Source organism: Vigna unguiculata, chromosome 11 (genome assembly GCF_004118075.2).
Source record: "Vigna unguiculata cultivar IT97K-499-35 chromosome 11, ASM411807v1, whole genome shotgun sequence".
Lineage (NCBI taxonomy): Eukaryota > Viridiplantae > Streptophyta > Magnoliopsida > Fabales > Fabaceae > Vigna > Vigna unguiculata.
In genome coordinates, this window is record NC_040289.1 from 38,720,548 (window position 1) to 38,822,983 (window position 102,436).

General features: G+C 33.6%; 14 protein-coding genes across 23 annotated transcripts in view; 7 read left to right on the forward strand and 7 right to left on the reverse strand.

The window, feature by feature from the left end:
* The first annotated feature begins 2,263 nt into the window (after positions 1-2,263).
* LOC114169868 (heavy metal-associated isoprenylated plant protein 26-like) lies at positions 2,264-3,239 on the forward strand. The gene is made up of 2 exons (XM_028055226.1): positions 2,264-2,498; positions 2,589-3,239. Exons 1-2 carry the CDS (start codon positions 2,415-2,417, stop codon positions 2,973-2,975), a joined length of 471 nt encoding a protein of 156 aa, XP_027911027.1. The 5' UTR covers positions 2,264-2,414; the 3' UTR covers positions 2,976-3,239.
* A 700-nt stretch (positions 3,240-3,939) lies between these two features.
* Positions 3,940-6,750, forward strand: LOC114169867 (WD-40 repeat-containing protein MSI3-like). The gene is made up of 6 exons (XM_028055225.1): positions 3,940-4,381; positions 4,472-4,783; positions 4,874-5,017; positions 5,264-5,388; positions 5,600-5,695; positions 6,345-6,750. Exons 1-6 carry the CDS (start codon positions 4,079-4,081, stop codon positions 6,565-6,567), a joined length of 1,203 nt encoding a protein of 400 aa, XP_027911026.1. The 5' UTR covers positions 3,940-4,078; the 3' UTR covers positions 6,568-6,750.
* Positions 6,751-7,195: 445 nt separating this feature from the next.
* Positions 7,196-10,119, reverse strand: LOC114169651 (basic leucine zipper 23-like). Of its 7 annotated transcripts, none has more exons than XR_003600976.1 (5): positions 9,868-10,119; positions 8,934-9,736; positions 8,166-8,230; positions 7,705-7,758; positions 7,196-7,525 (listed from the first exon to the last, which is right to left on the reverse strand). XR_003600976.1 is itself a non-coding variant. In XM_028054899.1 (4 exons), exons 2-3 carry the CDS (start codon positions 9,709-9,711, stop codon positions 8,202-8,204), a joined length of 807 nt encoding a protein of 268 aa, XP_027910700.1. In that variant the 5' UTR covers positions 9,712-9,736; positions 9,868-10,119; the 3' UTR covers positions 7,196-7,525; positions 8,166-8,201. The 7 variants fall into 7 exon arrangements, 4 of the variants coding, with proteins under 4 accessions (XP_027910700.1, XP_027910699.1, XP_027910698.1 ...); XR_003600975.1 differs by having other exon boundaries at positions 7,196-7,563; XM_028054899.1 differs by lacking the exon at positions 7,705-7,758.
* A 1,454-nt stretch (positions 10,120-11,573) lies between these two features.
* LOC114170493 (PTI1-like tyrosine-protein kinase 1) lies at positions 11,574-15,770 on the reverse strand. Of its 2 annotated transcripts, XM_028055983.1 has the most exons (11): positions 15,491-15,770; positions 15,014-15,311; positions 14,846-14,919; positions 14,651-14,745; positions 14,416-14,531; positions 13,780-14,307; positions 13,438-13,686; positions 13,189-13,340; positions 12,848-13,072; positions 12,424-12,573; positions 11,574-12,025 (listed from the first exon to the last, which is right to left on the reverse strand). In XM_028055983.1, the coding sequence occupies exons 2-11, from the start codon at positions 15,147-15,149 to the stop codon at positions 11,780-11,782; spliced, it is 1,971 nt and encodes a 656-aa protein (XP_027911784.1). In that variant the 5' UTR covers positions 15,150-15,311; positions 15,491-15,770; the 3' UTR covers positions 11,574-11,779. The 2 variants fall into 2 exon arrangements, with proteins under 2 accessions (XP_027911784.1, XP_027911785.1); XM_028055984.1 differs by lacking the exons at positions 14,846-14,919; positions 15,014-15,311; positions 15,491-15,770 and having other exon boundaries at positions 14,656-14,745.
* Positions 15,771-25,317: 9,547 nt separating this feature from the next.
* Positions 25,318-26,628, reverse strand: LOC114169544 (ubiquitin-conjugating enzyme E2 28-like). Its single transcript, XM_028054749.1, has 4 exons — positions 26,381-26,628; positions 26,162-26,289; positions 25,766-25,870; positions 25,318-25,674 (listed from the first exon to the last, which is right to left on the reverse strand). The coding sequence occupies exons 1-4, from the start codon at positions 26,448-26,450 to the stop codon at positions 25,531-25,533; spliced, it is 447 nt and encodes a 148-aa protein (XP_027910550.1). The 5' UTR covers positions 26,451-26,628; the 3' UTR covers positions 25,318-25,530.
* Positions 26,629-27,279: 651 nt separating this feature from the next.
* On the reverse strand, positions 27,280-30,089 carry LOC114169543 (rac-like GTP-binding protein RAC1). The gene is made up of 7 exons (XM_028054747.1): positions 29,752-30,089; positions 29,006-29,093; positions 28,810-28,919; positions 28,666-28,729; positions 28,097-28,161; positions 27,884-27,949; positions 27,280-27,799 (listed from the first exon to the last, which is right to left on the reverse strand). Exons 1-7 carry the CDS (start codon positions 29,848-29,850, stop codon positions 27,698-27,700), a joined length of 594 nt encoding a protein of 197 aa, XP_027910548.1. The 5' UTR covers positions 29,851-30,089; the 3' UTR covers positions 27,280-27,697.
* A 6,559-nt stretch (positions 30,090-36,648) lies between these two features.
* LOC114169107 (beta-galactosidase 13-like) lies at positions 36,649-42,272 on the forward strand. The gene is made up of 18 exons (XM_028054129.1): positions 36,649-37,171; positions 37,357-37,452; positions 37,564-37,676; positions 37,795-37,861; positions 37,933-38,025; positions 38,137-38,280; positions 38,376-38,470; positions 38,561-38,666; positions 38,762-38,965; positions 39,046-39,213; positions 39,312-39,490; positions 39,590-39,699; positions 40,662-40,771; positions 40,866-40,973; positions 41,059-41,163; positions 41,247-41,392; positions 41,478-41,823; positions 41,935-42,272. The coding sequence occupies exons 1-18, from the start codon at positions 36,962-36,964 to the stop codon at positions 42,052-42,054; spliced, it is 2,520 nt and encodes an 839-aa protein (XP_027909930.1). The 5' UTR covers positions 36,649-36,961; the 3' UTR covers positions 42,055-42,272.
* A 2,938-nt stretch (positions 42,273-45,210) lies between these two features.
* Positions 45,211-56,533, reverse strand: LOC114169354 (E3 ubiquitin-protein ligase UPL3). 2 transcript variants are annotated; one of them, XM_028054491.1, is made up of 18 exons: positions 55,348-56,533; positions 55,000-55,110; positions 54,750-54,866; positions 54,400-54,570; positions 54,165-54,326; positions 53,734-53,982; positions 53,472-53,593; positions 51,992-53,378; positions 50,513-50,608; positions 48,322-49,893; positions 47,990-48,214; positions 47,788-47,892; positions 46,716-46,796; positions 46,560-46,628; positions 46,336-46,464; positions 45,873-45,995; positions 45,577-45,784; positions 45,211-45,435 (listed from the first exon to the last, which is right to left on the reverse strand). In XM_028054491.1, exons 1-17 carry the CDS (start codon positions 56,212-56,214, stop codon positions 45,719-45,721), a joined length of 5,652 nt encoding a protein of 1,883 aa, XP_027910292.1. In that variant the 5' UTR covers positions 56,215-56,533; the 3' UTR covers positions 45,211-45,435; positions 45,577-45,718. The 2 variants fall into 2 exon arrangements, with proteins under 2 accessions (XP_027910292.1, XP_027910291.1); XM_028054490.1 differs by having other exon boundaries at positions 45,562-45,784.
* Positions 56,534-64,723: 8,190 nt separating this feature from the next.
* Positions 64,724-71,939, forward strand: LOC114169720 (synaptotagmin-2-like). The gene is made up of 12 exons (XM_028054988.1): positions 64,724-65,071; positions 65,160-65,258; positions 65,356-65,406; positions 65,499-65,622; positions 66,541-66,659; positions 66,744-66,845; positions 68,233-68,307; positions 68,909-68,985; positions 69,085-69,331; positions 69,415-69,765; positions 70,302-70,430; positions 71,581-71,939. The coding sequence occupies exons 1-12, from the start codon at positions 64,961-64,963 to the stop codon at positions 71,716-71,718; spliced, it is 1,623 nt and encodes a 540-aa protein (XP_027910789.1). The 5' UTR covers positions 64,724-64,960; the 3' UTR covers positions 71,719-71,939.
* A 1,289-nt stretch (positions 71,940-73,228) lies between these two features.
* LOC114169897 (L-ascorbate peroxidase 3) lies at positions 73,229-78,228 on the forward strand. Its single transcript, XM_028055281.1, has 9 exons — positions 73,229-73,491; positions 73,646-73,770; positions 74,016-74,065; positions 75,385-75,450; positions 75,537-75,585; positions 75,728-75,810; positions 75,899-75,978; positions 76,103-76,205; positions 77,816-78,228. Exons 1-9 carry the CDS (start codon positions 73,376-73,378, stop codon positions 78,005-78,007), a joined length of 864 nt encoding a protein of 287 aa, XP_027911082.1. The 5' UTR covers positions 73,229-73,375; the 3' UTR covers positions 78,008-78,228.
* A 2,684-nt stretch (positions 78,229-80,912) lies between these two features.
* On the forward strand, positions 80,913-82,351 carry LOC114168245 (myb-related protein 308-like). The gene is made up of 2 exons (XM_028052996.1): positions 80,913-81,540; positions 81,665-82,351. Exons 1-2 carry the CDS (start codon positions 81,278-81,280, stop codon positions 82,164-82,166), a joined length of 765 nt encoding a protein of 254 aa, XP_027908797.1. The 5' UTR covers positions 80,913-81,277; the 3' UTR covers positions 82,167-82,351.
* A 12,945-nt stretch (positions 82,352-95,296) lies between these two features.
* On the forward strand, positions 95,297-98,282 carry LOC114169391 (amino acid permease 4-like). Of its 2 annotated transcripts, XM_028054533.1 has the most exons (8): positions 95,297-96,048; positions 96,156-96,276; positions 96,393-96,626; positions 96,736-96,829; positions 97,001-97,215; positions 97,301-97,458; positions 97,539-97,766; positions 97,857-98,282. In XM_028054533.1, the coding sequence occupies exons 1-8, from the start codon at positions 96,001-96,003 to the stop codon at positions 98,280-98,282; spliced, it is 1,524 nt and encodes a 507-aa protein (XP_027910334.1). In that variant the 5' UTR covers positions 95,297-96,000. The 2 variants fall into 2 exon arrangements, with proteins under 2 accessions (XP_027910334.1, XP_027910333.1); XM_028054532.1 differs by having other exon boundaries at positions 95,297-96,276.
* A 32-nt stretch (positions 98,283-98,314) lies between these two features.
* Positions 98,315-100,099, reverse strand: LOC114169392 (protein EARLY-RESPONSIVE TO DEHYDRATION 7, chloroplastic-like). The gene is made up of 3 exons (XM_028054534.1): positions 98,992-100,099; positions 98,824-98,908; positions 98,315-98,722 (listed from the first exon to the last, which is right to left on the reverse strand). The coding sequence occupies exons 1-3, from the start codon at positions 99,992-99,994 to the stop codon at positions 98,539-98,541; spliced, it is 1,272 nt and encodes a 423-aa protein (XP_027910335.1). The 5' UTR covers positions 99,995-100,099; the 3' UTR covers positions 98,315-98,538.
* Positions 100,100-101,328: 1,229 nt separating this feature from the next.
* LOC114169343 (subtilisin-like protease SBT1.6) overlaps positions 101,329-102,436 on the reverse strand; it is a 2,679-nt gene continuing 1,571 nt past the window's right edge. The window contains exon 1 of the mRNA XM_028054459.1: positions 101,329-102,436. This exon is cut by the window's right edge and continues 1,571 nt beyond it. Coding sequence (XP_027910260.1) covers positions 101,633-102,436 — 804 coding nt within the window. The 3' untranslated portion in view covers positions 101,329-101,632.

Consider the following 102,436-nt stretch of genomic DNA (forward strand, 5'->3'; position numbering starts at 1 on the left):
TTTGATAAAAAAATTATTGTTTTACTTAAAAAATTTAACAAAAAAAATTAAATAACATTAATTTTTTAAAAATCGAAACCAAATTAAAACTTTAAAAAACTAAAATCTAAACGACTAATTTCAGATTTTTAAATAAAACAGAACAAAAAAAAATTAAACTTACAATAAGGATGTAATTAATAAATTAATAAATTGTTTGGTCCTTAACTTTAGTGATCTCAGCGAATCTAATTCCATGCTAATTAATTTGTTTTACCTTGGCACATCCAAAGATTCCTAGACAGCAGTGTATAAACATTTAATGTTAATGGCAAAAGTATTGGTTTCACATGGACATAGTCTTCAGAGTTATGTATCCATAAAATATATCAATCAAACAGTGATGGGCTAGCTGCAGATTTATTCTAAAATATTTTTTATGTTTATTTTGATCTCAAATTAAAACCACTCAATGTAGCAGTTGTGTCTTATCAAAATTAGGCAAGGCATGTTTTCATGAGAAATTTTCTTTTGATAATGTCCCAAGAAATCACCATATTTTTGCCTTTTATTTTTGTTTTTGAGAAAAGTAAAAATTTCCCCTTTAATCTTTACTTTTCTCCCGTTATGGAGGAAGAAAAGGTCCATTTACTTGCTTACACTTTTGTTTTCTTTCTTTACACTTAATTGTTTTTCATCATTTCTCTTCACAACTACTAAAGAAACATGTTCTGGGAAAAATAATGGATTCCTTATAATTATAACATTCAGTCTCTTCTGTCTATTTATAGTTTTGTCATCTTTTTACTAATTTAATAGTTTTGGTTTCATTTATTTTTATTACCATTTATTATACTGTCTTTGATAATCATTTTCATATGTTTTTTATTATTAATTATGATAAAATCTTTTCATATTTACACGAGGTAAATAAATATACCACAATTTATTTGTTAGTATTTGTATATTATTAGTTTATGTTAAGAAAAAAAAATCACCAATAAAAAAATATCTATCTTTACTTCTAATAAGCACTCTAATAAAAAAGAAATAACATCAATACAAGGAAGTGTAACATGAAATCTCCAAAATCGAAAAAAATCACTACTTTACTGAAAGAAAACAATATTATATAAAAATTTGTACAATATATAAATTATTATTACGTCCTTCGACTCTTTATAGATCCACGTCAAATAATAATATAACTCAAATCTCGCAACACTATACTACAAGAATATAAAAAATATCAAATACAAATATTTTTTATTTAAAATAAAAAATATCATGAACTTAAAATCTATTATATAATCATCAACATTCATTCTTTAACTTATTTTATGCGATGTGAGACAAAATATATTATTTTGATAAGCTCGACATTCTAATTAGTTTTATTTAAGCATTAAGAATTCTTCACGATAATAAAAATTTTATTTTTAACATCTTATATACCACTACATAATCTTAATTTTGAAAAATAAAACTTATCTGTGATAAATCAAAATCCTATTTATCACTACAAATCTTAAAATGGAGTGACAACTTATTCACACGTCACAACCCCACCAACAACTAGGAAAGCAAATCAATTTCTTTAAAAAGGAACTTCCTTTTTTCTTTTCTTGCTTTGTCTAAAGTTACTCAAACTAATATTTTCATTAGTAATATTTAACGTTTTACATATTATTGGTTAAAAATAACATACTGTTAAAATTAATAATTCCAACTTCTATAATTATTTAAAATAATTATAGTAATACATTATCATGGTAATTTAAACTCACAAATATTAATACGAAATAGTAATCATAAAAATTAAAAAATTCAGCCATGTCGAACAACTATTTACCACCACAAACAAGTGAGACCAAGGGAATATATTGAAATACCAAATCCTTGGATAACACTAACAATAAGTTAACACCACCCAGAATACACTGAACACATATTAAACAATTAATAAAAACACGGTTTTTAAAGTAAATGTTCAATTAGTTAGACACTGTAGTGTGTGGACCACTCAAAGCAGATAAATTTCTCAGCCAAAATTAGAATAAAACAGATAATTTTGCAGAAACATTTATTTCCTTTTACAAATAATAGAGCTGAAAGTCTTAATTGAGAGAGATAGAATGGATACCCATACCATACATTGCCACCCCCATTGCTTCCCATCAACTAAGAAATTGACACGTGTATCTCTGTCGAATCATCAGTTGGACACGTGGCAAAAAGACAAATCCAACCGACGAGGGAGAGTTAGTTTATGTCGGCTGTTTCTATTACTTAGGAGCGTGTCGCCTTCACACAACCTTCTACTGTTTCGGATATTTGCTAGGTTTTAGGTCATGGTGATTGATGGCTATAAATAACAGTGTAACGAGTAAAAGAAGAGGCAAAGACAAAAACATAGTAGCAGAGGAAACGCAAAAATGGGTGCTTTGGATCACATCTCCGAGCTCTTTGACTGCTCCCACACCAGCTCCAGACTCAAGAAGAAGCGCAAACAATTCCAGGTAAACCAACCACTTTTCACATGAAATCACATCACATCACGTCACGTTCATTTGTAATAAAAAAGATTGAATCTTTGATGCGTGTATCAGACGGTGGAGGTGAAAGTGAAGATGGACTGTGAAGGGTGTGAGAGGAAGGTGAAGAAATCGGTGGAGGGAATGAAAGGGGTGACTCAGGTGGAGGTTGATCGGAAGGCTAGTAAGGTCACTGTTTCGGGCTACGTTGAACCCTCTAAGGTTGTGTCTCGCATCTCTCACCGCACCGGAAAGAGAGCGGAGCTATGGCCCTACGTCCCGTACGACGTCGTTGCGCACCCTTACGCGCCCGGTGTCTACGACAAGAAAGCGCCCTCTGGGTACGTGCGAAACGCCGACGTTGACCCTCGTCTCACTAACCTCGCACGTGCCAGCTCCACCGAGGTCAGGTACACCACCGCCTTCAGCGACGACAACCCCGCCGCATGTGTCGTTATGTGATGTCAATAACCGTCTTTTGTTACTTTTTTTGTTGTTCTTGTGTTGTATCATAGTAGCAAAGGAAAAGACAAAAGTAAAAATAGGTCACCTAATGTATGTAACCTTAGATTCATTTTGGCATTTTTTTATATGATGTTGTGTTCAAAAAAATTGTAATGTGAGTTTTGTTGGTAGTTTGATTTTTTTGAAAAAATTAATTGCATGTATTTATTGTACTGTACTTTGATTTGTATATAAACGCGTTTCATATTTTCACACTGAAAATGATTGGTGCCAAAGTATAATATAAGAAAAAAACGAAAATATTTATTATATTTCAAAGAGATAAGATCAGACTCGTATTCATAAATATTGCTTCGAAAAGACAATGATATATTTATTTGGGTTTAATTTGAGGAAACAATACATAAAATCATACACATGGTAATTGAAAATCTCCATGCTGGTTACGTGAAAAGTTCTGATAGAATACCCTCATGATGACATGGTGAACCAAAAATGAAGCAAGTGCGAATGATTAGTAAGGTTGATATTAAAAAAAAGGGCAAATTAAGCAACCTAAATTATCCTAAATATTTTCTTTTTTTCTCACAGACATAATTATAACAGTTGTGACCATGGTCATTCTTGAAATTATTGTGGTGGGAGTGGGGAATGATCCAGAATCTATGTAAGAGTTGTTTTCTATTCTGTTTGTTCCTGGATTTATCCCTTCCAGAAAACACTTTCTCTCCCAACTTTGAATCTTTTTATAACAAAAATGGGAGTAATACTCATCTAGAATTCTGTGAGAAAAAAAAAATCATCTGGAAAAGTTCGGAACACCATTCTTATCGTAACTTATAGTGAGATTCCTAAAATGAATAAAGCACTTTATGTAAAAAAATTAAATTGAATAAAGTTTATAGTGTTAGATTTGGTAATTCATTCGTACTTATATATTGAGTTTTTCAAACTTTAAAATGGGCTTGGGGAAGTTGCACAGCCCAGCCCAGGCCCAGGCCCAGGCCCATCCTAACTGTAAGGTGGACTATTTATAGCCGTGTTTCCCTCCGAAAGTGGCATTGGCGCGCGAGGGTTTGAAGTTTTGGCGCAGAAAAAAAATGGCGGAAGAGTATAATGAAGCTGAAGTGGAAGAAGAGTTCTCCGTTTGGAAGAAGAACACTCCTCTGTTGTACGATTTCTTCATTTCTCATCCTCTTCAATGGCCCTCTCTCACCGTTCATTGGCTTCCTTCCTCTCCCCAACCCCACCCCGACCCTTCCTTCAATGTCCACAAACTCCTCCTCGCTACTCACACCGCCCAGGGCGAATCCAATTTCCTCATGCTCGCCGACGCATCCCTCCCCGCCGACACCTCACAACCCATCGTTGCCACCGACCCTAATAACCCGGTTATCCCCAAGGTTTGTTTTACTCCCCGTCTTTTGGCATCGTTGAGTTGTGCGCACCAACTGTTCGATGAAAATCCTGTGTTATTGCTTGTTTTTTTGTAGGTAGAGATTTCCCAGAAGGTTGCCGTTGACGGGGAGGTGAATCGAGCGCGTTGTATGCCACAGAACCCTGATATTGTTGCTGCGAAGACCTGTAATTCCGAGGTTTATGTGTTTGATTTCAGCAAGCAGCGTGGGATCGAGTTTGCCCCTGATTTGAGGTTAAGGGGTCATGATCAAGAGGGCTATGGTTTGTCTTGGAGCCCTTTCAAGAGTGGGTATCTTTTGAGTGGTTCGCATGACAATAAGATTTGCTTGTGGGATGTGCCTGCTGCTTCTCAAGAGAGTGTGATTGATCCAGTTCATGTTTACGAGGTAGTGTTTCGAATTATTGATGAGAGTTGTTTTTTTGCTAGGTTGCTCGTCACTTTGATGATTGAATAGGACTTTTGATTGTCTTGTCAGGGTCATGAGAGTGCGGTTGAAGACGTGTCCTGGAATATGAAGGATGAGAATATGTTTGGATCTGTAGGAGATGACTGGAAATTGGTCATTTGGGACTTACGGACTAACAAACCCCAACAATCAGTCAAACCACATGAAAATGAGGTAATATATTTGCTGCTAGGATCACAGCAATAGGGTTGTGTGTGTGACATTGCTAAAAGCCGCTGTTTTTTTGTCCGCTATAGCACACTGTTTATTGTATAGTTTTTTTATGTTATTTTTTGTTTAATTGTCATCGTTGTGTTAAACTGAAATATAGTTCCCAAGTCTCTAATCGTCTTATTCTTGTTGCTCTTTTAACTGAATATTGATTTTTTGTGACATGTATGTGTTTTCTTTTTGAATCAGATTAACTTTCTTTCATTCAGTCCATATAACGAATGGATTTTGGCTACAGCATCTTCAGATACAACTGTTGGTCTATTTGACACTCGGAAGCTGTCAATTCCACTACATTTTTTAAGTTGCCACACGTAAGTTGTTAGTCTGTCATATGTTTGTTTTTTTTAATACTACGCCTAATCTACTTTTAGCATCTTAGTAACAAATAAGCAATGGCTTGTTCCTTAGGTGAAATAATTGTTTTTTGTTGATTTAATTTCAATGTGATGATCTATTAGTCATTTGTTTAGAAAGTTCAAATGTTCTTTACTCACTGATGTGGTTTGTTTTTAATTTGCATAGTGATGAAGTAATCCAGGTTGAGTGGGATCCTAATCACGAGACTGTGTTGGCATCATCTGGCGCTGACAGACGGCTGATGGTTTGGGATCTTAACAGGTAAGGGCAGAGTGCTGTGTCTCTTTCTCTTCATTATACATGTTGATTGTCGGTCTACTGCTAAAGGAAGCAATTTGCTCAAGGTTACGAAATCAAGAATTGCCTGGTTAATATTTTAATAGATGGTAGGATTAAATTTAATAATTTTGAACTGGAAATAGCTAAACCCTCTTAACAATGTCTCGTAAAACCAAAAGGGCCAGTTATATTGAATTGTGTGAAAAGCCAAATTGAGTCCATACGTTAAATGAGTAAGTGACAAATAAAACTTGAATGATAAAATATCATAAATTTGGAAGTGTTCTTTTAATCCCTTTTGATTTAACAAAAGAAGTTTTTTTTTTACACAAACTTCTCATTTTCTTTTAAGGAAACCGATGAAAGAAAAGTGGAAAATAGAATTAAAGAAATAAATCGTTGAACCACTTGATTCATAATGATCTTACAAAATTGTATTAGTACATCACGACATCTTATGATACAAATCCATTAGTAAGCAACTGATCCAATCATTTGATATAATGGATCTTAGTTTTTCTTATTACCATGATTATGGTTATTTAGTTGCAGACTGCAAAATCTATGAAGGCATAATAATTACAGACATGTTTACATATTGCCTTGTCGCTTTATTTTCGTGTTGGCTCAGGGTCGGAGATGAGCAGATAGAGGGAGATTTTGAGGCTGGCCCTACCGAGCTACTCTTCTCTCACGCGGGTCACAAAGGAAAAATATCAGACTTTTCATGGAACATAAATCAGCCATGGGTTATCTCAAGTGTAGCTGAGGACAATTCTTTCCATGTATGGCAAGTGGCGGAGAACATTTACAATGATGGAGACGATGACAACATGTGGACGGCCGATGATTAACTGACCAGCATATCATAAAATGCTTTGTTGTTTGAATGAAATCTTGACTATTATTCCATTTTTACTGCCATGGCCTGTCGGTTTTTTGTGAATGTCCTAAAACACTGATGACCACATAGTATCTTTCTTTGTCATAGATGGATTCTCGAAAGCCCGTATAAATTATGATACTTTGTGCGCACTCATGTGATTCTTCCCGCTCGCACGTTGCATAGTTTTGTCTACAACAAACTAGAACAGCCAAGTTTTATGGGTAAAATGGGAAAATGGTTTAGGAGTTCCTTTTCCGCGTGTTGTAGCATCATGGCGCCGTTTTGTTTCTTGTTATTGGAAAGGAAAAGCTACGCCATCGACGTTAACTTTATGAAACTTTTCAGGGAGACGAATCCAATACATATTCGTCCATTTTGAGTGAAACCCTTTCGTCTCAATCCTATTGTGCGCCTTAAAAACAATTAATAACGGGATAACTCTAACCTAAATTTACATAAATTTTAGAAAAGGATTAAAAGGTAATTAAAATTTGAAGGACAATGAACTATTTTTTATAAGAACTAATGTCAAAAATCAAAAGCATAAGTTTATTATTAATAGACAAATAAGTTGATTTCATATTATTCATATTTTATTTAGTCTCGAAAACCTGATGTATGTGCCATGTAATACGTTGAACGAGAAACCAATGCGAGGTTAATTATTACAAAATTTGTCCAGAAATGACAATCCAAGTAGAAGATACAATGACGTAATGTTTTATTAATCATCTCATGCCAAAAAGAGGGTCACCAAAAACTAGTGAAGACTTGTTCTCTAAGTGCAGAAAGGCAGATATGCTTCCCATGATTGAATCAGCTACAGCTACTTGCGTTCTCAAATACAAAACAAGTCACTTGTATGTCTTAACTTGTAGAAGACAAGCCCGCATGCAAAATCTTCACTTAGGGGACTACAGTTCCTTCTGGATACATATTAGTCAACCCTTGTCCAGTAAATATGCTAAACACAGAAGTAAACCTCTCATATTATTATGATAAACAAAAACGGATAAAAAGAACAACGCCGGTAACCAAACAAGCCAATTTTATTATTTCACCCACACAAGATTTTATATTACACAAAGTGACATTGGTGTCTCACCTGTCCACAGCACTAAGTACTGAAAGATGAAACACACCTCATCTGCCCTAAGTTCTGTAATCCAGCAAGGAAAAACTTGCGAATTTAGAAAACATGAATCGCCACTAAATATTCTCTTATTGTTAAACAAAGCAACCAATACTCACATACTGACAAATGTAAAAGTGACTGAGCATAGAAACATTTATGATGTCAATTTAACTAGTTCCATGCTTAAAAAAACAAGAAAACTAATAGCGGAGAGAAGAGCCCAATCTGTCTCAGCCATAAGCTATGCTGTTTACAGATCAACCATAATACTTTAAGAAGAAACATTGATTTATGACTAATCTTCCATAGTAGAACAGCCATTCGAACCACGATAATGCACAGAGGGTCAAAAAGAGAAAATTATTTTAAAAAATGACTTGATGGATGGCTGATGCTGCAACTGGTAACGAGATATTGGAAGGAGATATTACCATGGCAAGGATGAAAACCACCGTTCTATTAATTCTTCAACCAGCTGTTGCTGCACGAGATCCCCCTAAAAATAAACATCGAAGTTATCATACTGGACTCGATAATTCATAGAGAAACGGGAAAGAAATATTTAAATAACAAAATTGAAAAAGAGTCTAGATCCAAGGCTCTTGGTAGAGTCTAAAAAATGTTCAATAAAATAATTCGGTATTTAGGATCTTTAAATTTCAGTTACATAATCTTCCCGATGGAGATCAAGTCATAATAACATGGCATCATTTGACAACTCATGCGTACTTATGGGCGAACTTTAGTTAATTTACCACATCTTACAAGAACTGTAATACTCAGTAAATAGGAATATTACCCTTTCCGCATCTGGCACTATCATAGAAGCTAACTATAATCTTATACAAAATTTAGCAATCAAATCTCAGCCCTAAATATGATTACACTAACGAATATTAGCAAACAAACAAAACCAAATATAAACAAAAAGGTTGTTTTGGCATGACTATCTGAATCAGAATTCCCAGACAAAAAAATGCAGGAGATCACATTGCAAAGCAGGTAATCTCCAATGCTTTCACTCTCATTGCTCAAATCTCAATACTCTTCCTTTCATTCTCTCAAATCTCGATGATTTTCTATGCTATTAGACAATACCATCAGCCAACAGTTAAAATATAAATAAGAATAAACAAAAATTAAGCAACAAATAAAACAGTTCATCCTAGAATAAGACAGTGCATGCGACGCAGTCCAACCTTTTCTTTTTGACGCAGAAGAATTTACATTAGATCCTGCTTGCCCAACTCCACATGCACGCAGGTCCTTGAGCCCCAAATTCTGGTTTGCTAGACACTGCAGGTTCTCAAATTCACAACCACCAAACTCTTCTCCATTTAACGACACATTCTCCACGATTCTCCCATCAGCTCCTGGGTGAAGGCAATACACCCTATCATCACACTGCATGTTGCAAGGGTTCATCACATAAGAACCAGGCAGGTTAACCACCGGGGGGTTCGCATTCGGCGATTTCTGATACGGAAAGGAACCAATTTCCCCTTCAATCCTGCCCCTTATGTCCACCAGCAAGCACTTCAGCCTCGCGATTTCAGCTTCCAAAGCAGCCTGGTTCTGCAACTTCTTCATCAAATGCTGATTGAGAGCCCTCAATTTCACCACCTCGTCCTCCAGCGAGGCCGCGCGAGCCTTCTTCTTCTCGCGGTACTTTCGAACCGCTTCTTTGTTCCCAAGGGGCCGCTTCTTCGACTTCTTCTCCGCGGACTCCGCCGTGTCGTCGGTGGCCACCTGGTCCTCATCCGGTGCCGGCACGATTTTGGTGTGCACGTGGTAGCACGTGTGAGTGTGCGAAAAATCGGGCCCTGGAGGGTTGCATGTGTGCGTGTGCGTGCAGGCATGCGTGTCCTTGAGAAGCTCGTCGAAGAAACTGTCCATGGAACCACTGCTCGGAAGCTCCCCCATGTTCGGACTCGAAAACACTTCCTGCGTCGAGAAATCAAGCTCGCCGTCGTCCATTTGAACGGAAATCCCTAAATCAAACCTATTAAAAAAATGTGCTATTTCAATTAAATTGAACTGAACTTCAAATCGTGTATACTGATGATTAAATCGAATCGTGTGGAAACCCTAACAGGATTTGGAAACAGAAAGAAAAGCGAAAAATGGACGTACCAGAAAGAAACGATAGCTTCACAGATTCCACCCTCAACTTTTTCTTTATCGGTTTTCTCTCTCTGCAATTTCAATGGGTCAAATTTATACCTATTACCCTCCCACTGTAAATTCTGATACTTAGAACAATAAATAATTGGTGTAGTGCAACCCTCTTCCCAAACACTAAATCAGATTAGCGGTTCATAAAATATCATAATAATATTATTATAGTTTCCTTCTTAAGATTTTTCATAAGAGAGACAAAGAATCTTGTGAGAACGTGATTATGTAAAACTTTTTCTGTTTAGTTTTTATTCTTTGTTTTGATTGAACACAAATTCAAACTTAATCCTCAATCTTCAACTAAAGTAATGGAGATTACTTTATTTTAATCGACTTAAGATTCTCACCTATTACCTTGTACCCACTAACATATAGCTATATTCCTTTTCCACTAACACATAACTTTATTTTAATTAAAATAATACCACAATTACGGTAACCATTACATGACCTATGGCCATTTATTTGTGATTTTGTTTTGTTTCTATAAATTGGATTTCAAAAATTAGTTTTTAGAGGAAAATAAGATGAAGTAGTATAAGTAAAAAGTTGAATAAATTAAAATTTTAAACTATAAAAAAAAAACATGAAAAACATGCTGACTTTAGCATATTTTCTCTTTTACTTTCGCCTTTTCAATCCTTTTCAAATAGAGTGGGCAGAATAGAATAATCGCATTATTAGTACGAGATGAAAAAACATGCCCATTGGTTTATGTTTGAATTTATTGTTTTATTTTTTTATTCAATCTATACGAGAATAAATTCTTAAATTATATTTTCGATGGATAAATAATATGTTCTCATGAACACTTTTTTTCTTATCGTTGTTTTCAAATTTTTACTGATCCAAAGATTTTGTTTTTAGTGGTTGAAGAGGATGTGATTTTTCAACGAAGATGGTCCATCTGGTAGTAATTTAGGAGTTCCGCGTTAACGAAAGGAACAAATATTAATATGTTTATGGATTAATTTAGATTAATAAGGTATACAAATATAGTTAACGAAGTTATCTCACACTACTAAAAAAATATAAAACTTAAAATGATTAAATATGATTTTGGTACTGAAGTTTTTAGTGAAATTTGAAATTGGTTATTTTTCGAAACTTTTCACCAATTTAATTTTTTATCTTTAGAAATATATATATTTAGTCATTTTAACGAAATTTTGGTAAGTTTATCTGACGTTTTAAGTGCATTTCAGTATAATATTTGAATTGTTTACATTGGTTGACTCATTTTTTTCTTAAATGCTAACTCAAATATTATCATAAAATGCATTTGAAACTTCAGATAAACTTAATAAAATTTGATTAGAAGAACTAAATCCACGTATTCTTAAAGATGAAGAACTAAATTGATCAAAAATTTCGATGAAAGACTAAATTGATCAAAAATTTCGATGAATGACTAATTTCAAATTTCACTTAAATTTAAGAGACCAAAAATATATTTAACCCAACTTGAAATTATCCTTGAACAAAGAGAAACCAAACCTTGATCGATTAGCACTCAGAGATTAATTTGTTTTGGAATCTGGTCATATTCTTACGTTGCTGGTTGAAATTTCAAACATAATGATCCTATGGTCTGTTGAAATTTCTGTATTTTATGAACTATGGTCGGTTTCGGTATATATGATTGAGTAAGAAAATAATAATCGATTTTTCAACCATTGCCTAAGATGCATTCATAAACCAAAATTTAGTACAATATTCCCAGGATAAATAAAAAAAAAAAAATTGCCATTCTACATCTACAAACCACCTCATCAAGGGTGCTGAATCTTTGTTTTTTTTTTAACGTAACTGTACATGCACAAACTAAGGACAAATACAAGGGTTAGGAACTTAGGATTCAACAAAACTAATTGAAACTTGATGACCTGCTCCATTGTTCTTTCAAGTGCTCACTATAGCTGAGCTCAGTGCTAGTTTGTGATGCTTGTTCATCGTCCACACCAAGTAAAGCAAGACTCAGGTGTAACTCAGCACTTGAACTTGGATACACTTCATCATCGATGTTTTCTCCATTTTCTGAATCATCCTCATTGTTCCCATGGGAGTTCAGCAAATATTCAACTTTCTCATCTCCTTTTAGGATCTTCAGTATCTGTAAATGACAAAGTTTAAGATCAAAAAGTATATACTTTTTCCATGAGCATAATATCCTCATAGCTAAAAACTATGCATAACCTCAATGAAAAATGAAATCAAGCCACTTTTATAAAGGGAATTGGGTCAGTCTTTTAATGAGTGTATTTTCTTTTTAAAACTCATTTATTTCAGTTATCCCTGTCACACTAATGCACAGTTCAATTTAGAAAATCAGAATGAAGAACTTTGTAAAAACAGTTCAGAACTTCAGATAATTAAATCATTTTTATAAAGTGATTCGGCTTCGATTTTTCTCAAAAGGTTTCTACTTTTTTTTTTCACACCTCTAATTTTCTTAATGAAATGTGATTATCATTAAGAACATGACAACTTCGATGTGTAATTTGGTATTACCTGGTTCAGTTTAGGACGAAGTCGAGCAGCTCGTTGGATGCATAAAGATGCTGCCATAACCATTCTCTGCAATTGGATCTCATCAAATTTCCCTTCTAAATCTGGGTCCAATAAGCCTTTAATATCCCCACTATCTATCATTGGTTTTGCCTGAAAATGAAATCATTGTTTATGATTCTTAGATTTATAGACTATGCTGTATCAAATAAAGATTTATACTTTGATTGACGCTGTTTTCACAAGTTCTGTCTGATATACTTTTCAACAAATTCATTTTTTTGAGTCAAATAATTTATTATCTTATTTTATGCTTCTCTTTCCATCTTTGTAACAAGGTATAGCAAGAATAATGTGATTCTTACATTTTTTTTATATGATTAAGAGAAGTCAAAATTCATTATTGTAAAATGGGGTTAGGTCTTACCCACACGACCACGCTCTCCTGTCCTTTGCAAGCTGCTGAACTGATTGGTTCCCTTCCTGATATGAGTTCAAGTAGAACTACACCGAATGCATAAGCATCTATCTTGTCACTGACCTTTCCATACATGAAGTATTCAGGAGCAAGATAACCAAATGTTCCTACTACATCTTGTGTCAAAAAGGATGAATTTGTTGGTCCCCATAGTGCAAGTCCGAAATCAGATAACTGCATCAAGGACAATCGTGAGTGACAATGAAATTCTCACAAAATTTTACTTCATTTGAATACTAATAGTACTAGATGTTCTTTTTCAAAGTAACAGTTTCAAAACTTTTGATTACCTGAGGTTCAAACCCTTGGGAAAGAAGAATGTTAGAAGACTTGACATCTCTGTGTATAACAGGCTTCAAAGTTTCCCTGTGTAGGTAATCCAGTGCTTCAGCGATCCTAACCGCCACATTAAATCTCACCTCCCATGACAATTTTCTCTTTCCTATATCCATTTCCCAGTTCATATCAGCATCATTTACGTCTTTCAACAATAGAAATGATGGATGAAAAGTAAAAGAAAAAATAGAAAGAAACTTTACCATGCAGATTTTCCTCTAAGCTGCCCTGGGGCAAATAATCATAAACGGAGATTAAAGTATTGTTCTCTGTACAAATCCCCAGTAGAGGGGCAATGTTTTTGTGCCTCAATGAGGATGTTATTTCCATCTCAAGGGCAAACTCTTTCCAGGCTTCTTTTGATGACTGCATTACTTTAACTGCCACTGGCTTTCCATCAGGGAGGACTCCTTTGTACACACGGTTGCTCCCTCCTTTCCCAACCAAGTTTTCTGCAATGGAATACAAAGTTATATGCTTATATTAAATTTATTTACGAACTATAGAACCGTAACAGTTAGTATTGTAAGCCATAGTGGTCCAACCTGAAGAAAATTGTCTAGTGCAAGACTGCAGAAGTTCCAGGCTGAACCACTTGCAGCCGATTGAATTTACGCATTGCATCTCCTCTAGGCCATTTGGTAGCTCAATAGATGGAACTGAAGAAAATTTGGAGCTCTCGTCATCAATATCGCTGATGCTCCTTTCAAATGGATTATCCTCAGAGGAAGAAGAGCAGGGACTTTTACATGGTGAACGATCCGGTAAGGTCATTACCCATTGTACTACTGACATGTTCCTTGCATGATGGGTTTGTGGGATTCCCGAATTGGCTCCTCGGAGTAGAGGCCACCCAAGCTTCTGCTTAGCTGAATCACCTGCAAACATGGATATCGACCTTGTCTTACATTTTCCTAATCCTTTAAATGCTTCTTCCTTCAGTTCTAAGGAATTTTTGGTTGCTGATTTCTCAATCTCCAGGGTGGAGTCACCAAATGTAGACTGGTTTACTCTGTCACTTGAGTTTTTTCCTATGGTTGTTAAGCTTGGTCTTGGGTCCAGTGTAAGAGCACCTGCCACAAGAGGAAGAAACAATCTTCATTCTTTTTCGCTTTTGTCACTGACTTACTTATGATAATACTTTTTCCACTACACAAAACCATGGTCTCCACCAGACAAACCTGGTTGTTGTTCGTTGGTGCAACTCCTATAGACAATCCTTGAGCCTTGGATGGCTAGAACATTGGTGGTGGGTGGTACTCGTTTGGCGCAATATTTAGCTAAGCCAGTTCGGCCCCTGCAAGTGAAATCTGCTTTAGTCTTTTAACCAATCAGAGGAGGCAAATGAAATCAGATAAACTAAACTCATGACAAGAAATATCACAGAATTCATTTTTCTCTCTCAGCTCCACATACCCTACCACTAGAGCCAGAGCATCATGCTTTTTTGCTTCTCTAACAAGAATGTTTCGGACGGAGCATCCACAGAAGATTTGACCAGTGAGATCTACCTGAAACCCAACTATACCCGTCAATAAAAATCTGTGACATTTACCAACAACAATAACGAAAGGGAAAAAAAAGTCAAGAAGTACAGAAAAGTCTATCTACCTTCTTAACATCACATAACCCTTCGTAAACTTCTAAATAGTCATCTATCAGATTATTGCTTTTCCAAACGTGATCTGCATGAAATTAACTCTTTCAACAGGTACATGCGTGGAAAAATTACACATGCTATAATTATAATATGCGTGGAAGCTTTGTGAATTCTTTTACCTGGATTTTTAACAACATGAACTGCTACAACAGAATCCCCTGGTTCAGCAACCTTGACAAGTGCCCAGTCGAGAAGCTGTCTACTATGGCCATCAATTCTAATCCCAACCAAAACAAATCTCTTTTCAACTTCCATTGCGTTTTGCCTTTACATCAAACACCTTACCTTCCTTGTTGAGTGAACCATTTCATCCTCTGCAAAACAGAGCATCTGTTACTTTCATGGTTGGGACTTCAACCTCATGCCCAATACTCGGCACACCAGGATATACCACAGTTGAATATTAAATAGCAGCACCTATTGACAAAGACGGCGTCCCATTAGAAAAAAATATTTAAATCTATGGCGAGAGAAGAAGAAGAAGAACAAAACATTAAAAGTCACATGACTCAGAATTAATATAATATCCTCGTAAAACAAGATCGTGGCATTAAAAATATGTCGAATAAAACAAGATTAGGCGAATAAATGTGTACCTAAGTATTGTGGGAAGCAGCCATGTTTATTTTAACTGAATTACCAACTTAAACTAGAATTGTAAAGAGAGTGAATCTGCATCTAGGCATTGTGGAAGAATGGAATGAAAGAACACACATGCAGATAATTAGATGTGAAAAAAAAAAAGTGTGTTCTTGATTGAAAGGGTGATAAAATTGGAAAGAAGTAGTAAAAGACTCTGAGGCGCGAGGCGGGTGTTTGTAAGGAAAAAACAATTGATGCGAAAAGTAAGGGTAGAAGGTTGTGTTTTACGAAATGATGATATATGAACCTGAAAAATTTTAGTCCTAACAGGGATTTTTCGCGGGAAACCCTTAATATCCGCTTCTGGTACATGGTTCCATGAAAAAGAAACACTGTTCCACGATTATTGCGCCAAACACCACCTCATCACTTCCAATAAATTTTCTCACTGCATAAACTACAATACAAAATGTATTTACGCAACAAATATTAAATACTTTTCAACATTTAATCAAAATCATAAATGTTCATGATCAAATTTATTATATGATGTAAAAAATTAGCAGATACATTAATTATATTTCAAAAGCTATTAATTATATTCTGAAAATTTCTAAAACAAAATGAAGTATGCAGTTTTTAATATTATCTCTTACTGTATTTGTAATTTGGAATGTAACATACAAGCATCAAAGAAGAGTTTATTTTCAAGTTAAAAGAAAAGAAAAAATAATTGTATTATATATGCCATTATCTTTTAGTTTATTACTAGCTATATGAATTTTTCATCAATGCGATGTAAACAAACATGCGATAAAAAAAAATTAAAACATTCCATCTTATTTTCTAATAATCATCATTTCTTTCCATGACTTAATTGCTATGACAGAGATGATTGATAATTATGTAAATAATTAATATCGTCCAAAAGAGATAAACACAACCAAATGATATTACGTGCCCGCAGTATTGTTGTGTCTACAAAATCCATTTTGTCTCCTTTGCTTTCTTTAGAATCTTAAGAAATCGATTGGTTAACTACTCCTTACGAAACCCTATTTTGAAAAGAAAATATCTCCAATAAAAAAAACTATAAACCCCTTTTACAGTAATAAAAGTTAAATATTTTTTATTCCTTAATTTTCAGTAAATTTTGAAATTAGTCTATTTTGAAACTTTAGACTAATTTAATCCTTTATCTTTCAAAATATGTAGATTTAGTCATTTTAATCAAATTTTGTTGTGTTTATTTCCTGTTTTGTACGTATTTCAGGATTGTATTTTAGTTTAATGTTAAATCAAATATTATTATAAAACGCGTTTGAAATATCAAATAAACTTTAACAAAATTTGATTAAAATGACTAAATCCAATATTTTGAAAAATAAAATTCAAAATAAAATAATTCTAATATTCAATGAAAATTAAGAAACCAAAATCATATTTAACTCATAATATAATAATAATAATAATAATAATAATAATAATAATAATAATAATAATAATAATAATAATAATAATAATAATAATCACCTCAATATCTTTCGTTTATACTATCAATCAATCAGAAATTATTTTATATTAATTATCACAAAACTTATAAAAAAGATGATGAATTTGTAAATGTTGAACAGTTTTAGACTATAGAATTCTGGGAGCGCACGTTTTCCATTGAAATTTTGTACAGTGTTCTGTTTTCACCACCTCACAGTATTTTTCCCTGAGCAGAATATAGCAGCCATGAAGGTTGTGACGTAGAGTATTTTAATCTATTATAGTTGCTTAACCAGAAGAAATTGAACTTGACAATGGAATCAAAGTTGAACACGTTAAAATTCTGATTCTTCAACAGGTCCCACAAATTCAAAGTCTAAAGCATAACCTTTCAACTTTCAACCTCAAATACATGTCACATATATATTAATTAATTGTTGTTCTTTGGTGAGAAAATCTTCTGCGTTATCTGATATATTAGGTACAACAGAAATTGGTGTGGTCTGGTTTGGTTTGTTCTAACTGGACTTTCACCTTTTCTCTTTTCATTTTTCTGTCCATTTCTCTGTCACATTTAAGTTGTCATTTCCTCTTCATAACAACCAAAAGAAAAAGCATTGCACAGTTTAATCCATTAAACATATACATATTTATTCATCAGTGTGGTACGAAACAAATAAGTCGAAAAGAAAATTAATTTAATAAAGGGAATGAGAAAGCAGAACTCAGAGTCTAGATTTTTTACGGGTTTTTTTGTGCTGTTTTTTTTCTGGGCATTAAAAACATCTTGCACTGATATTTTAAATATTTTTTTAATATATTTTAAAAGTTAAAATTAATAGTAATCATTATATTATGAAAGTACAGTGAAAAAAACAACACACAAAAAATTAACAGAGAATTAAAATTCTAAAAGTCAAAAATATTTTAACAGTTTTTTAATAGAGAGGGATTAAGAATTTGTGGTAGAAGTTAAGGGTCTAAACTGTCTGCGAATATGTTTTACAAGAACACAAAAACTATTATATTTCTGAATTCATGGGATGACTTTCTTCTGTTAAACACATAGAATCAGTAAAACTTGTATTTTTGGCCTTTTTAGTTTGGTGTAGTAGTGATTATTCTGGTGTTCATAGTTTTCATTGCTGAGTTTTAGTGCATATATTTTAGAAAAAAAAATGTAGTTTTAATTATTTGGTATATTTTATTCTGTGTTAAACATTTGAAAAATGAAAGTTTATTATTCTATTATTTATTTAATTTTATATATTCAATTATTTCACTTTTAAACATTAAAATAATATGCTATTTTTTAGATTTATGATGCATTTCGTGTTATTAAAAATTCAATAATAAATTAACTATATAATTCTAATAAAAAAGATCTAATTTTTATGTGAAAAAATAAAAATTATAGCAACTGCAATTACTCAATAAATTAGAGAAACAAAAGTTTAGAAGGCACCATAAAATCATCTAAAATAATTTATCAAAGGAAACTATTATATTTTTTGAAAAGATGCATGACCAACCGAAACGATTATTGGACCAAACAAATTAAAATAGAAACGATGAGCAAGGTTCTTTCTCCTTGCTTTAAAAATTAAAATCAAATCCATATCCTTTCTTTTTCTATTACTTTAGTTAATTTACCTTTAATTGTATTATTTTATTTGGCAACTAGTTTATTAGGTCATCTATAATATGAAGTTCATTAGATAATATTTTATGCGGACAGCATTACAAGTATAGTTTTTAAAACTTATTCTATAATTTTATTTGTCTAAATTACTCTTTTAATTTTTATTTTTGTCTAGTGCTAAATTGATTTTTTAACTTTTTCTTATATTAATTTAGTCTTAATATTTTTTAAGTGATTCAATTTAGTCTTTGCAGTTAGATTAAAAAAAATCTCAAATTAACATGTAACACTGATTACTTGTTTATAAAGAATTAAAAACAATGACCAAATTGAATAACTTTTAAAAAAATCAAAACTAAATTTAGAAAAAAAAAATTTGGAGAACCAACGGACAGTTATTGATAAAAATAATTTAGCCATTTATAAAATTAACACTTTAGAAGTTTTTATTTATTTATTTAGAATTCACATTTTTCAAAACTTAAAGAAAATATTTTATTTTTATTACTCATAGTCTGAAAATTTATATCACATGAACATATTTTTTAAGATTAAAATTAAACTTATGATCTTGATTATATTACTCCATCCAATATATTTTTAGAGCAGAAAAATAATATTGTTATTTGATTTCTCTTATCTTTTCATCTTTCTTCTACTCTCCAAAAGCATCAAGGACTATAACACAATATTTCTCTCTCTTATCAATAGCTACAAGACAATATATATAACCTTCTACCTTTTTCTCATCAAATTTCTTTTTTTTTTCTTTGTGGTGCTTGCTTGCATGAGTTTTGCGCGAGGATGCGATTTTATGAAATTGAGCTTAGTTTATAATTTCATTACTCGGGATTTGAGTTTTTGGAAGTAATCAAGAGGTTTCTTCCACTTTAACTCTTTCCTTGAGCTACAACAAAATTTAAGTAAAGAAAACCAACTCAATGTTATATCTTAGTTTAGATTTTAAATGATAATTTTTTTTTATAGGAATGATACTCATGCATGATCTAATCAAGGTGCAGACCAAATTGTGATTTTGGTCAATAATGAGACTTTTGGAAAAAGTTCAATATTAGAGCTCAATTTTGGTTTTGAATATGTTTTTAGCTTTTGAATGAGACGAGAATTATTAATATGATTGTTGTAAAAATTAGTTATTAATGATATAATCTAACCTTATATGAGTATAATCATGCAAAGTAAAGGTGTTCAGGTGATGAAAAGTTAATGGAGATTCATGTTACCTATTTGAAGAATGAGTTTTGAAAGAGTCCTTCTGATATATGATAGTTACAAATTACGATCAGAATTTAAGATAATTTGATTATCAAGTATACCTTAAACAGTAGGTCACATGCTAATATTAATTTATTAAATGATAACTTCAATATAATTTTTCAAAAATCATCAAATCTTATAACTCTTTAAGTATTATTTTCTTTTAAGACTTGCAATGAATGCACTTGATGTTATTTATCTAAATGATATATGTGTATAATATTTTGATATTATTTTTTGAGATAATACGATATGTTTATTTATTAATTATTAGGTATCCTTGTTTGTCGTGATGAACATAATTTGATGATCATGAGAGAATGAGAAGACAGGTGTTAGATTTACTAGGGATTAAGAAATTGTTGTTCTACTGCAATGGTTTTTGAAAATACTTTCTTTATAGATTCTATGACTAAAAATATGTGATATTTTATTTTGTCTTCGTATATATAAATAAAATGTTGAGTTTTTTTTTTTTATGTAAGATGAAGTAATCGGGATTTGAATTTGTTTACTATTATTTTTTATCTAAGAGTAATATTTGAATAACTCTTTGAGAAAAAAATATTTTTATGATACATATTTTCTCATAATTTGTTTTATAAGTTACAAAGAAAACATCAAAAGTAAAAAGTTCTCCCACCCATAGCTTATCATTATATCATTATGTACTACAAAAAATATCGTATATTATCAACAAACACAATTTATTGATAGTATTAAAAACCTATCAATAAATTGCACTTATAAACGAACTAAAGTTCATCAATAAAGTGGATGTCGGTAAATTCATTGATAATTGTCCATTGATAAATATTTGTTGGTAATTACCGATAGATTTTATTTGCTGATAACATTTGTTGGTAAAATACGCAATTTAATCTCCTTCCTCTTCCTCTTCTTTATCCTTCATTTCTTCATCTTCTTCCTCCTCTCATCCTCGTAGTCGTCAAGTTGTCACCATCACCACCTCCAGGTCATCCTCCTACTCCTCCTCTTTTCTCTTCCTCCACCTCCTTCTCTAACTCTAACAACCATCGTCATCGACATCTTAACCTATGCAACATGTGTCACCATAGAGTTACCACCATGACCACCACTATGTCATCTCCTCTTCCTCCACCTTCTCCTTCTATCAGATTGGGTGGGAAATTTGTTATCCAAATTGTCAATAGATTTACTGACAAAACGAGACTGTCATAATTGTGATAATAAATTACTAACAAAAATATTCTTTGGTAGTACAAATTGTAATTCGTTGATGGACTTTGCTAACGATTTCTGCCATCAATATTTGTTATGATAAGTTACTAATGAAAATATTTGTCGATAATACTAATTGTAATATATCGACTAACTTTACGGACGAATTTAGTACTGAAAAAAAATCTGTCAATAAATTAAAATGTAAAATCTATCAGAAAAATTCGTTAATACATTTGAATTTACTAACAAATTTATTGACGAGAGTAATATTCCAACGAAAATTAATAAACACTTTATAGTGAAGATCTCATGATTCAAATCATACGACAGGAAAATTAAATAAAAGATGTTAGTTTAAAAATAATCAGTTAATTTTACAAAAAACTTATTATTATTAAGATTAATGAACATTTTGTACTAATAACAAGGTAACTCCAGGAAAGAAATCCCTTAATTTTTTTAGTATTATATATATATATATATATATATATATATATATATATATATTCTGAAATTTAATTTTATGATAATTTATATTTCAATTGTTTTTATTTTATATTTTCAAGTTACCCTTTTTGTTAAGTTAGTATTATGTTGGTAACGAAGAACAGTCACAATCTTTTATTTGTCTAAAATTTTATTCAATTAATTAGTTTTTTTTGGTAATAATTCATTTTTATCAAAACAATAAAATTTAGAAATACAAAAAATAATAGAAGAATCAATGAAAGTCTGTATTCGATTCCAAATTCTAAGCTTTAATATGCTTAAGTTAATTATTAAGATTTTATTTCACTTAATAATTTAAGGATTAAATACCTTTTTGGTTCTCATTTTCGTAGTGTTTGTTGCGAATGGTCATCATTTTCACATAATGTTTAAAATGGTCAACTGAATGTTTAGAATGGTCCTCATTTTCGCAATTCATGTTTTATTTGGTTATTTTCTGTAACGCCGTTTAAATCATTAACAGAACATTATACATGTGGCACGATTTGTATTAGGGTGTATTACGTGTACTGTACAGGTGGCTTAATTAGATATTTGGGAATAAATAAGTGAGTTAGGGTTTTGGTAGGGAATGTTTGGGCAGTTGGTGAGTTTTGACAATTTTGTTCCTCCATTCCCAATTGGTATTGCTGCAATCTTCTTCTTCCTACAATCCCATTATATAGGTATGTTACGGTCCCAATCTTCTTTCTTTACCTCTGGTTGTAATCGTTGGAGGCAACCGTGTTGTATCACTTCATGCACTATTGGTGGTTCAACGAGAAACGAATTAACCCCGATTTGTAGTTGCAGAGAGATGGCTGCTTTGAGGATGGCAAGAACTCCAAAGAATATTGGTAGAAAATTTTGGGTACAATCTATTTTTATTTTTGTGTTAATAATAAATTGGTTTTAAGTTTTGGTTTATTGATTTACAGAGTGGTGGTTCTAATAATGTGGGCTGCAACTTTTTCAAATGGTGGTGTTGATGAAAAGGATGTCATCATCATGACACAAATGAGGTAGATTAATGATTTGGAAAAGGATGTCCACTTCAATTTCACCTTCCACTTCAACATCACTATTCAGACCACTAGCATCCCCAATCTCTATTTCAGCAGCCTCTTCATGGACATCTACTTCACCACCGTGGTGGACAATAACATTGAGCCTATCATCACTCATTGCCCTAAAGTAAATTAAACAGATAAAAAAGATGTATTATTAAGCCTACTTTAACGCAATGGGGGACCACTGCTACAATCAATTACAAATAAAATAATGGGAACCATTACACCAACATCGACAACCGACAAACAAACCAACTAAAATAATACTCCACTGAACCCCACCTACAGACACAAACTACACAAAATCATGGAAGTAATTTAGAAACCATGCAGAACATCACAACAATCGAAAGACAAACAAATCCAAAAATAGAATTACGAAAATCCTAACCCACGAGCAAACACAACCCAGAAAACCCTGAACCCACTTACCTCGTTGATGATGATTAACTAGAAAATTAATTGAAATGAAGAGTGCAACTGCAATCCAATGATGAAATGACAAGTATTAGTTGCTTCCTCTGTAAATCTGAACTCAAGAAAGACGAAGATAAAGAAATTTCCCTAATTGCAAAATTTCCCCTAAATTGAAAAATTAACGTTAATTAGCCACCTATACAGTACACGTAACACACCCTAATACAAACCGTGCCACCTGTACAATGTTCCGTTAATGATTTAAACGGCGTTACAGAAAAGGACCAAATAAAACACGAATTGCGAAAATGAGGACCATTCTAAACATTTGGTAAAAATGAGGATCATTTTAAACATTCTGTGAAAATGAGGACCATCCGCACCAAACACTACGAAAATGATGACCAAAAAGGTATTTAAGCCATAATTTAATCTCAACTCAGTAAAAGACACTAGTTGTAAATTGTAATAGAAATAAAGTTCAGAGCATCTTATTACAAATGTGTAAAATTACACAATGAATGTAGAGGAAAAAAAACTGTAACTTGTCAAATCTATTTATAAAAGGTTAAAATAATCCGTTGATCCTCGTTTTTTAAGCAAAATCTCAATTTGGTCTTCGTATTTTTATTAGTCTTAATTAGGTCCTCATTTTTGTAAATTAGTATCAATTAGGTCCTTTCCGTAGAGAACTAACACCGTTAAGTATGTGCCATGTGTCAGCTTCTCGATTTTTTAGATTTTTTAAATTTTTAAATTTTTTTTTTTAAATTTTTAATTTTTTTTAAAAAATTTTTTATAAATTTTTTTAAAAAAATATTTATGCCACGTGTCAATCTAATATGGTGACACGTGTCAAATTATTGTATGAATATCAATTTGGTCCTCATATTTGTTAATTTGAGTTGATTTCAGTCCCAAATTTTTTTTAAATAATTTTAATTTCATTTGCTCCAAATTTAGAACAAATTTAATTTTTTTATAAATGTAATGATGATACTTTTATTACAAGTGATATTTCTATTACATATTTTTAACAACATTTAATTTATTTAAATTTATATTTTACATTAAACTTTATTTAAATTTTATTTTAAAATTATAAATATATAGATTAATAAATTTATATTCGAAATATTTGTATAATATTCAATATCAACAATATTTTAGAGTTGGCTTAAAAATAACAATTTTATAAATTCAAATGTAAAATTTTAAAATAATTTTATAAAAAATTAAAATAAATATATTTAAAATTTTAATTTTAAATATAATTAATATTATTAAAATATTTAATAAAAATATCAATTTTAATAAAAATAATCATAACATTATATAAAAGTAAAATTTGGTCTAAATTTGGAGTACTTGAAATTGAATTTTTTTTAAAAAAAATTGGGACTCAAATCAAATCAATTTAACAAATATGAGGACCAAATTGAGATTCATACATTAATTTGACACGTGTCACCATATTAGATTGACACATGGCACACTACAGAAGTGACACGTGGCATAAATTTTAAAAAAAAAATTTAAAAAAACGAGGAGCTGACACGTGGCACCTACTTAACGTGTTAGTTATCTACTAACGGAAAAGACCTAATTGATACTAATTTACAAAAATGAGGACCTAATTGAGACTCATAAAAATACGATGACCAAATTGAGATTCTGCAACAAAAACGAGGACCAACGGAGTATTTTAACCTTTATCAAAACTGGTAAAATGTAACATCAATCGAGAACAAAAAACAAAAGTAGAAGGTTCCATTTGAATAAAAAAATTAAGGAGGTTGAATAGAAAGGAAGAAGATGGAAGCAGTTGAGGCCTGAGAATAATGGTGTAGCATCAGATATGAGAGAGGTGTTGTGGTATACTCAACTGCATCTTTGTAACGATGCAAGAGGATTATTTGGTCCAAGAATATGATGCTGTAAGCCTTATTCTTTATGCAATAACGCCAACCATAACCATCATCAAATCCTGTCATTTTAGGACATTTCATGTAGCTTTTTACGTGCTTGACATGGCATCACTAATGTCTAATTTCGAATTTCATTAATGATGTTTTTGCTCTTAAGGATGCTCGTACTGCATGTTGCATTTATTAAAAATCAGACACTGTCTATCAGAATATTAATCGCATATATTCTGCAATAATTGCTACCTTTACTACTTCTATATAATTCAGAAAACCTAACCAGTGATCTGGGACCGCAGGAAGTAGACGACAATTTAGTATTGGTATATTTTCAATGGCATTTATTCATAGAGAGCAAAGCTCCAATCACAAAGGTAAAGCCTTTGAGAACAATTCTCATATGTATACAAGTTGTTCAATATTAATGCTCAAGCTTCACGGTCATATCTATATATTAATGAATAGTAATACTAAAAAGAGAAGGTTTTTGAAGAGCAAAAAGATAATTCCAAAACGTATGAAAGCAGAGAGCTTTAGCCCATGGCATACTTCTGGGTCCAGCTTCTAGCAGTGGACTCATACTTCACTTTGTCGGTCTTGCACATGTGAGCAATTTCAGGCATCAAAGGGTCATCAGGGTTTGGATCTGTTAGCAGAGAACAGATAGAGAGCAGCACCTGCATCATGATTTTTGAAACCAGTTAGCATTTATAACAAATAGAAACAAAAAAGTAATGACATCAATGAGAAAAGGTCCCCCAACACGACCTTTGATATGGTGAGAGCAGGACTCCATTGTTCTTTGAGTATGTCCAGGCAAATATTGCCATTGCTGTTAATGTTGGGATGGAACACCTTGGTCCTGAATGCAACCTGTAAATAGTTTTTGATACTAGCCATCATTTAGATCCAGTGCTTCACAATAAATACCAGTTACTAGAATTCTAAACTGAAGACAGATGTAGTTTCTTTAGCTGATGACTTTGCTACTATACATATATGGCTGCTTAAATGTGTGTATTGCTCTAGAAAAACAGATGTTCCACCTTCAAATATGGCAAAGGAAGAGACTCTTTGCTTATCCATAGTGATTTGTAAATGAAAGTTTAGCTGAAATAAAGAGAATTGTTGTCAGAAACAGGAGTAACAGTTTTTGGTGTATACCTTGGGAGGTTTGAAGGGATAATCAGGAGGGAAATGGATGATGACAAGGAAAACGCCACCAGCATAAGGACTGTCATTTGGACCAATGATGGTTGCTTGCCAATTGAACATGTCCTCACCCACAGGCCCTGAAATCCAGCATAACAAGCATGTCACACTAACTACACTGCAGTGTGGTTGCAGCTAATAACGCAATTCAACTTTTATCAACCTCTTTACCTGCACTGCATGAAGTTGGTGGATCTCTCTGTAAGTCCTTGAGCTCCTTCAGTATTCTCTTGGATGCCATTCAACGTGATTTTAGGATCGTAGAAGAGGAAGTAAAGAGGATAGGGATGCCAAATGGGTTATGAACACTACAAGGAACAAAGCAGGTTGCAGGCTATTTAATGGCTAGAGAAGTGAGATCGATTGAACAGAATCAAGAGTTCCATTCACCAACGGAAGTGGGCACAGTATATATTCCTCACGAAAAAAAGATAAGATTCTAATGATCATTCAACTTTTTGATATGAGAGAAATGAATGAACGAAAGCTGTTTGCCACATTACATAGAATTTTGCAACCTCCTGCTGTCAATCTAATCATCGTTGGAAGAAGGGTTCACACCATAAGATTCTTCATTAAGATATTATATCAAAGCTAATTGTTGAATCTACAAGACATAATTATAGTTTAGTTCACTATTTGTAAATCAAGAAAATATCGACAACTCCATTGACCATTAAAGACTATATTTTATCTTCCTTTTTTTAGCTTCTGATGCTACTTCCCCCTGTAAATGCATCGATGCCAAAACAAATAGTTATTGGACAACCCACGTCCAAAAAGAAGAAATTAGATCCACACTTCGCTAGTCGATTCCCACAGTCCACACGTTGAGGATCTGATAAAGTTGGTGAGAAGTCAAGGATGAATTTGGTCTTGTTTTGTGAATCCTTCAAAATAACGTATATTCCAGTGCAACGGTGCAAGCACAAAGTTGTTGACAGCTCCAATAATATTCTTTTCATTGCTTATCAGTTAAGATTGCATTTTAAAACTCGCTTTTACCAGCCTCAGGCTACAATTATCACAACATTTTAGTTCGCTAAGTCAAATTCATAGGTACAAACAAATGGAAGAATGAAACCTTAATCAAACCAACTATATCCAAGCTGTTAAAGCAGCTAACATAATTAATTACATATACTTAGTTCATATTCAACGCCACATATGCATGCAAGCACCTTCTAGATTAGATTACAACATGAATTCCACTGCTGGAAATGTCTATCTAATAACAATCAATACAACAGGAAAACAGCCAACAGAAACGTAAGTGTTGTGCGCACGCCAAACATATTGAAATTATGACTGTACAGATCCTACAGCCAGAGACAATTAGACAAATAGCTTGATGCTTTTTAGCGAACCTTGATGTGGTTAGTTGGACGTGGTGATTCCTTCAGCTAGGTTGGAAATAGTATAAGATATAGAATGGCAAAGACTAAAGTCATGTCACCCTCCGCAAACTACTATATTAAGATTTGAGGATCACAAAATGGAACAGGCCTTTTGCCCCTTTCTCTTCTTTTTCTTCTGCTTTGGGGGCTGGAGAACTACCTTGATGGCCGCATCAAAAACAGCCTTCACATTCTGTATTCAAAGGCTAACATTAATAAGGTTGTGATTTCCTTTAACCTTCCGAACTTTAAAGGTTCAGAGAACATATATGCAAACCTGTTGTGTTTTTGAACTACATTCAATATAAACTGGAGCACCAATGAGCTTTCTCAGTTCCTCACCCTTCAGAAAATAAAGTAAATCAGACCACTAATCTACCAAGTTCATGCCCGTATTGTGGACAACAAATAAAGGCTAAAAGAAAAAAAAAACAGCAAAAGAGAATGCATAAACAATTAATTGAAGGAAGTAGTGGCAAATAACTAGCACCTGTGCAGTGGTGATAGGCACTGCGCTAGGGTGATCTTGGAAGAACTGTTTATCATCCCGAAGATCTACAAGACATAGATTTGGTTGTCATGAAATTGAGATTCTGATAAGTCATGAAGTTACTTGTGCACTAAATATGCACACTTTTTCATCATACATCGAAACTCCAAACTTCTCAAGCTTTTATGAACAACCACTCATACAGTGTTTAGAACAACCACTACACTTGCCTTTTAGTTATAAACGAACCAATTATTTGTCAAAGTCACAACTATCAGCAGAGGTAAGTTTGTAATACAGGAAGGAACTTCATTATTTCAACTAAACAACAACCAATCAAGTAACGGCGATAGCTTCAGATGACAGAATTTAGGTGTAGACATATAATTAGAGGTTGGGTTAATTGAATAAGTAACTTCTTCACTATAAAACCGTGACGGGTACACAATCTGAGTATAACAAGGCAAGTCATCATTAAATGAAGAAACTTCACAATATCATGGAACTACAGTTATGCTGATTGTTATCGAACAAAATTAGAGAAAGTAATGAAGGGACAAGAATCTAACCAAGTTTTGTTCCAACAAGAATAATTGGAACACCAGGAGCATAATGCCTCAACTCAGGAATCCACTGGAAAAGAACGGGGCAATATTAGTCCAGAAAAAGAGAGGGAAAAAAGCAATAAGAAAAAAGAAAAATATCAAGCTTACCTTTTTGGCAACATTTTCATAGCTTGCCCTGCTAATGAGAGAGAAAGCAAGCAGGAAAACATCTGCTCCACGATAGCTTAAGGGTCTTAATCTATTGTAATCTTCTTGGCCTGTTCCATGAGTTTAAAACATCATAACCATGACAAGACACTCCTAAAATACTAAGTATGAAAAATGACACGGAAACTATACTTACCAGCAGTATCCCACAACCCAAGATTCACAGTGCTTCCATCCACCACTACATTTGCACTGAAATTGTCAAACACAGTCGGCACATAGTCCTGTTGCAATGAATCACAAAGAAACACAAGATGTCACAAATACTACATCCCAAAGTCATCCCCATGATTAGGTCAACTGTAAGTCAAACAGCATAAAGAAAATCGTTTTCAAGGTCATTTCATTACACCAATCCCAAAACCAAAGATCTAAGTCCCGAGATAAGCAAAGCATCTGAAAGATACATTGTACCTCCGTGGAGTCATATAAAGCTAAAAGACAGCATCTATTGAAATCAACATCCAAGATTTAACCAAAGATTTCATTTTCCCTCATTTCACCCAAATTACACAAACAGGCCTATTTCAGAGGCCCTCTCTAAGAAGGGTATATGAAATTGACGACACAAAAGGGGGAAAAAGTCCATGTTTGGTTTGTTTAAAAGAAGAAGCCTTCGCATCAGCAACTCTAAATGAAAGGTAAGGACAACATAACCAAGAAAACCCTAGAAACGAAAACACACACAAAAAAAAGAATGAATTTTTGAAGAACACGAGCAACCCCATTTCTTACAAAGTAAGAACAAACAGGTCAGAAGTATCCTCAACCCATATTTTCTCATTGTCTGAAAACCCAGTAAGTAAAAACCTAAACAGCTAATAAAATGTGAAGCTTTCTTTGGGGGTGAGAGAAGTACAAACAGAAATGGCAGTCACTGACCGTAGGGAAAGTGTTGCTGGTGTAGGAGATAAGCATGCAAGTCTTGCCGACGGCACCGTCACCAACGGTGACACACTTGATGAACCTGGAGGCACTCATTGCTGTGTTTGTTGCAGGGAGGATAGAGGCTAATGGTTCATGTGGCAATGGTGAGTAAGATTGAGCATGTTCAAGAAGAGGAGAAAGAAGAAGAAAAAGAAGAAAGAGAAGGGAGAGAGAAGGAAGAAGAAAAGGGTGTTAGAGAAAGGAGAAAAGAATTGAATTTGGTCTAGTGCTGGAGCTGGGCCTGCATGTTGTAGTTGCCAGCTATTGTTTTTGTTATGCCACAAATTCATCATCTTTCATCTCTCACATTACCAAATTTTAATATGCCCCCACCAACTCCCCCTTACCTTCACCTCCAAATAAAGAAATCCAAATAAAATCAATAACTTTTTATAAGATATTTTATGCTTTGTATAAAATCTTAATCTTAATTATTTCCTTAAATTCTCATTAATTATTATAAACATGGGTGTTTTGTGTTAATAAATGATAACAAAGTACTCTTTTTTAAAAGCAATTAAGAATGAAAATAAATTTAACATAATCTGAATCAATTAATTAATTAATTTTACTGATTTACAATACAAGACTCAGATAGAAATATCTCACCTTAAGAATAACTATTTTAAATAAAAATAAGCGTGAGGATGAATAGTATTTGGCAAATATTTATTTACCTATGTTTCTTAGTATACCGGTTAAGCAAGGTTTATAAAATATTTTTCTATAGACATTAGATAGAATGTAAGAGAAACTCATGAAAATTTTATTAATACATTTTTCATTATTATTATTTTAAATTTATTAAAGTTAAAAAATGAAGAGAAATATTAAAAAGAGTTGTGGGAATGATTTTTAAGTTGAACAAATAAACAACTCGCACCAACTTTTCAACCGATCCTACTTCACACCTATTTGTGGGATTCATGTATAAAGCTTTAATTTTTTTTTTTTAATTTCACACAAACATTCAAATTATGAAACGAATTTCAATCGTAATATAGCCTCTATTTGTGGCTTCTTCACATAAACAAACAAACCAATGATTTTACCCTTTTTTTTTCCTATTTATATAAAGTCATTTTGTGAATTTATTACAGTTATGAATATCTTTTTCTGAAAATTTAATCTTGGCTGGGTAAAATGATTTATCAAGTGAAAAAGTAATATTGGTAGGTCCAAATCATAATTAATAGAAAAATAATAATGTTGTGATTCAGTTTTATATTGGATCATTTTAGATTAATTTAAAAGTAAAAACAAGATATATTTTAGTAAAATAATATTGTTTTATTCTTAAAATTATAATTGTTATTTTTTAAAAGCATACAAGATCACAAACCCATGTAACCTAATATTATAGATTAAATGAGTTTAAGCAATATTAGTCTACTGTAAGTAACTATTTTATTAATTGGTTCAACTCATCATTTTATAAATTACACCTACTTATCCGATACTGATATATTCGTCACGTTTATTCAATTTTTACATTTATTTTTTAATATGTAACAAATTAGGGAAGAATTCTTAGAAGATGATATCGTTTTATCACAAACTTCTACAAAATAATATCGTTTTGTTACATAATATAAAGGTACAAATTAAAAACCATAATAGTAAAATAGGTGAAAAAAGAGGAGTAAAGTTTGTTATATTAAATTTATAAAGCATTGATAATTGACTAATAAAATATATAATTAAGTGTCAGGAATTTAAGTCTAATCGTCTCACATTTGATAGAAATGAGAAAGTAGAACATCATATAAATACAAAGATTCATAAATTTATTATCTTAATGATGTGTTTGAACTAGACAATTTAAGAAGGTAATTAAAATTTATTTTGAAAATTTGAAATACTTTAAAAAAATGACATGCGTAAATCAAATTAGGTTGAATCAGTTCAAATTGGTTAATGTCGAATTAATTAAAATTATGCTAGGTGAAATCGATCTAAACAAAGTTCAATTATTTCTTTTATTCTGATAAATTAATTTTTTGAATATAAACAAGGAAAAATTTTATTATCAAAATAAAACTTTAATTTTAGTTAAAAAAAAGACCTCAAACAACATTTAGGTAGACTATTTTGTGTATAAACATGAGAGAAAATGAAGTTTTTTTTTTCAAAAGAACCGTGATAAGACGACCCCCCCACTCTTGGCTGCAAGTGTGATGTGCCTTTAGTGTCAGCCATGTTTCATTATTCATAGAGCTTGCTGCATAATGAAAATTAATTTTTTGTGTGGAACCTCTTTTAGATGTAGTTGTTTTAATATACACAGGTAGACTATGTAAATTAAACATTAGGTTAGTTTTTAAAAAAAAAAATACTGATTGATGATGCACTTGTTAAGAATCTCTCGTTAGAAGAGAGAAAAGAAATATTGCTGCTATATGAAAGAAGTTAATACCTAGGAATAGCATGTGAAATATTTGTGAAATGTTCGTCGTTTTCTGTGAATAAAGAAAACGTTTATTTATGAATTCTGATTAACCGTCCCACACTATCTCTTTCTGATTAACCTTTCTTGCATGCATTATCATATTTACAAACTTGGGAGTATTATAATGCCCTAAACAGTTTAGTTCAGTATTTTGCATGAGTAATTTATTCCATGTTAAAAAGAATCACGGTCTGTCATAAAAGACTTCAGCAAATGTCTCATAATTCTGACAAACAGAAAAACAAACAAACCATGTCTTGTTTTTTAATCCATGCAACTTAGTGTTTGTCCCGCACTCCAGTGAAGATTATACGTTGATTAAAGTGAAGATTATACGTTGATTAAAGATAAAATGAGTTTACAATATATAAATAGATAGAAACTATATTTTATAAGTCGATTTTGTGATATTGAATTGGTGTTAGGATCGAACGTTTATCATTAAGCCAAAAGTTATAGTTTTTGACCAAGTGATAAGTGCTTGATCCAACAATTGGTATCAGAGCATGGTTTGGCTCAGACGTGCATGTTCCTGTATCAAAAGTCTTTCAGGCAAGGGTTCCAAGTAAGCGTGTCTGGTTAAAGATGAACGCCCGTACAAAAAGGGGTACTCGTGTGCTTCTGTTGGAGGGAGAGGGTACCAATGTGGTTGAAGAGACTCACCTTTAAGAAAAAGATTGTTAGGAATCCAAGTGTGAGTCTAAGTCTCACATTGACTAAAAATGAGAAAGTAGAGTACTATATAAGAAAAAAGACCTTGTTTTGAATTGAGAGTGGTGTCAATATCTTATATCTTATGTGGTTGAACTCAGATCTTATTGTGTTGTATGTCTCTAGTGAAACCTCTTCTATACACCTAACATTAAGTTTAAAAATTTATTTCTTAACATATAGAGTTATGACTTAGATAATAAAATTGTATTCTTTTTTATAAAGCATATCATTAATTATCTATTTAGAGATCCATATTATTAAAAATAAGACGAGTTTATATTACTCCTCACTCGCATATCATGTGAATATGAATAAAATGCAAGGTCAAATCAACGCAGGTTGCCGTCCACTACATGGAACGAACAACATAGCAACTGCTACCATTAACAATAATTTTCTTGTGAGATATTCGATTATAATAACAAGGGTAAGTTATAAATTAACCAGCAAACAAAGCTACTACAACTTTTCTTTTCTAGAGTTAGGAATGTAATCAAACTGCTAATCTCATACACTAAACCTAAAAATAAACTATGTATGAATTATGACACACAAAAATCTGCAGCACAGAAAACTTTACACCGTGAGAGAGAAAGATGAGAGGGATGGGTAATGCATACTCCATTAAACCCACGTGGAAGACAGTGACAAGTGTGAGAATGATGTGAAAGAAAGGCCTGAATGGACCATGGTTTTAATTTTCCTTCATTAGGAAGCGATAATTCATGGTTGGCTATGGAAAGGTTTTGTTTAATTATCTGTAAATTAAGCAGAAATATGTTACTATTGATAGTGAATGACGAAGACGATGTTAGGAACAAAACAATACAGAAAAAAATAAAAAAGAAAAATAAATGAAATAAAAATTTAACGTGGTTCGGTGTATATAATGTGTATGTTTACGTGTGATCATAGATGTAAGTATACACATTGTATATAAATATAAAAACATTTTCTAGTATAATCATGAAGGTAAACATATATATTGTACACCAAATCACTTTAAATTCTTGTGTCGATTTATTTTTCTATTTTTTTTCTTTTCTTTATTGTCTTGACGATAGATAAATATTATGATGTTCCATCACAGTCGTACAATACAAACATGCTTAAATTTGAATTTGATAAAATTGATGAATGGTTGTTGAGTGTGGATAGTGGTACCAGCCACCTAATGAGATTAGTTGGATGATCACAAATCAAGAACTGTGACGTTTCAGGTTCATCTGCCACTGATTAAGCAAATGGACTGTTATCAATTATTCGTGACAGTTCAAAGATTAAGCTTGAATAATGAATTGCATGAATGAAGTCAAAGGATTATATATATTTGTTTGTGTGTGTAACACACGCCACGTATCTCTTGGAATATTGATGTTGAATTTGGCTATAAATAGTAGTTTTATGAGTATCTAATCTACACCTAAACCTATGTCAATCAACCTTCCACCACCTGATTTTAAGCAACCACCACGTTGTATGGGTCATATTCAATTTTTTGGTTCGTATTCCAAAGTCCGCTTATTTCTTCAAATAATTGTATCTTTTTTTTTTTTAACTTGTTGCTTCGTTAGGAAACCTATGAACGTGTGCTGACAAAAAACACTTTGACACTGTTAGAGCAAGGCCAATGCTACCTGCACCTCCCGTGTTTTCTTTCTGCACTCCCATAGTCTTTGAAATACATGTTATACCCTTCTGGAAATTAATTAAGATGGAGTGAGTTTGGTTTGGTGTGAAAGTTGTGGTGTGTGTTTTGGTGGTGGTGAGTGGTGGTCTTCGGTTGCAGTTGGTGGTGGTTTGTAGTTGGCTTTGATGTTTTGTGGTGGTGGGAGGTGGTTCTGGATATATTTCTTGTGGTTGAGTTATTTTTCATTTTTCAATTTAAATTCTGGATTATATGATTTGTAAATTTTTTGGATTAGTCATTTAATTAGTTATTTAAAGATTAATTTAGAGTCCAATTTATTTAGTAGCTAAAATTTTAATAGCTGATTTATAATAAAAACTATTTTAGTTACCAATTTAGAGACCAATTATTTATAATAAAAACTATTTTTTTAGTTACCAATAATTTTTAATTTATAAATTGATATTTAAATTGATTACTATAGTAACTAATTATTTTTTGTCACTAAAATAAGACATTATTTAGAAAGTTTCTTGTAGTGAGTTAAGTCTAATTTACTCATGGGATACTATTCACAATTCAACCTTGCTCCCAAACTTGATGCTCTTAGAAGATTCTTTCACGTACTTTTATAATTAGAATATGCCTCGTAAATTTACACCCAACAAATATTAGAAATTTTTTTTCCAATTAAACTTTTTTAAGTAAAAGGATACACTAGGATAGAAAGGTTTTTTAATTCTAGAACCGATATAAATACTATAGCAAGTGCATTGTGAGGGAGAAGACGAGAGTCACAAACGAGAGGGAAAACAATGTGATGGAGGAGAATAATGCGAGTAGAGCAACGAAGTGCAGCGCAAGGGGGATAAGGGGGAAGATTAAAACTAAAGATTCTATGTCGGTTATAATGAAAACTAATATACATGTCCACTTTTATGTCAGTTCTAGGTATATTTGACATAATAAATCTTTTTCTTTTTTACAAAATATACATTGTGTCCACTTCCTATATCGGTTTTAGTGATAACCGACATAGAAAGTCCTCCACTTTATTACGAAAATGTCACCGCACCCACTTTTATGGCGGTTCTAGTAATAACAAATATAAAAAGTCTTATCATATTTACAATTTTTTCAACGCGACACTTATTATATAGAATGGATTATAATCGACATAATAAATCGTCATAAAAAACTATTTTTGCACTAGTGATAATTTTTATTGAAATGATTGTATGATGTAATGATGCAAATCCTTTCAAATCATGTAATAATTATAAGGTTGACTTGGTGCTAAAAGTTGGAAGGGAGAAGGTGAGAAAGGTTGTGGGTTCAACTCTCCCACTAACAAAATATTAATATTTGTCAAAAGAAATTTTGAGATTATAATATATATGATGATACATTTTGTTTATTCATAGTAGTATATTAAGTGAACATCTTATTATTAATAGGAAATATAGATACTTTAGTATATTTTAAGTATTTGTAACAAGTTAAATGGTAGGTGCATTCTTAAAGTATAGGAACAAAATTTATATAAACTTTGAAAGATAAACAAATTCTAATTTCACGTATAAATACAATAATTAAAAATATATTTATCCCTAAATATAAATATGACAACCATCCAAAATCTATTTCCAAACAAACTTTAAATGTCTTCTGAGCATAAGTCATTACATATATTCGTAAAATCCACAACATATTTTATGTTAAAATATTGTCTTTTAAAATCTCAATCCAGTACAATCTCCTTTAAAAATAATTTTAAATTAATAATAACTTATTTCTACGGTAAAGAATTGCTAATTCAATCTTAATTATTTAATAAATATATACAAGTTAAATTACTCCATATAAGTTTTGGAATTACTAAACAATTTCAAATTAGATATATGAATAACTTACATAACAACAATTATAACATTTGGTGAGAGAAAATAATTACAAGAATTTTGCATTGTATCTGCCACGTGTGTAGAAGTGGTGTAGATGAACTCGAAGTGTACGCCAAACATTTTCTAAAAATGAAAGTAGAGTGTGCAACGGACCCTGAACACCCCTGAACACCGCAAAGAATTCAAAGGGGAAGATGAACACATGGTATATATTTACGTTCCAAAAATAACAGACAGAAGAAAAATACTATGTAGCTAGCAGCGAAAGAAGGAGACAAAGCTTAACCATGACCAATGATTCCTAACGGAAACTTGACGAAGTTTTCCTCCAACACCTTATATACACATAATGTTCTGTTGTTTCCAACATCAGTGTCAGTGATGGAATATTAGAAACAGTTTCAGAACAACAACAACACCATCTGATTAATCAATTTCTAGTTCACTTTGCCCTCACACAATCTCAGCATGTCAACAATGAAACTTGCTTTGATTACCTTGCTTTTCATCGCTGTTTCACCGACCTTTGCGTCCGGTGCTGAAGAAGAGAAGAAAGACCCAAAAGGCGTCGATAGGGGACCCAAGGAAATCACATACGATAGCAGGTCGCTCATCATCAATGGAAAACGAGAGCTTCTCTTCTCCGGTTCCGTCCATTACCCTCGAAGCCCCCCTGAGGTACCTTCTCCGGTTGTGTACTCGATGCATGGTATATGATCTCAGTGAATCTCAATGTAACATGCAGTTGTAATATAAAATATTCAACTCCATGCTACGTGGGAACGTGAGGATTCTAAACCATGGAACAATTAATTTCTCGGTACAGATGAACTGATTAATGGTTTTCTTGGGTGGGTTTTCAGATGTGGCCACACATTATTGACAAGGCAAGACGTGGAGGTATAAACGTGATTCAGACATACATCTTCTGGAACATTCACGAGCCTGTGAAAGGCAAGGTAAAATTATTTCTGGAACTAGATCGAACTACTATATGCATGCACGAATTAATCGTTAATGAATTAATACTTCAGCTTGTTTAACCGGTGTTTTGTTCTCTGATATTGCAGTTCAAAGTGGATCCCGAGTATGATTTCGTGAAGTTCATTCAGCTATGTCAAGACAAAGGAATGTATGTTACCCTCAGGATTGGACCTTTCATCCAAGCTGAATGGAATCACGGGTATGCCATTTATTCAATTTAAAATTCTGAGATAAAATACATGTTCTGAGCTACAAACAATACCTGTTCGCTCTGATATGATGATGATAATTAATTTGCTTCGATGTTGATGAATCAGAGGACTTCCGTATTGGCTAAGAGAGGTTCCTGGTATCATTTTCCGTTCAAACAATGATGGCTTTAAGGTATGAATCAACCTTACGTGAGGTTCGAGGTAATATAATTGAAGATTACTAAAATGACTTCTAATTTGCAGACATTAATGCAAAACTATGTAAATACTGTCATCAAAATGTGTACAGACGCGAAGCTCTTCGGTCCCCAAGGAGGTCCCATCATCTTGGCACAGGTTCTGAATATTATCAACATAAAAAATCTCATAACGCTAATTTATTTCAGCTGGGTTCACAAGAAATAGTATAAGCAAAGTAGTGTTCACAGAATTTTATTTATAATACAGATCGAGAATGAGTACAACCATATCCAACGTGCTTATAAAGAGGACGGAGATAAGTACGTCCAATGGGCTGCAAACTTGGCAGTTTCAACAAATGTTGGAGTTCCATGGATCATGTGCAAGCAAACTGATGCTCCTGATCCAGTGGTAAGTTCATGGTTCTAAATTATTTATCGATACAAATCTCATCTTACAAGTCAATTTGATAGGATTGATTTAGACTTAAATACTTCGATTTTCAGATTAATGCATGCAACGGAAGGCACTGTGGTGATACCTTTACAGGCCCCAACAAACCCTACAAGCCTTTCCTGTGGACTGAAAACTGGACTGCTCAGTAAGTATATTCATTGCTGATCAACTTTGTAAGACAAGCATTTTTTTTATGATGTTTCATGAACATCAATTAACCCATTTGCAACTACAGGTATAGGGTGTTTGGAGATCCACCATCACAAAGATCAGCAGAAGACATTGCCTTCTCAGTTGCCCGTTTCTTCTCTAAGAATGGGTCTTTGGTGAACTACTATATGGTATTATAAAAAGCAAACTTGTTTTATGAAATGAAGTTATGGATAGAGAGTTTCTCTTCTCATCTCACTAAACTCAATCTGAAACTTGTGTGTAGTACTATGGTGGAACAAATTTTGGAAGAACAAGCTCTGGCTTCAGTACAACCCGATATTACGATGAAGCCCCTCTTGACGAGTTCGGTTTGCAGAGGGAACCAAAATGGACTCACCTGAGAGACGTGCACAAGGCATTGTCCCTATGCAGGCAGGCCCTGTTCGGTGCTGAATCGGTGATCACAAAAATTAACCAGCATCATGAGGTCACCATCTCATCTCACCACACTTCACATTGCAAGTTTTTTGAATTACAACCATAACGCTGCAAGTTTAAATTATGCAGACTATCGTTTTCGAGAAGAAGGATAGTCACTTGTGCACTGCTTTCATCACCAACAACCACACCAAAAATGCAGCCACCATAAGGTTCAGAGACACAGATTATTTTCTGCCACCACGTTCCATTAGTATCCTCCCCGATTGCAAGACCGTGGTCTTCAACACCCAAAATGTAGCTTCTTTTACCCTTGCTTTTTACAAGGCTTTCAAATTTTTGCTTTGCTCCTTCATTAGTCCCTGTATCTTAATTCACATTGCCTCCTCAATCAGATTGCTTCACAACATAATTCAAGGAACTTCAAGAAGGCAAAAGATTCAAACAATTTCAACTGGGAGGTGTTTACTGAGAGCATTCCAGACGCCAAGGATATACCAGTTAGTTTAAATGTTCCCATTGAGCTTTATAAGTTGGTTAAAGACACCACAGACTATGCATGGTACACCACAAGGTGAGTTCCTGTCAACAACTCAGGACATGGTTCTTTCAAAATATTTCCCTTTTTATTATCCCATGCATAAGATTTCACCCTTTTATATATTTAATGCAGCGTGCAATTGGGTCCGGAAGACTTGCCAACTAAGAATGACATATCCACCGTTCTTCGTGTTTTGTGTCTTGGCCATTCACTGCATGCCTTTGTAAATGGAGAATATATTGGTAAGAATGCAGAAATTTGACTGATGATCATTTGCCATATATTGGATTTATTTGTTAAGAACAAGGCAATAAAGGAGAGAAAAATAGACACAGAGAATTTAACGTGGTTCGGCGTACAATGTTTATGCCTACGTCCACGACTACACTAGAACGTAGGCATACACATTGTAGACCGAACCACGTTAAATTTTCTGTGTCTATTTTTCTCTCCTTTATTCTTTCCTTTATTGCCTTGTTCTTAACAATTGGTATCAGAGTCGATGTTTAATACCGGCTCAGACGAGTGCAGTACCAGTATGGTCCTAGTATCGAAAGTCTTCCTGGCAAGGGTTCCAGGTAAGCGTGTCCCGTTAAGAAGAACGGCGATACAGAAAATGGCAGAAAAGGAGTACTCGTGGTTGGGCAGCTTCCGCTGGAGGGGGAGTGTACCAATGTGGTTGAAGGGACTCACCCTTGAGGGAGAGATTGTTAAGAATCCAAGTGTGAGTCTAAGTCCCACATTGACCAGAATTAAGAAAGTAGAGCACTATATAAGAATCAAGACCCATAAACCCATAATTTGGCTTCTAGATGTGGAATTTTATTAGTGATTCTTTCAGAACCATAGCTTGTCATATGAGTCTGAATTTCATATTTCCGTATGTGAAAAGAAGTAAAAATATCTTCATAAACCAGGCGCTCACTAATGAGTACAGCATCTTCAGAATTGTAACCCCCCATGGCATATAAGCTACTAATACGTTTTTTCCCAAAGCGAGTTCGCCGCCAACTGTAGCAGCACCATCCGCTAAAATTTGTCCCTTTTTGATGCATTTACCTCGGTGAACCTGGGGTTTTTGATGCATGCAAGTATTTAAGGTTTTGGGTTGAGAGTGGTATTATTCATGCTTTGCAAAGTGCTCTAAGACAAACTATGAAGGGTGTTGGTATTTGGCTAATGAATTGTCTTTGATGGTTTTAAGGATCAAATCATGGAACACATGAAGAGAAAACTTTTGTATTCCAGAAAACTGTAACCTTCAAGGTTGGAGTTAACAGCATAGCTTTCTTGGGTAACATCATTGGACTCCCCGTAAGAGGCTCAACTTTTTCCTTCTCCCCTGTTATGTTCACCACTTGCTTGTTTCAATGTCATCATATTCTTGTATCCCCTTTAATATATACAGGATAGTGGTGCATACATGGAGCACAGGTATGCAGGACCAAAGTCTATATTCATCCTTGGTCTTAACTCTGGAAAAATTGATCTGACTCGTAATGGTTGGGGCACTAAGGTATTATTATTAATTAATTTACCAATCTGGTTAAATCACAGTTGAACATGTGAGATTGTACAGCTGAATTGGTGCCGTTTTGCAGGTTGGAATCCAAGGAGAGGAGTATGCCGTTTTCACTGAAGAGGGATCAAAGAAAGTACAATGGCAACCAGTCCAGGGAACTGGAAAGCTTCTCTCGTGGTACAAGGTAATGGTTACTGGAATATTAAAATCTTGCAAGCTTTTTAAAGGGGACTCGATCTAATCAAACATGTCTGAATTTTTCTACAGACAACTTTCACAACACCAGAGGGAAAGGATCCTGTTGCCATAAGAATGACTGGTATGGGGAAGGGAATTATTTGGGTCAATGGTAAAAGCATCGGTCGTCATTGGATGAGTTTCCTCTCTCCCCTTGGAACCCCTACTCAGTCAGAGTAAGTAAATCACTGTTAAACAAATATCTGTCCAAGAAATCAAAGCCAACTCAGTTATTCAAATCTGCTACTTATGTTGCATCAGGTACCACATCCCAAGAACATACTTGAATCCAAAAGACAACCTCCTTGTGATATTTGAGGAAGAGCAAGCAAACCCAAATCAGATTGAGATTGTAACTGTTGAAAGAGATACAGTATGCAGTATCATCACAGAGAATCACCCTCCCAACGTAAATTCCTGGGCAGCTAAGGCTGGCAAGTTCCAGGCTGTTGTGGAAAAACCGTGGCCAACAGCTACAGTCACATGTCCAGTCTACAAAACCATTAAGGCTGTGGAGTTTGCAAGCTTTGGTGATCCTACAGGTTTCTGTGGAGAGTTTGTTATGGGAAAATGTGATGCCCCTGCCACCAAGCAGATTATTGAACAGGTAAACCTCTCATTTTTTTTCTCTGCAAAACACCAACTAACTCAGTTTTTATCTTTGCAAAAACAAACTCCTCAAACATGAAGCTCAACCATTTTGTTTGATTTTGTTCAGCAATGCATGGGAAAAAATACATGCTCGATTCCACTTGAGGCGCAAACCTTCACCCAGGGCAAAGATCCTTGCCCAGATCTGTCCAAGACTCTTGCAATCCAAGTGAAGTGTGCCTTCTAGAAATCTGTTTCTAGGAGAGTTAGAGCTGAGTTTACGTTAGTTATCTGATCGCTGAAGTCCAGTTCATAAACTCAGCTTTCAGTTTGTTTTCTTTTCTTTTCTTTTCTTTTCTTCTGTAGAAGGTCACAGGATACCTCAAATCAGGGTCCTGACTTCATAAACATCATTTTTGTTTGTTCTGATTACATTGAAAATGTAGAAATAAAATTAATATAAGTTCGATAAGATTAAGCTTTTATCCAGTGTTCTTACATGTTCATTCAGTACGAATATTCTATCATATCATATAAGATGTCCAAAATGATTAGTCCCAAAGAAGTAATTTATTATGCTTTTAGAAACAGTAATAATAAGGTTTAGACTTGTCAACTATCATTTCTGAGTTGATTAAAGCAACTAAAATGCAATGGTTATCTTCCATTTAAGAACTATTAACTGGCAAGTTATGACGAAATGCAGTTTATTCATTGATTAATCCTCTATCACACAAAAATTTGAACCAGAAAAGTTAATTAAATGTTTAAGTGCTGTGACCCAATTTAAACTAAACTCCTTGAAGTTAATTCAAAACGCTCACGATTTTCTAAGAATTCATCATCATTATCAAATTGTCCACGAAAATAATGTTATGTCTATCTCGTTAGAATTGGACTCCACAATTAACTCAAAACGATTAGTACAGATAACTTGTGTAAACAAACTCGATAATTATTCATTTGGGTAATCAGCTAAGACTATGTTAAAGTGGATAAAAAATAGTGGCAAAACCAATTTAAAGAAGTATTTTTGTTTTTTTACTTTTTATTCATAAGTATTTTTTAAAGTAGGCAAGGATTTATATGTAAAATTAGGGTTCATTGTTATTTATTTAAACACTTATTATGAATACTTAGATATGTCAAAATGACTTTTAACCCGTAAGTTAATTCGACTCACTTCAAGTGCGAGTCGAATTGAGTTGAGTCAATTTCAGATTTTTAAAAGGTGGGTTGATCTCAATCCGGCTCACTTAACTCACAGGTTAAACAAGTTGAAAGTGGGTTGACCCACTTAATCAACAAACATTTTTACATTTTTTTTAATTTTTTTAATAATTATTTACTACTCCTAATTATATATGTTCACAATTTCATATTTTTAAATGCTAGAATGTTTCTCAATAATATTTAAATAGTTTGAATGTTTAATTAATTTGATTGTCAAGTTATTCATGTTGATACTTTAATCTTTAACTATAATCTTTATAATAAATTACTCAAGCAACCGTTTTACAAACAAATTTTTATAAATTAGCATGACAAAAATTTGTAAATTTTATTTATATTTTGTTGAATAGCATAACAAAAAAAGTGTAACATTAGTCATGTTTTCTTGGACTATATGAACATTTTTTTTTTGGAAACAATTCATTATATATTGGTAGTAAGAATAATGAAGACATTAGTTCTTGAATTTATTGTGATTGTCATTTCATGGGATGCTTAAAATATCATTTAAATATTTAAATATTTAAAAATAAATAAATAGATAATTTTTTTATGTAGGTTAGTGAGTCGACCCGTGATAGATTGAACTAGGTTATAAAATCTTTTACTCACCATAAAATGAGTTGAATTGGGTTCACTCATTTTTAACTCGGTTCGTGAAGAACCAACCTATATGAACTGGGTTGACTCACTTTACAATGTCTATGAATACTTTTATCTTACAAACATGCAATGTAAATTTTTATGTCCTTAAGAATCGTTATTTAATCAACCAAACCTTAAATTAACCCGTAATAGAAAAAAAAAAACACATGATTTTTAAAGTTTAATAGTCAAACTAACTTTTTAATTAGTTTATCATGTTTAATGAAAAAAAATATATAACGCAACAATCATGACAATCATGATCCTTAAAAGTTAGAGGTTGTGCTATTATAATCTCTCAAGGTTTCAAAATTCACTGACATTTTTTCTAAATCATATGTTTGTAAATAATCTTAACCCTTGAACACTTATTTTAGGAAAAAAAATATGATTTTGATCCTTGAAATTTTATCTAAATTTTAAAATGATCTTTGATCGAAACTTGATTAGTGTTTGCCCTTTGCACTTTCAAAATTTTTATTTTTAATTCCTATTTCTAAACGGTGTTAAAAATAATAAATAAATGACATGTCACATATATTTATTCTTTTTTATAAAATAAAAAAATAACATGGACTAGCCGAAGATTTTCACGAACATTAAAAAGAAATATTTTCAGTTTTGAAATTTAAACTTAATTTGAAATATACACAAAATTACCTATTTTAGAAAGCTAAATATAAATTAGTTCAATGTGATTTCTTTGCGCAACAACTTCGAAATTTGACTTGTTTATGTATAACTCCGAATGTTTGGATCATAGGAAAAAGTTATATCGTCAAATTTAAATTATCAATTATCAGCTGCATTATAGATATATCATTCCAGGAAATAATTACATTTGATGAACTTTTTTTTGTGGAAACCAAAAAGTAAAAGTCAACACTATATATTTGTTATTGATGTTATATACTACTACAAAGGGCCGAATTTAGCAAATAAAAACAAAAGGCTCCAAGAGAATTTTAGTTGTTAGAACTAGATAATAGAAAAGTATATGCTTTTTTTACCTTCTAAAACCAAGTTTGTTCAAATTACTCAAACGAGTGGCTGATAATACAAAACTTAACGAGTATGATTGAGTTAATGGTTACAAAGATTCATTGTCATCTGTCAAATTGATCAAATCAGGCAGCGTAATCCGACTTCAAAAATTATGAACCTATTCTTTAGTAGTTGTTTTGCTAGTGTATGTTTAATGATAAGAACGAAGTTGAAATTTTAGAAACAATCCAACCCTAGTGATGGTTATCAAACATTTCGATGCCACAAAACGCTTATACAGTCTACCTATAAACACAACGGTCGAAACCCGATATAGAATTAGAATTCGTGCTTATTCTTTTTCCAAAAAAATATCGCTTTGCTACCTGTGTTTGGAATTCACACTATGCTTAATAAAGTAGCTATAGAGGCTGGTTCCTGATATTTATTTTATTTTAAGAATACCTTTTTCTGGGACAATCATACCAAACGTCTGAGAATCATTGGTATTTAAGAACTATGGTGCTCTGAACAGGAGATCTAATAGGAAACGTCAAATCATAAAGCATAGTATTTGATATTTCTATTCCTGTTGCCATCTTCCATACATGTATATAACTAGCTGCCAATAATTTGACTTGAAAACAGAATGATGAAAAATTTAGGAGGGTAATTACTCAATATTCCTATTCTATTTACATGTTGAACAGCTAAAACGAGCTCCGCAAATCCCTTTACACCTTGAAAATGAGGCAATCCAATTCAACTGCCAGTAACCAAGGAATCAGACGAATTAGATTATATCAACAAATGACAACGAACAAAACGATAAGAGGCTCTTGGTTAAATTGCTTAAGAACATGATCGTAAGGTTTCACAATGGTAAACTCACCCAAACCATTCCCACCTTTGACGTGCGTGACCCAACTGAAGCCATTATTTGAGAAGCAAGGAGGAAAGTACACGCAACCAAAAAAATAATTAAGCCTCGAGATTAACCCTGGTTCACCATATTAACATGCAGGGTCGGGTAGGTTAGTTCCGGAAGGTCATGATAAATCAAAGGATCCCTGGCCTTCGTTGATTGCATAGAGTAGCTTCTTGTACATAATTTCCTGTTTTAAAATGGAAACCAAAGATTAGCACCAAGAGATGCTTTGACATGCACGATCATAAAATCAACAATGCTTTCCAGTGTTCTACCTTGGTAGAATAGGGAGGAAGTTTCAGGTAATTTGCACACGTCATCACACTTGGCAAGTCATCATCCGCTGATTCTGAAGGCCCGTTCCCATTAGATGAAGCATTAGCTGCACTTGACGAAAGCTGCACCAAGACATGTAAATGTAATTACTTAAAAGCATTGTATTTTGCATAGCCCCCCTCCCTGCTACGAGATATGAAGAGGAAAACTATACAAAGTAAATCTTTTCTTATCATGTCACAACTATTCCGTCAAAGATTCTCTAAACATCATGTTACTTAAGAAAGAGCTGCAGTAACACTGGTAATGACCAGATTTCTAATAACACAAACAAAGGATCATCCCCCCCTCACATAATAAAGGCAATTTTAACACTCAAGATTTCGGGTACAAAATATCATTAAGGCATAATTAATGAACTAGCAGACAGGTTGCAAATTATCAAAATTTATTGTTCTATACCTTCCTCACAATTGTTAGTTTTGGATTTAGAACTGCCAGCCCACCAGGTGGAAGTTTAGGTGCACCAGTAACAAATTGACAGAAGGCTCGTTGCTGTTCTGGTGAGAATTCTCCCATGATTTCTAGTAACTGAAAATAGCATCATACAGAATGAGCTTCAAATATAACAAAGCCTATATTTTTTCAATAGCACATTTGTCCTTCTACAGGAACAAGAATCATACATTAACTATAGCTGGGCTCTTGGCAGTATAACCATGGTCAAATTTTATATGATCAGCAAGTGTCTCAGTCTGCAGAAAACAAAACAAATTTATCACATATCCAAGGTAGTTCACATTTTGCTGTAATAAGTAGAAATACATTTGAGTAAAAAATACCTTCCACAATTCTCTACGGCCGCAGAGCAAGTAATCCAGTTCTTGGGGAGTAAAAATTTGCAACGAAGAGATTTCAAAAACCTGAATTGAAAGCACAAGAGAAAGTGACAAATGTTTAGTTTTTTAACTCAAGAATATGAATACAATATCCAACAAGTTTTTTCATGGTCCAACTATTGCTCAGCCCATCTCTCACACACAAGGAGGTAGCAGCTGATTGCACTTATCAAATTTTGACATGGAATAACTTGGAATATACGTTTATTTATTTTTAATCTTCCTTTCTTTATATGAAAGGTAAGGGGGACATGATAAGTACCCAAGCACTTAGGGAACCCACTCTCTAAAGCTAACTACTAAGGGGAGAGACATCTCAGACTACTTCACTGTGGGGACTTTGGCAGTCCATAATATCCAAGTTCCAAACATAGCTCTTTTCGAGAGTCAATGTTTCAGCAGCTTTCAGTCTACGTAACTGCTCTCAGAGACACTTTACCCAATCCTCTTGTTGGTCAAGAACCTCTCACCAGTCAAAACCCTTTGTAGGTAGCCCTTTCCAAGACACGGACAATCAGTTCTAATACCAATTGATAAGTACCAAAGCACTTGGGGAACCCACCCTCAAAAAGCTAGCTATTAAGGGGGAGAACCAAACACCATACTCCACCGAGCATAACATACTACTGAATGTGAGACTTGGGCCCATAATACTCAAATTCCTATCACGATACAAGGAAGGTAGCAAACTAAGTAAAAAACTAGGACATAACAAAATTAGTAATTTTCACTAGAAAAAAATGCCCTATAGAATCTAAAAGCTGAAATATTAATGTTCAATACCAAATTAAACACCAGTCAAGTTTCCTTTCCAAACCAATTGTATGGGAGAAACAAAAAAAGTGAACGGGAAAAAGAATGGAGCATGTATAACAAAAGATAGACAACAATGAAATTGCAAAAATTTCTATTCACAGTTATAACAAATACATTACATACTATATAAGAACTTACACAGCATCCTCAAAGAAGCACGGTCAAATTTAAAAGAAATAATTAAAATCAGCAAATATACCTGATTGAACCCTGCTCTAAATGCTTCCATCTGACGAATGATTCCAGTCTTAACAGTTGCCTCGACCACCATGGATATGTACTCCTCTAGATTATTGATATCAACCTGAAAGTTAAGACAGTTCAAAGAAATTTTCATGACACAGAATCAACCAAACCAAAAAGGAAAAAAAAAAGGAAAGAGAAAAAGACTGAATACATACAATTTCATCTCTAGGTTTCAAGATGTACTCTGGATAACCAGGAAGTGTAAAGTCAAAGCAAAGATCTTCAATTTGAGCCCCACGAAAATGTAAGTTACCAATTTTATCAGTATCGCAACCACCAAAAGATTCAATATATCGTTTCCGGCAAACAAGGGCATTCAACTCTTGTAAAGTTTTCCCAAGCTCGGCATCAATGAAAAGAATGTCATGCAAATCAAGATCCTGCAATATATCAAATGCTAAATATATACAAACTACAAATCATCCCAAAGATTAAGTATACACATGAAATCAGACAACTGATAAGACATCAAGATTCCATAACTTACTTGACCAAGAACGAGCTTATAAAATGCCACTGACAGTGGTAAATCCAATAGGCGTCCATCTTGGAGAGCTTTAGCCATTACACGACCTAATAGCCGGAAATATTCAATAACTCTAAAAAATGGGGTACCCTCAGATGTATCAGCATTTGCAGGCCATGGTCGAGGAAACAGCCCAAGAGGAGCTTGAACAAGTTCTCCATCTCCAGCTAAAGAGCCATCTGTACTTTTCATTTTCCTTTCATTCCCATCAATTTCCATTGAATATTTCTCTGAAGAACCTGATCTCCACATTCGGAGTGCAACTCTTTGTAAGTCATGACTGAGAAGTGTGTAGAACTCCAAGGTGGGACCCAGACCAGTGCCAACTTCGCCAAAATATTCTACTTCAAGTACAGCCTTTTGACTAGAATACAACTCCATCACTTTTGCAGCAGAATCCAAAATGCGATTACGAGATACACGAACCTTTTGCCGCTGCAATCTGCCAACCCTGATCTCTCTTTCATTTGTTGATCCATGACCATCAGCACCCTGCTGCTGCTGAAGGCGATACAGTGCACGAGATAACCCAAAGGCAGTTGAATAGAAGTACTGTCTCCGGGTCTCAAAAGGAAACAAGAAAGGGCATGCTTTAGTCAGCTGGTAACACCATGAAGGAAGACTCCCACTACATAAGGCAAGAGCATCTTGTATTTGCCTAGCTAATTTTGGAGTAAGTTTGCTGCTTATAAATTCCTCTGCAGGAACCCTAGCACCACTGGTAACACTTAGCTCATCTAAATCCAAAATCTTTCCCTCTGCAAACTCATCGGTAACCACTTGGGCCCTCAATCGAGGGGCAAGTTGGTTCAAACCCTCTAGCACCCGCAATAATGCCAATATATTGTATGTAGGATTGGATTTCTCCAATTCACAGGGCAATTCACCCTGCAAGATGCTATCTAATACAGATGTCTGATGTAGCTTGGCTTCAGAACCAGAATTCGATGCAGACCCAGATTTGCCAGATTTTGAAGCATTAGAGCTTGAACCTCCAGGGGTAGCCCTATCTGTTTGGTTCTCTGACCTCTGATAAGTTATAGTATAAATATCACCCCACAACCTGCTTCCATCACTGGATACATAATCATTACTGCCAGCAAATCTCTCGTCCTCATCTTCATCATGCACAAGCTGTCTTTGAATTGCCTGATATATAGTCAAATGCCTATTAAGCTGCTTCCCACCAGCAGTAAAGATCAACTTTGGAGGATCATTAGAACTACCAAACAATGGACGCCCCAGTCGATCTCTTCCACCCCTGATACCTCTGTTATTGGCAGATCCAAGTCCAGCCATGGCAGCAGCAGCAAATGACATTGCACCTCTTGAGCTTGAAGTATAGCCACTCCTAAAATCAGCAGAGTCTGATCCCCTCACGGTACCAGCTTTGCTGCTAGAACCTGAGGCAGCATTAGTCTGGCCATCACTTGCTGCAGGAGCAACAGTACTCTCCTCAGCCAAATCACCCAATTTCACATCATGTACTTTGTCAGGAGAGCACACCAAAGGAAGAGAATCATCCCTCAGAACCTGCAACAAGAAAAATCAAAAACAAGCACAAAATATGTAAAAATCATAAATATATACAATTGAATTTAATTTTAACATTCAATCTAGATAAATGTCAGAGATGATATGATTTGATAGGAAAATATCTTATATAATATTTCCCATTATTAAATATTTATATCGTTCCTTGAGAAATAAGAATATCGTGTGTATACAACACACAATTTCAAGCAATCTCTACAGTAATAAACGAGCTAAAATTTAAAAGTTGCAAACAAAAAAACTAGGATTGAGTTAGTGGTGAGTGGTTAGACAGTTTCCACAAGGTGATAAACTCAACAATCTTCATTGCCACAATTGTACCCACAGAAAAAATAAAAAAACAAAATGATAGCGAGAGCAGCATTTCAGTTTGAAAATATTGCAAACAAGATAGAAGGACACCAGCACTAGTAGTAAAAACAAAGATGCAAAGATTTTAACATATCAAAAGCAATGTTGAACATTTAAGAAAAAACAAAGGGAATGATGACAGAAAGCAAAAAATAACTGCAGCACAGTAACAACTCAACTTCAATGAGATACTCATGATTAAGAAAGGAAGATAATATTAGCAAAAGAAGAACAGTATATAACATACATCTTCATGGTCATCATCTTCATCATCAGAAATATCATCATCTTCAATGACCAATGCCTCATCAATCTCAACAGGAGATATATCCAAATCTTCATCCTGCAATGTATTAGAAAATGTCAATAGAAGGGCAAGAAAATGAAAGAGGGGGAGGGGGATAGGTGGGAATAGACTAATGTTTAGATACTTCAGGATACTTGACTTAGGTTCATTATTTAGACTAAAGCTTGGCATGCATGTAAACACTGTCATAACAAAAGTAAAAAGAAAAAGAAAAGAAAGTAAGACCTAAATAGGAAAATAAGCCAGCCCAAAAGTAATCTAAAACATTTCCCAACAAAAGGGGCATAGAACTGCACTTTGAAATTGACAAGCATAACGCCAGAAAAAAACAATCAAATTTAAACTGTATAAAGCATTTGATTTTGACTTATAAGAGGCACCATGCAACAAATATCCTGTCACGTGCACTTTACGAAAAAAGGATGAGGATTAGCATATATGAAGCACCCATTTGATCAGAGATCCCAAATACACCGTTACAGGAATGCTGATTATGCAACATAATAAATTATCCTCTCAATGCTAGCTCTACCTCACTTTTTTAGTAACTACGACATTTTGGCTGGGAATCTTACAACAGCTTAATTTTAAAGGGATGATATCATAAATAATTATTATCCCAAGCTATTTATAAAACTAAATGGCAGAGATAAAACATTTTAAGGAACTACAGACAATAAATATAGTGTCCAAAGTTACAGATATCAGAGAAAGTTCAAATGTCTTCCAATCCAATATGGTACCTTTGCATCTTATATAGGCACTTTTAAGTATTCTATTTACATTTCACATTATAAGCCAAAATAAAGACAGCAAAATCCATAGTCAGCTAATACATAGCCAGAAGGAACTAAGAGAAAAAATAAATAAATATATAAATAAATAAAATCTAATAAAAACTTAATAATTGTAAGTTATAAATTGACAGATGAAAAAAAAAAACTGAAGCATTGCAAACTCTTACCTAGGATTTCACAGTATATATAACACCATTTCATAAAGTAAGAAATATAATGTATAACACTGAAATCACACACAAACACCAATAAACGTGCTGTCCCAGGGACAAATCTCCATAACATACAAATACAGCAATGCAGTTGCTGTATCAGAGACAAAAGTCTCCAATCACATGCAAAAACAGCAATACACTCCCATAGACAGAAATCTCCTACAGAAAGTATTCTCTATCCACAAACTAAAGTGACTCCACATTGCCAAATTACAAAACATATTACCAGATGTATACTCCTAAATTCCTAGTACATAACTACCAGCAGTTATTTTCTATGCATGACTACCAACGTACAGTTTCTAACACAGTATTGTTTTCTAAAAGTGTTATTTGAGTTCTAATACAGAACTGATTTCTAAAGCAGTTATTATGAACTAACCCTAACTTAGTTTCCATCCGTATACCTCAGAAGTAGAGTCACCATTTACAGGCTTTGCTTGAGCATCTTTATCAAGAGCTGCTCTTCTGCGAGTAGCATTCCTGGTCTGAGGTCCTCTTGGCTCCTCTTGCGCAGGCTTTAATACAGCTTTTCCCTTACTCTTAGAAGAGCTAGTGCTTTTATCTTGAAGTATTTGCTTTCTAGATGTGTCACCTATATTAACAGATGATCTGGATCTAGTAGAATGACGACGGGTAGTGGAAGGAGTGGATACACCAGCTCCTGCAGGAGTTGTCCCAGATTCAGAATGACCAGCAGGTACAGTGGACTTCTGACCAGATTCACTTCGTTGGATACGAGACCAAAGAAATTCCTCAATGGCTGCTAAACTTGCTAATGGGTCAACCAATACAACATTTGATGAATAATCCTTAAGTGACTTTTCACCCTGAGCTCGACAAAGCCGCAACTTGAAGGGATGAGATAATGCACTTAGTCCAGAGGAGAGGCGTGCACTTCCACTAGATGACCTGGATGAATGACTCAGCACAACAGGGAAACGTTCCAATGAGGACAAGGCATTTTGAAGCTTTTGAACCAAGACAGTCATGGGAGGCACAGTGTCAACCTCAGTTGAGGAAGGTAGTGCAACAGCTATAAATAACTTAAACCTTGTAAGTGCTTGTTGGCGAAGGTTGGGTAAGCGGGTTTCTAAGGATTTATCTTTAGAGAAGTACCCACAGGAAAAATAGTTCAACAAAGCTGCAACAACACCACTGCCAATAAATTCAAATGTAGATACACCATCACCTTTGCCAAGTTCCTTTAGCATGTCAGCTATGACCCCAATTAAATACTCTTCCAGAACAAATCCAGAAGATTTAGATTTCCCCTTTCCATTGGTCCTTTCTTCATCCGCTCCAGTATTTAGCTTCATGCAAAGGTTTTTCAGATTCAAAAGATCATCGGTAATACCCACTTCAGATGCCCCAGCATCTGAAGGAAAGTACTTATCTTTAAAAACCTTTGCAGCTGCACTAACAGACGTACGAATACTTATTGTTGGAATATCCACAGAACTTGGAGGTGAACCAACATTTACTGAAACAGGAGCCTTCAAATCGTCCAAAGGATTCCCATCAGGATTGGAGCTTCCACTGCGTCGCCGATAACGCCTAGAGCGAGATGATGCTCCAGATATAGAATCATTATCCTTCTCAGCAGAAGATGCCTGAGTAGAGATATTGGTTGAATTTGCGGGTAAAATAAGTTGATCCACTGCATGCACAACACCTTCTCTAATGAACATCTTGGAGAATGTCTCAGGAAGCTTTTCCATAAGAATATCAGCAATTTTCAAGGCAGGAACCAACACATGTGGATCTTTCCATGCTAGGACCCCAGCTAAGAAACTGTAAGATCAAATAGAAAACGCATAACTTCTTTGAACACGTAAAATCAGTTAGGATATCAAGTAATATCAACACCATTAAATGTCTACATACCTTGATATATTGGTCACACTCAACAAAGACTGGATCATCTCTGCTGTGCTGAAATACATCAATTTTCCAATGACAGAAAGACATTTGTGCCGAACAGGACCATTGACACTAGAACCATATATCTGTATTAAAGGCAAGCCAATGGCATCAATTAAACCAAAAACACATAAGGAAGCAATGGAGCAATTAATCAGAACTAGTTTCCAATTAACAAATCTATGAAGCAAAATTTAAGCAATTAATCAATGCAACAATTGTCAACCTGTATTAAAACTGGGAGAAGATCCATAGCAAATTGCTTAAGTAGTTCAGGCTGGTCATTTAATAGTTTCTCACGGGCTGATATCTCAGGAACATTTCCATTTGAATCTTCTTGTTTCCCAGAGCTACCAGCGGGAGACTTCCTTACAATGGGCCCTTTCATAAACATGTTGGCCATGATAGGGAGAGAAATTGTTCCTTGTGGCAATGGGGGAAGAAGCTCATTTGCCAGGTTTACAATCTCAAATATCTATATATTAGAACAAATAATTAGAATAATTTCTTCTCTTCAGAAATGCAACCGAACTGGAAATATCAAGGCTCTAACTGATGGTGCATTGAGGTCAGGTCAGAGTCTGATATATGAACCATTACGAGATAAAACTAAACGTGAATGACCAAAAAAAGAAGAGATCTGAAGTTAAACCATACCTGCTCCGGGGGCCTACTTAATGCAGGAGAAACAGAGGCATTAGAAGAAACTCCAGAACCAGATAGAATATCTTTAAGAATACCACTAATTCCGAGTAGTAGTAAAGTTTTAGCTCCAAGAGGCGATCCACTCGCACAAGTTGAAAGAAGTCGGATTAAACCCTGCATATGCCCAAGTCAAGGACCAACAACTACAGGCAAAATGCATGAGACTTGAAGCACAAATTACACTTACGGTATATGTCGGTGTGCTGAGAGAAGCCTGACCACCTCCAGAACTACTGTTAGAGATGAGGGACGCAGCTTGTGTTACGAGTCCATGGTTGCACAATTCATCTAATTTGTCAGGTGATGACGCAAACGCTTCAGCTATTCGAGTCAAACAAACAGAAGCGTGCTCTAAAACCTACAAAAATTGATAATGCATGACGTGAAGGTACTGATAGATAATTTATACTATAGAATATAATTATCAAAATTTCCCACCTATCGAGGTAAACTTCCTTGAAAGGCAAATTTATGGACGAAAAATACAAAATACAGATTCCATTACGTGACAAGACTGACAACAAAACATGACCTTACCTTGGCATCATGGTAATGAAGAAGGTTTGTCAGAAGAGGAACAGCTTCCATCACAAAATCAGACGCATCTGAAGGAAGTTTCTTGCACATATTTGCAGCAGTAGACAATGCAACCCGCTGAAACGAAGAATAACGTCAACTAACACATAACACATGCCACTTAAGGCACCAGTGGCCAAATGAATTAAACTGTCCAAAAGAACAAAACTATAATCATACACTAAATGTAGGTCCTTCACTAACAATTTACCTGAACTCCTGTAGAAAAGAAGTCCAAATAAGAAAGCACAGCCATAAGAGCACCTGCTCGTAGGCAGGCAGTGGGATGCTCCTGAGATATCTTTTTCAGAGCTTGAAGGGACTGTTCATGCCATAAAACAAAGTAATCAAACTGTAAGAATTGCCATTTCAAAATGCTATCTCGCCGATAAAAAAAAAACACGAAAAATTCTTCTCCAACTGAAAATATGACCCTGGGATAATTTTAAAAACAATTAGGCAGCACCAGAGTTCAACATTGAAGCATATAATATTTGTTTTAAAAGTTTTTAACACCGCTTTTCACCAGTCCCACAGTAGTCATGAACTAAGGAACAACCTGCTCAGCCAAGTCCATGTATTCTATGGTGAGCAACCTCGCACAGAAAATTGAAACTGCACCATAATGAACAACCGCAGCACAAGATGAAGGTAGCACGTCGCAGAGATGGGTTAATGCTCTTGCAGCAAGAAGCATGATATCGGGATTGTTCTCGTGATTCAACAAACCCACAAGCACAGGAACAAAGGAATCAACTGAGAATGTACTAAGCGATTCTTCAGTCCCAATTGAAAGCATTTCACAGAGTTGCGTCAACGCTTCAACCTGACGCCCTTCTTCGCCCTCCGCTCGCAACCCAAAAAGGATCTTTTTCAGCCTCCCGTTCTGGTGAGAGGAAGATGCAGAACCCATGGCAGAAGATGGGAGCAGATCATCCAACCCAGCACCAAGCTTCCGAAGCAGCCCCTGAAGTGCACTACTCGCAGAGGTCAAATTTTGATGCAAAATCCCCACACCACCTTCACTGTCATTATCATCGTCTTCTGCACCGCCATCCATGTTCAATGCCAGCCCTCTGTCCGCATCTCTGTCCCTAATCCTAACATCGTGTTCTTTCTCCTTACCCTTATCAGAGTTGTCCTTGCTGCGGCGATCACGTCGGGAACCAGATGATTCATTGGCAGAGTCCATGGGAGGAGGATTCTTGGGAGGAGGATTCTTGGGAGGTAAGGGTTGTTCTTTAGTTCTGGATGCACGGGAGCGAGTGTTGACAGAAGAAAGAGATGCGGTGGCGGTGGCGGCGGCGGAAGCAGAGGAAGAAGAAGAGAGACGCGCGCGCTTGCTGGAACGGGTAGTGGGACCAGAGGAAGGGGATGAAGGGGCAGCTGAGGAAGCCTCCGCCCGCTTCCGGCTCCGTGTTTCCATACAAAATCCACCCAACCCGCAGTCTATCAACTCGCTCGCCACCGAGCGTCAATCACGCTTTCATCCGCCCAATAATCCCTACCATGGATCGAATCTTTGTTGGTGAAACGAATCTGCTCCACAATTTGAAACCCTAGAAATTGCAGATGAGGGGATTGCGCGGTTTTCGAACAAGGCGTCGAGTGAGATTTCGGAGGACTGTAATCAACGGAGACAAAGATTTTGAGGTAATGACGAAAGAGGGTTGTTGCCGGAAAACCCTAAGCCAGGCAAATGGGTAAGAGAGGAAGAAAGAAAAAAAATGGAAGAATAAAGGGACAGAATAAAATGACGCTTTTATATGTAACTTTCTTTGCCTTTTTTTTAATATTTAAATTAAATATTTATTTGATGGTGGTCACTTTCCTTCGTCCAACCGAACTGAACTAGCCATGCTCCTCCGTGGCACTGTCACACCGTGGCGCGTACACTTCCACCCCTCACGACGTCGTTTCAGCCAACGCCACACCAGTCACCACTATCTGTATTATTCGTTGCACCGCAAAATTTACATGAATATAATGAAATGAATATTACGCATATATATGTAAATCAGAATATGGTATACAATTTTAAAAAAAAATGTAAGATTTAAAACATTCTTCAAAGTAGATGCAGATAATTAAGAGAAATTTATTATAAAATATTTCTTTTTTCTAGAAATAACTAGCTTTTACGAATTTTTAAAACAAGTAATTTTAGTCCAATATTTGTCTGACAAGTCTCTACGGCTTGATTTCCACTCACTAAGATAAAAACAATGTAATTAGAGTTTAGATAATTCTAATAGTGTAAAAATTAATAAATTATTTTAGTACGACATCAATAAAAATATGCCAATTGCAAAATAATCCTAATATTTAACGGTCGATAACTTGATTTAGAAACAAAAGTTAATTTTAAAACTCGAAAAACTGAATATGTATAATCCCAATATACCATATAATTATACTATTCGGCATTTGACTATCAATAATTACTTACCGTGCTTATAAATATATATATATATATATATATATATATATATATATATATATTTTATAATAAAGAGTAAACGTTATAAACAGGTTAAATATGTTGTTGGCTCTTAATTTTCAGTAAATTTTGAAATTAGTTCATTTAAAAACTTTGGACTAATTTAGTCATTTATTTTTTGAAATACTATATTTAGTCCTTTTAATTAAATGTTGTTAAATTTATTTGGCATTTTAAACGCGTTTCATAATTGTATTTGATTTAACATTAAAGCAAAAATATGTCAAACAGTATACACAACTTAAATATAATTCTGAGATATAAAAGACTAAATTGGTCCAAAGTTTTGAAATGAACTAATTCCAAAATTCATTGAAAGTTAAAGAATAAAAACATATTTAACCTAACATTTTATTATAAAATCGTAGATAAAAAAAAAAAACATTGCTGGTAACATTTATTAAAACATTGCTGAATTGTGTTCAGTTAAAACTCAGATGAAAATTATAATTTATACCTAAAAGCTTGTAGAAATTACTCTTTGAAACTTACATTAACAAAGTAATGGTTTGTGTGTGTTGTGTGTATGTTAGCGAGTCTCTATATGAAAAGAACTTAGACTAAGAGAATAAAATTGTTATCTTATTAGTGTTTATATTTTTCAATTTACTGAAGAGTACAAAGTAACTTATGATATGTTGATGATAGATCATTAGTAAGGAGATATTTTGAAGTAATATTAAAAAAAAAAATACAAATTTATCAAAGTATTCGTGTGTAAAATAACAAAAATTAATCGTGTCGATTTTTTTTATCACGTGCAATGTACATGGTATATATTTATTCGATATAACTAATTTTACGATGAATAAAAATTTAACTATATAAATATATTACAATTAAAATGTATAATAAACAAAATAGTTTGTAACGTACATGATGTACATTTTATAATATTTTTTTTTATTTAATATGAGACTATTTTAATTATCAATGACCATTTTAAGAAATGATGTTTAATTTGTAAATGTAAAAATTAAATTTAAAGTAAACTTGTTATTTTTATAAATAGTGTTAAGAAGTGTAGTTTAAACTTAAGTCAACTCACAAAATTGATTAGGTATGATAATAGATAAAATTATATGTCCAACAAACAGAAATCTCGATATGATGAACTTTTTAAATAATGGTTTAATATTATAATACCATATTAAAAGTAAACTTTAAATCTAACTCAACTATACAGAATTGACTTGTGAGATGAGATTTGTACTCACTAATATACCATAAAATTATCTTATGAAATTTCTAAGAAATAACTTCATTAAAATATGCCTCTTCAACAAATTGTTTTTATTTAGAAGAAAAACGATATCAACACAGTATAAATCAATTTAAAAACACGTGGAATAGATCAAGATTTATATTTTAAAACACTTCTATCATCCAAATTAGATAGTCATAAAAGAAAATGTTTTGAATGATGTATGTTTTTTTTTTCCTTTAGCACTTTCTTTTACTTAAAAAGTATGTTGAAAGATGGAAACTTAATATTTTGTAACTAGTTTCTCTTAAGTAATGAATCTCTTTTTGTAAATCTTAACGTTTTATTATGTGTCTTGAAAATAAGTGTTATTATCATATACTATCCAAAGTTAAACACTATTTTTTTTAATGATAATTACTAGTATAAAAATAGTATTTTACATCATCAATTACGTCTTTTGAGAGTTTATGTAAAAGTGGAGAATGTAATTTTTTAAAAAATTAATTAACAATTATAGTGAGATTCTCCCGCGTATATTAAATACAAATAACAACAGTATGCAAAAGAAAATAACATAAAATGAAAAATTATAAACATGAAAACATGAAATATGTAAAATATTTGAAAAATTCATACTTATAACAAGGAAAAATTGCTAAAAAATATCAAGAAAATAAAAAGTAATAGTAAATGGGGGGTTATTTTAAAATGTTGGATTCTCAATATCTTTTGAGCATTGGCATCCTCTCCTTAATTCTATCAAGTTGAGAGGTGTATCAAAAGTTATAAGTTGATTTTTCTTACAAAACTTTCAGATATCAAAATATATTACTATTTTATCACACACAACCATTCTATTATCAAATATATATAGGGTTAAATATGTTTTTGGTCCCTCAAGTTTGAGCGGAATTTTGGTTTAGTCCCTCATTAAAATTTTTGACCAATTTAGTCATTCATCTTCCAAAATGCGTGAATTTAGTCCTTTTAACCAAAATTTGTTAAGTTTATCTGACATTTTAAGCGCATTTCATGATAGTATTTAAATTATTTATATTGTTTGACACATTTTTGCTTCAATGTTAACTTAAATACTATCATGAAATGCGCTCGAAACGTCAGATAAACTTAACAAAATTTGGTTAAAAGGACTAAATTCACGCATTTTGAAAGATAAAGGACTAAATTGGTCAAAAGTTTTGATGAGGGACTAATTCCAAATTTCGCTGAAACTTGAGGGACCAAAAACATATTTAACCCATATACATAAAAAAAGGTTAAAAAAAAGCAGGTCAAAAGCCAATTTCCATATACTTTTAATAATTTTTTCAAAATTAGATTAATAGTAAAACACACAAAATACAACAAAATAGATGTAGCAAATTTAACAAGAAAATGATAATTAGTAAAACAAAACAACAATAAACTAGATTATGAATCAATTAAAACATTCATGCATTGTGGTGATGGAGATCCCAAAACAGTAATGATTTCAATTTTAATAGTATAATGAAAACATAAAACACCTATTTGATGTCACACCGAGACTTACACAATAAGGAAAAAATATCTACTATCATGAAATATCCATAATTATTAATTTTAAAACTTAATTATGTTATAAGTCCCTATTAAAATTTGAGAATTTTTAATGGGGTTACTAAATTTTATGATTCATTGAATTTTAAAAATTTCAAAACTTTTTTAAGTATTTGCAATTAAATGTTTCTATTAACGTGGTAAGTATATTGGAGGGTTTCCTCCTACGGCTGCTTAATATTTAGAGACCCTAATGATGTAATATTTCTCAAATGGTAATTGTATTTCGACGAAAATTATTTTAAAATATAATTAAAATTATAAAATATAAATGTCACAATAAAATTAAAAATTAAAAATTAAATATACATAATAAAAAATTATATAATTATAAAACTATAAAATTATGAAAATATGAAATTGTTGAAATTATAAAATTATAAATTTTTAAATTTTTAAATTTTATTTTTTGTAATTTTACATTTCATAATTTTATAGTTATATATTTAATATTTTTATAAAATGTAATTTAATTTTTATTTTAAAGTTTAACATTTTATAATTTTAATTAAATTTAAGAATGATTATCGTTAAATACAATAAATATTTGAAAAAGATTTCTTCGTCATAGACTATGGACTATTATAACAGAATATTATGTGATGATAATTAAGAAGAATGATAATAAAAGATAACTATCAAGTTACAAAGTTAATATAAACATTTAATTGAAGGACTCAACTGAAAATTTTGAGATACTAAAGACTTAATACGATCTCCAAAATGTTCACAAACCCGCTGCCCAACATAAAAAAAATTGAAAGGAAAAAAAATATATCGTGAGGTAGAAAGAAGTTCAAAGTCATAATTTATATAATTTTATGTTAAACTAATATGAGTGGAACCTTAAACTGCACATTTAGGTCAAACTAACATTTAATCAAAAAAAATGTTAAGTTTTATGTCAGATCCCAAACAATGTAACATAAACAAAATTAACTTATTTACAAATATATCATCATCTATCTTTTATCGATATTTTTCGAATATCAAAGAAAACACTGATGTGAAAAAATAATTTTACGATACACGTCTCTTTAAAGTTTTACACACATTTGGAAAAGATAAAAAGTTTAAATCACTTGATTCATCTTTATTTTTCAGAGAAATCTCAAACCGATATCTTTTTTATTATTTATCTCAAATTGGTCTATGTTTTATAAAATTTATTACATTCAAATCATTTTTGCTAGTAGCACACTAATATCATTGATGTGTCACATAGGGATAGCAACGGGTCGGGTCGGACACGGATAGTGTTTACCTGTAACCCGATCCGCAATAAAAAATTCACCCGTTTATCTGTCAGGTATCCGCTTAAAAAATATCTGTGGATATTTTTAAAACCCGTGGGTACCCGTGGATACCCGATACTCACAAATATTTTAAAATTTTATATTTTATAGATTATTTAATATAAAATTATAAAATAAAATAAAATAAAATAATAATTATAATTAAATTTCACATAATAAAATATATACTGCTAATTTTAATTTTAATTAAATTTAACTTAATAAAATATAATTAAATTTTTATTTTAATTTTTTGCGGGTAATGGGTATCCGCGGGTACGGATAGTATGATATCCGTACCAACCCGTTTATAAGTGGGTATTAAAATACCCGCTACATACGGCTAATAAATACCCGCGGGTATTAACTATCCGTCGCGGATTTTATCCGCGGATATCCGTGGGCACGAGTATTGTTGCCATCCCTAGTGTTACATGTCAGGTCATACTTTTTTTTTCAAAAATTATAAAATTTTGTCACGTGTCAAACTGATGTTGTGCCACGTGACAACAACAATGTGATGTGACACTGACAATACTACATGTCATTGTTGAATATGAAAAATCTGAATTTAGTCCCTTTGTTATTTTGTCCTAATTTCGTATCTTTTTTTTATACTATAGTAGTTTCATCCCTATCTAGATTAAGACAATATTTATTTTTATATTAATGTTCCAATGATATTTTTAATAGGATTAAGCTTGTTTAAAATTATATTTTACATTGAAACTCAATTTATTATTTTTTTCAAATATTTATATAACAATAGTTTGTGGTCAAATAATATTTGAGTCAATTTAAAAATACTTGAAATGTAAAATTTTAAAATAGTTTTATAACAATTAAAGATGTTTTAAATTGTTAAATAACTTTTTTAAAACAGTTTAATAACAAATTTAAAATAATTTTATAATAACTTAAAATGTTATAAATTGTTAAATAAAATTTAAAATAAATATATTTATCTTAAATTGCTATAAAACTGTTTTAAAATTATATATTTGAGTTTATAAAATTGTTATTTTTAAACTAATTATAACTTTGAAAATTATAAATATATGAATATTTAAAATTAAACTTAAATAAAGTTAAGTGCAGAATTTAAATTTAAATAAATTTAATTTGACTACAAATATTAATTATAATTAAATTTTATTTCAATTTAAAAGGAATTAAATTTTTATTGTTTAAAAAAAAATTGGGACTAAATTGAAACAAAATAAAAAATATAGGAATTAAATTGAAATTTTTCACAGTAACAATGACGTGTGATATCGTCATTGTCACAACACGCTGTCTTTGTCACTTGACAGAACCTTAATCTAACATGTGATGATTCTTTTTTTTCAAAAACAAAAAATTACGAGTCCACATGCAACACATTAACCAACTCTGTTAGTTCATTATTAACGAAAATGACCTAATTATAACTTATTTTTCAAAAAAAAGACCAAATTGAGATAAATAAAGAAATGTTTTAAAATTTATTTATAAGAATAGGACCAATAAAATAATCTAACCAAACTAAAAATATATTATAAAGCAACTAATTTCAAAAAATTAGGACAACAATATAATATATACAACTTTTTTAAATACATAGGTCAATACTTTTTAGAGTATGTAAAACTTTTTCAAAATATATGACAATACTTTGTTCCAAGAGGATGTTATGTGTGTTAGTTTTCTTGTTGTAAGTTTTATTTTGCGTGTAGTGTTAAAACTTCTTAAAATATATTTATTTATATTTTAAAGTGAAAAGTAAAAGTAATATGAGGTTAAATCTGAACTTATTCAAATAAAATCAAACTGTTAAATGTTTTTTTTTTTGTTCGGAAACCTCCGTATTCTATGTAAATACATGTCTACGAAGGCAATACCTTGTACTTTACTTTTAAAGCAGAGAAAAACGCTCTGAAGGCCTACAACATGTTGGTGCATTGTACAGAGTCCATTTTTTGGGTAGACACTGTTATGCAAAAAGTTTGTTTTAGTTTAAGATGATTTAATAAAAGATTCCTAATATGTTTAATTAGGTACATTCTACAAAGTCCCTTACTTGCAGGAATTTAGTTCCAAAACCCACGTCTAAATAAATTATAATTTTTTTAAAGTTTAAATTCAAATGTTTGATATAATTGTTTTATTCGATTACCATATGGAAAATAAAGTGGACAAATATTGAAAAAAAAAATGGAAGAACCAAATAAACAACATGTGAGATCAAATTATTATTAATCAAAAAATTATTAAATAGACTATATGAAAAAATTATGTGTTATTTTTATTAATGTTTAATTAACCATCTACTTTATTTATATTAAAAAGAGATGACAATTGAAATTGTAATAACAAATTTGTTACTATAATAACCCTTTGTTTTATTTAAGGTTATTTTAGTCTTACCTCTATGAATTGAAATCTGAAAACGAGCAAACACTATTTCACTTTTGAATATTATGATGTTTACGTGTTTGACAAATATAGCCATAGGAAAAAAAAGTGTTTTGAAAGCAAAATTCTGAAGACAAAATATCATGAAAAATATTGAAAGTGATTTGTAAACAAAATACAACCTTAAATAACAAATTATGGTTCAGACTAAAATAGGGAATATTTGTTTTTTTAGTTTTTAGATTTCATATTAGTAAAACTAATATAATCTTCAATAACACATATGTTAATATATACAAATTTTGTTATTACACTTTAATCGACATATCTTCCTACATTAATAAAATAGATATTCATAAGAAAAATAGAGAAGATAGAAAGATTTCCATCACCTTTTACTTATATCCATATTATTAAATACATAAATAAATGTCGTAAAAAGTTTTTTGTTTTGTTTTTTTTTTAATTTTACAATAATTCTCCAACTACATACACAAAACACAATACTATACTACAAAAATGTCAACCGGTCAAACTGCTGAATTGTAGTTGCAATTGCTACCAACACCACTTTTCATGTTCTAAAGGTATAACCCTCGTGAAACAACTTTTTATTTATCAACGTGTCTTCTACTTTTCTTATATTTTCTTATAAATAATATATATAATTTTAATTAAAATTCGGATAAGTTTTTATTTATTTATTTATTTTTAATTTCATCTCATTGTAGTACACACCTGGAAGCAGTATATGAAAGATAATTTTTTTGTCGTATTTCATATGGAAACTAGCCAGGTGGCGTGTATACCGTTAGAGGCATTGGGCGTCACGGTCACCGCGAGGTGATATGGCCGAAAACCCATACCGACAACTTCCCATGCACGCCACGTGTACAGTTAATATATTTTATTGGTATTTAATTCCGTAATTAACTTAATCTTTTGGATGCTTTGCTTTCTGCATCGTCTCTGGAAGTTCAATTGCTTGGCCTATGGTCTTGGACCGTTTCGTTGACCTGCCCCACCTCTGCTATAAGGACAAAAAAACGCAACCGTTTCATCTTCATTTCTTCACAATTTTGTTGGGGCTAGCTCAGTAGTAGTAGGAATGGTGAAGTAAAGAGAGGAATCGCGATCTGGGATAGGGTGTAGCTGAAAGAATAAGGATCGAGTTGAGATGGGTTTCTTTAGTGCCATTTTGGGGTTTTTCGGATTCGGGGTTGGGATTTCCATTGGCCTTGTGGCTGGCTATTTTCTCTTCATCTACTTTCAACCCACTAATGTTGAGGTAAGTGTGCGTGTAGCACCGTACACTGTGATTCTTTGAGCATTGTCCTCGTGATTCGCTTTGATAATTGTTATTGTGCCTTGAACAGGATCCTGAAATCAAACCAATGGTGGAGCAAGAGCAGGAGACTTTGCAGAAGATGTTTCCGGAGATTCCTGTTTGGATAAAAAGTCCGGATTTCGATCGGGTAACCGAACTACTCTATTGCTTCGTTTTGTTTCTTTTTCTGGCTTTAGGATTTGGCCGTTGAACTAACCCGATTCGCCGTTTTTTTTTTTCTCAAGCTTGACTGGCTCAACAAGTTTTTAGAGTATATGTGGCCGTATCTTGATAAGGTTTGTAGTTTTTACTTGCTTTACCTTGGCTTTTGGTTGCTCTTGTTTCTTCGCCTGTTTGAATGTAGAGATGTTTTTGATTATTTTTTTAGGCAATTTGCAAGACTGCCAAGAACATTGCAAAACCCATAATTGCTGAGCAGATTCCTAAATATAAAATTGATTCTGTTGAGTTTGAAACACTCACGCTGGGTTCACTGCCGCCAACTTTTCAAGGTTAGTAGATCTGGACACGATGCATTCTTAGGGTTTTGACAATGTTTTGTTAACTGCGTCAGCTAATTAGGGTTTTGACTGTGTTTTTGTGAACTGCGTCAGCTAATTCATCGAGTTTTGTTTTTTGGTATAACTAGGAGGTATACCCCCGGTCGGTCCAGTTTTTTTTTTTGATAAAATGGTACCAAAATCAGACTCAGTTGCGACTTTATGCCCGAATCGAGAGTTCAATCCCAGACCTTGGTTAAGGAACCCAAATAAACAACCTGTGCGGACAATTTTTGGTTTCGTGGAGTTACTATTCAATTGTTTACAAAGGGATAATTTAGGAAGAGGATTTCCTGATGACTGAGAGAGAAGTAGTTTTGAATATTAACCTTCAATTATATTTTTAACTTTACGAAGTTAATCTGTTGTAAGAGGAAAAAATGGCCGTTAGATAATAGATTATGATGAGTGAACCCTTGATTGTGTGAAATGTTGTGACTGCACCTTGTATAGGTCCATAAATATGGCTATTTTTAGATATTGGTAGTTTAGCAAAGATAATGTTTTTTTGGGACACGAAAGACATTATCAGAAAAAGTTCATTTGATAGAGAAAGAGTAACCGGCATTTAGACACAATTTTCTCGTTTGCCACTGTATACACAACTCCAACGTCATGGGTTTTGTTGGTCCAAAATAAAAATTTATCGATTAAATTCAAGGTTTGAAATTGAGGTTGTGCTTCAAGGTTTCATAATTATGAGTCGGTTGTTAAATTCTTAAAGATGGCTCTTTTGTGTCTTCTTCTTTGCATTAAAGGGTTGTTTGGCCTGTTTCTCTGCTATTCTATGCCATAACTGATTGTCTCTTGTTAACTTTCTTTTATGTCATATTTATATTCCTAATACTTTTGTTGAATGCACGTTGATAGGAATGAAAGTTTATGTGACTGATGAGAAGGAGTTAATTATGGAGCCTTCTGTAAAGTGGGCCGGAAATCCTAATGTTACTGTTTCTGTTAAGGCATTTGGGTTGAAAGCAACTGTGCAGGTAATTTGTTGTGTTTGAGTGAGTTAGTAGAAAGGGCGTAGGTGCTTTTTTCCCCTTCTTACTGAGATCTCTTATTTTTATCAGGTTGTAGATTTGCAAGCTTTCCTATTGCCTCGCATTACTTTGAAGCCTTTGGTTCCTAGTTTTCCTTGCTTTGCCAACATATATGTCTCCCTCATGGAAAAGGTTGGTGATTGTTGTATTACTGATCCACTTTGCACAAGTATAATTCGTGGTCATCTATTCAAAATGCTTTAATTCAGGATATATTTCTGTCTTATTTTATTGCTTGTATTGCACAATGTTTGATTGTTGAATTGCTTTTTTGCCCGTTTTGAAAGTTTTTAAAGAATGTTATTTACAAGAGCTATAATTGTTTTTACGTCTAGAATACACATGTATTAAGGATCACTATCTTCTAGAAATCACGATCACAACTACCTTATATTGTAAACCTAAATGTGGTAACCTTTGCGTTTGTGATGTTTAGAATAAAAAGCTAATCACAGTCATGATATTTATGCATCTTACTACTGAAAGGTGACTTTCAATATATTTTGAAATTATAGGACAATTAGGGCTTGTGCCGTGAACATGATGTGATAGGATAAGGGAATATGATATAATAGGATAAGAGAATATGCTATTATAACAACAAGATAAAGAATAATTATATTTAGTACGCAGTGCACACAATAATATACATGTTGAAATGACACTTTTTCATTAAAATTGTATATAATTTTCTAAAAATCGATTTTCAATTTAAATTTCTAACATTATGAAAATTACAAAGAATAATTTTAACTAAATTATATTTTATTTATAGAACTATATTTGTAAAATAAATAACTATAAGATTTTGAAATTATTATTAGCATCTTTAAAATTATTTAAAAAGGCATTTTTTAATTTTAATATTCTGATAAATAATATAATTTAAATTTATGTGTCACAATAATGACTCATAAATACATATAAGATAATATGTCAAATAAAAAATTATGATATATATATATATATTAATATTAATATTAATATTAATATTAATATTAACAAAATTATACAGAGTTTTTTATTTTATTTATAGTTACTTTTTCTTAAAATTATATAGATAAATAGATAGATGGATGGATAGATATGGATATAGTTTAGCAACTTGTTTGAAGTTCCATATTGACTAGAAATAAGGCCAATTTAGAGTATGTATATATGTGAGTGCAAATCTCACCTTACAAGTTGGTTTTTGTGTGGTTGACTTAGACTTAAAGTCCACTTCTTAACACAACTTTAAATTTAAATATAATATAATAATTGTGACTGTGTTCTTTTTCTTTTAGGGTGGGCTTCCTCCATATGCAAATGATCTGTGGTTGTATGTCTGGAGTTGTTATTGCCATCTTATCATAACCTAGATGATGTTGAAATCCCAACATTTTTTCTTCCTTATAGATAATTGACTGTTATTTGATTTTGTTTTCTTCCTTCCCAAGATTGGTATATCAAGTGGTGATTATTTTATATATGGTACGTACTTATCTTCTCTTTGTTTCTATTGTACATTTTCTTGTAGCCACATGTTGACTTTGGGCTAAAGCTCATAGGGGCTGATCTTATGTCTATTCCAGGCGTCTATAGGATCGTTCAGGTATAAGATGCCACTGTTTTTATTTGTTTGTTTGCATGGTAGACTTGCACTCATTTGTTTTCCACCCTTTAAGCCAGAGTGGCTGCTGCCTGCATGGTAGACAATGTCACCTCTGGTACATTTTATTCTGGAACGAGTGATATTATCAACCTAGACCATTGATTTGTGTTTGCACAAAGCATCTTGCTTGCTGAATGAAGGGAGAATTATCAGGGATTGCATCAAGCTGGTTTGGTGTTTGCTTATGATAGATAGACATTTGATTGCTTGAGGAAATTAGAACTTGTGCGTTAGTAATTGAACTGTCTTGTATAACTTGGATGTACATGAAGAAATACGATAGGTAGTGTAGATGTCTTAAATTGAATGGCTTGTGGACTTATTTGGTGTTATCTTACAGTTCATAGAGGGTATAATCAAGTCTTGTTGGTTAAAGTGGTTCAATGGTGTGCTGTTATTATTTTTTATTGAAGTCAGTTTGTAGTTTGGGTATTTGTGATTTATTCTTTAGTAGCATCCTATTTTTGTTATTTTACTAAGCTTGTTTTTGTTTATTGAAGTTTCAGTGCTTTTAAACTAATTTAAAGAGTTTTCTTTTCAGGATATCATCAAAGATCAGGTTGCAAACATGTATTTATGGCCCAAAACCTTGGAAGTTCCAGTTTTAGATATGTCAAAGTATGCTTCTTCATTTATATAAATATTTGTTGAAAATATATATTTATATTGCGTTAACCCCTTTCTGTTTTTTCTTGGAATGTTATTGGGAAATCATAGAGCCTTGAAGAGGCCTGTTGGAATTTTACATGTAAAGGTTCTTCATGCAATGAAGCTAAAGAAAAAAGATCTTCTTGGTGCATCTGACCCCTATGTAAAGCTAAAGCTTACTGATGATAAATTGCCATCGAAAAAGACTACTGTGAAGCACAAGAACTTAAATCCTGAATGGAATGAAGAATTCAATTTGATAGTTAAAGATCCTGACTCCCAGGTTTTAGAGATTAATGTTTATGACTGGGAGCAGGTAAACCTCTTGAACTTTTGAGTGTTTTTTCTTGTTTCTTCTTATGATATGTCAACTGAAATTTGGTTTCGTATCTTGTTTAGGTTGGGAAGCATGATAAGATGGGTATGAATACAATATCTTTAAAAGAAGTTTCCCCTGAAGAGCCTAAACGTTTTACTCTTGACCTCCTAAAAAACATGGATCCCAGTGATGTCCAAAATGAGAAGTCACGTGGGCAGATTGTTTTAGAACTGACATATAAACCCTTCAAGGAGGAGGATTTGGCCAAGGGTTTTGAAGAGACGCAGACTGTGCCAAAAGCTCCTGAAGGTACTCCGGCAGGTGGAGGTTTGCTTGTTGTTATAGTCCATGAAGCTCAAGATGTCGAAGGGAAGTATCACACTAATCCACATGTACGACTTATATTCAGAGGGGAAGAGAAAAAAACAAAGGTAGGGAATCCTAAGAACTGCGTGCATTTTTTATTTTATTTCTTCATTATCTGTAGTAGATAAACTAGGTGGGCTTCCTAAATTTTGCCATGGAAGATAGGAAAAACATCTTTACAAGCTTAGGTTTTAATATGCCTTAATGAATTTTCAGACTTCTTTACATTCAACTAATCCCTGTAGGCAGTAGCTAATAGACCCTAATTGGGAGGGGTGGGTACAAAGTACAATTTGGCAAATTTATTATGGAATGTAATATAGTGTTAGAGATTTTAATCAGCATATTGTAATTTTATCATTCTACCCACTATATGGTATTGGCTTGTTACTTTAATAGGCTGTTAAAACAACTTCTGTATAATGACATGATTGATTTGATCCAATGGATTATTCACGTCTTTAGTCAAGCACCTAATTAATTAACTTTGTATTACTATACCAAACGTAGAGTAGACCGAGAAGATGGTAGCTTGTGCATTAATTTGGATTGATATTGTTTTTTTTATGAAATGCTAATGATACTGTGGTTACAATCACAGCGCATTAAAAAGAATAGAGATCCAAGGTGGGAAGATGAGTTCCATTTTATGGTGGATGAGCCTCCCACCAATGATAGATTACACGTGGAGGTCCTCAGCACTTCATCACGAAACCTTCTCCACCAAAAGGTACATAATCACAGCAAGTCTTATGCTCCAAATATGTAATGCATTATTCTTAATATGATGGTATGCCGCGGAAAAGGTACATGAACATGATCATAGCAAGTAGAAACTAAACCGGCTAGACTAGGAAGCTTCAAATTGTTGAAGGAGGTTGGAAGTACTCGGGAAATCTACACACATTTAATGATTTCAAATCCAAATATAAAACGTGTAGGATAAACAACTGCCTTTAGCTTTGGGTGATGTTGTTAACAAACACACAATTCTATAGTATAAGTGAAGAAAAGAACTCAGCACCAAGGTGCTACTGTTTTATTGAAAGAATGAAATCAAGAAAACAGAGAACAATGGCTGCCATGAGCACACTGTCATCTCAGCCCAAAAAGCCTGTCCCAACAATCCTCACCCCTTCTCTCCTCACCTTCCTCCCCCTATATCCTTCCGCCCTTCTGACAGAAAAGAATATCTAAGATTCCCTATTCTCTCTCCTCTTGCCATCTCTGCTAAACAGTTAGCACTTTCCCCTTCAGATTTTGCTTGTGGACCCCAATTAATGGTTTTCCATTTTTTTCTTTCATGCACCCTCTTAACCTTCTCTTTTTGTCTCTCATCTTCTTGGGCCTGGGCTTGATTCGTATCAGATGTCATGTTTAATCTACCTGCATCTGCTTCCTTCCAATGAAAACATTTTACCGTGACATGCTCACAGTTAAAATCTATTCTAATGGAAGCTTTATGAGTTTATATATTTATGAAGTTGCTTGGTTTTATTGGAAGAGAAGAAAGTAAATCACATGTCTCTAAAGTTCGAGTTCGAGTTCGAGGGAGGTTTATATAACAGTCAAAATGTACGTTGGGAATGACTGTAATCTTGTTTGTAGAATTGAATGTTGTGAAATTGTCTTCTGTAGTTCATATAGGAACATTGTTTTGAATTTTTGGGAGATAGGAAGGTAGAGAGGATCTTTTCTATGTTCTGCGGTAAACTATATGCACATGCATTAGGTTTTTGTCATGACTATTTTTGCTATGACTTCATTAGTTTTTGCCCTTCATAGCTAAAATGCATATTTATATAGCCAATGGTTTGTTTTTACCTTTCATGTTCTTGACATGGCCGAGTTTTATTATCTGCTGCTTCTTTTGGCATTAGGAATCACTGGGTTATATCGACATCAATCTTGGGGATGTTGTTGCCAACAAAAGAATTAATGAGAGGTACCATCTCATAGACTCCAAGAATGGTCGCCTCCAGGTAGAGTTGCAGTGGAGAACCTCAGAAGCAGGATGATTAAATTCTCCATCAATTTGTATTTCTGATTCCTTACCCCATCATCCTTTCCTTCTTTTAAATTTGTCTTGCGAGATATATTGGTTTTATTTGTCAATCATGTACATGTTTGTGAAAAAGGTTTGAAATAGCAAAAGCATAAAGATGATTTGGTTTGGAGTATAATATACGTTTACATTATTTGATTGGATATATGATGCTTATCCCATTTTCAGCTTGAACAATAATGTCAACTAGCCCCTGTTTTTATTTTTTTCCCAGATTAATCGGCTAGCCCATATCCAATATATCAGGAATTATCAATATTGTTATCCCGGTACTTTTGACTCACGAAATTCGCCTAGTCGTAAGCAGCTATTCATGAAAGCTTTTTTTAAACTAATTTTAACTTACAAAAGTTATTTTACCTTTTTTTCTTTGAAAGTGTTTATAAAAAAGTTTGTTTAAAATTCCTTTACCAAATCGATGAAACAACTTAACTGCATGGTTAAAATTTGAGATCAGATTCATTTAAAACATTATTCAAAATTTTGATCTTTTATTTGTGAAAGTGTATCAAAATTTTGATCTTTTATGAGAAAAAAATCTTCTTATTTTCCTCTAAAATACAAAAAGTGAATATTTTGTATTTTAATAATACACGTAAATATATGATGAATCAAATATCACGTGACACTTTAGTTTTTTTAATATAATATCAATATTTAACTTATTTTAAAAAATACAATCTTCCAAAGAAATTTTATTTATTTATTTTAAAATAAATATAATGGGCTCAAATTAGTAATTTTAGTGAGATGAGAATAATTTTTTTTTACATAAATTAAACTTAGTATTCATTCAGTTTATAAGAACTATAAACAATTATTATAGTTCTTAAAAAAACAATGGTTTGTTTCATAAAAACCAAAATTTTATCTTAGAAAGATTAAAATATATGTAAAAATTTCAAAATTAGAAAATTGTAAGAGAAACTGTCATCAAAACCACCTTTTTTGTTTCGTTTTGTTGTTTTTACTCATGTATAAGTTTTAAACGAAAATCACAAACAAATGTAAAAAAAAAAATCCTAGGTTGTTTGTTCTAGTAGGTATAATATGGCTATGTATGAGAATGGATTCATTTAAATGTACAATTAAGTTTTGGACAGATATGAAATATTGGACAGATGGTAATAAAGTCGTGCACTATCTCTCTTGTCCGAAACGAATTGGAAATTAATGGCCTTGCATAAGAAACATGTCCGTATATTTTATGTTGAAAATTTCTGCAGCACCTTTTTATTAATGCATGGTAGTTTTGTTAAAAAAAAACATTATTCAATAAAAATAATATATAGTTTTATTTAGAAATAAAACAAAATGTGAATGCGTTTTGTCCCTTCCTAATTTCGATTTGTTTTTAGCTGATTGATTATGAATTGTGGTGAAGCTAGCGAGTGAGCCAATTAAAAAGTGTGACGTGGCAATAGAGAAATGGGAAGGCATTGGAATATGCCATGGTAATGGGAGCACCACCCATACATACAACACAATTATCCATTCACTCGTTCATTCAATACATTCTCAGTTAGCAGTTAGCAGTGCACTGAGGTTTTCTTCTTTGTTCTTTGGTTTCTCTTTTTCGCGTGTCAAACAGATTCCGTTATCCCCTGAGTATGGCGTTGCCGGTGGTGGTCGACTCAGAGTACCTCAAGGAGGTCGACAAGGCTCGCCGCGATCTCCGTGCACTCATCGCTAACAGGAACTGCGCTCCTCTCATGCTTCGCCTAGCGTATGTTCTTCTTCTCTATTTCTTTTATTTTTTCCAGCCAAACAGTTTGATGCTAATACTTAGGTTTCGAGTTTTCGCTTCTTACACGGTCAACGCTGCGATCGTGCAATTTTATTTCGTTTTTCCGTGCTTGAAATTGCTTAATCTGATGCAGCTGGCACGATGCCGGCACTTACGATGCCAAAACCAAGACCGGTGGACCTAACGGTTCGATCCGGAACGAGGAAGAATATTCTCACGGTTCCAACAATGGCTTGAAGAAGGCTATTGATTTCTGCGGTATGTTTTCTTGTCTCGCTCGCTCTTATTTGCGCTTTGTGCTATTTGAGTATTGAATTTATAACAAGACATATAGGCTTCGATTAGATTTGTGTATTGGCGTGGTCCTGCCTTGTGTTGAGTCGAGATTCGAACCTATTCCAGTTCAACTTGCTTTGGATATTTTTACCGAAATAGTATCGTTGGTTGTAATTATGACGGTCCCCTTATTTTTCTAAGAGTCGGCTTATTTTCTGATGTCACAGAGGAAGTGAAGGCAAAACATCCTAAGATTACGTATGCAGATCTTTACCAGGTAATCATTCTGTTTTCATTCAGTTGTTTGTTATGAAAGTCTGTAGTGAATCTGATAATTTGGTACTGAATTATTTAGCGATAATTGTAGAATGTGGTAAATGAACTTCCAAAGTTGTGTGAGATGTATATGATAATTGATTCAGGGTTCCATTTTCTGCAACTTTTGACTCAATTTACTCTTTTCGTACGCTGTTTTTTATGCAAATCTCGTGGATGCTGGCTAGGCTTTGGCTTTTCCGTAGTGCCAGGTGGTGTAGTTTATGATTCTTGTTTCATTTTTGTTGCCTAATATTGAATTTCAGTACGAGGTCGATGCATCAATAGTAAAGTTACATACTTATCTAGTCCAGTGATGCAGTGCCTTGTTACAATTAGGGCTCATGCTGTCATAATGTGACATCCCTGACTACTTATGGTTTCACATTACAACCCTTTATGTGGCTGTGATATTGTGATTAGTGGTTGTGTTCACAACCACTAATCATTCCTTTTTGATATGTTTGAAAATCACAAAAGGATCTGCTACGTAAGTGCAATCAAAGTCCTCAAACAAAATTTTCTTCATTCTTTCTCTTTCTTTACTTGGTAGTTTAGGAAATTTTGAAGGGTGGGGGGATTTTAGGATGTTGGCAAGTTGGTGAACGAAAGGTATTATTTTAAAGGCATTTACGGCCTGTTTAATACTGCACACAAATGTTTCTCTCTCAAAAGAGGGGGAAAAATCCTTAAAACAAGAATTATGGGTAGCTATGCCAAATTTTTATAAAGAGCTATACTACACCTAGATGTTGCTAGTTAAAAAGCTTACAGGAGTACAATTAAAGGTGGAGCTCCTCTGTTAGTTAATGCAATGCGTTTCAAGTTTTAATAGTTTAATCATTTCCCTCCTTGTAGTTCAATTCTTTTGTAGCTAGTTAGGACATGCATATAGTTAACGTCAGTGCTTAAGATTTCTGCAAGGAAGTTGAACACCATTTGACTGGATTTTATTATGCATTTATGTACTAATGTTAAGGTTAGAAAATGTCAGCAATTTCATATTCTGAAAATCAAAGTTTCCCTTAACGTTTCTGAAATAGTTTATGTCAGAATCAAGGGTTTACTGGATATTTGTGTATATGACGCACAAGTCCATTAAATCCGATGAGTGCATGAATTCAGATTCTGTTGAAACAGAGAGGGGGAAGATTATTACTCATGGGGCTTACGTTATATAAAAAAAGACTCACATTCTTAAGTAGAGAATTAAATTAACTGCCTTATAGATTAGATTATACAATCTGCTCTAAAATAATTTCTTTCTCCACGTGCTTCCAGCTTGCTGGTGTTGTTGCAGTTGAGGTTACGGGGGGTCCCACAATTGATTTTGTTCCTGGTAGAAAGGTAGGTTGTGCCATACAAAGTCGGAATATTTCTTGTTATGAAATCAAGGAATCTTGTTTAGTTGATGCGATCTTCTATTCTTGTAGGATTCAAAAGTATCTCCTAAAGAAGGGCGGCTTCCTGATGCTAAACAAGGTGTGTTTTTAAATTTTGTCAGTAGTGGAACTGTTCCCTTTTCCTGGACTATGAAATATGTTATATATTTTCTATTCCCTTCACAATGGACTAGGTTAAGAATTTTAATGAAAGCATAAGAATATGGCAATGCTGTTTGTAGGTGTTTCTCATCTCCGTGATATCTTCTATCGAATGGGCTTGACTGATCGAGAAATCGTTGCGCTGTCTGGAGGGCATACGCTGGTAATTCTCCTTTTTGTGTAATATCTCTTTTATTACTTGCTGTGATTATGGATAGATATACTTACCTTAATTTCTCTGGTCTTATAAGGGGAGAGCACATCCAGACAGATCAGGTTTTGATGGACCTTGGACGGAGGACCCTCTGAAGTTTGATAACTCATACTTTGTGTAAGACTCGTGTTGTGTGCAATAATACTATTAACTTTATCTGTTCTTTGTAGAGCTTCACTAGTGCCTTACAATTCATAAAGAGTTTGATTTTTGTCTACAACTGAATATCACCGTTAAACAGGGAACTTTTGAAAGGCGATTATATTGGGCTGCTCAAACTTCCAACAGACAAGGCTTTATTGGAGGATCCTGAATTTCGCCGTTACGTTGAACTATATGCGAAGGTAATGGAGATTAATTCAAATAACTACCATTGGATATCTGTTTGTGCCGTGTCCAAATTACCAATTAATGTTTCTCAGTAGTGTTTCATCGGTCTGTTTGTTTAGTATAAGCACCAGTAAGCTTGCAAGCTTATTGCATTAATTATTAGGTCAATCTTTGTCCTGATTTACCTCTAGGGTTGGTCTAGTTGTGAGGGATTTGTGTTGTATTCGTAAGGTAGTAGGTTGTATTCTCATTGCGACACTCTCACCGTTGTCCACAATAAAATCTTTGGGCCTGAACTCATTAAGTAGTGATTGATTAGTCGGACCCTTCTTACCCATAAGCGTTGTGCTTTGGAGTTTACTACGCTATCTTGGCACTTCATAAGTTAGGATGGTATTTTTCCCGTTGTTAGTTGGGTGGCTAAACCAACAAATTAACTTATTTAATATGACATCGACCTTTTATCCATTGGTTGGTCAGGTATAAATAAAACTACTTACTCTTCTGGCAATTGACCTTACCTTGTCCTTTATTTTCTTTATTTGACACTGATGAAACTAATTTTTACATTAAACTATATAACATGCCTGTTAGCCTGGGATATAGCTAGACTTAGATTATTGGGTGGCCAACCGTAGAACAATTTTACATAAACATAACTCTCAAGTTTCCATACTTACATAAGTTATAAGAGAATTACAATTATAATTTAATTGTATGATGAATTGCATTGCACCCACTGAGCCCTTGAGATTTTTTTCTGCATTACATTCAACTTTTAAAATAACTATAGTACTTATTTAATTGAAATAGTTTGCAGTTATAAAAGAATATTATAATGTTTTCCATGGTCCGTGGCTTTGGTACAATATTCACGGACACGGTTCCTTAAAACCTTTGAATAATTTAGGTCATATAGGTGTGAATTTGTGATTAAATCATGGTAGAGACTTAGAGGTTATAATAAATCATTGGTTGAATTAGAATAAAGAAAATGAAGATAGCGATCATTCCTAAATCATAGGTCTCTCATTCTATTTCTGTTACAGACGCACAGTCTCACCCAAAGTAAAATAATTAGGGAAGGGGATTGAAATTTGAAGGTTGTCCAACTCTCTATGCACTTTCAAATAAGGGCACGGGGGGTGCATGAGACGTCAAATAAGAGAGAAAACGGATTTCGAGAAGGTTAAGGAGTTTACTATATTTCATGTATTTTGTTTAACCAACTGAACTAGACTTCCTTTACAGTCCATAAATATGATTAAATCATAAAGTATAAAAATTATATCTCACACTATAAATGACCAATTATTATACTAAAACTGTCTAATGGTGATGGTCTAGTAATAATATTGTGAAAGAGTTGCATTCTATTTGAATTGTGATTTTTTTCATTACACGTGCGCAGACCATTCTAATTGGTGTTCTTGCTGTTAGCGCTTATATTGTATGTAGAGTTTTAGAATAACTTTAGACATTTAGGCGAAGTTTATGTTTTGCTCCATTAAAGAAAATTAAGAGCATAGGTATTTGCAGCAAAGTTGTGATTGCTGTTAGTGTGCATCATTGAATTGCTTGAATCTGTCCGCTGTCTTATATTTTTAAACTGTCACTCGGGCAGGACGAGGATGTATTTTTCAGGGATTATGCTGAAGCGCACAAGAAACTTTCAGAGCTAGGCTTTGTGCCAAGTTCAAAGGCGATTTCTATTAAGGATGGGACCATATTGGCACAAAGTGCTGTAGGAGTAGTTGTTACTGCCGCAGTGGTGATCCTCAGTTACTTGTATGAAGTTCGCAAAAGAGGGAAGTAGACCTGGACATGTTCATCTCTCTTGGATGTTACATTTGCTTGACCCCGACCCATTATGTGCAAAATAGGGTTCATTTTTGCAGCTTCAGTTTCTATTTACTTGGCGCCAATAAAGAACAATGCTACAGTCACTCTGACTTTTATATGAATAGACTAAAAATATCCTGAATACTCAATTTGAGAGCAACGTCATAATACGTAAAAACAAAATTTAGCATTCCAGTTACGTGTTATTCACTGAAAGGTTAGAGGAGAGTAGACATGCCCATTTGCTCAAATAATAATAAAAAAAGAGGCTAATTTGTCATGCATGTTTCGTGCGAGGAAATCAGAATTACGAAAACTGGTACTGCGCTAGCTGAGATTTATGAAAATCATGCAGTAAGTTAGTCTGAACTAGAACAGAGAATACTGGTTCGAGTGATAACCAGATATATTACCTGTGTATTATACAAATGATTTGAATATATAAAATAAAAATATTAGTTTATAATTGTTATAAAATTGAATATACACAAACACAATTTATTGAAATGTATTTATGTTTTTTTAACTTTGTAATGTATAGTAAATGTCAAAACTATGTCACAAATAAAATCAATGTGAGTAATTTTTTTTACCAAATATAAATATATGAAGCTCAGTTAGATTCAATATTTAGTTAATTTATAGAAGAAGAAATCTAGTTATGCTAAGAATAATTATAAAAAAAAAATTGTGGCAAGTGTTGAATACTATATAATAGAATATGGTGCGTTAACTATAGGAACAATTGAGGAATGGAGGTGCATTTGTATTCCTTGGGTGAAGAAAGACAAACAAACGTGTTTGTTATGGCAATTAGGAATACAAATTGGAGCCCTCCTACCCTCCTCCATCTCTAGTACTCATCATCATGTATGCCGATTTGAAAATGTATAGGCTGGAGGACACATGTGGTATTTAAATCGGATAAAAATGAAGAGCGGTAAAAGGAAGAAGTATGCACACAACAACGTGAGACTGAGATTGAGATATATCGAAATCTGCGGTAGTTGTCTGCCAACACTGTTTGAAGAGATTATTAATATATATTTTTTAACCTTATCCACTATACAGAGAGAGAGAGAGAGAGGAAAAAAGGTTGAAGTTGAGGAAGACACATGTGGAGGACAACGAAAGAGGTAGGTAAGAGCTCTTGGAAGTTAGGACAACCTCCCACGAGTACCTAAGCACATGACAAACTCGTGTTGATGTGCTGTGCTGGCTTTCATCAATCATGTAAATGCAAATCGTACGCCACACTCTCTTCCTCTCTATATGTAGTAGTAGTATATTAGACGACTCCCTTTTCCCTTCAACATTCACATTTTCCCTCCCATGTGGAACAACAATGTAATCATCATAATAATAATTAAACCCAACTCATCTATGTCTATGTGTATTCTTTCGCCTTTCTCCAATCATATATTATTTATTGCTTACTTTACTCTTATACGCACATTGCATCTTTTGGTTGGGTAGCCTTGTTGCCTCGCCCAATAAAATCTCCCACCATCTTAGTTGAGTTGTTCATTCTCTTTAAACTCAAAGAGCTCGTATTAAAAGCTAATGCAGTTAATTAATAGGAGACGAGACGAATACATACAATGTGCGTGTTTTTAGGTGCACACATATTTATTTGGTTACTTGGGTGTGGTGTGTTATGTGGCATGGTTGAAGATACAAGAGGAAGAGGATTTGGTCTAGAATTGCAAGTACAGTCAGAAAAGATGAAAAGGTGGGTGAAAATACTCCCAATAATTTCACCCATGTGGACTCAATCTTTTCCCTACAATCGTGCTGTTCCTCCTTGAAAGCAACCTCTTCCCATGAATATTAGCCCTCACCATCTCAGGGACTGGATAACACTGCTATAATAAGAACACAACAAAAAGATTAACCATGCCCCCATTCCCAACCTTTTCCTAAACTTGCAACACAGAAACGAAAACCCCCTACACAACCACAACCATTTCGCATTTCCAATTCCCCCTTCTCTCACTTCAACAACATCTTTCATTCAACACTTCTAGAAAGTAGAAACTTGTCTATTTGATCACCCTCTCTCTCTCTCTCATGCATCATAATGCACCAATACAATAAAGAACCACAACTACCATTACCATCCCTATTCTTTTCCACGCTATTTTCTTTTCTTTTCTTTTCCCTGTTGCAACTAACTTTCCCAAGTAACTATTCTTTTACGGAAATTAAGCCCACACGAACCCTTATGTTTATTTAACACACACTGTTGCTTTGCTTGGTTGCTGGCTGTCCACAATGAAACAACCGAATCATTGTGAAGAGCTTCAGAATTATATGTTTTACCATCGGATGCGCAGTCATGTGCTGGATAGAAAAAACATGGCACCGTCTTCTGCGTGTACACACACACATGTAACATTTTTTTATTCAACAACAACAAGGTTGTAACATTCCAAGATAATAATAAGAATCAAACTGAAATGCGTTAAGGTAGGTAGATCCTCCTAATCAAGTCAATTTCGAATAATGAAAAGCCTCTCTAACTTCAATTTGATTCCACTGTCACATGTACATTTTTTTAATCCCCAACCCGAACGATTAAATTAGAGATAGCTTGCTCCTCACATAACCGGAGTTTGACAGAGCAGTTGTTGAAGAAGGAATTTGGAACTGGTTTTTTACTCAGCAGAGATAAATTGGCAAGCGTGGGTTTAAGTTTTATATTAAGGGTAAAGCTTATGAGAAATAAAAAATGTTTCTTTTTTTTCCAAAAGGGGGTAAGAGATCACATCTTGTCCTGCATTGCCCATACTTTAATACATTCTACTTTACACCAACCTGAAGGTTACCCATTGTTAATGTCTTTTAACTAGTTATATCATTGATGCAAATATAGTATAAATATATCATCAGATAGGGAGAGGAAAGAGAAAGAGAGAGAGAGAGAAAGAGCCAACAGCCACTCTCCTTAACCTGTCTCACCAACTCGCGTCTAGAAGCACCAATTAGGGTCTTCCTTCTCTGTCCTCTCTTCTTTTTCTCTCTCTCTCTCTGTTGTGTTCTGTCCCCTTTCTTTTGGAGTCAAAAGCCTATAAAACCACACCCCAACTCCCTCTTTAACCGGCTTCTTTGTTGCTGCAAGCCAATCTTAATTCCTACCCTTACTTACATTACATACATATACGTATCGTATCATATCATATCATATCTCTAAAGTCACCAGAAAAACAGAAACTTCACAACACAATTCAATTCTCAGCTAATTATGGGAAGATCCCCTTGCTGTGAGAAAGCTCACACAAACAAAGGTGCATGGACCAAAGAAGAAGATGACAGACTCATATCTTATATTCGAGCTCACGGCGAGGGCTGCTGGCGGTCCCTCCCCAAAGCCGCCGGTCTCCTCCGCTGCGGCAAGAGCTGCCGCCTCCGCTGGATCAACTACCTCCGACCCGACCTCAAGCGTGGCAACTTCACCGAAGAAGAGGATGAACTCATCATCAAACTCCACAGCCTCCTCGGGAACAAGTAAGCAAACCCATCTCGTATCTCGTATTCTCATCGCATGAAAAAGGAAAAAATCTTATCTTTTTTTATCTAAATCGAAACCAAACAACCACGTTGTTGGTTGGCGTTGTTGGTGTTGTTTTAGGTGGTCTTTGATAGCTGGGAGATTGCCGGGGAGAACGGACAATGAAATAAAGAACTATTGGAACACTCACATAAGAAGGAAGCTTTTGAACAGAGGAATCGACCCTGCAACTCATAGACCTCTGAACGAAGCTGCTTCTTCTGCAACAGTTGTAACAGTCGCAACTGCCAGTAATATATCTTTCGGTAAACAAGAACAAGAGACAAGTTCGAGTAACGGAAGCGTGGTTAAAGGGACCATCTTCGAACGCTGCCCTGACTTGAACCTTGAGTTAACCATTAGTCCTCCTCGCCACCAACAACAACATCATCAACAACAACCTCAGAAGAATCTTTGCTTCGTTTGCAGTTTGGGTTTGCACAACAGCAAGGACTGCAGCTGCAACGTGGCCAGCCCCGTCACTGCCAACACCACCGCTCCTCCTTCTTCCGCCGCCGCTTATGATTTCTTGGGCTTGAAAACCAACGGTGTTTGGGATTGCACCAGCTTGGAAATGAAATGAAATGAATCCAAGCCATACCGATTAGTTAGTGTTGTTGGAGAGAACCGAGAGAATGAAATTCATTAGTTTTGAATTTTCTCTCCTTATTCCTTTCTTCTCTTCTCTGATTTGTGTAATTAATTAATTAATTACTTAATTAGTCGCTGATGATGCATAATATATAGTTCCGGTACAGTTGAACATCATTCCTTTTCTTGTTACTCTTCTCTGATCTGCAACCAGACTGGTATAGCAGTATATTCATTCAAATCTTCTCAATTTGCAAACTTTTTTTATTTAACGGAAGTCGATCTTTCCGATTGGGGTGAGTAATGACAGCTCTTTTAATCATATTTTACTGAATATTCAATGGTTTATCTGCATCATCACATCCCAGGTCATATATAGTTAATCTTTTTCTTTCCCAATTCTTAATTTTTAATTTGAGTATGTATGATAATCATTCGAGACTCCACATGGATGCAACGAACAATTGAGCTAGCTCCCTCAGATTCCTTATTATTTATATATGAATCTTGATGCTATGGTGAATAATATTATGTATGCATCCATGCGTCATATATATAGAGTATAGACACCACTGAGGCTGTTGGTGACGATCTTTATTTCCCTTTTTCTTCCTCTTTAAATTCTTTTTGGAGGCTTTTGGGCTTGTCTTTTATGGAGAAAAATAAAAGGAAAAGGGAGATGAGATGATAGATATATCCATCCATGTATACGCAAACAGTGAGTGGATAAGCTGGAACTGGAGTTGAACTTTTTTAGATGGAATTAATGGCTCTATTCCCCTGCTACCTAATCAAGTTTTAAAAAATAAAATAATGCTCCCTACATCTCTGCACATCATTTTATATATCTCTACAAATTTTCATTCTTTAATATAATTTAACCACATGTTGTGTGGAGGAAAGTGAAACATGTGGCTTGTTTGGTAATTGAAAAAAAAAAGAAAAGAATGAAAATCTCAATCTGATATCTACTGAATCAGAGTTACAGCTAGCTAAATACTGATACATATGATATCAGGTACTGATAGAAACAAGATATGTAAAACGCGTGAATGAAGCAGCAAGTAGAGTAGAATAGAATCCGTAGTACCACAAGTTCCTTCTACCAACCTCATTAACATTAAATTATTCCAACAAACTTCTTAACTTTGGTGTGTGTGTGTGTGTATGTAGATGCCAACATACCTAGATTTTCCCAGACTTTATTTATTTTACCTTACAGAGAGATCCACACTCTGCTCTTCCATATTTGGTGATACGTCTTGGTATCATATTTGATATGAGATTAGAGAGAGATGAAAGAGAGGTAAAAAAGTGTATGATTAATTAGGTAGTTAATTGGTTTGGTTAGGTTAATCCTGAGTTAGTTGTTGTATTGGGTGGGCACACTCGTTTTCAGTCGACATCTATATTGATTGTTAGTTATTTAAAGAATGTTTTGTGGTGGTTTTGGGTGATGAAATAGGAGTTGCGTGGTTATGTTTCTAAACTTTATGGTGCTTGCTTGGTGCGAGTATGCTTTCTGAACACTGGCTAGGTAGCTACTAGCAACATTATTGCGTATTGACGATGGATAGATAGATAGATATATATACAAAAAGAGGTTTAGAATAGGTAAATGGCATAAATCACATTAAAAGGTGGGAGCAACTAAAATAAAATGGGCAGTAAATTGATCCTACCAACCATTCAAATTTTATCTGCCGCATTAACTGAGGGTCATGTCATGGGGTCTGTCAGAGCAGAGACCAATTGGATTCGATTGGCCAGTTCTGGGTGCATTGGATTATTAATGGGGATGTTTTTCTCCAACCTAATAACATTTTCAAGACTGTGACATTCGTGTCTGATACAGAATAAATCAAAAAGATTCATTTTTTTAGTTACCCTTTTGTAATTTCTGAGTAAAATAAAATCATGCAGATGAGATAACAACACAACACAACACAAACGAACGAAGAGAAAGGACAGAGGAGGTGGTGGTAGCTATTTTCCAACCTTCCCACATATAATGGGGAGCGTCCCTTTTCAACCATCCCTTTTTTCCTTTTTCAAAAGTGTTAGGTAGAGACATTAGAAGCTTCCATCAGATATTTTTTTAATATTAATTTCCTCACTGCTCCCAAGCTAAGGTAGCCTCACAAAAACTATGGTCTTGTTTTTTGATAGCGCAGCCAAGAAGTTTGAAGTGCCCCGAGATAGGGGACTTTTCTGGTTTTAATTTATTGCTTTCTTTCTGAGACCGTGAAATAGCAACTGGGTTGGCCAAAGATTGCAGCTTTCTTATTGTTCCTGCTCTCTACTACTCTACTCTACTCTGATGATACATACGTATTGTTAAATTGGTTGAACCTGCACCCACTTCACATGCATGATTTGTAGTGGGTCCATTTGGATTCATCTCTAGATCCTCACACCATCACCTTGGAGATTACTAAATTATGGACAGGGATGCCTTACATAAGCCATTGTTTGGTGCAAGTACTTTATCCAATTCTGTTCCTTTGGATGTGCATGTGTGTAGCATATAGATATGGATCACATGATATTAATAATAATAATAATCATAATGTTGATAGTACCTTAACCAACTTGATAAATGCCACCACACATGTGTTCACTTTATGGCCATTCCCTGGCCCTTGCTGTATATCAATTATTGCTTCATCGTTTCTTCTCTTTTTCTTTCCCTCTTCGTATACCAATTCCTTTTTTGCTAATTTTAGATCCTTTTCACTTTGCTTTCGACATGTGCTCATGATTTACCAGGATAGAAAATGTTGGAGAAACTGTATATCTTTCTTCACCAGTGTATATATAAAGTAATAAAATTAAGTCCTGTTATTTGGGACCTGGTCAAGTAATGATCTTGCGTTGAATCTTGAGAAAAGAAAACCAGAAGGGTTGAATTGTTGGTGTACTTTGTTTCTATTTTATCTGCCCCTTTTCTCGTCCACTTGCATATGCAGTTTTTATATAATCAGACAAAAGTCATAACTGTTATCTTGGACATAGAAATCTCCTACTGATAAAATCATTCTCTTAAAGCTAAGAAGGAAAGAAAAAAACATTTATTCGTTTTAACTCGAATGACTTGAGACATTATCCACTTTCTCTTTGTAATCCGTCTTTCATCTATAAAGCTGCAGGTCCAAATAAAGTGTAAGCAACAAACAAACATTTCAAAAACTTGTGAAATTGAGCACCCAAAAGTCAGAGCATTCAAAATCACATTCACTTTGACATTTTTTTTTATGTTGAGTATTAAAGAGATCCAAACTATAGTTACATTCAAAACAACATTTGATGTTTTTTCTTTGAATGAAATTTCAGCCTCCTTCAACCAAGCTTAAATTTTTTAACTTTAATCCAGACACGTTTGTAACTTTCACCGTTGAATTACAATTATATTTATATGTGAAGAAATTAGGCAATAATCTTTAACTTTTAAAACTTGATGGTACGTTTGGATAAGGTATTTTAATGAAGCAATTTTTTTTTAAGAATTTAGATTTTTTTGTAATGAAATGTTTTAATTGGATAGGAGAATTAAAAAGCAATTAAAATGGAATTTTTTTTTGAAGTATTTCAATTAGCTAAATTAGTAGAAATTTAAATAATTCTCAAAATAGGTGAAATTTGAAATTCTTTTTACTCAACCTTACCCAGACGGACTCGATTGACCCGTCAACTCGACAAGCCTGATCGGCTTGACATCCTAGACAAGTTTGACGACCTAAACGGGCCTAACGACCTACATGGGTCCAACCTAGTATATATCGGCCCAGCCCAACAACATATATTGGTTGGGCGGGTCTAGCCCGTCCGGGTTTCTCAACCAGTTCGCTTGTCTGGGTTGTTGGGTCGGATCAACCCGTTTTTAAATTTATCATGAACTCAAAACATAATTAAGCCTAAAATAAATATTTTTAAAATGAAATTTTATCTCACAAGAAATTCAATTGTTTTATCCAAACAATAAATTGAAATGTAAGATATTTTAATTTCTTTATCTAAGCAAGTTATTTAAAAAATTAAGAAAATTTAATTCCAAACAATTCAAATACAATGCTTTCAATTTCTCAGTATCGTTGAAATGCTCTATCTAAACACAAAGTTAGGTATTTGTGTTGTAAATATAATAATAATAATAATTATTATTATTATTATTATTAATATTGAATGTGTATTTAACCTAATATTTAATGATTAGATAAAATATGTATAAAATTGAATAGTAAAATTCATAAAATGATAATAACCGAGTAATAAAACTTAGAATTAAACCTAAACTAGTTAAGGGCATTTATAATTGGGAGTAAGAAGATGTGTATTTGTGTTGTGGGGGGAAGGAGTTGGAGAAAATGGCCCTTGAAATTGAGGCATGGGTAGTGGTAGGTATGAAGTCCTAAAAGTAGGAACACTTTCCTATCGAAATTAACATAAAGAAGCAGGAAGGACATGAATGTGTGAGTTTGGCATATATAAGTGGGAGGTATGGTTTGCTAAAATTAGGGTTGGCATTCACCACCTTCCACTCAAATTAAGATTAGGTTTTTTTCGCAACCATGAACTCAAGACATGGAACTAATTATGTCGTCAATGATTTTGACTTAACTTAATCACTTAAGCAATTTTTATTTTCTAGTTTATCTTCAACATAAGTTTTCTTCTCTCAAGAGACAAAGTATGTTCCATTAAACTTCTCCACACATAAAGATTAAATTTTCAAAAACCTTATATAAGATAAAGATTCAATTATTTTAATCCAATAAAAAAATAGCATTATTGAATGGAATAACCTACCTATGGTGTGGGCCCTCAACATTACCAACTCGAGTATGTTTTGGGGCGGTAGTTGGTAGCCGTCCGACGTAGGCACATGTGCGCTGCTGCGGCGGTGGGTCCTCCCCAAACCACCGTCAATCACCGGTGGGTCCCATCATCAAACCCTAAAATCACTTAGTCATTAGTCAAAATACGCCTCAACCCAATTCCACATACATTTTCTCTAATCTAATGTTAAACATTGTTTAAGCAAAATCTCCCCATTAATTCTTCTCTCCAATCTCCACCAGACAAACTGGTGCATCATGATGGAACATCGCAGAAAAAGTCCATGGATTCGATGATGTTATCAGATAGAAAAAAAAAAAAAACATAGAGGATTAATTAATTAATTATATAAAGCGCATCAGCTTATGTATGTTTGTTTCATTTTAAAGTTTATATTCTGCTATACTTTTAGGTAAACAGATACTAAGAATCCAAATCCAATCTTAATTATTATGAATTGCATCGAAGTTTCATTCTTTCATCGTCACCAGTTAGAGGCAACACAACAACAATAATTACTAAACGACAATCCATGGTCCTCTTCACAATTTTTTTCAAGATTTGACTGTATTCGAGTGACCTTGGTCCGTGAGGACTAATAACTTCATCATTGAATCTATATATCTGCTTGCACATTATATAGTAACAGAAGACAAAGTGTGCGTGCAGTGTAAGATAGCCATAATAATCATGTTAATCTGCGGCTATAATCCTGATTTTCCGAGTTGATTCGGATAAGATACGCAGAAGAAAATTGAGATGATTTTGACGGTGCATGAAGAGAAGAGGCAATTGTTATCTTGTTTTAATTTTGAAGACATGCATGGGACAGAGACATTACTAGGAGCAACAGCAGAGTGAGACCTAATACCCTATTATTACCCTACAAAAGTTTTAGATAGAATTGGATCTCTGGTTCAGCTTCTGGCACTACTGGGTGGTTGGTACCATTTTTCTTCAATAAATAATAATAGTGAAGCAATGGTTTTAGTGAAGAAACAAATTAAAACTCTCCAACATTTCTGATGCAGTGAAGAAATGTGAAGCTGCAACAGTCAGGAACAGAAAGGAACATCCCAACCCTTGCTCTGTTTCTTCACTCAGAAATATTAAATGCAAGAGAAAGGGTTTTGGTTTTGGAAGTATGAGATGATGATGCTTGTTTGAGTTTGGTATGTGAGGGTTGAAAAAGTTATTAATTTGGGTGTGTGTGTTTAATGGTTGGGTGGGAGAGAGAGAGAGAGAGAGAAGAGAGTGAGAGTGAGATATAATAATAATAATTGGAAAAATAAAGGGTTGTTAAAAGTGAAAATGCCTTTATTGCGAAGGAGTGAGGGTTATTGATTAGTGGTTGGTTAGGTCTTGGGGTGGAGCAGGTGTTTTAATTGGTTTGGGCCATGGGTGGGCCATGGGTGGGCCTGAGGGTACCAAACCCTGAAAAGGACGCGGAGAGGGGGTGCGGGACATAGCACCGTGCGCAAAATAGCAAAAATGTAGCGGGTAGGAAAAGTTCACCAAGTTTGGTGAGATGTCTGTGATTAAATAATGAGATAGGCACATGAAGAAGCAGCACAAAAATCCATATCATAAATAAATAAATAAATAAAGATATTATTTCAGTGTGTGTGGTGTGGATGATGATGACCATGGATTGATGGATGGATGGATGGGCATGTTGTTAGGTAGTGGTTGCTTGGATTTAGGTTATGATGATGATGATGATGATATGATTGTGCAAAGTCATGTATCTCATGTCCATGTACATGTATCTCTGGTCTTTTGTGAGTCAACCATCTATCCCTTTCGGAAACTCATACTTTTTATTTTATTTTTTTTAAAGAAACTGAAATTATTGTCTTCTCAGCTCTTTTTCTCTGTAACCCAAAGTCAGTGATGTTATGTTATCTCTCTCTCTCTTTTTGTTCACAACTCTTCTTCCACTTGTTCACTTGCTTCATGTCTCGCCAACACTGCGTTTTAATGAGAGCAAGTGGTCCATTCACACTTCACATAGAAAAAACTCCCTTTGCCCTTTTTCCTCCTCAACCAACATTTCCACAAACAATTTCAAATAACATAATAAAAAAACATAAATTATAGTCTCGTATTATTTAAAAATAAAAAGAAATTAAATATTAAATGAATTAATTATACCTTAAATAGAGATCGAGAATAATGGTTGAATGTACGTGTTAGGAGCTAACTCTAGATGGGATTTGAATTGTTAGTTGGAACCGAAATTGATAAGTACAATGTGATGTTGAAGTATATCATTATTATCAAACGTGCCTTATATGCATTTAATTAGTAGTCCATGAATATGTTTAATTATAATTGTTAATGACTAATATGATTTATCAATTATTTTATTACTATGAGCTTATCTTATTTTGTTTCTTTGATTTGTAACCGAGCATGGTACTAATTGTGTGGTGACGCGTAAATTGTTGTGGATTATTGTTGCGGGTTGCACAATTGTCCCGTGACAGAAATCAGGTGGACCAAGTTATAATCCAAGTAAAATTCCTAGTAGGACAATTGTTGAGAAAAAGATTAATAGTTATAGTTTTTGTCCTAATAGTAAGTGCTCAATCCTAACAATTGGTATCAGAACTAAGGTCACAAGTTCGATTCCTAGCCGATAATTGTTAAGGATCCAAGTGAAATTTCTAGTAGGATAATCCATGTTTTTGAGGAACTTTTAAAGTTAGTCTTTTGAAATTCCTAGTAGGATAATAATTGGGTAGTGACGCGTGAATTGTTGTGAGTTGCACAATTATCCTGTGACAGAGATCAGGTAGGTCAAGTTATAATCCAAATGGGATTCTTAGTAGGACAATTGGTGAGAAAAAGACTAATAGCTATAATTTTTTATCTAGTGATAAGTACTAGATCCTTACAATTGGTATCAGAGCTAAGGTCACGAATTTGATTCCTAATAACTTATTTGTATTGTATAGGCATTTATATTTTTTGTATGCATGTAAATATTGAATATGTGTGTAGTTATATAAATGTTAGAAGTGTTTTAGAAAGTGATGGATACCACCACTTGATTCCATGATGATGAAGAGGAAGAAAAAGAAGCATGAATTTTCCCAAAACCCTTGCCAAACATCCACCGCCAAAACTCCAAACATTTCTAAATCAAAGCAATCTTACAAAAAAGTTTTGGCCGAAATGAACTAATTTTTTGACATGCCATTGGCATCACATGGCGTTGGGCCCTTTGAAACTAAAAATTCCGAGCCATTATACCAACTTACAATAATAATCATTCTTAAATTTGACGCTGACATTTTTAAACGGTTGCTTCCAATTATTGGATTTTTTCTTTCTCAGTTTCCAAGCATTTGTTGATGAGAGCCTTGTTTCAATTTGTTGAAGAGGATAACTAACTTTACACTGTCTTATCTGAATTCCCAAAAGCACTTTTGGAAAAGCTTGAGGAGCAAGATTAATTGAAGATGTGTGTAAAATGTGAAACTTCTTGCTAAATGCAACAACCAACACTGTTTCTTTTCACAAATAAAATATTGTGGTAGAGCTTCTACCAACTAACATAATCATCAATCAAGTTCATATCATTACAATGCAATGCAATAGAGAAAACAGAGTTTTAGATGAATGTGACATGGCTTTTGGGTGTCTTTGCCAAAACATTTACTCCTTTTCAAATCATCTATCAACTTTTCTTCTCCGTATTTATGATAGAGTATATATTTAAGTCTAACTTAACTCTACAAAATCAGTTTGTAAGGTGAGATTTGCATTTCATTTATATACTATGAAATTAACTTATTTTTGGTCGATGTGAAACTTTTAACGTCCTAACTTCATTTTCTTTTGTTAAAAAATTTAAGTGTAAGTTTAAATTTTATATCAAATAAAAAAAAGTTGAATAACATATAAAAAAATTATAAATTCAAAATTATTATTTTAAAATTATAGGTTTGAAATAATAATTTCGTATGCAAATTTAACTCGTATCTTATTAAGAGTTACTCGGCCCAAACCAACAAACTGGATGCTGGCCTTTTTGCTCCTTGCACCCCTACGGTTTCTTAGTTTATATTTAATTTGTGATTGGGCCCGATGGAGGTTTGTGGACTACAATGGAGAAGATATTGGCGTTGCACATACTAGGAGTACATGAAAATTGATGGATGGGAAGAGGAAAGTGAAAGATGTTGATAAAACAAAATTAAATAAAGAAGAGAATTATATGATAAATTAATAAAAAACATTGATTGAATCAAAATCTTCAAACTTCATCCCAACTTGCCACGTAGTCAATAAAGTAGTGATAAAGCCACAAAAAGACAATGATATCTTGGACATATATAAATATTTAAAGTATTAGAAATAGAATAATAATAATAATAATAATAATAATAGGTTGTGACCATTTGGATAAACTAGATATTAAACATGTCGTATATTCATTAAATTGACAACGAGAGACTATAAATAGAAACCCTCCATATTTCATAATCATTGTCCCGTAATTCAAGTTATTTGAGTTAATTTATAATCGTTTGAATTATTATACTATAAAGTATAAAAAGTTGTATTCTGCGTATTAATTATAATTACATTGACACTTTACGTTTTAATAATATTTTACAATTTGTTTCAACGTTACTTTCCTTATTTTAAATTTCGTAAGCATTGATTTACATTCTTTTGAGTTTTGTAATTGAATTACCAGTTCTTACATTCTTCAATCCAAACTTGTTATATTTTTCAGATTTTAAAGTTTTTATCATAAAATCTCAAAAGTAATAGAAATGATTTCATTGAGCACAGTGAATGATTTTTTTAACACTTTTTTCTTCTCAAATTCAGCACAAGGTACATGTAACCGTTTGACTGTGAAAAGAAAAACAAAAAAGAATTTTTGATGAAGATAGACATGCAGATACAGTGGATTGATTGAGGTGTAAAGAGTTAAAATCTATTATTTAAGTTTGCAGATTTACGTAATGAATTAGAAGACAAGAAGGGCAGTGTAAATTATGACGCAATTACAGTAATAAGTCAACTCGTTATCGGAGATTTGAATGAAGTTTGGTGTGCTTAGATTTACTCTGATGTGGCAAGATAAAATCGGAATGACCAAACATTTTGAATGTAAAACATGTGATTCACAATTCAGAACATTATTAATGGTGGGTTTAAGACATGGACGTTACCTAAGCATGTTCCTTGGTGGCTTCTTCAACATTAATCAATTAATATAAACGTGGATCTGAACTTTATGAGATTATCACAAACACAATGTGGAGTCAAACCAAATTTCTTCAACCCTACTTATTTGTCTCACTCGCCAACAACATATGTAACCTCCAACTTGATATTGATTACAGTTTTCATCATGTAACATGACAATGTTGGAAATTTCTTTCTGCACCACTGTTTTTTCTTTACTTATTCATAAACAAGTTTAAAAGTTAATTTTGCCCTCTTTTCTTCCTTCCTCTTTTCCCACAACACCTCCATATTTTCCTCCACCTCCACCCCATCTTTTTATTCCACCTCCATTTCCATCTCCATCTTCACCTCCACCTCCATTCCATCATCTTTTTTCACTTTCACCCTAAAAAATATTCCGAGGTGAATAGAAATATCATAATAATGAGGTATAAGAAGAAGATAAAAATCAATGATGAAAAACATATAATGTAAATTTTAAATTTCACAATCTATGCGAATTCTGAATTGTATAATATGAAATTGTAATTTTGTATTACAAATTGTATAATTCGAAACTATAATTACAGTAAGGATGTAATTGAAATTTTAAAACAAATGGGGTGCAGAAAAAAAAATATGGGTTTAGAAAAAAAATTGGGGTGCATGAAGAAATTTGCTGAATTTTTGTTTCGGTATGTTATACCAACAAATGTAATACCTTTTATAAAAAAAATAGGGTTAAATATGTTTTTAGTCCCTCAAATTTCGGTGAAATTTAGAATTAGTTCATCTTCAAAACCTTTGACCAATTTAGTCTTTCATCTTTAAAAATGCGTAAATTTAGTCATTTTAACAAAATTTTATTAAGTTTTTGACATTCCAAACGCATTTCATGATAGTATTTGAATTGTTTACCCCGTTTGACACATTTTTGCTTTAATGTTAACTCAAATATTATCATAAAATGCGTTTAAAATATCAAATAAACTTAACAAAATTTGGTAAAAAAGACTAAATTCATGCATTTCTAAAAATGAATGACTAAATTGGTATAAAGTTTCAAAGAGAAACTAATTCCAAAATTCATTGAAACTTGAGAAATCAAAAACATATTTAACCCAATAAAGTATCATTAGAGTTGGAATAGTAAGTAAGTTTAGTGTTTTGATGATGTTGGGTTATTTTGTTTTGATTATTTTCTTTTATTTCTTCTAAATCGCGTCTAGAGATGTTTTCAACAATATTGGTTGAATTTTTTCATTCATTTTTTATAAAGTTTATCTCTTCTTACCTTTAAATATTTTAGTTCTGGTTTTAAAATTGAAAAGGTTTTATTCAATTCTTTTCTGATTTCTTATATTACGGAATTCTCTTCTTTATTGTTGTCTATTTTATTTATTGCAACTACTTCGCTCAATAGTTTGATTTAGTTGAGAGTAAATGTTTATAGATTTTTTATATTTATTTTTCAGAATTTTATTTTGTATATTAGAGAATTTGACTTCTTTTAACTATTCCTGTATTTTCTCCGTCACATGTTTTCCTATTTTTTCAGTCAATTTAATCATACTTATAGTACGTTCATATAACATTTACACCACACGAGATATATCTTCTTAAAATAATTTTAAATATCTGTGATATTAGTCGCTAAATTTTCTTAGATCACTTTGTTTTTATATAAAAGTTTCAAAAAAAAAAACTTTTTTTTTTCTTTCTTCTTGTTTGAGAAATTTAACACTAAAGAGCTCTTTTTGGTCTATTTCAAGAAAATTATCATATTTAATTGACTAAAAACCTTTCGTTTCTGGTAAAAACATTTCGATGCTTGATCTATTGTTTTATTCATTGTCAGTATACATACTATTCACTGGCATAATTATAGCAATAACTGAAGTAAATTAATTGTTGATGATGAAACTTAAATTTTAGTTTGAAAGAAGAAAAATAAAATGGTATGGGTGATAATATGAGAGTAGTAGATTTTTGGGTGTGGGCAATGAATGGACTGGGTGAGTGGTAAGCCCACAAACACGCTATGATCCAACAACCGCATCACATTTTTGGAGTTAATCAGAACACACTCGAGTAGTAGAGATGATGGTCAACAACATTTAGTTTCCTACAGGCCCATATTTTCATCAAACTAATCATTTATTACTATTTCCTCCAACATCTCACCATTGTGCTTCCCTCTTTATCTATCTCTCCCTCCACCAACATCTTCATGGCTTGCCCAACGTAATTTAGACCCAAATTTATTAACCAGAGATAAAATCAATTTATAATATATAAATAAATATAAACTTCACTATACAAATCGGTTTGAAAGTTTGAGTTAAACTTAAAGTTTATAGTATTAGAATCATAAGTTAAAGTCTATCATAGTAAAATTTATTGTTCGTTGGGTTTATTATTCCATTATTTATCAAGTCGTTATTGGACCATCCATTAATATGTAAATTCCATGAGATGTATATGTTTGAACGTGAGGAGATGTGTTGAAAATCTCACATTAGAAATAAGTCTAATATATATATATATATATATATATATATATATATATATATATATATATATATAAGTAATTGCAATCTTACGAAAGAGTTTTGTATAATCAAAATAGATTAAAATTCACTTCTTAATATGACTTATTAAATTTAAATAGATGGTGCGAGGAGGTGTGTTGAAAGTTTCACATCTCACAGTGCAGAGAAGACTTTGGAGGTTGACCCGTAACTCGCAGAAAAATATACAGGATGGACTGAGTATTTGAGCCCGTTTGTCATAGTTCCATCCCGTATAACTAATTTGTCCACCTATGATTTTTCTCTAGTTCATTCAAATGAAAAAAGTTATAAATAATACTTACTTTAATAATAAATGGATCGTAAAAATTATTATTTTTACTAATTTAATTAAATAAAAATAAAGTTATTACAATTTTATGCAAATCACAAGTTAAATATTATGCGAAAAAGAAAAAAATTAACCCATATTTCTTATACAGGTCGTGTCCCGGCCTTACTTGTTTTATAACTAAACGTAGAGCGGATTAAACCACATTATCATCCTGGACTTTAAAATCATTACTTTAGAAATGCAATATTTTCATGATGGTGACAAATAATCACATTGACCACCTTCTTCGTGCTACACTCATAATTCAAACTTTTCTTCCTCCGACCATATGGTCGTACATGCACTAAAATTTACATCAAGTCACTAACAAAGATCAGAAAATACTCTCTCTTCCATTCCATACCCTCTTCGGTTTTATCCTTGTTTTTTCTATTCCACATTTATGGCAGTACAACGCACGATATCATTACTCTTAAAGCTTCTCTTAAAATAATAAACAAATGTTCTTGAGCTTTAAGTCGTGATCTAATGATAATAGTAAGTAATAATAGTAATAGGAGGTAGAACTGGGTTCTACTATTAGTGTGTCGAGGCAGCTTATAAGAAGAAATGATAACATAGTTTGCTGAAAGCGTTGTGGATGGTTGTGAAATGGATACGTAATGTTGGTGATATCAGAAAGTTGAAAGCAATCGTCATCATGAATATGGACCTACTTATTGTATAAAGCTATTAGCTGTGTTAGGATGAAGAAAACTACCATCAGTGGAAATGTTATACACATAACTATCAATGGAAACGTGTAGTACGAGTTGACTGTACATAGGCACAGTCTTTTCCTATAAAACCACATTCATTTTCATCATTTAGAACCATCCCTTCCCTTTCATTCACCTTCTTCTTACTTTTCCCTCCCTCACTATTACCTTCACATGTTGCCAAGAAGTAGAACACTACCCACCAGAATGCACCAAGGAATTGTAGGAACTATATGTTTGAATATCATACGCTTCTGCTACTTTTGTATATGTATTCGTTTACTATTATTTACGTTCATTCATTGTTGATGTTCACTGGTTTACTACAGATAGAAGAGAGGCAAGATGTGAAGCACTACTTACAAAATACTCAAACGGAGACTGTTGCTGTGAATATTCAGCCTAACTATTCCAAATGCTTCGATGATGATGGTCGTTTGAAGAGAACAGGTTCACTATACTTTAACTTCGTATCAAATGCTGTTGTAGTTTAAGAGTTTTCGACAATATTTTATGTATGTCCCTATTCATTAACTATATTGTTAACTTTTTATCTGTGATTGCAGGAACATTTTGGACCGCAACTGCTCATATCATCACTGCTGTGATAGGGTCTGGAGTCCTTTCTCTTGCATGGGCAGTAGCTCAGCTTGGTTGGGTTGCTGGACCTGTTGTCATGTTTCTCTTTGCTTTGGTCAATCTCTACACTTCCACCTTACTAACACAGTGTTATAGGACGGGTGATTCTGTTACAGGACAGAGAAATTACACCTACATGGAGGCAGTAAAGTCCATCTTGGGTACGAGGATTAAGAACATTATGTTACTATATATGTAATGTAACCAAAAGAAACCAATGTGTTGTTATCATGAAACTGTCATATTCATACCACTTTTTTTGAGTTTCAGGAGGTAAAAAGGTCAAGTTATGTGGCCTGATTCAGTATGTCAATCTGTTTGGAATTGCAGTAGGGTATACCATTGCAGCATCTGTCAGTATGATGTGAGTTCAATTCAAACATTAGTGACTTTAGTTATATATTCCCTCTTGCTCTATACTTAAAATGTATTAAATATAGTTGAACTTGGATATATTACCTGATTAAGCTAGTGATGCTTCCACCCCCCTTAAAAATTGACCTTTTCTTGAATAACTATGTTTGTGTTTTCTCAGGGCCATAAAAAGGTCGAATTGTTACCATAACAGTCATGGAAAAGATCCCTGTCACATGTCAAGCAATGGGTATATGATAACATTTGGAATAGCAGAAGTGATTTTTTCCCAAATCCCAGACTTTGATCAGGTGTGGTGGCTATCCATAGTTGCAGCTATTATGTCCTTCACGTATTCTTCAGTTGGATTGAGTCTTGGCGTGGCAAAAGTAGCAGGTGCAAGCAGATATATCTTTTATGTCAGCATTGAACCATTGTTTACTTGTCTGTGCAACTTCTAAGTTTGTTTTTTACGTTGTAGAAAATAAAACTTTTAAGGGAAGCATGTTGGGGATTAGCATTGGCACTGTGACACAAGCTGGAACAGTAACTGCCACGCAGAAAATATGGAGGAGTTTACAAGCTCTGGGGGCAATGGCCTTTGCATACTCTTTTTCCATTATCCTCATCGAAATTCAGGTAACTCGGATATGATATGACCTATTACGATAATGCGTATTCTACTTGAGAAATTAAGAAAGCATTTGGCTTTGTTGCAGGACACCATAAAATCTCCTCCTGCAGAGCACAAGACCATGAGAAAAGCCACGGCTTTGAGCATCGCAGTTACCACAGTGTTCTATTTACTCTGTGGATGCATGGGTTATGCAGCCTTCGGAGACAATGCACCCGGAAATCTCTTAACTGGTTTTGGGTTTTATGACCCTTATTGGCTTCTGGACATTGCCAACCTTGCAATTGTTGTGCACCTAATTGGGGCATACCAGGTATTCTATCATATACCGTCGTGAATTTTAAGAAAACTGAACAGAGCTTTACAACCATTTCTGAAGTGTATGTATGTATCATTATTCCAGGTTTTTTCCCAGCCCTTATTTGCATTTGTGGAAAAATGGAGTGCACGTAAATGGCCAAAGAGCAGTTTTGTGACGGGAGAATATGACATAGCGGTTCCCTTCTATGGGGTGTACCAACTCAACTTCTTCCGCTTAGTATGGAGAAGCATTTTTGTGTTGTTGACGACCCTCATGGCCATGCTCATGCCCTTTTTCAATGACGTAGTTGGACTGCTCGGAGCTTTTGGGTTCTGGCCATTAACAGTTTATTTCCCTATCGACATGTATATTTCGCAAAAGAAGATTGGACGATGGACCAGTCGATGGATTGGACTTCAGTTACTTAGCGTTAGTTGCCTCATCATTTCATTAGTAGCTGCCATTGGTTCCATAGCCGGTGTGGTTTTGGACCTCAAGACTTACAAGCCATTTAGAACTACTTATTAAGTGAAAACCAGTTCTTCACAGATACCAGTGTATAAGCAAATGATGTGTATCTACTTTGTTCAATAAAAAAAAAAACAGTACCCTGAATGAAAGAAAAAGAGGAACAAACACAGGTTCTTTTCCCGAACATCTACATTAGCCATAAATAGTAACCACTCTGAAGATCGATAAAAATGAAAAATACACGAACAAACAGACAAGACAAACTAGTGTATATATAAAGGGTGTCCTAATTCTTTTGCTGCCATAACATTACTCATTTCTTAGCCTTCAGTTTGACAGAATTTGCTTCAGCAGCAGCTTTGGCTAGTGTTGTTGGCTTGATCACACTCTTGGGGTTGAGTGCCTTCCTAAGTTTGAACACTGCCCAAGCTGTCCCAATTGCATGCCCTGCGGCGTCAAGGCCTTCATTAGCAACCTGGGCTGCTTGCTCTCCATACCTATCACAACCAAAAAGGCAATACAGAGAAAAGCCATGTCAATCGTTAAACAAAAAGGGTATGATTTCATGCAAACGTCTTATCTTAAGAAATGAACTTACCTATGTGAAACGAGTTCAGTGGTCACAGATGACGAAGTGGACATAACATTCCTCCCAGCTACTTCTACAGCATCCACCACCTTATCTGCACATTACACAGCCAAAAACATATAAACAAAAGACTATGCCAAATCCCCAAAACAGCTATAATAAAATAATATAACTTACTGAATCCATCCATGGTAGCAAGGACGATTTCTCCAGGAAGAAGACTAAAGAACTTCTTTCCGGGTTTGGAGTTGACTACAGAGCTTGTGAAGAATCCCGACACTTTGACAACCCCAGAGAGGACACCGGTGGCTACTTTCTCTGACATCTTGGTCAACTTCTTCACCCTTTTCATATTCTCCAATGCCTGAGGACTAATCTGGGACTGGGAACCAGGCTCCAATCTCTTCTTCATGAAATCATTCCCCCACTTCAACCTCTCCACAGTAACATCCCCAGCCCACAAAATCCCCCTGATAACATGACCCGACCCGGCAGCAATCCACCTCGCAAAACGCCCACTGTAATCCTCCACGTTTGGCGCCAACGTCGTCCAATAAGCACCAGAACGCTCTTCGATCACTTCCCTCTTCTCCTCTGATTTTAATTCTTCAGGTGATGTCTCTGTTGTGACTGAACCATCCAACACCTCCCATCCACTCACACCCTTCACTTTCTCCTTCGACAGAAAGCTATACTTCTCCAGAACCCCGTCCAGTTCCCTCAGCACCTTCTCTTGCCCCTTCGCCGCCACCGTCAACCCATAATTCAGCACCTCAAATCCGTTCTCCGCCTGTTTCTGTGGAACTTGCAGCGTGAAGAAGTAGTGCGACTCGTCCAGCTTCACCGCCGCCACGTCCTTGGCCAACGGCCACTGAACCTTATCGCCGACGCGAGCGAGAACAGCCACCACTTTGTCCCCTTCTCCGAGGCTGGATATGGTGAGGTTCCCCGAAGCGAGGTGCACGCTTGACTCCTTTTCTATGAGATGCAGAATCGCACCCGGAACCGTGACGAGAACGTTTTCCATGGCTTCTGTCGCGTTTGGCTCTTCTCTAATGAGATTCTCTGTTTCTACTGAAGGATAAATGGAAGAAGATGACGATGAATGGTGGGAAAAGGGAGAATCAGCGTCTGGATTTGTGGAATCGACTTGTGGGTAGAATGAATTTTGTTGAAACATGACTTGAAGTGAAGAACGATGGAAGATGGAAGACAAATATGAATAACTGTATATATACCTACCGATTACTTCGTTGGATAGATTAAGATTAAGTGGAACATCAAATAACACAAATATATAAAATTTATAGGCAAAACAAAACCGACATGCCGCGGAAAAGGAAACACGTGGCGGTGGGGATTACGTGTAACAACCGCGGTTGCTAAACGATTATACTTACTTTCTGTTTAAGAAATCAAGAATGAACTGCGAACAATCCGGATTCCACACGCGGCAATCCCTTTAACTGGGCCTGTGCGTTCCATAGCCCAATTGGCCCAATCCAATTAGTAATCACTCTCACTTGGGTTTTTTTTTTTTTCTCACATGCATAACTTCAACCAAGGGTATTAAATGCAACTTTGACTACAGGCACATGTAACTGTTTCTATTTGTGTTTCCCAACACTTTTCATTAAAGTTTTTTTCTTCATTTTATCTTATGGCATCAATTTTAGTGCTTCTTTTATTACTTTGACGAGATTTTATGTGTTTCCATACACATTAAATATTTTGTGTAACAAACGAACTTTACAATAATAGTTATAAATGTCCTTAAAAGAATACTATATGGTGAGGCTATTGACACTCTTGTATATCTGTTCGCTTTCTTTTATAAGATTATATATGGCACTAATTAAATAATCAAGAGTTCAATTGTCATATTCTACTAGTACAAAGATTTGCGTATTTTATCTTTTAAGTGAAAATCATTATACTATAAAAAAAAAAAAAAACTAATTATCTTATTCAATATCACATTACATTGCTGACGCAATATAATTTATGTGAAAATGTTCATGGATAGGTTTTTAGCTTTTAAGTGTCTTTTTTTTACTATATATTAAGATTACAATAATTAAGTATTTCCAATAAAAAAAGTTATATTTAGTTAAGATTCTCTCTCTCCATTCTTTTTCCATTATCATTTATTTCATTGTTGTGGTTTTGAAAAAAGAGACGAAGATAAGATATATCCAAAGTATAAATAATAAAAGAAATATAAGAATCAGATGATTTTTTTTTCCCTTTTAGCACATGCTTCCTAATTCCTAAAATTAAGATTGACACCAAATAAGACTAACATGTAGATGGAATAATGGAAACAGATAGGAGAGTGAAGGTGATAGAAGTCCTTCATATTAGTCAAAGGAACCTGAAGGCTCTCTCCTAATTAATGCACTATTTAGGGTAATGTAATATTTGCAGCAGAAACCTCAAATTTTAAGATTAGAATAATAATAATAATAACTAATTTATTTATATTGAAATAAAATAATTTAATATAAATATTATAAAAAAAATTTATTTCATCCTATGATTTTATAAAGTATAAAAGATAGACTCCTAAAGACTAAAAATACAAGGTGAAGTTTAATTAAATTCAAAAAAGAAAAAGTGAATAAATAAAAAGTACAACAAAGGTTTGCAACTTCTGCTTGTCACTTCAACCAAACACATTTCTAAATTAATAATTAAAAAGAAAAAGAAATACAAAGTATTTGACTATTGTCTTATATTAGCTGTGGCAATTTAGAGAGGTGCCACTCACTTCATCACCAGTCACGCGCCGCATCGATCAAAACCACATGATCAAACTTTATAACGGTTCTATTTGAGTAACGACAATGGGGCTCCGAACCACGTGCTTCCCATCCGTCCACGTCAGCGACCCGAAAACCGCCCCAGATTGACCCATCTTTAGATTCCGGGTATCCCCCGCAACCGTCACCACATAGCTTCGCTTCTTCACCGCCTCAGAGAACACCAGTCGCGATGGCTTCACCGTCACGGTCACACCACTCGCCGGAGCCTCCACGCTCACGCGGTAAACAGCGTTGGCGGACCCCACGTTGGTCACGGTTCGAATGAACGTCTTGGACGCCACTCCCTTGGACGAAACCGGAAACATGGCAACAAAGGAAGGGTAATTCAGATTCTCCGGTGATGGTTTTCTCACCGGACAAGTCGCCGGTGTGCGAGTAATCACCTGAATAACCTTGGGTCCGTAACCAATACCACAAAGGAAATTAACATAATCATTGTTGGTGATATCATAGACCAACCCAGGATCCAAGGCTCGTCCAAGGTTAAGATGACCAGCGCCGAAATCATAAGGAGTTGAACTGTTCCCGGTGGCTTCGTCGGTCATGACCTGGTTGCGGTTATCGAGGACGGTGGCGGTGGTCATCAAGGCGGACCTAATGGCGGCGGGGCTCCAATCAGGGTGCGCGGATTTGAGCAAAGCTGCTGCGCCACTCACGTGAGGGCAAGCCATGGAAGTGCCAGACAAGATGTTGAACTCCGTTCTCCTCGTATCCGAATCTAAACCGGTCGGGCCAACAGCGTCAGTCCAAGCCGCGATGATGTTGACACCGGGAGCAATCAAATCCGGTTTAAGTAG

Bases quoted from the DNA above. Each gene is read 5' to 3' on its own strand.
- LOC114169544 (XM_028054749.1), bottom strand. From the start codon at position 26,450: ATGGCATCCAAGAGAATACTGAAGGAGCTCAAGGACTTACAGAGAGAT. The intron at 25,871-26,161 runs GTATACACCAAA...AACTATTTACAG, and splicing joins ATCCCTTCAAACCTCCCAAG to GTTGCATTCAGGACCAAGGT. The intron at 25,675-25,765 runs GTCGTGTTGGGG...ATCATGATGCAG, and splicing joins CTGCTCTCACCATATCAAAG to GTGCTGCTCTCTATCTGTTC.
- LOC114169897 (XM_028055281.1), top strand. From the start codon at position 73,376: ATGGCGTTGCCGGTGGTGGTCGACTCAGAGTACCTCAAGGAGGTCGAC. The intron at 75,586-75,727 runs GTGTGTTTTTAA...TGCTGTTTGTAG, and splicing joins GCTTCCTGATGCTAAACAAG to GTGTTTCTCATCTCCGTGAT. The intron at 75,811-75,898 runs GTAATTCTCCTT...TGGTCTTATAAG, and splicing joins TGTCTGGAGGGCATACGCTG to GGGAGAGCACATCCAGACAG.
- LOC114169720 (XM_028054988.1), top strand. From the start codon at position 64,961: ATGGGTTTCTTTAGTGCCATTTTGGGGTTTTTCGGATTCGGGGTTGGG. The intron at 65,623-66,540 runs GTTAGTAGATCT...GCACGTTGATAG, and splicing joins ACTGCCGCCAACTTTTCAAG to GAATGAAAGTTTATGTGACT. The intron at 66,660-66,743 runs GTAATTTGTTGT...TATTTTTATCAG, and splicing joins GGTTGAAAGCAACTGTGCAG to GTTGTAGATTTGCAAGCTTT.
- LOC114169391 (XM_028054532.1), top strand. From the start codon at position 96,060: ATGTTTGAATATCATACGCTTCTGCTACTTTTGTATATGTATTCGTTT. The intron at 96,627-96,735 runs GTACGAGGATTA...TTTGAGTTTCAG, and splicing joins GGCAGTAAAGTCCATCTTGG to GAGGTAAAAAGGTCAAGTTA. The intron at 97,459-97,538 runs GTAACTCGGATA...GCTTTGTTGCAG, and splicing joins TTATCCTCATCGAAATTCAG to GACACCATAAAATCTCCTCC.
- LOC114170493 (XM_028055983.1), bottom strand. From the start codon at position 15,149: ATGGAAGTTGAAAAGAGATTTGTTTTGGTTGGGATTAGAATTGATGGC. The intron at 14,920-15,013 runs GTAAAAGAATTC...AATTTCATGCAG, and splicing joins TCATGTTGTTAAAAATCCAG to ATCACGTTTGGAAAAGCAAT. The intron at 13,687-13,779 runs GTTGGACCACTA...ATTCCATTGCAG, and splicing joins CACTAGACAATTTTCTTCAG to AAAACTTGGTTGGGAAAGGA.
- LOC114169543 (XM_028054747.1), bottom strand. From the start codon at position 29,850: ATGAGTGCCTCCAGGTTCATCAAGTGTGTCACCGTTGGTGACGGTGCC. The intron at 28,920-29,005 runs GTAAGTATAGTT...CTCATGGAACAG, and splicing joins TGGGTTGTGGGATACTGCTG to GCCAAGAAGATTACAATAGA. The intron at 28,730-28,809 runs GTAAGCTTGATA...GTTCTTTTCCAG, and splicing joins ATGAAAATGTTGCCAAAAAG to TGGATTCCTGAGTTGAGGCA.
- LOC114169868 (XM_028055226.1), top strand. From the start codon at position 2,415: ATGGGTGCTTTGGATCACATCTCCGAGCTCTTTGACTGCTCCCACACC. The intron at 2,499-2,588 runs GTAAACCAACCA...TGCGTGTATCAG, and splicing joins AGAAGCGCAAACAATTCCAG to ACGGTGGAGGTGAAAGTGAA.
- LOC114169354 (XM_028054491.1), bottom strand. From the start codon at position 56,214: ATGGAAACACGGAGCCGGAAGCGGGCGGAGGCTTCCTCAGCTGCCCCT. The intron at 54,571-54,749 runs GTAAGGTCATGT...CAATTTTTGTAG, and splicing joins TTCATTACCATGATGCCAAG to GTTTTAGAGCACGCTTCTGT. The intron at 53,983-54,164 runs GTATGGTTTAAC...TCTAATATATAG, and splicing joins TAAGTAGGCCCCCGGAGCAG to ATATTTGAGATTGTAAACCT.
- LOC114169651 (XM_028054899.1), bottom strand. From the start codon at position 9,711: ATGGACGACGGCGAGCTTGATTTCTCGACGCAGGAAGTGTTTTCGAGT. The intron at 8,231-8,933 runs GTTGGACTGCGT...GTTTATTTTTAG, and splicing joins TTCTGCGTCAAAAAGAAAAG to GGGGATCTCGTGCAGCAACA.
- LOC114169107 (XM_028054129.1), top strand. From the start codon at position 36,962: ATGTCAACAATGAAACTTGCTTTGATTACCTTGCTTTTCATCGCTGTT. The intron at 39,214-39,311 runs GTAGCTTCTTTT...CTCCTCAATCAG, and splicing joins TGGTCTTCAACACCCAAAAT to ATTGCTTCACAACATAATTC. The intron at 41,393-41,477 runs GTAAGTAAATCA...ATGTTGCATCAG, and splicing joins GGAACCCCTACTCAGTCAGA to GTACCACATCCCAAGAACAT.
- LOC114169392 (XM_028054534.1), bottom strand. From the start codon at position 99,994: ATGTTTCAACAAAATTCATTCTACCCACAAGTCGATTCCACAAATCCA. The intron at 98,909-98,991 runs GTAAGTTATATT...TGTAATGTGCAG, and splicing joins TGCTACCATGGATGGATTCA to ATAAGGTGGTGGATGCTGTA. The intron at 98,723-98,823 runs GTAAGTTCATTT...TGGTTGTGATAG, and splicing joins ACTGAACTCGTTTCACATAG to GTATGGAGAGCAAGCAGCCC.
- LOC114169867 (XM_028055225.1), top strand. From the start codon at position 4,079: ATGGCGGAAGAGTATAATGAAGCTGAAGTGGAAGAAGAGTTCTCCGTT. The intron at 4,382-4,471 runs GTTTGTTTTACT...GTTTTTTTGTAG, and splicing joins ATAACCCGGTTATCCCCAAG to GTAGAGATTTCCCAGAAGGT. The intron at 4,784-4,873 runs GTAGTGTTTCGA...TTGTCTTGTCAG, and splicing joins ATCCAGTTCATGTTTACGAG to GGTCATGAGAGTGCGGTTGA.
- LOC114168245 (XM_028052996.1), top strand. From the start codon at position 81,278: ATGGGAAGATCCCCTTGCTGTGAGAAAGCTCACACAAACAAAGGTGCA. The intron at 81,541-81,664 runs GTAAGCAAACCC...GTGTTGTTTTAG, and splicing joins CACAGCCTCCTCGGGAACAA to GTGGTCTTTGATAGCTGGGA.